The sequence below is a fragment of the Scyliorhinus torazame genome, chromosome 10, assembly GCF_047496885.1.
Source record: "Scyliorhinus torazame isolate Kashiwa2021f chromosome 10, sScyTor2.1, whole genome shotgun sequence".
NCBI lineage: Eukaryota > Metazoa > Chordata > Chondrichthyes > Carcharhiniformes > Scyliorhinidae > Scyliorhinus > Scyliorhinus torazame.
The window spans coordinates 73,042,737-73,186,915 of NC_092716.1; the positions used below are offsets into that span (position 1 = coordinate 73,042,737).

Consider the following 144,179-nt stretch of genomic DNA (forward strand, 5'->3'; position numbering starts at 1 on the left):
GATAGCACGACCAAGAGCTCTTAACATTCAAAGGCAGAAGTTAAAATGCATTTGAGGAGTTAACTTACCTGAAAGATTAAAAAGATTTCATACGAACTGACGATGAAGCCAAGAGATTTGCATTGCACTACCACCTGGTGGTTAGCACATGAAACTGCAGCAATCAGCTGGCTATGAACGACTGGAATAATCTTTATGACAGCATTAGCAATATGCCTGAGGGTTACACAGAACTGAGCCTCGCCTTTTCAACCTTGCCCCTCGTCTCAGCTCTCCCCCTCGAAGGAGAAAGCAGCCTATGGCCATCTGGGACTGTGGCGACTTTACACAGAACACCCATGGCATATTAAAATATACACAAACAGCGAGAGCAAATACATTAGTAGTTGGTACAGTTTAGGTTGTTTTTATTTTAAGGGTTAAACCATGATATCAGTTGCTAGGCCAGCAGCTATTTCCTCTTGGAACGATGTGACAAAAACAGCATTTTATGTATATAACATGCTGTGTTGTTGCACGAGGTAATTAGGACATGAAAATGTCTAGTAACAACATTGGAAAAGGTGTCTTCATTGAGTTGAATTACTTTGCACATTCATACATGGTATATAAAGATCAGCAAAATTACAAAACACGAGGTTCACCGTTTGTAGCAATCTGTTACTTTAACATGGATCAGCCTGCCCAAAATATATACCAGTGGACTATGTCACTTTTAGCAAAATTTTCACCTCAAAGTCCTAACTGTAGGGTCCAACAAGCTATGTACAAAATTTATACACCAATATATTTACATTAGAAGACCCAAATGACTTATGAAAACAGCAAAATACTGTCATACACTATGTAAAATGCATTTGATTTGAATGGATTGAATGTCTAAACTCACATCTTAAATTCTACAGATCAGCCCCAAAACATGAAAAACATTTCTACATAACAGTATTACAAAATGTCATCATTATGACACACCCAATCAATTCAGTTCACTACCCCAACATAATTGATAGTTGTATTGCCAAGATTATTTAGGTAGTAGTCTCCAAAATGCAAGTTTAACAAACTTTCAGTTAAAAGTTGAACTTGAATACAAGTTTAACATTTCATAATCTACACAAAAGGAATCCCATCTTCAGCAGTTTTATTATATATATATATAAAAAAACTTTTGTTTTTACAGTCACTGCTAAAATAAAGTCCAAAATTTGCACCAACAGGAAAACAGTTATATTCCAATTGACCTAGTCCATATGTTTCACAGGTAGAAAAGTGCCCGATGTGCCGTTGATAGGAAGTACTAGGTTTGTACGGTGCTTTCATCTTTGCTGAAAGGTTGTGTTGAACCAGGCTTTACCCAGGAAAGGCCAGCCATGTGCATGCTTTTGGTTTGATCATCAGACTTCTTCTAGATGGGAAAATTTATTTTAAAATTATCTATTAAACTTTAGCACAGTAGAAGAAATACCGCACACATCACAAATACAAAGGAGATAACTGAACAATGCACAGATGGCCAAACTGGTGCCGCAAGACATGAATAAAATTCAAATACAATAAATTTTGCAACTAGATTATTTTTCATGCAACAGAAATGGCCCGAAGCATTTTTCAAAGGCGGTATATATGTATAAAGTGAGCAAAATAATTAACTGGAAGGAGACAAAAGCACAGCGAAGGGGCAAATTTAAAGTTTATTTTTAAAGTGGGGAGATGGACAACAATAGAGGGTTGAAAAGAAAAACCACTTGCGTATTAGATGAACAACCTGCATTTGTATAGCACCTTTAACTTAATAAAATGATTTAAGGCACATCACAGGAGCTTTATAAAACACAATTTTCCACCAATAAAGGAGAAACGAGAGCAGGTAAACAAACGTTTATCAGAGGTAGGCTTTGATCAAAGGGTCCTAAAAAGGAGGAAGAGATGTAGAGGTTTGGGAGGGAAATTGAAAGTTTGATGCCTAGGTATCGGAAGACTGGAGATCAGGGCACATTCGGTCTTTGGCCTAGGTTAGAGAAGATGTGTATTTCTCTTCCTCAGTCCAGAGGGATCTGGGTGTCCTAGTGCAAGAGGGAGCCCAGGTGCCAGGTTGGCACTGCCAGAGATCAGTGTCTTCCCCAAGGTAGTTTGCAGAGGGTGGGGAGGTGGCAAAGAGAACATTTGGGCAGCCACACAAAATGGCACCCCGATCGGCAAAGAGCTTCTCAACGGCATCTGGATCTGTAAGGGGCCTTTCCTGCTGGACATACCAGCAGGAAATGACTCTAGTGCGAGTTCAGCGGAGAAAATCTCCCCAAGGCCAAAAAACACAGCAAATTGTTGTTGAATAGCGAGATATTTCATGGTGCTGCAGCCACCGAGAAACACTACGCTAAACGCGCCCTAAACGGGACATTAAGTTTTTCCGGTAGAATCTTGCCCCACATCTGGAGTATTCTGTACTGCACTGGTCTCCTCCTAAAAGGAAATATATAAAAGCGTAAGCAGGTCAGAGAAAGTTTACTAGACCAGGGTTTTTCAAACTCAGGGTTGTGTCCCACGGACAGGTGTCAGGAGGGCCGCAGAGCGATTGGTCACAGCGTTTTCGATCACAGGAGAAGCGCCCAATGGCTGTGACCGACTTTCATGAACGTCGGTCGTCCTGTGCATGCATGCCCCCAGGTCCAGCCATGCGAAGGCCCGAAGCCCATCGGGGCAGGCTGCCTCTTCCTGTTGTCAGCGTGCTGTCCCAGGAACCAATGTTTTGTAAAAAATACAAGTCTTCCAGTCAGAAGCGGCGGCAGAGAGCAGGTCACGCCCCAGGTACGTACACGGATGTCACACACCCTGTACATCGCGCTTTAAGCGCGAAATCACGGAGAAGAGATTCCTCTATTTTGTAACTGCAAGGCAACAGGACGGTGAAGAGCTGCAGATGGACTGTTTCATAATAAGGAAAAGAGAGGGCCAGAGACACAAATAGGCCAAGATCTCACAACTAAATCTGCTTGAGAGCGCTACTCAGGAGAGATCACGGCAGGACAAAGCAGTGCTGGTGTGAGCTCAAGGGCCTTTGGTAAACAACCCGTTAAGAAGATACTGAAATCAGGAACAAAGCAGTATAAAGATGATTTCTTGAGGTATGGGTTTATTAACTGGGCCTATGCAAATTAGGATGTGTTATATGCAGGGAAGTACTGGCAAACCAAAGTTTAAAACCCTCAAAACTTCAAAGGCATTTGAAGACGAAGCATGGTGAATTAGAGGACAAACCTCTTGATTTTTTTCAAAGGATGCAATGCGAATTTAAATAGTCAGCAGAAATGTAACAGTGAATGACAAAGACAAAGCAAGTGAGATCGTGAGAGCAAAGCAGGCTCACCTGTTGCATAAAAGGCAAGAAATAATGGTGGTCATGAAGGTCGGCCAGTTGATAAAAGTGGGTCACGGGAAAAAAGTTTGAAAATGCACTTGTACTTGACGAACACCAGGAATGAGCGGGTTGTCTTATGAAGAAATTTGGGAGAGGAAAGTTTGGAGAGGTTAGATTTTTATCTGCTAGAGTTTAGAAGATTAAGAGGCAACTTGATGAAACCTTCAAGATCCTGAGGGGTATTGATGGGGTGGATGTGGAGAGGATGTTTCCGTTACTTGGAGAATTCAGAACTAGGGGTCACTTGTTAAAAATAAGGTTTCGCCCATTTAAGACAAAAATTAGGAGAATTATTTCCTCTCAGAGGATCGTGAAGCTCTGGAATTCATGTCCTCAAAAGGCAATGGAGGCAGTCTTTGAATATTTTTAAGACAGAGGTAGATAGATTCTTGATAAACAAAGGAGGTGAAAGGTTGTCAGGAATAGTCAGGAATGTGGGGTTGAGGTTACAAATCAGATCAGCAATGATCTTATTGAGCAGGCTCGAGGAGCCGAATGGCCCATTTTTGTTACTAATCCGCATGTTTCATGAATGGAAATTTAAAAAGTCAACTTCTAAAACACCACCAAAGGCAGTTAAACAAACAAGGAACTTCCCACTAGGTAACATCAAGCTAAATGCACAAGGATGTAGTGCGACAAGAAACAAAGAGTTAGGCTTGAAGATCCGTACAGGATGATTGCCATGGGGAAGCGGAAAACCTGGATGAAGCGATAATGTTTTTATAGATCTGATTCAGGAAATGAAATGAATTTACCTTCTGAGTTAACATCTTCTCTCTGGCTTCTTCATGTATTGCTGGATTCCAAGGTGAAAAGCTTGGAAGAAAATAGATACATTTTTAGGAGAGGTTACAGCTCAGCTTTCCCATTATGCATATGAAGGTCGTTTTTTTACGTGTTTCAAGTTATTAACTCCTTGCTCAGGTAGATTCCACAGCTATTGAATGTCCAGAAGCAGTTTTTTCTAAGTCACTCATCAAGTGAAATCTAGAATTATGGGGAAAACTATTGCGACATGAAGGAACGGCAGCCAATTTTGTGTTTTAATTCTTAACTTGCACCAATCCCTGTTCACAAGTTACCTTGTGCCCACTGACTTAGTCTGGCTTCCAGTCAAGCAACACCTTGATTTTTAAATTCTCACCCCCTGCGTGAGAAACTTACCCCGCTCACCTCCCTTAAACTTTCCCCCTCTCCCCTTGAACCTGTGCCCTTTGTAATTGACACTTTTACCCTTGGAAAAAGCCTCTGGCTCTCCACTCTATCTATGCCGCTCATAATTTTGTAGACCTTTATCAGTTCTCCCCTCAGTCTCCATCTTTCCAGTGAAAACAACCTAGTTTATCCAACCTCTCCTCATAGCCAACACCTGCAAGACCAGGCAACATCCTGGTGAACCTTTGCACTCTCTCTCCAAAGATTCCACACCCTTCAGATAATGTGGTGACCAGAACTGCACGCAATAGTCCAAATGTGGCCTAACCAAGGTTTTATATAACTGCAACATGATTTCCCAATTGCTGTACTCAATAATAATAATAATAATAATCTTTATTAGTGTCACAAGTAGGTTACAATCCCCAATGCCCTGGCTGATGAAGGAAAGCATGCCATATGCCTTCTTAATCACCTTGGCCACCTGCGTTGCCACTTTTTGGGAACTGTAGGCCTGCATGCCCAGATCCCCCTGTATGTTAATGTTCCCAAGGGTTCTGCCATTTCATTCATACCTAGATTTAATCGTCCAAAATGCATCACCTTGCATTTGTCCAAATTGAACTCCATCTGCCATTTCTGTGCCCAAGTCTCCATTTCTGTGCCAAAGTCTCCAATCTATAGCCTGTTACATCCTCTGATAATCCTCGGGACTATCAGCAATTACGTCCATCTTCATGTCATCCGCAAAATTACTAATCAGACCACCCACATTTTCCTTCAGATCATTTATATATACTACGAACAACAGATGTCCCAGCACTGGATAAAAGCAAATTACAACGCATGCTGGAATCTGAAACCGAAGAGAAAATGCTGGAAAATCTCAGCAGTTCCGGCAGCATCTGTAGGGAGAGAAGAGAGTTAACATCGACTCCAGATGACTCTTTGTCAAAGCTTTGACAAAGGGTCATCTGGACTCGAAACGTTAGCCCTTTTCTCTCCCTACAGATGCTGCCAGACCTGCTGAGATTTTCCAGCATTTTCTCTTTGGTTTGAGGTTCCAGCACTGATCCCGGAGAAACACCACTAGCTACAGATCCCCATTCTGAAAAACAGCCTTCCACCGTGACTCTGTCTTCTATAACCAAACCAGCTGTGTATCCATCTAGCCAGCTTCCCCAAAATTCTATGTGATTTTAGTTTTTAACCAGACTGCCATGTCGGACCTTGTCAAATGCTTTAGCAAAGTCCATATAAAAGTACATCCACAGCCCTTCCCTCATCAATTTTCTTTGTCACCTCTTCAAAAAACTCAATCAGGTTGTTGAGACATGACCTTCCCCGTACAAAACCATGCTGCCCGTCACTAACTGGTCCATTTTCCTCCAAATGTGCATATATCCTGTCCCTCAGTATCTTTGCAAAAAGTTTCCCCACCTTGGATGTTAGGCTCACCAACCTATAAGTTGCTGGATTATTCCGGTTTCCTTTCTTTAACAAGGGAGCAATATTGGCTATTCTCCAGTCCTGTGGAACCTCACCTATGGTCAGAGGATGTGAAGATATTTGTTAAGGTCCCAGCTATTTCTCCCCTTGCTTCCTGCAGTAACCTGGGATAGATCCCATCATGCTCAGGGGACTTGTCTACCTTAATGCAATTTAGGATACTCAACACTTCCTCCTTTGATATATTGACGCTCTCAAGAGCGTTCACACACCTATCCCTGACCTCAACATCCGTCATGTCCTTTTGGAGAGGTTGGGGTCCCCTACCGTGGCAACCGTGTCGCTTTTACACCTGTCCAGTGTCTCTCTGCTCGTCTACTCCACAGTCTCCGGTGCTCCGGTTTCCTCCCATAGTCCAAATATCTGCAGGTTAGGTGGATTGACCATGATCAATGAGCGGGTTACGGGCCTAGATAGAGTGCTCTTTCAGAGGGTCTATGCAGACTCTATGGGCTGAATGGTCTCCTTCTGCACTGCAGGGATTCTATGGGCTGTTTCATTAGGAGTTACGAATGTGACAGAGCACCAAGCAATCATCATTGAACATGTCCATTTCTAATTTTATAAATGGAGGAAATATCACTGATGAAGCAGCTAAAGATGGTGGTTGGACCGAGGATACGGTCTTGATGAATTCCTGCAACAATGTCCTGAAGCTGCAGAGATGATTAGCCCCCAAAAACAAAAATAATCTTCCTTTGTGCTACAGTCTTTGGGAGAATCTTTCCGAGATTTCAATTTTGCTTGGGTTCTTTGGTGCCACACTTGGTCAAAGACTGCCTTGCCATCAGGGGCTGTCATTTCCCCCTCTCACCTTTGGAATTAAGCTCTTTTTGTCTGTTTGGACTAAGGTTCTAATGAGGCCTAGAGCCAAATGGTCCTTGCCCTAACCAGACCATTATACATCTGGGTTATTAAATAACAATGACTGGGACCCCTGTTTTATGTGCACCTGTTTAACATGGAAAACAATTAGTCACAAATTGCAGTTCTTCTACTGCTTGCCTGAAGAAAAGCAAACGTATGATTAAAATCTTAGTCTATTCACCTTTATGCCGCCTGTTCTTAACAATAAACCAATAAAAATTGATCAATTTACAAATTAAAGGCCAGACCTAACGGCAATGTTTTACACTAGCAAGTGAAGTGTTGTGTTAAGCGTCTAGTTTTATCAGGTTCTATATAATGGATAAAAATATTTCTACCTGCTCTTTGAGGGGGTAGAAGATCTGTGTGAACGGTGGGGGGGGCACAAACCACATTCATATGTTTTGGTCCTGTCCAAAGCTGGAGGATTACTGGAAGGAGGTGTTTAGGGTAATCTCTGAAGTGGTGGAAGCGAGACTGGACCCGGCCCCTCGGGAGGCCATATTCGGGGTGTCGGACCAGCCGGGGTTGGAAACGGGTGCGGAGGCAGATGTTGTAGCCTTCGCCTCATTGATCACCCGAAGGCGAATCCTGTTAGGGTGGAGAACAACCTCTCCACTCTGTGCCCTGGCCCCGGGGGGGGGGGGGGGGGGGAGAAGAGAGACCTGCTGGAATTCCTGACTCGAGAAAGTCAAATTTTAATTGAGGGGAAGGATGGAGGGGTTCTGCAATTCATGGGCGTTATTCATTATGTACTTTTGAGAATTGGATTACATCAAACATTTGGGGGGGGGGGGGGGGGGGGGGGGCGCATTGGGAGTGTTGGGGCGGGGGGGGGGGGGCACTGTATGTGTTAATGGTGACTATGGCCGATTCCTGATTCCTTTTTGTCATTTGTTTATGTTAACATGCGGGCTGCTGTTTGGGGGTTTGGTGGGAGGATGGGATCATTGTTACTGATATGGGGATAGACATTGCGTTTGTTACTGATTACTGTTGGGTGTAAATTTAGGAGAAAATATGAAAGAGAATAAAAATATTTAACAAAAAAAACAATATTTCTATCTGGAAAAATCCTAAAACTCCAATCTCAATTTTAAAAAGATTTTATCAAAACCTTTAGTTTAAATAGGTAAAATTAATGTGTTCTTAGAATCCCTACAGTGCAGGAAGCCATTCGGCCCACCTGGTCTGCACCGACCCTTCAAAAGAGTATGCTACCAAGGCCCACTCACCCTCCCTGACCCCACCTAATCATTGGACACTAAAGGGGAGGACAAAATAAATGTTCGCCAGAAGTCATATGAAGCATTAAACACACAAATCGAAAAGCAGATTAGACAGACACAATAAACCCCATCTTGATGCAAAGTTGTCCCAGGTAAATTGTGTAGCAATAATCAGGGCTTAGTTTTAAGGCCGATTAAATTGGATATCTTAAATTAAAGAATTGGGCACTTTAAAAACAACAGGCTGCAGCAGCCGAATATACAGAACTCAAGACAAGCTGCCGGGGTCAGTCTGAAGCAGGCCCTGAATAACCCATCAAATAATTATCATTACTACTTGAGATTCACTGGCCTATTGTCCACAGTTCCTAATATCCCATCAACTAATAGTTGCTCCTACTTAAAATGCATTGGCCTATTGTTCACAGTTCCTGATACCCATCAGGCAATCATCGCTCCTCCTAAAGCGGGCTCAGGTGCCCTGTCAACAGGTCATCAACCGGACCATTGGGCACGGAGACCCTGCCTCCTGAGACTCCATTGGCCAAAGGCCAAGGGCAGGTGGAGAAAGAAGGTGGGTGGCGACAGGGGGATAAAAAGGTAGGCATTTTCCAGACATCGGGAGAGAAAGGACTGGAAGCTGACTGGGAGCAAAAGACTCGAAGCAAAGACTCGAAGCTTGGTGTGTGACGTGACCTTGACCAGACCAGAAGGAAGCAAGCATGGAACAGCCAGCGAGAATCACCTTTACAAAGAGGAACCAGAGGGACTCAGGGATCGGATCTACAGCTTACCAAATCACCATCACGGGAAGTATAGGCGAATTCTGGGCGTTTCTTGTATGTATAGTGGGTAATTTATGGGTTAACTATATTTAATAAAGCATTATAATCGGTGTCCTACTTTGTTCTACTCATTAATTAAAGTTTATCCAGGTGTCTTTATTTAAGAGCTGGTTGAAGTATCTGAATTGGACAGATACAACAATTGGTTTTAACAAAGTTCAATGCAGCTTACCTAATTGCGTATGGGTCATCCATTTTAGGTTGATCAAAGAGACGGCTGTTGCATAGTTTCACGCTATCAATTACTTTGCTTTTGAACAAGTGGATATCTTTTTCATATCTAGGAAAAAATTTGTAAATTCAGTTTGACAAATAGGGTGGCTTCTATCAAACAAATCTTGAAAAGTTGAAAGCCAATGCTTAAAGTGGTGATGCTTGCTTTAAAAGTTATAATTTATTCATGTTCTGACAAAACCGTTCCAACTTTTTCTTTAATAGTTCTCTTTGCATGGCTTAGAGAAAAGCAAAAAGATTGTGTGAAAATAACCACTCCGGATTCACAAATGAAATTGCACTTGTCTTGGAATGCAATGTAAACAGTGCATGCCCACTTACACAACTTAGTTACATTATAGTAATACAGCTTGTTAGAAGTTGGCCAAGATGTCACTGTATTCAAAAGCAACATCTCAACAACAGCTGACAAAACGTAGCTATTCTAACAAAAGTATTTTTTAGAAAAAAGATGGTGCGTCAATATCCCATTCATTGGTGAAATAATTTTTTTTAACGTATAAGAGATTCTCAAAATCTGCAATAAGAAACGGAGAATGCTGGAAAAACTCTACAGACCTGGCAACATCTGTGGAGAGAGAAGCAGAGTTAACGTTTTCAGTCCGTCAAGAAGGATGAACAACATTAAAGAAAGCTACCAACAGGAGGATGAAAGAGTTCTGGTTTTGAATCACCACAGCGGCAGGAGGTTTTGCAAGGGCATTTGGACAAATGTGGAGAAATGCAACGTCATCCATTTTGGATCCATACAAGAATTAAAATGCTCTCTATATGGCAAGAAGCTAGGTACTGTAGGGTGGCACGATGGCGAGTGGTTAGCACTGCTGCCTCACGGAGCGGGGGACCCGGGTCACTGCCCATGTGGAGTTTGCATATTCTCCCCGTGTCTGCATGGGTTTCACCCCCACAACCCAAATATGGGCTGGATTAAGACCATAAGACATAGGAGCGGACGTAAGGCCATTCGGCCCATCGAGTCCACTCCGCCATTCAATCATGGCTGATTTCAACTCCATTTACCCGCTCTCTCTCCATAGCCCTTAATTCCTCGAGAAATCAAGAATTTATCAACTTCTGTCTTAAAGACACTCAACGTCCCGGCCTCCACCGCCCTCTGTGGCAATGAATTCCACAGACCCACCACTCTCTGGCTGAAGAAATTTCTCCTCATCTCTGTTCTAAAGTGACTCCCTTTTATTCTAAGGCTGTGCCCCCGGGTCCTAGTCTCCCCTGCTAATGGAAACAACTTCCCTACATCCACCCTATCTAAGCCATTCATTATCTTGCAAGTTTCTATTAGATCTCCCCTCAACCTCCTAAACTCCAATGAATATAATCCCAGGATCCTCAGACGTTCATCGTATGTTAGGCCTACCATTCCTGGGATCATCCGTGTGAATCTCCGCTGGACCCGCTCCAGTGCCAGTATTTCCTTCCTGGAGGTGTGGGGCCCAAAATTGCTCACAGTATTCTAAATGGGGCCTAACTAAAGCTTTATAAAGCTTCAGAAGTACATCCCTGCTTTTATATTCCAAGCCTCTTGAGATGAATGACAACATTGCATTTGCTTTCTTAATTACGGACTCAACCTGCAAGTTTACCTTTAGAGAATCCTGGACTAGGACTCCCAAGTCCCTTTGCACTTCAGCATTATGAATTTTGTCACCGTTTAGAAAATAGTCCATGCCTCTATTCTTTTTTCCAAAGTGCAAGACCTCGCACTTGCCCACGTTGAATTTCATCAGCCATTTCTTGGACCACTCTCCTAAACTGTCTAAATCTTTCTGCAGCCTCCCCACCTCCTCCATACTACCTGCCCCTCCACCTATCTTTGTATCATCGGCAAACTTAGCCAGAATGCCCCCAGTCCCGTCATCTAGATCGTTAATATATAAAGAGAACAGCTGTGGCCCCAACACTGAACCCTGCGGGACACCACTCGTCACCGGTTGCCATTCCGAAAAAGAACCTTTTATCCCAACTCTCTGCCTTCTGCCTGACAGCCAATCGTCAATCCATGTTAGTACCTTGCCTCGAATACCATGGGCCCTTATTTTACTCAGCAGTCTCCCGTGAGGCACCTTATCAAAGGCCTTTTGGAAGTCAAGATAGATAACATCCATTGGCTCTCCTTGGTCTAACCTATTTGTTATCTCTTCAAAGAACTCTAACAGGTTTGTCAGGCACGACCTCCCCTTACTAAATCCATGCTGACTTGTCCTAATCTGACCCTGCACTTCCAAGAATTTAGAAATCTCATCCTTAACAATGGATTCTAGAATCTTGCCAACAACCGAGGTTAGGCTAATTGGCCTATAATTTTCCATCTTTTTCCTTGTTCCCTTCTTGAACAGGGGGGTTACAACAGCGATTTTCCAATCCTCTGGGACTTTCCCGGACTCCAGTGACTTTTGAAAGATCATAACAAACGCCTCCACTATTTCTTCAGCTATCTCCTTTAGAACTCTAGGATGAAGTCCACCTGGGCCCGGAGATTTATCAATTTTTAGACCTCTTAGTTTCTCTAGCACTTTCTCCTTTGTGATGGCTACCATATTCAACTCTGCCCCCTGACTCTCCGGAATTGGTGGGATATTAGTCATGTCTTCTACTGTGAAGACTGACGCAAAGTACTTATTTAGTTCCTCAGCTATTTCCTTGTCTCCCATCACAAAATTACCAGCGTCATTTTGGAGCGGCCCAATGTCAACTTTTGCCTCCCGTTTGTTTTTAATGTATTTAAAGAAACTTTTACTATCATTCCTAATGTTACTGGCTAGCCTACCTTCATATTTGATCCTCTCTTTCCTTATTTCTCTCTTTGTTATCCTCTGTTTGTTTTTGTAGCCTTCCCAATCTTCTGACTTCCCACTACTCTTTGCCACATTATAGGCTTTCTCTTTTGCTTTGATGCATTCCCTAACTTCCTTTGTCAGCCATGGCTGCCTAATCCCCCCTCTGATAACCTTTCTTTTCTTTGGGATGAACCTCTGTACTGTGTCCTCAATTACTCCCAGAAACTCCTGCCATTGCTGTTCTACTGTCTTTCCCACTAGGCTCTGCCCACTAGGGTTGGTGGATTGGCCACGCTAAATTGCCCCTCAATTGGAAAAAAATAATAATTGGGTACTCTAATTTGAAAGGAGAGGGGCTAGGACCTGTAGTAAGTAATTTGGATGATCAAGTACACAGAAGGCAAATGGAATGTTAGTCTTTATCTCCAAAGGGCCTGGAATGCAAAGGAGAGAAGTGATAAATCAGTTGTCCTGGCTAAACTCCATCAGGAGTACTATATTCTGTTTGACCACTGTACTAAGGACAGGTTGCATCAGCATGGTTTGCATTCTCTTGAGTTTAGAAGATTTGGAGATAGAATTTTAAGTATTTAAAAATGATGAATAGTAAATACAGGTAGGCAAGCTGTTTCTTCTAGAGAGGGAACTCAGGACAAAGGGGAAATCATAAAATTAGAGTGAGACTCCTCACAGAAAGACCTGCAAGAGTGTAACTCACTACCACGGGGAGTGGTTGAAGCCAATAGTATTTATTGATGCATCCAAAGGGAAACAAGACGGGCATAGGAGGGCTACAATAGTAGATTTGGAGGAGAAAAGATGTGAGGAGGCTGGAGGAGTGGAGCATAAACTGGTTGGGCTGAGTAACCTGTATCTGTGCCGTCATATCCTAGGAATGGCAATGACCAGCTTATTCATCCTGCTCCTACGGAGGTTTACTCGACAATATTTACTTTTGAAATTAGTGTAATATTTTTGTAGGTTCACTTTCAATAAAAACTTTTCAAAACTATAGCTCACCAAACACTGCAGGAAAAAAAATTGTTAACAAAGTTAATTATTTCAAACAACTCATTTCAGTTATTTCTAATTGTAGCCCTGAAGATGGGACTAAACCAATAGTCAGTACGTGAGCATCATTTTAGAACAAGACCTGAGGAACTCCTTCTTTAAAAAAGTGATTTTATTATTACTCACAGTACTGCAGCTTCAGGGTTTAAGGGATTAACTGTATCAATCTTGTAGAATACCCGACGAGCATACATCAGCACCTGCCAGATGTGATTATGATTCCGTCTGCGGGAAGAAAAAGTATCACAGAAAGTTAGCATTAAATCATTTACATTTGCCTCTTCAACGCAATCTACTGTGATGAAGCATTGGAATGGGGCAGTTTTCTTCAGGCATTTTCACACATTGCTGTGGAGCATATGTGCAACCGAGTTTCCATCTATTCGGAGGGGGCGAGGATAAGCTTTCATCTACAACTTGACACAGGGGCTGGTTTAGTACAGTGGGCTAAACAGCTGGCTTGTAATGCAAAACAAGGACAGCAGCGCGGGTTCAATTCCCGTACCAGCCTCCCCAAACAAGCGCCGGAATGTGGTGACCAGGGGCTTTTGACAGTAACTTCATTGCAGCCTACTTGTGACAATAAGCGATTATTATTATTTAGATTTGTGTCAATAAAAAAATGAAGATGTGTATCTGAGAGTAAAACTGGTCTTCGGACATCTTTTGTGTAGCATCAGAAAATATGGAAACCATTTTAATGTTAGACAAATTTGATAATTTTTTGTAACAGTCAATGTACATTTATTGCCATTGAAGGGAGAGCCCCTGAACTTTACCCCCATTCAAGCCCATTGTTCAAAAACTCATTAATCAGCACAACAAGCAAATTTTCAAACTAATGTAAAAGAAAGTCCCAAGGTACTTCATTACACAAGCAATATCAAACACTGGGCTACAGAAGGCAATATTAGGGCAGATGCCCAAAAGCTTGATCAGAGAGGTAGGTTTGAAGGAGTGTCTAAAGGAGGAAAGAGATAAAGAGAGGTTTAGAGCAGAAACTCCACATCTGAAGGCACAGCCACCAATGGTGGGACAATGAAAATTATGGTTGTGTAGGAGCGCAAATATCTTGAGGGTTATGGGGCTGGAGGAGCTTATAACGATAAGGATCAGAGAACCGACAAGGAACAGTCAAGTCCACATGGATGAGGATTTTAGCAGCAGAGTCGAGCAATGTTAGTGAGGTGGAAATAGGTGATCTTACTGATGGCATGGTTATGTGGTCAGAAGCTCACTGATGTACTGACCTCCATTTTGTGAATGCTCTTTTTACATCCAATTCTCCTGTTGTTGGATCTACTAGCGGATGGAAGACTGGCATATCAAACATCAAGCGCTAAAATACAAAATATAAAGATTAAACATTGGAATTAATTTTTTAAAATTTTTAATTCTTCTGAAGGCAACAGTGTTGCACTTCCTAATGGAAACTTGCTCCTTCCCCAAGGGGTAAGTCTCCCATTGCGGCTATGGATCAGAGTCTTTTATCTACTTTAATGGCTGATTCCAGCAGTTAGTTTGCAATGTTCACACAGCATCAGCAGAAGCATCGGACTTTCTCAGGTATTAAATATACTGAATTCAGGTATTAAATATACTGAATTCACAGCAGCCTTTGCAAATTTGAAACAGTATCATATGACCTCCTATGGGAGAAAGCAAACAAAAAACAGGGTTTCACTGCTTGGATTCTGTGCGCTCAGGTATCAGACTGGATCCAGCACCAAGTTAGACAAGTATTTTTCACGTACAACATGGATAGATTCCATCAACAGTCAAGCTTTTGAAGTAGCAAATTTTGGCAGGAGAAATAAATTACTGACTTGAAATACATTTTGTCTAAAGAGTGCCAAAATACTTTAAACCTGGCATGTTATGAAATTTTTTGCATGTTATACATGATATAATTTTCCCACTTTGCAGAGATCAATTGCAACATTTTCATCAATAGAAACACACATTTAATTTTAAAATGAGATGCTGAGGACCTCTACTACATTAATTGTTCGACCCCGAAATGGGGTCAACAATAAGAAGTACCTTGAATAAGTACCACACCAAAAACTAAGAGTACGAAACAACCTCCAGGATAGACTGCCACATGCATGTGGTTTTGCATTAAGCTCCATATATTGCATCCTATATGAAGCTCAAATTGAAGAGTTCTCAAATAATCTAACAAAATTAATTGTTTTGAGATTAGACACTCCAATTGGATATCCCAAACACAACCATGCTGGGCCCTCATATTGTCATCAATTTCTAACCTTTACTTTTAAAAATGGTTTTAAAATATTTCACTTACCAGCTTTTCTCTGCTGCCCCCCCCCCCCCCAGTGTTACACAAGCCATTTTAGAGGTGGGGCCCCAAATGGGCAATTAAGCCCCTGACTGGCAAAAAACTAAGAAGTACAACTGACCTTCAGGCTTTAAATGTTAGATCAACACAGCTAGATTATAAACACAGCCAGAGTAACTGTTGACAGTTCTCAGATTAACAGGGGACCTGTCTCCAGTGGTCAAGTTAGCTCTTCCTACTGCATAAAGCACAATCTCAAGATGAGAACTCATCCACAGCACCCCAAAGGGGGGGGGAAGGAGGGCAAGATGAGAAACAAACATGGCAATTTGAAGGAGTGGAGGAAGATTCACTTTTTATTCCTAATCAGTTGCAGTCTTGCTTACTGCACTCAGACAAGTTATTTTGTTCCTCACCTTAGCTGATTCTGGGAGTGAAGAAAAGCAATATAATCAGTTGACTGGAGATGGCAATCTAAACAAGTGTCACTTTGTGCTTTTCAAATAAAATCACTTTTGAAATATACAAAGCATTGGCACAAGTGCACAAATTGCGCTGTGACTTAGTGCTTAGTGTTCACCATAAATCAGGTTGTAAATGTGAAGCTATAATGTGCAACATTTAAACATTCTAAAAGTAAGTAAACAAGTGGAAAAGGAACATTACTTACAGGACAGTCTCCATCAGGGTAGTTGTCAGGGATATAAATAGTAAATTTAAATACACCATCCTGATATAAGCCATGTCTTATAAAGATCACCCCAAACCACACTGAAAAGAGATATACAAAATAATTAGTTTTCCAAAAAACAAAAACTGCAATCAGGAATGGAACGAAAGCAAAACAAGTCAAGGATTACATAGATGATGAGGAGACTTACTTAATGCAGATCCATATGAAGGTTGTACATAGACTCCAGGCAGTTTCTGCTTTACAACCAAGGTACTACAAAACAAAAAACATGCAGACACATCAAACATTACAAGCACAAAAATTACTTTTGCTCATCAACAGAATCAAATGAACACCTAACAAAACTCAAGATTAATAAACCTCCAACTCGGGCACATCAATTAGAACAGCCTATTTTAACTTGTGTTCAGGTTTCCCCTTCAAGGTGGGGCCATCAGGGCTGCTCTGAAAATATTGTGGAAATTTACAACACTGTCCAAATAGACCATGACAGCAAACTTGCCACTGGCGAAAGTGTCAATAACCAGCCTTCTCAACTGAATTGCTGCTACATCATTTATGTGAATCTCAACAGGAGGAGAGATTAAGTTCATGAAGCTGAACAAAGCACACAATCAAACGATACATAATCTGCACACATGGAACCACACTGAAGATAACAAGAGGTGCTACTTACAATTCAGCAAGGAGAGAATATTCTAGATAGAAGGGACCATATGATGCATGTGTTCCATTCGTCGACTGTGTAGACGTGACAGGAGAAATGGGTTTAGTCACAGGAACAGCATTTTTTGGTATAGAGGGCAACTGTTTCTTGACTGTTGAAGAGCGTGGAGGACTGGTCTTCTGTTCACCAGACAAACCTCTTTCTTCACTGTCAGATTTCTGTATAACACAAGGTCATTACCACAGGAAGGTGGATTTTAAAATTCAATGTTCTATATCACTCCGAGTTACTTAATAACGCTTCATTACTTCTTTTTTTAAAAAAAAATCATAATGTATAAATATAAGGAAATTAGCAGCTCTACAGATTGGGATAATATTGTTTGTCCAAAGAAGGACATATGCACACAAAATAATTCCTGGAGGTGGGAACAGATGGACTGTGTCTATCAATCCTTTTTCATTATTAACTCTTGGCAGCTTAGCTGAGGATGACACAAGTGGTAACTGGAAAAGCAGGTCAAAAATATGCAAGTCATTTACAAAAAAACAATTGTTGAATGAGACGGTAAATTATCATTGGTACACAAAAATTTTCCCATCACCCCCCACTGATCAAAAATGTCCCCACCATTTAATACACTTGTTCAAAGCTGAAAGGCCATTTTTGGTAATGGGAGGGAAATTAACCGTGATGGATCTTAGCCAGGTCATACAGAGTATTACAATTGTACTGTAATCAAATCATCCACCACTATTGCTCCAAGTGCTCAGAAATAAGGTACTGTCATAATTCAGAAAAGCACATGAAAATGTAGTTATTTTAATATATGGTAACATTGCCAAGTGCTAATTAAGCTTCTCGAAATACAAAAAAAAAAAAAACTTGCACTGCACAAGAGAGAAACATTTACTCATACTTTCACACATTAGACCAGGCTTTGTGTCTTCCTTGCTCTTCTCCAAAATAAAGGCAGGTCTTGGGACAATTCTTTATTCTTATGAATACACTTGTGACAAATCCTTTTGTCTTACCTTTCGGCTAGAACCTGTAGACATGCTCCAGAAAGGGTTCATTACTTGTAGCAGCTTCACTACCAAGTCAACCGTACACCTGCTCGAATGTCTCTAGTCCACTTTATATTCTGGAAGAGAATGTTTTTCTTGTATTAATTTCCAAAACTTTGCTTCCTATGTCAAGAGTTTCAAAATACAATTCTGAGTGAAGCTTTTCCCACATTCCTGTGGTTTCAAATCCAGGACCCAAAGTAGGAATTTGAAAAAAGAGGCGCTGCCTTCAGAGTGCTTTTGAATTAAAAGCTAAACGCTCATCTTCCTGAAGTGAAAATAATTCTTCTCTCAGATTATAAATTATTTTTAAAATACTGCAGATTGTATTAATGTGGAGAAAATTATGCCATTTTCTAAATCTACAACTTTTAATATTTACAAATATAGATTAGAATTAAAGTTTCAGAACATTTCAGAATGTGCAATAGCTCGAGTGCATTAACATTACAATTGTAGTTCCATTACCAATGCTCAAGGGGTTTTACCCAAATTAGGCAAGTCTTAATAATTTCCTTAATTTATTTTTCCCCAGGTAGTGGGGTAGCATCAATAGATACAATACATCTTTATCAAGCTTAAATTTCCTTCTAACCCCACATTGCACCTATGGTGGATTCAAGATTGGAATCTGCAGGCTTTGGAGGTTCAACCAAAAAACGGGAAAGGCCATCTGCGTTCCCATGAATGTTTGACACACTATTCTTGATTATGTAGGTGTGCTGACAAAAGCAATGCCCATCTCTGCATTCTGCTCATTGCCATTGATGAAATCAGAGTACGAGGTCCACAAAACGGCATTTAGTAGACTACGGTGGAATAACCCTTTTATGTATCACAATCGTCAATAACTGTTGTGAATAGTGTTTGTCTAATTTGCTATAGAGTTCTTCGAAGATGTAACAAGCCAAGTAGATAATGGAGATTCTGTAGATGTAATATACCTGGACTTCCAAAGGCATTTGGATAAGGTGCCGCATAAAAGGTTAATGCACAAGGTACAATTACATGGGATTAGGGAAAATTAGCTTGGAGAGAAGACCGGCAACCCAACAGAAGGGATAACCGGGTCTTTTTCTGGTTGGCAAGATGTAACTCATAGAGTGCCACAGGGTTCGGTCCTCAGCCCCCAACTATTTACAATGTATATTAATTGCGTGGATGTAGGGATAGAAGGACACTCATCAAATTTGCAGATGACACTAAAATAGATAGGACAGTAAGGGGCAAGTGAGGAAATATGAAATTTACAAATAGATATGGATTAGGCATGTGGGCCAAACTTTGGTACATGGAGTATAATGTGGTCCAGTAGGAGATTGTTTTGGTCAGAAAAATGGAAAAGCATCTAAATAATAATAATAATCTTTATTGTCACAAGTAGGCTTACATTAACACTGCAATAAAGTTACTGCAAAAAGTCCCAGTCACCATATTCCAGCCCCTATTCGGGTCCACAGAGGGAGAATTCAGAATGTCCAAATTACCTAACAGCACAGCTTTCGGGACTTGTGGGAGGAAACCGGAGCACCTGGAGGAAACCCACACAGACAGTGACCCTAGCCGGGAATCAAACCTGGGACCCTGGAGCTGTGAAGCAACAGTGCTACCCACTGTGCTACCGTGCTGCCCTACATGGAGAGAAACTTCAGACTGCTTTGGTGCAGAGATCTAAGTGTCCTTGTGCATGAATCACAGAAAACTAGCATGCAGGTACAGCAGGTATTAAGGAAGGCAAATGGAATTTGACATTTATAGCTAAAGGAGTAGAGTATAAAGGTAAGGAAGCATTGCTCCAATTGTACAAGGCATTGGGGAGAACGCACCTGGGAGTACTGTATACTGTTTTGGTCCCCTTACTTGAGGAGGGATGTTGTTGCATTAGAGGCAGTTCAGAGGAGGTTCACCAGATTGATTCCAGAGATATGGGATTTGTCTTATGAAGGAGGATGGAGCAGTTTAAGCCTATACTTGAGTTCAGAAGAACGAGAGGAGATCTAACTGAGGTATACAAGATAAAAAAGGTATTGACAAAGTAGATGCAGAGCAGATGTTTCCTCCTGTGGGACAATCCAGAACTAGAGTCATAGTTTTAGAATAAGGGGTATCAGATTTAAAACAAGGATGAGAAGATATTACTTCTCTCAAAAGGATCGTGAATCTGTGGAATTCACCACCCCAGAGAGTGCAGTGGATGCCGGGACAGAGTAACTTTGAGGAGGAGATAGACAGATTTTTAATTGGTAAAAGGGTTGAAGGGTTAAGGTGAACACGCAGGAAAGTGGAGTTGAGGTCGAGATGAGATCAGCCATGATTGTATTGAATGGTGGAGCAGGATCAAGGCCCGAATTGCCTACTCCTGCTCCTTCCTAGTTCTTCTGCTCGGTTATAATCTGGATCCACATTCATTTGAAATTATGCTCGATTGAGGCCAATTTTACTGAAGTGTTGGCCTCCAGTCAAATCAGCGAATGTCAATCACGAGTACAGTATGGCTCTGCGCACAGTATAGGATTAATAGTGACTTTAAAAATCGGCACAAATGCATACAGATCCGTCTTTTTTCATCACTGATATGATCGGCTTAGTCCAATCACTCTCATTATCGGGTTCAAGGACTCACGTTGTGGTCAGCAGCTCTAATATTGCCTCTACCTTGGGTCTGATTGCATACTGCACTGACCTAGCATTTAAGCATCTCGCCCAACTTTCTTCCTTGATCTTCAACGTTACGGAGATATTCTTTGTGCTTCCCAGCTTTACCGTTGAAGACAATGGCATGTTTCTTCAAGATTTTGGGAAGGCCTGATTTGGAATCTGCCAGGAGATTTACCTTGGCCCAATTTTTGGATTTCGGCGGGAGCGGTGCACAAGGGACTTTTGGGAGGTAAGTTTTTACTTTAAAAGCACTTACCTTTGCAGGAGCAGGCCTTTGGATTTCAGCGGGAGCGGTGCGCAAGGGCCTTCTGGGAGGTAAGTTTTTACTTTAAAAGCACTTACCTTTGCAGGAGCAGGCCTTTGGATTTCGGCGGGAGCGGTGCGCAAGGGCCTTCTGGGAGGTAAGTTTTTACTTTAAAAGCACTTACCTGGTCCCGTTTCTGTTCTTTTTCTGCTTTATTTTGTTATATATTTCTTTTAATATAAGGCGGGAACCGGAAGTTCGCCCCGCGGATTGTAGTTTTAGGGTACGAGAGATCAAGAGTATAGAGGTCAGGAGCACAGAATTGACTTCGCAGGAGGGGGCCAGTGTTCAGGTAGGTGGTTTGAAGTGTGTCTACTTCAATGCCAGGAGTATACGAAATAAGGTAGGGGAACTGGCAGCATGGGTTGGTACCTGGGACTTCGATGTTGTGGCCATTTCGGAGACATGGATAGAGCAGGGACAGGAATGGTTGTTGCAGGTTCTGGGGTTTAGGTGTTTTAGTAAGCTCAGAGAAGGAGGCAAGAGAGGGGGAGGTGTGGCGCTGCTAGTCAAAAACAGTATTACGGTGGCGGAGAGGATGCTAGATGGGGACTCTTCTTCCGAGGTAGTATGGGCTGAGGTTAGAAACAGGAAAGGAGAGGTCACCCTGTTGGGAGTTTTCTATAGGCCTCCAAATAGTTCTAGGGATGCAGAGGAAAGGATGGCGAAGATGATTCTGGATAAGAGCGAAAAGTAACAGGGTAGTTATTATGGGAGACTTTAACTTTCCAAATATTGACTGGAAAAGATATAGTTCGAGTACATTAGATGGGTCGTTTTTTGTACAATGTGTGCAGGAGGGTTTCCTGACACAATATGTTGACAGGCCAACAAGAGGGGCCACATTGGATTTGGTTTTGGGTAATGAACCAGGCCAGGTGTTAGATTTGGAGGTAGGTGAGCACTTTGGGGACAGTGACCACAATTCGGTGACGTTTACGTTAGTGATGGAAAGGGATAAGTATACCCCGCAGGGCAAGAGTTATAGCTGGGGGAAGGGCAATTATGATGCTATTAGACATGACTTGGGGGGGATAGGTTGGAGAAGTAGGCTGCAAGTGTTGGGCACACTGGATATGTGGAGCTTGTTTAAGGAACAGCTACTGCGTGTTCTTGATAAGTACATACCGGTCAGGCAGGGAGGAAGGCGTCGAGCGAGGGAACCGTGGTTTACCAAAGAAGTGGAATCTCTTGTTAAGAGGAAGAAGGAGGCCGATGTGAAGATGAGGAGTGAAGTTTCAGATGGGGCGCTTGATAGTTACAAGGTAGCGAGGAAGGATCCAAAGAGAGAGCTAAGACGAGCAAGGAGGGGACATGAGAAGTATTTGGCAGGTAGGATCAAGGAAAACCCAAAAGCTGTCTATAGGTATTTCAGGAATAAAAGAATGACTAGGGTAAGAGTAGGGCCAGTCAAGGACAGGGATGGGAAGTTGTGTGTGGAGTCTGAAGAGATAGGCGAGATACTAAATGAATATTTTTCGTCAGTATTCACTCAGGAAAAAGATAATGTTGTGGAGGAGAATGCTGAGACCCAGGCTATTAGAATAGATGGCATTGAGGTACGTAGGGAAGAGGTGTTGGCAATTCTGGACAGGCTGAAAATAGATAAATCCCCCGGGGCCTGATGGGATTTAGCCTAGGATTCTCTGGGAAGCCAGGGAAGAGATTGCTGGGCCTTTGGCTTTGATTTTTATGTCATCATTGGCTACAGGAATAGTGCCAGAGGACTGGAGGATAGCAAATGTGGTCCCTTTGTTCAAGAAGGGGAGTAGAGACAACCCCGGCAACTATAGACCGGTGAGCCTCACGTTTGTTGTGGGTAAAGTCTTGGAGGGGATTATAAGAGACAAGATTTATAATCATCTGGATAGGAATAATATGATTAGGGATAGTCAGCATGGCTTTGTGAAGGGTAGGTCATGCCTCACAAACCTTATCGAGTTCTTTGAGAAGGTGACTGAACAGGTAGACGAGGGTAGAGCAGTTGATGTGGTGTATATGGATTTCAGTAAAGCGTTTGATAAGGTTCCCCACGGTAGGCTATTGCAGAAAATACGGAGGCTGGGGATTGAGGGTGATTTAGAGATGTGGATCAGAAATTGGCTAGCTGAAAGACGACAGAGGGTGGTGGTTGATGGGAACTGCTCAGAATAGAGTTCAGTTACAAGTGGCGTACCACAAGGATCTGTTCTGGGGCCGTTGCGGTTTGTCATTTTTATCAATGACCTAGAGGAAGGCGCAGAAGGGTGGGTGAGTAAATTTGCAGACGACACTAAAGTCGGTGGTGTTGTCGACAGTGCGGAAGGATGTAGCAGGTTACAGAGGGACATAGATAAGCTGCAGAGCTGGGCTGAGAGGTGGCAAATGGAGTTTAATGTAGAAAGGTGTGAGGTGAGTCACTTTGGAAGGAATAACAGGAATGCGGAATATTTGGCTAATGGTAAAGTTCTTGGAAGTGTGGATGAGCAGAGGGATCTAGGTGTCCATGTACATAGATCCCTGAAAGTTGCCACCCAGGTTGATAGGGTTGTGAAGAAGGCCTATGGAGTGTTGGCCTTTATTGGTAGAGGGATTGAGTTCCGGAGTCATAATGAGGTCATGTTGCAGCTGTACAAAACTCTGGTACGGCCACATTTGGAGTATTGCGTACAGTTCTGGTCACCGCATTATAGGAAGGACGTGGAAGCTTTGGAGCGGGTGCAGAGGAGATTTACCAGGATGTTGCCTGGTATGGAGGGAAAATCTTATGAGGAAAGGCTGATAGACTTGAGGTTGTTTTCGTTGGAGAAGAAGGTTAAGAGGAGACTTAATAGAGGCATACAAAATGATCAGGGGGTTAGATAGGGTGGACAGTGAGCCTTCTCCCGCGGATGGAAATGGCTAGCACGAGGGGACATAGCCTTAAACTGAGGGGTAATAGATATAGGACAGAGGTCAGAGGTAGGTTCTTTACGCAACGAGTGGTGAGGCCGTGGAATGCCCTACCTGCAACAGTAGTGAACTCGCCAACATTGAGGGCATTTAAAAGTTTATTGGATAAGCATATGGATGATAATGGCATAGTGTAGGTTAGATGGCTTGTGTTTCGGTGCAACATCGTGGGCCGAAGGGCCTGTACTGCGCTGTATCGTTCTATGTTCTATGTTCTAATTTAATCTGCTTCGTTCCAGCCAAGTTCTTCCCATTAGTGCCAGATAATTTCCTTCGACTTTGTGCAAGGACAAATCTGCCATCTGTCCATTTAATGGCACTATTACATCAATAAGGTCCCTCAACTGCACCATTTCTCCAGCATAGGTTTTTAGCACCATCTTCAAGAGTTGCAGAGCAATATGTCGGAGGTTTTCTTGATGAACAGTTTCTGGCACCACCAAGATGGCTGCCCCAGTGTTCACCTCAATCTTCACCGGCTGACTGTCCAGTAATGGAGTGCCCCAATAATAGCCAATACATTTAATTACCGCTAATAGAGTTTCTTCCCACATCCTTTTTGTACCATGTGGTCACTTTTTCATTGATTCAGCTTGTTATTTGTTTTATTTTGCTCTTGCTTCCTGCCACTTTTGTCTGAAACTTGTTTATTTTTCCAACAAGTGCGTGCAATGTGGCCCTTTCTGCCACAATTTTTGCACAACATCGTTGCACCAATAATCTACTGCAGAGTGCCTGGTTTTTGCACACCGATGGCAAGTACGAGTCTGTTTTCGTTCGTGTTTCAGCTGACATTCTGGTGAATTCTTGTGCTTGAACACCATTGTTGATCTTTTTTGGCTGCTCATTCCATGGATACAGCAACATCCAAAGCTTTAAGGTCAAGTTGCTTTTGGTTACCAACCGCTTTGGAATAGCTTCGCTCCTTAAATCACAGATTAAGCTATCTCTGATGTGATGTTAAACACATCCCTGAATTCATAATGTTCAGGCAGTTCGTTCCAGATTAGCTACAAACTGCATAATCAATGAACCTTCTTCTTGGTTGTGCTTATGAAACATAAACCTTTCTGCGATGACTAATGATTTTGGTGAATTGTGGCTCTGCAAAATGTCCACTATTTCTTTATATGTCTTTGTGTCTGGCTTTTCCAGTTGTACCAGACTCCTGAGAAGGTTAAATGTTTTTCCCCCGCTATCCGCTTGCCACCCCCATTATGCGCAGGAATGTTGGGACTTTTATATCGGTTGCTGTTGTTTAGCTTGAACTAAATAATCAAATTGTTTTGTATACACACTCCATCACTCGGAATTCTCAAACGGTTCCAAAAACCCTTGCCATTCTTCTCTATGGAATGACCAGTGCGTGCACTATGTGCCATAAATTTTTAGCACTACCTCGCTTCCTTTCCTCTCCAAAATAAGGCACAACCAGAGCTCAGCCGCTTTTCCTTTGTATTTTGCAACACCCCCAGCTCTGAATTTGTGATGCAGGGTACTTGCTACGCACGGCAGACTTCTCTCCAACATGGTTTCTTTTTCGGTTCCTCCAGTGGCTGCAACCGTTGTTTGGCTGCCCCATTGCCAGCTTTCATGTAGCGACGTTGTCAATGATTTATTATTTCTTCTGGTGTTTACGAATGTTGTTGGATGTTTTTTGGTTGGGTGCCTTCAAACGCTGTTTGCCGACCTCACTGCCAGCTTTATGTGGTGGATTCAAGATAAAGTCTGCAGGCCTTGATATTCAACCAGAAAATGTAGAGCTTTATTCAGAAGTTAACGTTACAAGCTGCGATGCCCCTTTGCCCGCGCAAAGAGCCTAGCTTGTGAGAAAACACCAAAAACCTATGAATGCACAACATCACCCCTCAAAACCCCAGCCATCCCAACAGGTTCTTCCAGAGCAGCTTTAATGTGGGCTGCATCATCCCAAATAGGAAAATATTCAAGAACATTTGCTTAGAATTATTAAATGAAAGTCAACAGAGTGAGGCATATCATCTTATGCTATATTTAACAATCAGGCTTAGATTCTCCCTCACAATAGCGATCCAGTTTCCTTGGGTGTTCCCACCGTATGTTGAGCAATGGGAATATCACGACCAGGCCCGATAATAACTGCAAACAAAAGTATATTGAACTTGCATTTACACAGGGCCTTGCATAGCCTCAGAATTTTCCAAAGCATTTCGAATCCATACACAGTGCAGAAGAGGGCCATTCAGCCCATCGAGTCTGCACCAACCCTCCAATCTCACCCAGGTCCACTCTCTCGACCTTTCCCCGCAGCCTCACCTAATCTGTATTTTATAACCAATTAAGTACTTCGAAAAGTTACAAATGGTAGCACAGCGCTCAGCACTGTTGCTTCACAGCACCAGGGTCCCAGGTTCGATTCCCGCTTGGGTCACTGTCTGTGCGGCGTCTGCACGTTCTCCCAGTGTCTGCATGGGTTTCCTCTGGGTGCTCCGGTTTCCTCCCACAGGTCCCGAAAGACGTGTTTGTTAGGTGAATTGGACATTCTGACTTCTCCCTCGGTGTACTCAAACAGGCGCCGGAGTGTGGTGACTAGGGGATTATCACAGTAGCTTCATTGTAGTGTTAATGTAAGACTACTTGTAGCAAACACCAAATCAGTTTGGAGGATCCCAGAAACAGCAATGCAATAACGACCAGATAATCTGTTCCAGGGATATTGGTCGAGAGCCAAAAGTTGGCCAGGACACCAGAAAGACCTTACCAACGCGTCTCAAAATAATGCTATGGCATATTTAGCATTTGTCTGAAGTACACAGAAATGGAGTGGGACATTCAGACCCTTGAGCCTGCTCCCCCTTTTAACGAGATTATGGACAATATGCATGTCAATTATTTACCTTGGCTCCGAAACATTTAATTGCCTCACAACAATCTATCTCAATGTTGTAGTACGAGATAATAAGACGAGGCAGTGTTAAATCGCAACAGTGATTTATTAACAAGGAAGAACTTTACTGAGCAAACTCCAACACAGGACTAGTTCTCTCAACTCTGATGCTCACTTGAAAATCCCAGTGTCCCTAGGTCTGGTACCCGATAGGCACAGGTTAGTGCGCTTCAGCCCCATAGGCTCTGGATGGGTCACATAGCCCACAAAGGATCACCCCTTAAAGGGGCCGCACTAACACACAACTTTTAATTTTTAAATTAATCTTGCCCTTTGTTCAGGATTTCCTCCTCCATGCCTAAAATGCTCAATTCTAATTTTAATATTACGCGCCTTTATTCAGAGCTCCCCCACCAAAAGAAATAGTTTATCTCCCAACCAGAGGAGCTTAGATGTGACTTTTAACGTTTCATCCAAAATATGGCGCCACTAAATGCAGAACCTCCTCCGCATCACAGCGAAATGTCAAGCTAGATTGTGTGCTATTATGGGACTTGAACCCACAACATTATAACTCTGGTGGACATGCTACCATTAATCTATAAAACAGATGCACACAATCCGAAAACTATTGCCAACATCACTAGCATAGCAAGCTTGCCTTGTAAACATTTGTTAAAACTACGTTGCTTCACAAATGAAACAGAGTGAAACTAATACAAGAGCACAAATATAACATAGTACAGAATGGAATTGTGAAATAAAAACAAAGACATCCTGCCTGGTCTGCCTTTGGAAGAAACACAGTATGGTGCTGGGAAAAGGCCCCCTCCCTGGAAGCATACTATCAGTTTCAGAAGGTTACTCAGGAAGTCAATGATTTGATATCTTCTGACAGCTGGTAACATTCTTTTCCAGGTCAAACGGTGGCATAATCATCTGGCAACCCAACTAGTTACACTTGGAAACAAATAAGGTTAGAAACAGAAGCTGGATACAAAACCAAGCAATGCAAGATTTACTTTTGAAAAGATGTGCTGACTCCAAAGGAGTTTATGTCCATTTGGAACTTTAATATTGAGCTGCTGCACTTCAATACTTTGTTGTTTACCTTGTTACAATCAGGGTTTGTATGGCTTCCTTCTTTTCCCATTCCTCATTTGACTGCAACACGTTTTTTAAATTTAAAAAGCACGTACTTGCCAATTCAGAGAGAGTATTTAAATGTACTGTGATCATGAAAAAAGGCACAACCAGACAGGTTTTCTTCACTTTTAACAAAGAGGATAACTTTTATTGTATTTAATCCAGTCAAGGTAAAATAGAAACTCCAACTTTCACACACATACAGAATGAGAAAGGGTAGACCAATCAAGTTAAGAGTCCAGAGAAAGAAAATACATATACAGTTCATGCAGGTTGGTGACTTGGCTGGCTTCAGGCTGAATTCAGTGGTCCAACAGCTGCAAAGATGTATATGGACGACTGGTCTACACTTCTGGGGACAGTATAGCAGGGCTGAATTCATTTTAAAACGTCTGTCCGCAGAATCTCCATTTTAGGCTTCCCAGTTTTTCATAGAATTTTCAGTGCAGAAGGAGGCCATTCAGCCCATCGAGTCTGCACCGGCTCTTGGAAAGAGCACCCTACCCAAGGTCAACATCCCCACCCTATCCCCATAACCCAGTAACCCCACCCAACACTAAGGGCAATTTTGGACACTAAGGGCAATTTATCATGGCCAATCCACCTAACCTGCACATCTTTGGACTGTGGGAGGAAACCGGAGCACCCGGAGGAAACCCACGCACACACGGGGAGGATGTGCAGACTCCGCACAGACAGTGACCCAAGCCGGAATCGAACCTGGGACCCTGGAGCTGTGAAGCAATTGTGCTATCCACAATGCTACCGTGCTGCTCCAGTTGGATTGGATTGGAGGGAGGGAGGGAGATTTCAAACACACAAAAGATGACCTTGTCACACAACCAACTCCAACAAGACAGAAGCCAATCCATCTCCCCATGATAGTCAATGAATTTACCATCACTGAATCCCCCATTATCAACATCCTAGGAGTTACCATTGATCAGAAACTAGATTGGACTAGCCATATAAATACTGTGGCTACATCAGCAGGTCAGTGATGAGTGGCAAGTAACTCACCGCAAGACTCCTCAAAAGCTGTCCAGTATCTGCAAAGCACAAGTCAGGAGTGTCATGTGAGAGTACCTTTCAGAAATGAGTGTTTATAAATAGGAGCGTACATAAATATCTGTAGTGAGAATACCTTTAAGAAATGGGTGTTTATTACTGCAGTGATGTCAGCGAGTGGGTGGAGCTGGGTTGTCTGTCCGCTTTTTACTTTTGTTTTAGGCTGTTTGCTGCAAGGTGTGTTTTAGTTTCGTTTTCAGAGCTGGATAGCTGCAGTCACAGCCAGAAGGTGCATTAGAGTCTCCCTCTGTAATCTAAAGAATGTAAATCGATCCTTTGGTGATTTAAAACTAATAACTGCTCGCAGTAGTGGCTTCAACCTGATGTGCTTCTGTTAAGGGTTTTATTTTAAGGCTTCTGGATGTTAAAAGGACAGCTTAAGAATTACTTAGTGTTGTATTCTTTGGGGGTTGTATTTGAATTAATGGTTGCTAAGATGTTCACTGTATGTTTTAAAAAGGTTAACTTGAGTTCATAGACTAAACATTGTTTTGCTTTCAAAATTACTTCTCCATCTCTGCTTTACCACACCTGTAGAGTGTGCCGTGTGCACCCCACACCACAATCTATTAACGGTTGTGGGTCAGGTGAACTCCATGATACACTTTGGGGTTCTCTAAACCCTGGCCCATAACAAATTGGGGGCTCGTCTGGGATAAAAGTCTATCTATTGGATTGGCTTAGTGAACTTAAAGACAGTGAGGGGTGAGCATATTGCTTTCCGGGTGTGGTATTTCCGTTTAAGTAGGGAGTGTGTTGTGGACAATGGCTCTTTCAGAGGCTCTGAGGTTTTTGGGGGTGGAGACGGTCACACGCAGTACCTTACGGACAGAGACTAAAAGCAGACTGTTAGATTTGGCAAAAACATTGCAGTTAACATTACCTGACAAAATGCAAAAAGATGAGGTAATTATGGCGGTGGCTAAGCATTTAAAGCTGCTTGAGATACAGTTTAACTCATTGGAAATGGCAAAAATTCAGTTACAAATTAAACAAATGGAACATGGGAAAGAATTAAAGCAGCTTGAATACGAAAGACAGAGGAAAAAGAGAGAGAAGAAAGGAAAACAGAAAGAATAGCCCTAGAAGAACAAAAAGAAAGAGAAAGGGAGATACAGATCAGGGAAAAAGATAAAGAGAGAGAGTTTGAACTTCAGAAAATGACCATGAAACATGACAATCAGTTAAAATTGGCAGGCGTAAAGGAAACTCACAGTTGGATGATAGTGATGAGGAATGTGAGAAAGAGCGTCATAGTCGAAGGCTTGGTGGGAATCTATTTAAATATGTCCAAGCATTGCCACGGTTTGACGAGAAGGAGGTAGAAGCCTTTTATATTTCATTTGAGAAGGTGGCTAAACAAATGAAATGGCCACAGGACATGTGGGTATTACTGATTCAAACAAAGCTGGTAGGTAGGGCTAGTGAAGTGTTTGCATCACTACCGGAGGAGGTATCTGGGATGTATGACGAGGTGAAAAAATCCATCTTAGGTGCATATGACCTAGTGCCTGTAGCCTACAGACAAAGGTTTCAAAATTTAGGGAAAGAATTTGGTCAAACTTACATGGAGTTTGAAAGGCTCAGAGTAATTTTGATAGTTGGATAAGGGCTTTGAAAATAGATCAAACGTATGAAGCTCTCAGAGAAATTATACTTTTGGAGGAGTTTAAAAATTCAATTCCGGATGTCGTGAGAACTCATGTGGAAGAACAGAGGGTTAAAACTGTGAGATTAGCAGCAGAAATGGCAGAGGATTATGAATTAGTTCATAACTCAAAGCTTGGTTTCCGACATCTGTTTCAGCCTGTGACGGATAGAAACTGGGGACATGAGAAATACTCAAGCGGTAAAGGTAAAGGTGATCTGATGGGAGATAATAAGGAGAGTGTCCCTCAGATTAAAAAAGAAATCCAGGAGGGTGGAAAAGAAATGAAACATTTCAAATGTTTTCACTGTAATAAACTAGGCCATGTAAAGTCAGTGTTGGTGGTTGAAGAAAAGCACTGGGAAGGCTGATGTGGTAAAACAGGAAAAGACAGTGGGGTTTGGTAGAGTGATAAAGAAAGCCCACGGGAAGCGAAGGAGGTACAAACGATTGTACAGCCTGATCAAGAGGTCATTGATAAGAAGGTGCTAGATCTCTTTAAAGAATTTACTTGAGTGGGTAAAGTTTACTCATGTGTATCAAGAGGAGTAGGTAAAGAAGTCACAATTTTAAGAGATACGGGAGCTAGTCAATCTTTAATGGTAAGAGATGAGGAGTTATGTAGTCTGGGAAGAATGTTGCCAGAAAAGGTGGAATTCAGGGTGAGGAGTAGTGTTCCATTATATAAGGTAAGGTTGGAAAGTCCAGTGAAAAGTGGTGAAGTGGTAGTAGGAGTAAGAGATAAACTATCTTGTCCAGGAATACAGTTTATCTTGGGTAATGATATAGCTGGATCGCAGGTGGGAGTGATGCCTACTGTGGTGGATAAGCTAGTGGAAAATCAGTCAACTGAAGTGTTGAAGGTCGAATATCCTGGGATTTTTCCGGATTGTGTAGTAAGAAGGTCGCAAAGTCACAGGTTAAGACAAGAGGAGAAATCAAAGTGTGAAGATGAAGTTGAAGTGCACTTATCAGAAACAATTTTTGATCAGATGGTTGAAAAAAGAACAAGAACAGGTGGAGGATGAGGTGGATATTTTTAGTTCAGGAAAATTGGCGGAGTTACAACAAAAAGATATAGAAATAAAACGGATGTACCAGAAAGCATACACGGAAGAGGCATCTGAGTGTATACCAGAGTGTTATTACCATAAAAGTAATGTCTTGATGAGAAAATGGAGATCTTTACATATGCAGGCGGATGAAAAGTGGGCAGAAGTTCATCAAGTAGTATTGCCGGTAGGGTATAGAAAGGAGGTGTTGAGAGTTGCATATGAGGTACCAGTGGGAGGTCATTTGGGAAGAAGGAAAACTCAAGCTAAAATCCAGCAACATTTTTATTGGCCTGAACTACATAAAGATGTCGTTAAATTTTGTCAATCATGTCACACATGTCAAGTGATAGGGAAACCTCAAAGAGTGATAAAACCAGCGCCCTTAATAGCCATTCCAGCATTTGAGGAACCTTTTACAAGGGTCCTAACTGATTGCGTAGGACCACTTCCTAAAACAAAAAGTGGGAATCAATATCTTTTGACGATAATGGATGTGTCCACGAGTTTCCAGAGGCCATTCCAGTATGTAATATTACAGCTAAAAAGATTGTGGAGGAGTTACTTAAATTCTTTACTAGATATGGACCACTGTAGCCACCTAAAATGGCTGATTCCCTATTAATTTGGCCAAAACCCGATTTAAAATGGCTAACCGAAAAGGCTGATGGGAAAAGCAGCCAACAGGACACAAACGGACAGCTGCAGACAGAATAGCGTATTCAGCTCTGGGGAAGTCGGCCCAGATCGATGCTCAAGACTATTAGCAGCACATCAACCCAGACATCTGCAGTTTAATCGGCTATCCCCGGGAACAATTGCAACATATTAACAATTGAATGCCGGGCCAGACCTGTCGGCGCCTGCAGTGGCCGAAACGAAGACAGGTGAACGATCACCCCCCGATCGAGGAATCGCCCCGTAATTGGACATACCGAACCCAGTGATTGGGAACAAGTCCAATCACTTGGGACTCAAGGTCAAGGGCCGCCCCGAGAGGCAGGAAGCCCTGGGCCCTATAAAGTGAGGGGCCAAGTTCAGATCTCTCTCTCTCTCTCCCTTCTTCACCTGCTTGCAGCCTTCGCAAGAACCTTCAGCAAAGAACCGTAAGTTTGACTCCAGCGATCGCTACCCGATAGAGATTCCTAGCCATCAACCCGTATCAGCCTTTTGAATCCCGTAGGCCAGATCCGATTCGATAAGCCATTCGTTTCCCTGACCTGGTGGGCCCTTCCTAAAGTTAAGTATTGGCCAGTAGTGATAGGTTTCTATATAGATAGTAGGATTATTGTGTAAGCATTAATTGTTGTATATAATAAATGACCGTTGATTTCAATCTTACTAAGCGGTGTGCTGACTTATTAATCATAACTCGAGTTTGAACCACGTGGCGGTATCAAAAAGATACCTGGCGACTCGTGAGCAAAGGTGACATAATCAGAGGTAATAAAACTAAGGCTAAAAAGAGTAACACCACCCACAGAAATACAATCGGATCAAGGACCAAATTTTATCGCAAGGTTATTCAAAAAAGTTATGGATAGCTTAGGAATAAACTATTTAAATCAACTACATACCATTCAGAATCGCAGGGAGTGTTAGAAAGGTGGCATCAGACATGAAAGACAATGTTGAGGGCTCATTGTCATGATTATCCAGAGGATTGGGATAAAGGAATTCCCTTTGTACCGTTTGCAATTAGGGATGCACCAAATGAGTCAACCAAATTCAGTCCTTTTGAACTAATTTTTGGTCATGAGGTAATTAAGGTAAATAAATTAAGGAAAAATTGGCGAGTGAGAAATCGGAAATTACATTATTGGAATACGTGTCAAATTTTAGGGAACGATTAAATAGAACAGGTGAATTGGCTAGACAACATTTAAAGGTTGCACAAAATGTGATGAAACGGGTAGCGGACAAGAAATCCAAAGTTCGTAGTTTTGCCAGTGGAGATAAAGTTTTAGTGTTGTTACCAGTGGTAGGTGAGCCTTTAAAAGCTAGGTTTTGTGGACCTTGTCAGATTGAAAGGAAATTAAGTGAGGTGAATTATGTGGTAAAAACACCAGTTAGAAGAAAGACTCACCGAGTGTGTCATGTGAATATGCTTAAAAGGTACTTTGAAAGGGAAGGAGAGAAAAAGGAGGAGGTTTTAATGATTCTAATTCAAAGTGACGACCCAAATCCAGATGACTGTGAATTTGACATACCTCAAATTAAATTGGAAAACGAGGATGTTCTTAAAAATTGGGAGAAATTGTTGAGTTACCTTCCAGAGGAAAAACGGACAGACCGGAAAGAGTTATTGATATCACATGGGCAAGTTTGTAGAGATAAATTGGGAAGTACTAAATGGCTATACATGTCGATGTGGGAAATGCTGTTCCAATCAAACAACATCCATATAGACTTAACCCTTTAAAATTGGCACAGGTTAACAAAGAAATTGAGAGTATGCTTAAAAATGGCATAATTGAAGTGGGTTGCAGCCAATGGAGCTCACCATAGTGAGGGTACCAAAACCAGATGGTACCCAACGGTTGTGTGTGGACTATAGAAAGGTTAATGCAGTTACAAGAACGGACACTTATCCTATCCCACGTTTGAAGGATTGCATTGAGAAAGTGGGACAATCAGCTTCATTTCCAAACTGGATTTACTTAAAGGTTACTGGCAGGTACCTTTATCCGAAAGGGCGAAGGAGATTTCAGCTTTTGTGACTCCAGATGGTATATACCAATTCAAAGTTATGCCATTTGGCATGAAAAACGCCCCAGCCACATTTCAACAGTTAACTAACAAAGTAGTTTCAGGATTACCCAATTGTGCGGTATACAATCGACGATCTGGTAATTTTCAGCCAGACATGGAAAGAACATTTAAAACATCTGATGAGAGTTATTCGATCGAATTCAGGAGGCGGGTTTGGTGATGAACCTAGCCAAAAGTGAATTTGGAAAAGCCCAAGTCACTTTCCTTGGCCATACAATCGGACAGGGTCAAATGGTCACACGGGATGTGAAACCAACAGTTATTGAGGAGTTTCCGATACCCTCAAGACGAAGGGAAATAATGCGATTTCTTGGCATGTGTGGATTTGTTCGAACATTGGTGAAAAATTTTGAGCGTGATTTCTCCACTGACGGACTTGAAGAAGCGTAACAAATTCCAGTGGACAGCGGAGTTTCAACAGGCATTTGACGGCCTGAAAGCTGTGATAACCAATGCTCCTGTGTTGGAGAATTACAAGGTACTCTGATCAGATTGAACTAAAGTATCTGACTTTAAAGAAAAGTGCGAGGCGTAGAGAAATGGACGGATCATGCAAGGACCTTCTTGTTCAAAGAGAATGTCAATTCTCCCACAGTCCAAAGATGTGCAGGTTAGGTGGATTGGCCATGATAAATTGCCCTTAGTGTCCAAAATTGCCCTTAGTGTTGGGTGGAGGTGTTGACTTTGGGTAGGGTGCTCTTTCCAAGAGCTGGTGCAGACTCAATGGGCCGAATGGCCTCCTTCTGCACTGTAAATTCAATGATAATCTATGATTAATCTAGGGCAAAGGTTCGGCACAACATCGTGGGCCGAAGGGCCTTTTTCTGTGCTGTATTTTTCTATGTTCTATAAGAAGGATTTCAGTTGGAGGAAGAACGAAAAAAGTGGACTGTATTATTATATCTGTTTGCGTGTGTTGTTTCTTTTTGAAACAATAAAGTATATTTAATGTGTGCATTTCTTGAAGGATGGTGAAAAGGTGAAAAATGAAACCATCTTGAAGTTGATGGTTTATTTTTTTTTCTTGGGGAGGTATCTGTGAGAGTACCTTTCAGAAATGGGTGTTTATAAATGGGAGTGGATATAAATATCTGTAGTCAGAGTACCTTTAAGAAATGGGTGTTTATTACTGCAGTGATGTCAGAGAGTGGGTCGAGCTGGGTTGTCTGTCAGCTTTTTACTTTCGTTTTAGGCCGTTTGCTGCCGGATGTGTTTTAGTTTCTTTTTCAGAGCTAGATAGCTGCAATCACAGCCAGAAGGTGTATTAGAGTCTCCCTCTGTAATCTAAAGAATGTAAATCGATCCTTTGGTGATTTAAAACTAATAACTGCTCACAGTAGTGACTTTAACCTGATGTGCTTCTGTTTAAAGTTTTTAAAAAATTTTTATAAAGGCTTCTGGATGTTAAAAGGACAGCGTACGCATTACTTAATGTTGTATTCTTTGGGGGTTGTATTTGAATTAATGGTTGCTAAGATGTTCACTGTATGTTTTAAAAAGGTTAACTTGAGTTCATAGACTAAACATTGTTTTGCTTTCAAAAATACTTTGCCATTTCTGCTGTACCACACCTGTAGAGTGGGCCATGTGCTCCCCATACCACAATCTATTAAAAGTTGTGGGTCAGGTGAACTCTATGATACACTTTGGGGTTCTCTAAACCCTAGCCCATAACAGGAGTGTGATGGAATATTCTCTCCTTGACTGAATGAAAGCGGCGGCTCAAACAACATTCAAGAAATTCAATGAGCCTCTAATCTCTCCCCTTTCTGCTGCAAAAAAATCCCCAACACATACAAGTTCTGAATTAATGGCTGCACCAGTGACTGGAAGTGGAGGTGATGTGGCCTGGTGATCCCATATCATTGCACAGTCAGCCCAGTAGAGTGGTCTCCCTGCCCTTTTTCTACCACATTTCCAGGGTAGAACAACCCCCTCGACTTCACCAGATTTCCATGCTTTGCTCCTGCTCTGCCAATCTGCTTTAACCAGTTATCCCACCCGCAAACCCACCCTTTGTTTCTATTCTTCTTTCACGATCACCTTGTCATTTAATCACACCTGTCCATCACCACAGAATGCAGTATTTTGTTCTTAAGGCAGAATCATTGGTCTGCTTTTCTAATGTATCAGATAGAAACATTTAGGACTGCACCAGCTGACATGCCATCACATCCCTGTACTTGCATAAAAGGTTATTCTCTATCTGCTCCCCTTAAGTAAATCTCAGCACTCCAAATATATCCCAACTGGAGTCATCCCTCTCCGATCACAAGGTCACAAATGGGGATGCATGATGATTACAGTGTTTAATTTCACTCCAACTCCACAGATTAAACTTAGAGTACCCAATTAATTTTTTCTAATTAAGGGTCAATTTAATGTGGCCTACCCTGTACATCTTTGGGTTGTGGGGGCGAAACCACGCAAACACAGGGAGAATGCGCAAACTCCACACAGACAGTGACCCAGAGCCGGGATCGGACCTGGGACCTCAGTGCCATGAGGCACCAATGTTAACCACTGCGCCACCGTGCTGCCCTAACACCACAGATAATTATGCAGTCTGAGCCCACATGCAGGAGACAGGGATAACATTCAGGCTTGGGCTGATGTGCGGCACAAATATTAGTCACAAGTGTTGGACAATGACCAGCTCCAACAAGAAAGCATCTAACTACCTCCCCTTGATATGCAAAGGCATTATCACCACAGTATCCTCTTCCAGTAACATTCTGGGGATCATCATTGACCAGAAACCCAAGTAGACCAGCCATAAATACTACTATGGTCACAAGTGCAGGTCAGAGACTGGGTATTCTATAGCAAGTAACTCACCTCCTGATTCTCCAAAGCCTTTCCACCGCCTGCAAGGCACAAGTTATGAATGTGATGGAACACACACTACTTGCCTGGATGAGTGCAGCTCCAATGACATTCAAGAAGTTTGATACAATCTACTACAAAGCATTATTCCTGCCTTCCAACAGCAACACAGTGCCAAAAGCACAGTGGCTGCAAAGTGTACTTTCTACAAGATGCACTGCATGTCTTCAACAGCACCTTCCAAACCCACAGCTTCTATCAAAAGCACCACTTCCTGCAAGATCCCCTCCTAATCATACATCATCTCACCCCCTTCCTTCATCGTTACCAGTCAAAATCCTGAAATTCCTTCCCCGACAGTACATGGGTTGTACCTACACCACAAGGATCAAAGCAATTAGGAAGGCAGTTCACCACCACCTTAAGGAGGGCAATAAATGCTGACCCTACCAGTGATGCCCACATTTCATGAATGAATTTTAAAAGGCATACGTGAAACCACAGAATATCCTCCACACACACACAGCATTTTGGCTGTTGACACCTCTGCTTGCTAAGTCTTGCAAGGATATTAGAAAGTGCTAGAAACACTCAACTCGGTTTCGCTCTCTACAGATGCTAACATTTCAGGTCTATAACCTTTCATCACAACAGTTCCTGTAGTCTCCCGTGTATCATCATAGTAAATCAACACTGCACATTTTCTACGGCTTTTAAGTTCTTTCTATAATGGGAAAGCCACCGAGTATAGAGCATTCTTAATTGTGGCGTAGCCAACAATTTATGCAAATTTAGCGTGATTTGCTTTTCATTCTTTGTCACTATTTAGAAGTACAAAATAGATCAATTTTTGAAAACATTTCTATCTGCAACCACAATTTCAGGATCATAGAACGATAGAACCATTTGGCCTATCGTGCCTGTGCTGGCTCTGAGCCAACTACTTAGTCCCACTCATCATTTGCTCCAAGTATTTATCCAATTCCCTTTTAAAATCATTGAACCTGCTTCAATCACTTTTTCATACAGTGCATTCTAGATCATAGCTTGTTGGGCATCTTACCCCCTCACGTTGCCTTTTGTTCTTTTGCCAATCACTTGAAACCTGCAGCCCCTGACTATTGCCCTGTCTGCCACTGGAAACAGTTGCCTTTTATTTACTGTCAAAACCTTTTAACGATTTTGAACACATCTAGCAAATCTGCTCTAACTTTGTTTTAGGGAGGTCAACTCCGGTTTCTCTACCTTTCCGTGAGAAATCTTCTATTCGAGTAAATCGCCATGTCGTAATCTAGATTTATCTGCAGAGCTCTAATGCACCTTTCCTAACTCCATTCATCTAATTTTCCAATGCTTACTAATAATATATTTGCTAACTTTTCTGCCCAATTAATGTGAGCTGTATATCTTCATACCCAACTGTCATTTGCCCCTTTGCCCCATCTGACAGCTTCATCTTTGACTTTTCGTTAACCATTTCTAGTTGCAATAACTTGCGATTGATGTTACAATCCCATGGGAACCCTCACCATTTCAAAAGAAATTTGAACACATGGTAATTTACTTAGAATGAAGTAGCAAGATCCCAGGGTTTAAAACAAATTAATTTTACTACACAAGAATCAAGTAAAACAAACAAATAGGTCTTAGGCTATCACTTATTCTTCCCATTGAAAAGCATAATAAAACAAAATAAAACAAAAACCACGAGACCAAAATTCTCAATGAACTTTTCCTTTAGGATTTCTCTTAAGAAGTCTTTGGCTACTTATCAGCTTCGTGAAAATTATTCACTTTCTTGGGACTAACTCCAAACTTTTCAACAGCTCCCTTATAAGATCTGGGACTTTCTAGCTCAAGCCGCAAACACTCAATTCCTATGCAGTGAATTTAACAGACATTTAGCAACTCCTCCTGGTTTTGATTAGCTGTTCTCCCAGACAACCGCTCTTGGCTAATTATTTTCCTTTGCCTCTGGAACTCGGTTTATTACTTCTTCGGCAGTGCCTTAGGTCATGTCATGGATGACTTGAAAAAAAAGAAAGTTCTCAGGTGATTATGGAGTCCAATGTGTGACCTCCAGTCTCTGTCACAGGTCAGATAGATGGTGGTTGGATGGATGGGGTGCCCGGGTTGCCACGCCTTCCTTTTGCTGTCGACACTTGGCTTTAGCTTACTCTCCACGATGAAATGAGGGAGGAGTGCTCAGCTCCCTCTCATATGCTTTTTCATCACTTCTGGCGGTCTTAGGCCACAAATTCCCAGTTGTCATTGGAGTATTTCACTTTTCAAGGAGGCTTTGAGACCTCAAAGCATCTCCTCTGCCTTCCAGGGTTTTACTTGCTGTGTCGTAACACCAAGTAGAGCACTTGTTTCAGGAGTCTCATGCCAGGCATGCAGACGCAGTGGTCCGTCCAGCAGAATGTGGTTAATACTTCAATGCTGGAGATGTTGGCCTGAGCGGGAACCCTGATGTTGGTGTGTCTATCCTACCAATGGATTTATAGGATCCTGCAGAAGCAGCGCTGGTGGGAGTTCTCCAGGGTTTTGAAGTATCTGCTGTACATAGTCCACGTCTCTGAGCTGTATGGGAGGGCGGATATCATTACTGCAGACCATAAGCTTGGTGCTGGGTCTAAACACTGGTTTTCAAACTCTCCCTTCAGGCGACCGAAGGCTGCGCTGGTATTGTTTACATACAAACTGGAGTTGTATCCAGCTCCAAATCAAAAACCTTTCGGCTTCTTCAAGCGAGCCCACTGTCTGTGAACAAAACACAGGTAAAAACCTATTTCCATGACAATGTGGCATAGCTAGGATGTTTAAAATAAAAAGTTACCTTAATTAACTCAACTTCAAAACCAATCCTTCAATTCTAAGACACACATGACAATTTCCAACGCTCAGTATATTAATTACCCTAGAATTACAAAATTAATCTTCCCAAAACTAAAAATCTCTAAAATATTGATATAAACTATGAAACTAGATGAAAAGGACACTTCAAAAGTCTACAATCCTCATTACCACTGTTCTGCCCAAAGATAGGCCCTTTGCTCACAGTCTTCATCATGTGCCATTCTTTTCATTGCCAATAATGTAATCCAATTTTCATACCATTCATCATTGATATTCTCTGCCTTCCTCTTTTTCCTGAAATCTTCCCTCCATAATTTTTGTTACAAGTCTGTTTCCTCTTAAAATGTATTCCATCCAATTTTTCTTTTCCTAATTATGCACAGTAAATGTCTTTGATCGATCATTCTCCACAGCACTTCACCACTTGGTTACTTTTTCTGTCCAGCAGATCCTTCCCATTTTCCTCCAAACCCACATTTCAAAGCTATTTGGCAAGTTGGTCACCGCCATCCACAAGGTTCACATCTCATCCAAACAAAACACGCCAAATCAAGCTTCCCATAACGGAATTTAAAAATAAGACTTGAAAATTGATATCAAAACGCTTATTGACAGGCATCATTTCCTTGTTGAAACAGCAATGCTGTGAATAACAGATTCAAGACACCAAAAGCAACCATATAAACAAATCTGACACCGATAGAAAGAACAGCTGGCACACCAAGTTGTTCACAATAAATGCTCATTATTAAGATGTTACCCTCAATACGCTCTTCATGCAAACATGGAGTCTACAAATTGGTAAGAATACATCATGTTTTTTTATATAAATTTAGAATACCCAATTATTTTCCAAATTAAGGGGCAATTTAGCGTGGCTAATCCATCTAACCTATACATCTGGGTTGTGGGGGTGAGACCCATGCAGACACGGGGAAAATGTACACATCATGTTTTAAAACATAACTGTCCAAATGCCATAATGTCCTTCCCAAAACCCACCCTCAAGACCTGCCTGCAAAATCAACTGTTCCACTTTAAACTCCCTTTCTTTAGTCCCTGATGCTTTATTCTCTATTCCCCCTCGCCCATCTGAACTCAAATCAAATTTCTGTCCTCTCTACGATGAAGTTCATGGGATGTAGGTGTCACAGGTAAGACCAGCGTTTGTTGTCCATCCCCAATTGCCCTCGAGCCAAGTCAACCGCATTGCAATGAATCTGGAGTCACATATAGGCCAGACCAGGTAAGGACTCAGGTTTCCTTTCCTAAAAGGACATTAATGAACCAGGTGGGTTTTTACGACAGTCAACAATGGTTTCATGATCATTAGACTTTTAACTCCAGATTTTTTACTGAATTTGAATTTCACCAATTGCCATGGAGAGATTCAATCCCAGGTCCATAGAGCACAACCCTGGGTCTCTGGATTACTAGCCCAGTAACAATACCACTACACCACTGCCTCCCCATAAGTGTTCTAACCAAAGTCATAAGCAACATGTTTTATACCCATGACCACAAAATGTTATCTTCCTTCAAACTGGGAGGGTTCCACTGAATAGTCACAGCTATCATCAAATCACACCAATGTCTGTCCCTGGGTAGATCCTCTCCCACTGCCAGGACAGGCTCAGGTGGCAGCACAGTTGGAAAGAGTTGCCCTGGGAGTCCTCAACTTGGACTGCAAACCCCATGAAGTCTCATGGCAGCAGGTCAGACATGGGCAAGGAAACCTCCTGCTGATAACCACCTACCACCATCCCCCTCAGCAGATGAATCCATACTCCATGTTGAGCACCATTTAGAAGCAGTGAAGGTGGCAAGGGCACAGAATGCATTGTGATAGGGGACATCAATGTCCATCATCAACAACGGCTCAGTAACACCACTACTTACCAATGCCTGAAGGAGATGTCAGTCAGACTGGGCCTGCGGTAGATAGAGGGAATCAAGAGAAGAAAATCTATTTGGCCTCACCCATCCACCTGTCGCAGATGCATCTGTCAATGTACTGGTAGGAATGACCACTGCATAGTCCTTGTAGAGATGAGGGCCTGTCTTCACACTGGGAATTGTATTGTGTGGCACTAAATGGGATAGATTTCAAATAGATCTAGTAATTCAAAACTGGGTATCCGCAAAGTATTGTGGACAACAGCAGCAAAATTGGATTCACGATCTAACCTCATGACCGTACACATTACCCCATCTATTACCATCAACTCTGTGGTTCAATGCAGAGAGGAGAGCTTTCCAGGAATAGCACCAGGTATACCAAAAAATAAAGTGCAAACCTGACAAAGTTACACAGAACTTCTTGCATGCCACAGACAGAGCTAAGCGATCCTTCATATAATGGATCAAAAATCTGCAGTTCTGCCACAGTCAGTTGTGAATGGTGGTGTTCAATTAAATAACTAACCAGAGAAAGTTTACAAATACTCCCATCCTTAATGATCGGGGAGCCCAGAACATCAGTGAAAAAGACACGGCTAAAGCATCTGCAACCATCTTCAGCCAGAAGTGCCAACTGCATTATCCATCCTGCCTGCTCCGGAGGTCCCCAGCATCACCGATGTCAGTCTTCAGTCAATGCATGCCACATGATATTAGAAAAATGCTAAAGGCACTTTTTTCTAAGGGCCACGAAGAACCCAGCACGAGTTTTAAGGATACAAAGTAATAACATTTATTTACTATAACATATATACATAACAGTAGCAGTAACTTCCCTTGCTACATACTCCTTCCTCCTGGTTCCTGAACTGGCCAACTTATTTATACTAGGAGTTTACTAGTGGTTTCTCCGCCCCCCTCATTGGGGAAGCTCATACTCCCACAGGATTGTGGGATAGTCATTAGTCCCCAGCCAATGGTAAGTAGGCAGGTTATAACATCCCTCCCCCCCAAAGTCCAAGGAATTCACCGAAGACCCTGGCGAAGGAGGGCGTCGGACTAGTTTGGCCGCAGGCCAGACGGCATTTGCACGCGGCGCTGGATCAGGCGGCGTGTAACGAGACGGAGACCGGCGCTTCCGTGATGAACGTCGCGGTTGTACATCCACGGCCCGTGGACCCGAGGATTCCCCCTCTGATGCATCCTGTGTCTCCATCTCGGAGTCAGAGTCTGCTGCCTCCGTCATGTCAGCGTCTCTATCTCCATTCGGTCCCGTAACGACCTGCGCAGGCTTCGAGTGAGGCACCAGTGGAAGATTGTGAGGACTGCCTACCCTTGTCTCTGGTCTCTGCGGCTGTTGAAATGAGCTCCAGGGGTGGGGAAACTTTTGAGGGGATGATCTTCTGGACCGGACGTGGTCTACGTGTTTTCGCTGGAGACGACCCTGGGCTTGCACTTGGTAAGATATAGGGCCCGTTTGGCGAAAGATTACACCAGGAACCCATTGGGCACCACCAGCAAAATTCCGAACGAATACTGGGTCACCGGGCGCAAGCTGCCGAATCGGACGATGCCAAGAAAATCCCTGTCCCTGCCGTTCGTGTGCGGCGTACTTTTGGGCCAATGTCCGGGAAAACCAAACTAAGGCGGGTGCGAAGTCTCCGGCCCATTAGGAGTTCTGCGGGAGCTACCCCAGTCACTGCATGGGGGGTGGTCCTGTACGTAAACAAAAAGCGAGCCAGTCTCGTGTCCATTGATCCGGAAGACTGCTTTAGGCCTCTTTTGAATGTCTGCACTGCGCGCTCTGCCAACCCATTTGAAGCCGGGTGGTAAGGGGCAGTGCAGATATGGCGGATGCCGTTCATCTTTGTGAACCTAGCAAACTCCTCACTCGTGAATGGAGTGCCATTATTCGTGACCAGCACCTCGGGGAGGCCATGCGTACTAAACGATAAACGCATCTTGTCAATTGTTGCGCAGGACGTTGTCTCCTGCATCTTATGCACCTCTAGCCATTTGGACTGGGTGTCAATTAGTAGAAGGAACATGGATCCTTGAAAAGGGCCTGCAAAATCTGCATGCAAGCACGCCCAAGGCCGCCCTGGCCATTCCCAGTGATGGAGGGGCGCGGCCGGCGGAAGCTTCTGATGCTCCTGGCAAATGGAGCAGTTTCGGGCCACCTTCTCAATGTCAGTGTCGAGGCCTGGCCACCAGACATAACTCAGGGCCAACATTTTCATTTTGGTCATGCCTGGATGCCCATTGTGCAAGTCTGATAGTATCAGCTCCTGGCCTTTTTCCGGGACAGTCACACGCGTCCCCCCCACAAGAGGATGCCGTCTTCCACGCTGAATTCTGACAGCTTGGAGGAAAATGCCCGCAACTCGCCTGGGAGCTGTCTATGCTGCCCACCATACAGGACTATGTGCCGAACCTTTGACAGGACTGGCTCCGTCTGGGTCCACTCACGGATCTGTGATGCCGTGACAGGCAAGGTGTCCATAAAATTTAGGGTTGCAACCACCTCACCGGTCGTGGGGGTCGACATGGGGCCGGTCGATAAAGGCAATCGGCTCAGTGCGTCGGCATTTGCTATCTGCGTACCTGGTTTGTGCTCCAGAGAATACTCGTATGTAGCAAGCAACAAAGCCCAGCGCTGGATCCGTGCAGAAGCAATGGGCGGTATTGGCTTATCCTCTCTGAAAAGTCCCAGCAGGGGCTTATGATCAGTCACGATAGTGAAATGGCGGCCGTACATGTACTGGTGGAAGCGTTTCACCGCAAAAACCACTGCCAGGCACTCCTTCTCGATCTGCGCATACTTTTTCTCCGCTGCAGTCAATGTGCGGGAGGCGAAAGCTATCGGTCGCTCGGCCCCGTTCTCCATCTTGTGGGACAGGACGGCCCCAATACCATACGGGGATGCATCACATGTGACGAGCAAAGGCTTTCCAGGATCATAGTGGGTTAGTAACCCAGACGACGACAATTGTTGCTTTACCCGCCGGAAAGCGGTTTCTTGCGGCTGACCCCAAACCCAGGTGTGATTCTTCTTTAGCAGAAAGTGCAAAGGGGCCAGCGGAGTTGCCAGATTGGGGAGGAACTTCCCGTAATAGTTTACGAGACCGAGAAAAGAACGAAGATGCGAAGTGTCAGTCGGGGCGGGGGCATGTTGAATTGCACGCACCTTCTCTGCGACGGGGTGCAGACCTTCGCGGTCCACCCGATAACCTAGGTAGACTACTTCCTTTGCCTGAAATACGCACTTTGTGCGACGTAAACGGACTCCAGCCTCCGAAAGGCGTCTAAGGACAGCCTCCAGATTTTCCAAATGTTCTTGCTCCGACGTCCCTGTAATCAAAACGTCATCTAGGTAGACAGCCACACGTGGTAAACCTCTCAAAATGCCCTCCATAACACGTTGAAAAATTGCGCAGGCAGAGGATACTCCAAAGGGCAACCGTGTATATTCATACAGACCCCGGTGTGTATTAATCGTTACATATGGTCGGGAGGCAGGGTCCAGCTCCAACTGCAGGTAGGCGTGACTCATATCTAATTTTGTGAACGAGTGTCCACCTGCAAGTTTCGCGTAGAGATCCTCTATGCGAGGAATTGGATATCAGTCAAATCGGGAAACTGTATTCACTGTAAGTTTATAGTCGCCACACAAGCGAACTGTGGCACCTGGCTTCATTACAGGTACAATTGGTGCTGCCCAGTCAGCAAAACGGACGGGCCTGATAATACCCCAACTCTCCAAACGAGTGAGCTCCCCTTCTACCTTCTCGAGCAAGGCGTAAGGCACTGGGCGCGCCCGGAAATAGCGCGGCGTGGCTCCTGGTTCAACTTGGATACGGGCTACGGCCCCTTTTATTTTCCCCAAACCAGGCTGGAATACATCTGGTATCGTCCCAGCACCTCAGTCAACCCTTCAGAAACTGTTTGGAGGATGTGCTGCCATTGCAACCGCAAATGGCGCAACCAGTCCCGACCCAACAGGCTGGGCCCATGGCCGCGCACCACGATAAGTGGGAAACGCCACTCCTGGCGTCCATAGACAACAGGGGTCATTGCAGTTCCTGCAATGTCCAGTGGTTCCCCCGTGTAGGTGGCCAACCTGGCCTGTGAGTCGGTTAATGTAAGGGTCTGTATACCCTGCTTGATGCGGTCGAATGTCCTCTGGGCGATCACGGAGACCGCTGCGCCAGTATGCAACTCCATCTCAAGCGGGTGGCTATTGACCCGTACTGTCACCTTAATGGGGGCCACGGGGAGCTGCCACACAATGCAGCTGCAGGCAGTCGTCCTCCGTCTCCACGTCCTCAGGAGTAGTCGTCGCAGGTTCATCCACATAGAAGGTATGGCCTCTGGGCTGGTCCCAGTTACGGCCCCTGGGCTGGTCCCAGTTTCGGTCGGAACGGCGGCGCCTCTGGCGTCCCCAGGACCGCCGTCCGCGACGGGGTCGGCGCCTACAAGTCTGACACGGACATGGCTCCTCATCCATTGGCTCTGGAGAAGGCTCCCTTCGGGGAGGAATGTCCGATGGCCACTGGCGTTGGTCCGGACGTTGCCTCGCCCAAGGTACCACAGGAGTGTGGGGGGACGTTTTTGGACAGAAAGGGTTGCGCCCCAAGGCATGCACTTCCATTCCCTGTAGCTCCTGTACTCCTCGCTCTGCGCTCTCTCGGGACAAGACTATTTGAATGGCCTGTTGAAAAGTCAATGTTGGCTCCGCTAACAACTTTCTCTGGGTGGCTGCATTGTTAATACCGCAAACCAAACGGTCGCGTAACATTTCTGACAAGGTCTCACCATAGTCACAGTACTCCGCAATCCTGTGTAGCCTGGATAGAAAATCGGCAAGGGATTCTCCAGGGGTCCTCTCAGCGGTATTAAACCGGTAACGCTGGACTATCGTGGACGGGGTTGGGTTAAAGTGTTGCCCCACTATATTCACAAGTTCATCAAATGTTTTGGTGTCCGGCGCAGCTGGGTACGTAAGGCTCCTAACCACCCCAAACGTATGCGGGCCGCAAGCGGTGAGCAATATGACCACCTGGCGCTCGTTTTCGGTGATATTGTTTGCCCGGAAATAGTAACGCATCCGTTGTGTGTACTGGTTCCAGCTTTCCAGCGCAGCATCAAAAACATCCAAACGTCCGTACAGAGGCATTGTATAATAGAAAACAACTTCCAACCTGTATCCAACAAAAATCCAGGGAGGTGGCTTCAGCAGTGTAGACAGCTATTCACTTTTACCTTCGTCGCCAGTTTTGTAAGGGCCACGAAGAATCCAGCACGAGTTTTAAGGATACAAAGTAATAACATTTATTTACTATAACATATATACATAACAGTAGCAGTAACTTCCCTTGCTACATACTCCTTCCTCCTGGTTCCTGAACTGGCCAGCTTATTTATACTAGGAGTTTACTAGTGGTTTCTCCGCCCCCCCCTCATTGGGGAAGCTCATACTCCCACAGGATTGTGGGATAGTCATTAGTCCCCAGCCAATGGTAAGTAGGCAGGTTATAACACACTTGATATTATAACGGCTCTGGGCTTTGACTACATCCCGGCAATAGCACTGAAGACTTGTGCTTCAGGACTAGCTGTGGCACTTGCCAAGCTGATCCAGCTCGTGGAAAGATGGTGATATAGTGATGTCACACAGCACTAGCAATTCAGAGATCCAGGCTAATTCTCTGGGGACACACGTGCAAATCAAATAATAAATTAAATTGATTAACAGAAGGAGAAATGGGTAGAGTGGGTTAGGATGGAGGAGGAATTTTGTAAGGGGTTAGTTTGATGGCTATGGTGATGGCAGCGTTGCCAATGACTCCGTGTAGGTATTCAGGGAGCCAGGTGGTGCAATCCACGGTGAAGATATGGAATCAGTTGAGGAGGCATTTTAAGATGGAAGGGATGTCGGTGCTAACCCCAGTGTGTGAGAATCATGGGTTTGAGCAGGTGGGGGGGGATGGATAGCGTATGCAGGAGGTGAAGGAAAGTGGGGCAGGTCAAGGCGAGAGATTGGTATTTGGAAGAAGGGTTTACCAGTCTGGAGGAGCTAAGGGAGAGGGTAGAGCTGCCGAGGGGGAATGAGTACAGGTATTTACAGGTTAGGGACTTTGCTCGAAAGGTCTGGAGGGGGGATACACCCTGCTGGAGCGACTACTGCTTCCGGATGTGGAAGGGGAAGGGTATAAACACAAGTGGCTCGGGAGCAGGGAGGCGAGCGGGTGGTGAAGATAAAGGAGAAATGGGAAGCGGAGTTGGGAGGGGAGATCAATTGGGGAGTCTGAAGTGAGGCACAGCGTAGAATAAACAGGATCTCCTCTTGTGCAAGGATGAGCGTGATACGGTTTAAGGTGGTGCACAGGGTGCATATGGCCTCGGGCGAGAATGAGTGAGTTCTTTCAGGGGGTAGCAGATGAGTGCGAGAGGTGCGGGCAGGGGCCAGTAAATCATGCACACATGTTTTGGGGTTGCGAAAAATTGGAAGATTTTGGGCGAGAGTGTTTGCGGTCTTAGCCAGGGTAGTGGAGGAGGAGATGGTCCCGGACCTGATAAGTGCAAAATTACCCAGGTATGTCATGCCCCATAAATGGCCACTCAGCTGCTGACTTCATTACAGCCTTGGTTCGAACAAGGAGAATACCACGCAATTCCAGAGGGTGAGGGGCGACTGACTGCCCTTGATGTCAAGGCAATATTTGACAGGTTGCCAAGGGGAGAGACGTTTTAATTCTCTTGTATTGGAGATAGGCATTCACGCCACACAAGTGCCAGGCCAGTTTGGGGGGGGGTTTCAGTAAATGTGTTTTATGCCATTGACTACCAGGAGGAGAAGAGATTGAAGTCAATAGTAACCAGAAGAGGAACTTAGTACAAAGGAAGATGGTTGGGGCTGTCGGTAGTTAATCATCGCAGTTCCAGGACATTGCTGGAATTCCTCAGGGTAGTGTCTGAAGCCCAACCATCTCCAGCTGCTTCAATTACCTTATCGCTATCATAAGCCGAGAAGTAGGGATGTTCGTTGATGATTGCACAATATTCAGCACCATTTGCAACTCAAGATACTGAAGCAGTCCAAGTCCAAATGCAACAATCCCTGGACAGCATTCAGGCTTGGGCTGAGAATCCCGACAGTACAGGAGGCCATACGGACCGTCAAGTCTGCACCGGCCCAAAGAAAGAGACCCTACTTAAGCCCACGACTCCACCCTATCCCTGTAACCCAGTCTAACCTTTTGGACACAAAGGGACAATTTATCATGGCCAGTTCACCTAATCTGCACTTCTTTGGACTGTGGGAGGAAACCAGAGCACCCTGAGGCAACCCACGCAGACACAGGGGGAAAGTGCAAACTCCACACAGACAGTGACCCCAGGCCGGAATTGCACCCGGGTCCCTGGAGCCGTGAGATAGCAGTGTTAACCACTGTGCCACCCTTATGTGAATGCCTTATGTGAATAGGCGTGAATGCCTATCTCCAATATGAGTGAATCAAAACATCTCTACTCCTCGTGGCAGTCAATGCATCACTGTTACTGAATTCCACCTCCCCCCCCCCCCAAAAAAAAAACTGGCCTGGCACTTGTGTGGCGTGAATGCCTATCTCCAATACAAGAGAATTAAAACATCTCTCCCCTTGGCATTCAATGGCGTTACCATTACCAAATACCCCCAAACAACATCCTGGTGTTACCATTAGCCAAAGTTCAAGATGGAACAGCCATATAAATATTGTGGCTATAAGAGCTGGTCAAAGGCTGGGAATTCTGTGGTGAATATTGCACCTCTCTCCCCAAAGTCTGTCCACCATCCACAAGGCACAAATCAGGAGCGCTCTCTACTTACCTGGATGAGTGTGGCTCCAAAAATACTGAAGGAGCTCAACAAGCCAAAGCAGCTCACTTTATCGCCACCTCACTCCTCACCTTAACATTCACTCCCTCAGGCAGCATGGTGGCACAGTGGTTAGCACTGCTGCCTCACGACGCTGAGGACCCAGGTTCAATCCTGACCTTGAGTCACTGTCTGTGGAGTTTGCACATTTTCTCCGTGTCTGCGTGGATCTAACCCCCACAACCCAAAAGATGTGCAGTGTAGGTGGATTGGCCACGCTAATTTGCCCCTTAATTGGAAAAAAAAAGAATTGGATACTTTAAATTAAAAAAACATTCACTCCTCTCATCACCAATGCTCAGCGACAGCAATGTACATCTTATGCCAGGTGAACGACAGAAACAAGCCTCCTTCGTTAGCATTTTCCAAACCTGTGACCTCTACCACTGAGAAGCGCAAGAGAAGCTGACGCAGGGGAACACCACCATCTCAAGTCCCTCTCCACGCCACACCATCCTGACTTTGAAATGCATGGTTGCATGTGGACAAAAGCTGGGACCTGAATTTAAGGTATTTGACATTTCAAAAGCACAGGAAAGAGGGAGAAGGAGGTGGGGTAGCTCTATTAATTAAGGATGAGATTGGTACAATAGCGAGAAACAACCTTGGCTCAGAAGTTCAAGATATTAAGAATTAGTTTGAGGAATAGCAAAGAAGTCATTTATAGGCTCCTGAACAGATGCTACACTGTAGGATTGAGTATACAAGAAGAAATAATGGAGCCTTGCAAAAATGGTACTGCAATAATTATGGATGCTTTTAATTTTCATACAGATTGGGCAAATCAGATTGGCAAAGGTAGCATGGAGGATTAGTTCAGAGTGTATTGAGTTTCTTAGAACATATCAGGCAATATGCATTTTTGGAACTGCTATGCATAGTAATATAGGATTAATTTAAAGGATCCTCTAGGAAGAATGATGACATGAGAGTTTCACATTCAGTTTGAATGAGAAATGTGGCACCATAATAGCATCTTAAATAAAGACAATGACAAGGGAATGAAGATAGAGTTGGCTAAAGTGCACTGGGAAAATAGGTTATAAGATAAGACACCAGAGAAGCAGCGGCAGGCATTAGAGATAGTCCATAAATCTCAATATTTTATTGAGGAAGAAAGACTACCAAAAAGGATACACTATCTGTGGCTAAGTAAGGAAGTCAGGGTTGGTATCAATTTGAAAGAAAAAGTGTACAATGCTGCGAGGATTTGGAGTAGACCAGAAGATTGGGAACATTTTAGAAATCAGAGGATGACAAAAAATTGAGGGAGAAACTGGAGTAATGAGACGACTAGCAAGAAATATAAAAACAGATTGTAAAAGCTTTTACAATTACACAAAATGGAAAAGAGTAGCTACAGTGAGCATTAGAGGGTGAGATTGGGGTATTAATAATGGGAAAAGAGGAAATGGTAGAGGTTTTGAAAGTGTATTTCTCAAGTGGCGGCCATGGAGTGAGTGGTCGCGCATTTGGCAACTCCTGCTCGAGGCTGTGTTTTTGGACCTTTTCCCCGTGTGTAGGGTGGACGTTTTGCAGAAGAGGTGTAGGACTGGCTGGAGAAGAGTTTGACTCCACTGGTGGGGTTGGTGGATGGATTCACGGACCAGAGGGCGGTCGAGAAGAAGGGAGCAGTTGGAGAAAAAGACTCCTTATGTGCCACAGGGCAAGATGACAAAGGGTAAAGGGTCTGCCTTGCTTGCCCAGTGGTCGACGGAGCAACTGGTGGACTTTTTAAACTGGAAAGTTTAGCCGACAGAGGAAGGAAGCCCAGGAGGACCTAGCAAAGGCGGTGGAGCCGTTAAAAATGGGAATTGACCGGGTGGAGCAGGGCCAGGCTATTCAGAAATTGGAGGCGGTGGGGAGCACGAGGAGCAGCTCGCCTCGTTGACGGCCGAGATAGGTGTGATACGGGAGACTCAGCAGCGGTGAAAAGGAGAAGGTGGAGGATTTGGAGAACCGCTCCCAGCGGCAGAACTGAAGAATCGTGAGGATCCCTGAAGGCATCGAGGGAGCAGACGTAGCGTGTATGCAGCCAAGACATTGGAGAAGCTGGTGGGGGATGAGGCCTTTGACCGGCCCCTGGAAGTTGAACGAGCAGACAGGGCACTGATGAGGAAGCCGCAGGCGAATGAGCCACCGAGGGCAATGGTGGTGTCTCTTCACTGGTTCCCGGGCAAGGAAAAGATACGGAGATGGGGGAGGCAGATGAGGAGGTGCACCTAGGAGGGGAGCGGGCTTAGAGTGTACCAGGGCCTCAGCGCAGACCTGGTGAAGAGGAGAGCCGGGTTTAATCGGGTGAAGGCTGCCCTCTTTAAAAAGGGGGTGCAGTTTGGGATGTTGTACCCGGCCCGCGATGTTGTACCTCGACTTTTAATAGCCGAGAGCAATATTTTGGAACACCAGAGGCGGCGATGGAATTAAGAGAGAATGGACTGGCAGGGGAAAGAGGTGGTGTGAGGAGATGGGAATTTCTTCGGGCCGTTTTTACTTGTATCTTTGCTTTTATTTGCTGTTGGTTGGAGATTTTTTCTTTGACATGTTTTGTCGCGATTGAGGGCAAGTGCATCTTTTTTTTCTTGTTTCATTGTTGCTGGAGAGATGTGCGAGCGAGGGGGGGGGGGGGAAATCAGCTGAGGGGGTAGGAGGCTTAGGCTGTGGCTGCCAGGCTAGCTGGACGGGCTAGTTGACAGGAACGCAGTTGGGGATGATCACCGAGCAGAGGGGGATGGGGTAGTTGTTGTGGCGTGGGAGAGAGTGGCGACGGTGGACATCTGTGGCTGGGTGTGGCATGCGTCAGTGGTTGACCCAAGAAGGGGTATGGCTGATCATCAGGTGAGGGGGGTGGGGTGACCTCCGACCAGGCTGGTCACATGGAATGTGAAGGGCTGAATGGGCTAGTTAAACGGTCGCATGTTTTTGCGCACCAGAGGAACTTGAAGGCGGCCGTGGCCAAGAAACACACTTGAAGATCGGGGATTAGACAAGGCCAAGGAAAGGGTGGGTAGGGCAAGTCTTCCATTCGGGATTAGACATGAAGACGCAGGGGGTGGCAATACTGGTAAATAAGCGGGTGGCGTTTGAGGTGGGAAATATAGTGGCTGATTTCAGGAGGGGGGGTGGAAAGGGAAGTTTGCGATAGTGAGTGAGAAACTGGAAGGGATGCCTGTGGTTCTGGTAAATATTTCTGCCCCAAATTGGGATGACGTGGAGTTTATGAGGCGAGTGCTGAAGAAGATCCTGTACATGGACTCACACAGACTGATCATGCGGGCTAGGGGGGTGGTGTGGGGAAGAGAGAAAGACTTTAACATGGTCATTGATCCAAGGTTGGGTCGGTTGAGCCAGTGGTCGGGGAGGGTGTCAGCGGTGGTGAAGGAGCTGAAGGGGTTCATGGAGCGCATTGGTGGGGGGGGGGGGGGGGGGGGGGGGGAGACCGTGGAGGTTTGGGAGGCCGAATACGAAGGAGTTTTCGTACTTCTCCCACGTGCATAGGGTATACTGTTGGATTGATTTTTTTTTTGTGGTGGGTAAGACGTTATTGACGGGGTGGTTGACTCGGGATACTCGGTGATCATGGTGTCAGACCACGTGCCGCATCGGGTGGACTTGCAAATGGACCGGGGGGGGGGGGGGGGTGGGGGGGGGGGGGGTGCAGCATCTGCAGTGGAGGCTGGACGTAGGATTGTTGGCGGATGAGGAGGTATGTGAGCAGGTGACGGCATGTGGAACCCAATGACACAGGGAGGTCTTGGCTGCCTTGTGGGAGGCACTCAAGACAGTGATTAGGGGGGAATTTATATCGATCCGGGCATAGGGAGAAGGAGGAGTGAGAAGAGATGGCAAAGCTGGTAGATGAGATTCTGCAGATGGACAGGAGGTACTGGGTGGCCCCGGAGACAGGATTGTTGAAGAAGAGGCAGAAGCTCCAGATGGGAGTTTGGGCTGCTGTCTACGGGGAAGGCAGTAGGGCAGCTGCAGAGGGCCAGAGGTGCGGTGTATGGGTACAGGGAGAAGGCTAGTCGGATGCTGGCCCACCAACTCGGGAAAGCAGGGGGCGGAGAGGAAGTTTGGTAGGGTGAAGGACGGTAGGGGTGGTCTGGAATTGGACCCGTGGGACTAAACGGGGTATTTAAGTCGTTTTATAGGAGGCTTTACATATCGGAGGCCCCGGCCGGTGGTGGGGGTGGTGGGTTGTGGGGGGAAGGGGGGCTATGCGGCAATTCCTGGACAGGTTGGAGTTCCCCAAGGTGGAAGAGGACCTGGTAGAGGTGATGGAGGGTATGGGGGCGATGCAGGCAGGAAAGGCCCCGGGCCACGGTAGAATTTTATAATAAATTTTTTGGGTGACCTGGGGCCCCTGCTGGGATGGGCATTCAATGAGACGAGGGAGAAGGGGGAGAACCTCCCCACGTTATCGCAGGCCTCAATATCTTGAAGAGGGATAAGGATCCGGAGCAGTGTGGGTCTTACCGGCCGATATAACTGCTGAATGTGGACGCCAAGTTGTTGGCTAAGATCTTGGCCTCGTGGATTGAGAACTGTGTGCCGGGGGTGATAGGGTAATCCCAGACAGGATTTGATAAGGGATTAGCCGGCTGTTGAATGTTCTAATGATGCTCTTGGAGGGACGGAATATGGAGGTGGCGGTCGCTATGGATGCAGAGAAGGCCTTTGATCAGGTAGAATGGGAATATTTGTGGAATGTACTGGGTGGTTTGGGCAGAGGTTTGTGGACTGGGTCCGGCTGTTGTATCAGACACTGGCTGAGTGTGGAAGGATGGATTGGGTGAGCTCGGGGTATTTTAGGCTGTATCGTGGGACGAGGCAGGGATGCCCACTCTCCCCATTGCTCTTTGCCTTGGCGATAGAGCGACTGGCAATGGTGCTTAGAGCATCAAGGGGTTGGCAAGGAATAGTGCGGGGGCATGGGAGGGGTGGAGCATAGAGTATAGTTATATACAGATGATCTGTTACTCTACATATCGGACCGTTGTAAAGTATTGGAGGTATCATGGACATCAGTGGAATTTGGCTGGTTCTCTGGGTATAAGCTAAACATGGGGAAGAGCGAGGTCTTTCCGATCCAGGTGAGGGAGCAGGAGAGCAGGTTGGGTGAGCTGCCGTTTAAGGTAGTGGGGGCGAGCTTCAGGTACCTGGACATCCAAGCAGCGCAGGGATGGGAGAAATTACAAACTGAATTTGGCCCGGTTGGTGGAGCAAATGAAGGGGGATTTCAAGAGATGGGATGTGTTCCTGTGGCGATTGGCAGGGCGGGTGCAGTCCATGAAGATGACGTCACTCCCAAGGATTTTACTGGTGTTTCAGAACCTCAATTTTTATTTCAAAGGCCTTTTTATGAAGGTCAATACATTGATCTTGGGGTTTGTGTGGGTGGGGACAGCCTCTCAGTGAACTATTACTGGGCAGCAAACATAGCCATGGTAAAGAAGTGGGTAGTGGGGGAGGAGATGGAGGCAGCCTAGTGTAAGGGCACTAGCTATGGAGCACTGTTGATGGTACCTCTGCCGTTCTCTCCGGCCAGGTACTCCAAGTCCGGTAGTGGTGGCGGCCCTGAGGGTGTGGGGACAGTGGCGACAGCACTGGAGGCTGGAGGGGGCCGCGGTTTGGACTCCGATTTGTGGAAATCGCAGGTTTGTTCCGGGGGGGGGGGGGGGGGGGGGGGGGGGGGGGGCCTGGACGCGGGGTTCGGTGGGACTGGTTTGTTTGGGGGGGGGGGGGGGGGCAAAGTGGTGTCGAAAGCAGGAGTTGGTGAGGGCAGGGTCTTGGCGATTTATAAAGAATTAATGGACTGGGGAGGGTGCCCCGATAGGAGAGGTTAAGCGGAAATGGGAGGAAGACCTGGAGTGTGCTGGAGGCTGGGTTATGGGAGGAGGCTCTGAGAAGGGGGAATGCATCCTCTTTGTGCGCTAGGTTTAGCTTATCCAATTTAAAGTAGTTCACATGGCTCATATGACAGTGGCCAAAATGAGCAGGTTTTTGGAAGGGATGGAGGATAGGTGTTGGTGGTGCGCGGGGTGGGCCTGCAACCATGTCCACATGTTTTGGGCCTGTCCAGAGCTGGAGGCATTCGCTGATGTGACGTCGGAGGTGCTGAGGGTGAAGGTGCTCCCGAGTCCAGAAGTGGCAAATTGTGGCGTGTCGGAAGACCCTGGAGTGAGAGAGCCTGCGTTTTGGGCTTTACCTCTTTGGGGCTTGCCCGGAGATGGAAGCCATTTATCCATTTCTTCCAGGATAGTTAAGTCAGCAGGGGGAAGAGGGGGGGCGGTGAGGACTTTGGGGTTAAAAAAAAAAAGGAGGCGCTAAGTGGGTGGTGGGTAACAGCATTATTTATTTATTATAAGATTTCCTGTTTGTAAGTGGGAGACAGAAAGCAAACAGTTAGCCTAATGCCAGTGGGAAAAATGTTAGAATTCATTATTAAAAAGAGAGCATCATAAATATGCTTGACAAATTTCTTAAAGTTGAGGATGCAACAAGCAGAGTGGATCATAGAATTTGCAATGCAGAAGGAGGCCATTCGGCCCATCGAGTCTGCACCGGCCCTTGGAAAGAGCACCCTACCTAAGCCCACACCTTCACCCTCCCCGAAATAAAGGGGAACCAGTTGATGTTGTGTATTTGGATTTACAAAAGGTATTTGATAAGGCTCCATGTAAAAGTTACTACACAAGGTAAGAGCTTATGGTACTGGGGGTGATATATTAGCATGGATACAATATTGGCTAACAGGAAAGAAAGTGTCGGGATACATGGGTCATTTACAGGGTGGCAAACTGTAACTAGTGGGGTGCCACAGGGATCAGTGAAGGGCCTCAATTATTTTCAATCTGTAATGATTTAGATCTATAATGCTTCGGATTTAGTGGACAGACTGCACTGTAGCCAAATTTGCTGACGATAAGTTGTACCCTCCCCACAACATGCTTTCCTATCTTTCTAGCCAAGGATATGCAAAGAGGTATAGATAGGTTGAGTGAAATAGAGCATGGGAAAATGTGAGGTTGTCTACTATGCCAGGAAAAATTTAAAAACAGTAATATTTGAGACATTTCAGAATACTGCTTTACATAGGTGCCCTTGTAAACAGATCGCAAAATGTCAGGAATAAGGTATGGCTAGTAATTAGGAAGGTAAATAGACTGCTTGCGGCCTTTATTGCAAAGGGAATGGAGTATAAAAGTAGGGAGGGAAGTCTTGTCGCAAATGTACAGGAAACTGGTGAGACCATGGGTGAGACAGTACAGTGCAAAAAAAATGTGGTCACCTTCCTTAAGGAGGGATACACTTGCATTGGAATTAATTCAGAGAAGGCTAGCTCTGCTGATTCTGGGACAAGGGGTTGATTTTGAGGCAAAGCTGAGCAGGTTGGGCCCCATGATCACGGAGGTGATCTTATCAAAACAAATGATTGAGGAGATGCCGAGAGACTGCTCCCTCCCATATGGGAAGTTAAATGGAGAGCAAGAATTTCTTCTCCCAGGTGGTCATTAGCTTGTGAAAGTCTCTTTCTCAGCAAGCAGGGGAAGATGACTGATTGAATACATCAAGGCTGAATTAGCAAGGACTTCCGGTTGCGGCTATGCCGAGGTAGGTCGCACGTTCGGCAGCTCCCGTCGGGAACGGACTTTTGGGTTCTTCAGAGGGGCCCCAACGGCAATTGTTCGACGGCTCCCAGTTTGGGAAGGTGACAGCAAGGTTCCCCCGGCACTATGTGGATTAGACCAGGAGTGGAGCGGTTAAGAAAGTGATCCTGGTGCAGCGGAAAGTGCGAGGGAGGAAAAGCAAGATGGCGGCGGGTGGAGACCAAGCAGCATGGGCGCAGTGGTCGCAGGAGCGGCAGGAGTTCCTTAAATGCTGCTTTGCGGAGCTCAAGACAGAAATGCTGGCGCCAATGAAGGCGGCGATTGAGAAGCTTGTGGAGACCCAGAAGGCGGCGATCCGGGAGGTGCGGCAAAAAGAGTCGGAGAACGAGGACGAGATCTTGGGCCTGGCAGTGAAGGTGGAGGCGCACGAGGTGCTGCACAAGAGGTGGCAGGAAAAATTTGAGGAACTGGAGAATAGGTCGAGGAGGAAGAATCTTCGGATTCTGGGTCTCCCTGAAGGAGTGGAGGGGCCCGATGCCGGGGCATATATGAGCACGATGCTCAATTCGCTGATGGGCACGGGAGCTTTCCAGAGGCCCCTGGAGTGGGTGGGGCTCATCGGGTCCTGGCAAGCAGACCCAAAGCCAACGAGCGTCCAAGGGCAGTAGTGGTGAGGTTTCACCACTTTATGGACAGAGAGTGTGTCCTGAGATGGGCCAAAAAAGAACGGAGCAGCAGGTGGGAGAACACGGAGATCCGAATCTACCAGGACTGGAGTGCGGAGGTGGCTAAGAAGAGGGCTGGTTTTAACCGGGCTAAGGCGGTTCTCCATCAGAAGGGGGTGAAGTTCAGGATGCTGCAGCCAGCGCAATGGTGGGTCACGTTCCAAGATCGGCACCACTATTTTGAAACGCCTGATGAGGCATGGAACTTTATCCAGTCTGAAAAGTTGGACTCAAACTGAGGGTTTGTCGTGGGGGGGATGTTTACTGTGTTTGGGGAATGTTCTTTTTGATTGGTGCTGGGTGGGGATGGGTGAATGGATTTGATGTGGGGGCTGTGGGAGAGTGTGGGTATCAGTGTTGGAGGGGCAGGGCCCGGGGATGGGGAGTTGGGGTAAGGCCGCAAAAAAGGAGCTGCGCCAAAGGGGGCGGAGTCGGCTCAGACGGAAAGCGCGGGCTTTTTCCCCGCGTTAGGGAAGGATAGGGGCAGGGTCGGAGGGGAAGGACGGTGCTGGAGAGGAGCGCACACTGACTGCCAAGGGGTGGGGGGGATGCTCACACTGGGGGGGGGTCGATGGAATGGCGGGAGAGGCCGGGGTCAGCAGGAGTCAGCTGACTTGCGGGAGTGTCATGGGGGGAACAAAATGGCTAGATGAGGATCTAGCGGGGGGGGGGGGGGGAGGGGGTGGACTGGGTTGCTGCTGTATTGGCCAAAGGGGAGCTGGAAGTAGGAGAGGTAGTCGGGGCAGGGGTCGGCCGCCTGGGGGACTGCTGGAGGGTGCGGGAGGCGCGGGCACATAGTAGGCCTAGAAAAGGAGATAGCTAGTCGGCAAGGGCGGGAGGGGGGGGGGCGAGTAGCCCCCCTGATCCGGCTGATAACTTGGAATGTGAGGGGCCTGAACGGGCCAGTCAAGAGGGCCCAGGTGTTTGCGTACTTAAAGGGACGGAAGGTAGACGTGGTTCTGCTCCAGGAGACACATCTGAAGGTGGCAGATCAGGTTAGGCTGAGAAAGGGATGGGTAGGGCAGGTCTTTCATTCAGGGCTAAATACGAAGAACAGAGGGGTTGCAATACTGGTGGGGAAGCGGGTGTCGTTCGAGGCACTGAATATTGTGGCGGATAATGGAGGTCGATATGTGATGGTGAGTGGTAGGTTGCAGAAGGTGCGGGTGGTACTGGTGAACGTATATGCCCCGGATTGGGATGATGCCGGATTTATGAAACGCATGATACTTGGTAGGCCAACGACAACGGGGAGGTGCAGGTGGGGGTAGTCTGGGAGGCGTTGAAGGCGGTGGTTAAGGGAGAGCTAATCTCCATTAGGGCCCACAGGGAGAAGAAAGAGAAGAGGGAGAGGGAGAGGTTGGTGGGGGTGATTTGAAGGGTGGATAGGAGATATGCAGAGGCCCCCCGAGGAGGGGAGTGACGGAACCTCCAGACGGAATTCGACCTGATGACCACAGGGAAAGCAGAGGCACAGCGGAGGAAAGCGCAAGGGGCAGCTTATGAGTATGGTGAGAAGGCGAGTCGGATGCTGGCACATCAGCTTCGTAAGAGGGAGGCAGCAAGGGAGATTGGTGGAGTTAGGGATAGAGGGGGGAAGACGGTGCGGAATGCGGTGAGAATAAACAAGGTATTTAGGGACTTCTATGGGGATCTGTACAGGTCTGAGCCCCCAGCGGGGGAGGAGGGGATGCGACGATTCCTAGATCAGCTGAGGTTCCTGAAGATGGGGGAGGAGCAGGTGGCTGGTTTGGGGGCGCCGATTGGGTTGGAGGAGCTGGTTAAAGGATTGGGGAACATGCAGGCGGGGAAGACCCCGGGGCCAGATGGGTTCCCGGTTGAATTTTATAGTAAATACGTGGACCTGCTGGGCCGGTTGCTAGTGAGGACTTTTAATAAGGCGAGGGAGGAGGGGACCTTGCCCCTGACAATGTCCAGGGCGCTGATTTCTTTGATTTTGAAGCGGGACAAGGATCCATTGCAATGTGGGTCGTATAGACCGATCTCGCTCCTCAAATGTTGGCGCTAAGTTGCTGGCGAAGGTACTGGCTACGAGAATTGTGGACGGTGTCCCGGGGGTGATTCACGAGGACCAGACGGGATTTGTGAAGGCTAGGCAGCTAAATACAAATGTGCGGAGGCTCCTCAATGTGATTATGATGCCCTCGGTGGAGGGGGAAGCGGAGGTAGTGGCAGCTATGGACGCGGAGAAGGCCTTTGATCGGGTGGAGTGGGAGTATCTTTGGGAAGTGTTGCAGAGGTTTGGGTACGGGGAGGGGTTCATCAGTTGGGTCAGGCTGTTATATAGAGCCTCTGTGGAGAGTGTGGCTACAAACCGGCGGAGGTCGGAGTACCGGGGGACGAGGCAGGGGTGTCCCTTATCCCCCTTATTGTTTGCACTGGCAATTGAGCCGCTGGCCATGGCACTGAGGGAGTCCAGGAAATGGAGGGGATTGGTTCGGGGGGGGGGGGGGGGGGGGGAGAAGAGAGAGGAGGAAGAGGAACACCGGGTGTCGTTGTATGCCGATGTCCTGTTGTTGTATGTTGCGGATCCAGTGGAGGGGATGGCAGAGGTCATGCGGATCCTTAGGGAGTTTGGGGACTTTTTGGGGGTATAAACTCAACGTAGGGAAGAGTGAGCTCTTTGTGGTGCATTCAGGGGACCAGGGAAGGGGGATAGACGAGCTACCGCTGAAGAGGGCGGAAAGGAGCTTTCGGTACCTGGGGATCCAAGTAGTTCGGAGTTGGGGGGCCCTGCACAAACTCAATTTGACGCGGTTGGTGGAGCAGATGGAGGAGGATTTTAAAAGATGGGATATGCTGCCACTCTCACTAGCGGGTTGGGTGCAGTCGATCAAAATGATGGTTCTTCCGAGGTTTCTCTTTGTGTTCCAGTGCCTTCCTATTTTGATCCCCAAGGCCTTTTTCAAACGGGTAAGCAGGAGCATCATGGGATTTGTGTGGGTGAATAAGACCCCGAGGGTGAAGAGGGTGTTTCTGGAGCGTAGCAGGGACTGGGGGGGGCGGGGGGGGGGGGGGGCTGGCGCTGCTGAAATTATGTGGCTATTATTGGGCAGCCAATGTGGCGATGATCCGTAAGTGGGTAATGGAGGGAGAGGGGGCGGCGTGGAAGAGGCTAGAGATGGCGTCCTGTGTGGGCACGAGACCGAGGGCGCTGGTGACGGCACCGCTGCTGCTCTCGCCGACAAAGGTACACCACGAGTCCCGTGGTGGCGGCGATGCTGAAGAACTGGGGGCAGTGGAGGCGACACAGGGGCGAGGTGGGAGCCTCGGTTTGGTCCCCGATTCGGGAGAACCATCGGTTCGTCCCGGGAAGGATGGATGGGGGGTTTCGGAGCTGGCATCGGGCAGGGATTAGAAGAATGGGGGACCTGGTCATCGATGGGACGTTTGCGAGTCTAGGGCCGCAGGAGGAGAAGTTTGGGCTACCCCCGGGAGACGCTTTCAGGTACATGCAAGTGAGGCGTTTGTGAGGCAGCAGGTGAGGGAATTCCCGCTGCTTCCGGCACGTAGGATTCAGGACAGGGTGATTTTGGGTGTATGGGTTGGAGAAGGCAAGGTTTCACCGATTTACCAGGAGCTGCAGGAAGAGGAGGAGGCCTCGGTAGAGGAGTTAAAGGGCAAGTGGGAGGAGGAGTTTGGGGAGGAGATAGTTGAGGGTCTGTGAGCTGATGCCCTGAGTAGGGTTAATTCTTCCTCCTCTTGCGCCAGGCTCAGCCTAATACAGTTTAAAGTTCCTCACAGAGCGCATATGACAGGGGCGAGGTTGAGTAGGTTCTTTGGGGTGGAGGACGGATGTGGGAGGTGCTCGGGGAGCCCAGCAAATCACGTCCCTATGTTCTGGTCGTGCCCGGCACTGGATGGGTTTTGGAGGGGTTATGAGAGGACTATGTCCAAGGTGGTGAACACCCGGGTCAAGCCGAGCTGGGTATTAGCATTATTTGGGGTATCGGACGAGCCGGGAGTGCAGGAGACGAAAGAGGCCGGTATTCTGGCCTTTGCGCCCTGGTAGCCCGGCGGAGGATTTTGTTACTGTGGAAAGATGCAAAGCCCCCTGGTGTGGAAGCTTGGATCAACAAAGTGGCAAGGTTCATCAAGCTGGAGAGGATAAAGTTTGCCTTGCGAGGGTCTGTGCAAGGGTTCCTCAGGCAGTGGCAACCGTTCCTAAACTATCTCGCGGAGCGTTAGGAGGTCAGCAGCAGCCCAGGGGCGGGTTGGGGGACTTCCCTATTTGTGTTTTTTTTTTTTACTGTTATATGGGGGGCTATTGTATATGGGGGAAATCCAATGTATAATTTCTGCTTGTTGTGTTCTTGTTTCTTTTTTCTTGTTGAAAATTTGTTGAAAAATTTGAATAAATATATATATATTTTTTTTAAAAAAGGCTGAATTAGCAAGAATTTTGATTGATAATCGGGTTATGAGGGGGAGAAACAACTCTAAATCACTGTTCCTTCACTATCACTAGATCAAAATCCAGGAACTTCCTCCCTAACTGCAGTTCCAGCATATCTGTGGATGGACCGCAACAGTTCAAGGCAGCTCCCCGCCACTTTCTCAAAGGCTATTAGGGACGGGCAACAAATGCTAGCCTGGCCAGTGACATACGCATCGCATGAAAGAATTAAAGGGAAAGGCCAAGTAGAATAATTGGCCTCAATTTCTTAGAATTGGGGAAAGAGGGGAAACAGGTTAGCCAGGATTCCCATTCCTCAATGTTGTCCAATGATTCCTGCTGGAGGTGTATCATTTAGAAACAACAGGATTGAACTCCCTTTGATGTCCCTTATGATTGAATGTTCTACTATTTTACTAACATTTTCCCAAACTCACATCAAGAATAGTCAACACCTTCTTTAGGGCACGAAATAACAGCAAGATAGCAATCCATGAATTGTTTTTGAATATGTCATCATCATGTTGTTCCAATCCCATGATGTAGGGTCATTTTCAGATACTTTGCCTTTGCTAAATAGCAGTTAATTCCAAAACACTGAACTACACAGTTAGCTTCATTGTAAATTATGTGAATCAGCAGTTTAACAGACCATCATCCTCCACTGTAGCATGCATGTAATAGTTGGAATCAGAAGTAGCAAAACATTTCCCAGTATCAGCAGCAATTATCAGGCAAAACATTGCTGGTATAAAAAGAACTAGGACAACTGTGCGTAATCTGGAGGCAGGTTGTAAAACTGGTATTCAGCTAGAAAATAGCACAAGTTTTTCCAGACAATTATCTCAAGAAAATAGAATTAGAATAATGCACCACGCTTTGAATTCCTACATGCGTAGATTGTTTCAAGTACAAAATTACTTTTGCACAGAAGAGTAGCTGAACTCACCTTATATACAAAACATAGAATGATTTTTTTTTTCAGTTCATTGTCATAGAAAGATTTACACACAATTTGGCACAATCACATTTAGAATTGATTGAAATATAGTGCATCATAATTGATCAGGGAACAGAAATGAGTACCATTTATAAACCAACCAGGGATATACACATTCCATTTAAATACATTGTAATTGCTGGAGTATAAGCATTGTTGGAACAGGACATAACAGTCCTCGCAGCAACGGCACAGGTATCTACAGTACATGATGCAGCAAAACTGCTATTGACCTCAGCACTAGAGGACCAGTTATACATTATATTCTCAAATACGAGCCAGTAGCACCCCGTTCTATGCATGGCCAAATGAAAAAAAGACAAACATCTGGGAACAAACAAGGAGCTCTGAAATCTGATCTCAGGTTTCAGTGTTATGACATTCACATTTCAATTATTTATTAGATAATGTTCACCGTTGGTAAACATTCCTGCGATCTATTGTGGAATATCAACACAGATCCCAGATAATCCAATATACCTCCAGACAAGCAAAATGTAATAGTTTGAAGACAGACTAAAGAAAAGGAAGAGGTAGGCTACAAAACTCTCCAAAACATTCCAATTATTTGGAGTCATGAGAAATCAATACCATGCTGCTGCCATATCCAAAAATAAACTGTATTTTAAGAGTACTACTGCTCAAACAGCATCTCACCGATAGACTTACTGAGGAATCCCTCCTAATGCAAGAATCCAAAGTTTCTAAAGCAATTTATTTTCCTCTGGCTTTGACATTTTAAAATTTAAACCACAGGAATTCAGAGGTTATTTAACTTCCATTGCTAAATGAAGCTACTGGAGGCATGCTGCAGTTTACAACTAAAAAGTACACATTTGTGCAATCACATAATTATATCAGAGCAGACCCGCAGAATCTAACACCTGCCAAAAAGAGTAAAATAAAAGCTGTTGTGTTAGCTACGTGGAGAGGCTGAATAGACTTATTAGAAAGACAGAGGTTGAGGGGTGACCTGATCGAGGTCTACAAGATTATGAGGGGCATGGATAATAATAATCTTTCTATTATTATTATTATCCATGCCCCTCATAATCTTGTAGACCTCTATCAGGTCACCCCTCAACCTGGTGGATGGGCAGGCACTCTTTCGCAGGGTGAAGGGGTCAGTCACCAGGGGGCATAGGTTTAAGGTCCGTGGGGCAAAGTTTAGAGGTGAAGTGCAGGCAGGTTTCTTTACGCAGAGGGTGGTGAGTGCATGGAACGCATTGCCAGGAGAGGTTGTGGAAACATACATTAACGCCATTCAAAGGCATCTTGAAAAACACATGGATAGGATGGGTATAGAAGGATATGGCACAAGGAAGTGCTGAGGGTTTTGCTAAAGGTTGGTATCATGACCGGTACAGGCTTGGAGTGCCGAAGGGCCTGTTCCTGTGCTGTATTATTCTTTGTAAATGCAAAGCAGCACTCAAGACATTCTTCAAGTAGGAATAAAAAATGTGAACAGCATCATCTGCAAAAGGTGAAAATTGAAGACCTAAACAGAAAATAAGAACCTAATAATACAACACCCAATTAAAAATTCAACATCACATTCAAATGTGCACTTGGTGAAATTGGGGGGATCTTTTGGACCATCTATTTTGGCCACAGTTGGTAAAGACACCAAAATACTATTCCTCAGGATGGGATGGGAGAAGGCTTTAAAGTTTCTCTTATTCTTTTATAGTTCCACATACCACCATTACCCAGCAGGTTGATTTGCTCCAAATCCAAACTAAGCATGACTTAATAACTATATTTGTATATCTGCAGTTGAAATAAGCAGCTGACTATCCATTTAAAACTTTATTACACTCAGAAGAGATCGGTGACATTTTGTTCACATCAATTTTTCAGACACATTAGAAATGATAAAGTTGTGACGAAGTCAAACCATTTCTAATCAGAAGCTACAGTTCCCAGTGTTCTATTGGGAGTATCAGAACACAATTATATCTTTCAATAATGCCATTCTCCTTGCTCAGTTGCTCAGGGTTACAAAGAATTGTCCCGAGTCCAAAATAATCATTGGGCACATGTCCCGTTCCATTTGAAGTGCGTCTTTGTCATTTTTAGTTTTCTACGGCATAGATGAAACAATGCCGGAATATTCCGGAACACCCACACAATCTTGAATAGAGGCAAAAAACTTGAAGTAGAAAGACATTTTTATACTTGTTGCTCCTGTAATTCTGCTGGCATGATATGGGAGTTTCTTTCGATAATGCAAACTTGGTGACCTGCCACCTGAACGTCATTCCTCTAAAGTTAAACTACAAAAGTAGCAAAAGTAATTTCTTTCATTCCTTCTAGAACTTTACTTCAAGATCGGGTTAGTTACAAAATGCCCGAAATGTAGCTTCACTGTGTAGTATAACCACCATAACTTCTTTTTAATCAAATGGAGAAAATGCAAGAATCACAGATACTGCGCTATGTTCTATTTAGTTTGTTGAAATCTAGTTGCCGGCTTCTCTCCCAACTAAAGAGAATTTCTTTTTGTTAAATTTTCGAATTCTAAATTGAACTGAGGTTGCTCATGTTCTCATTCTAGAATGAGTGAGAAAGTGTCAAAAATCATCTAATTATCTACTATGTATAATAATAATAATTTTTATTAGTGTCCCAAGAAGACTTACATTAACACTGCAATGTAGTTACTGTGAAAATCCCCTAGTCGCCACACTCTGGCACCTGTTCGGGTTTACTGAGGGAGAATTCAGAATGTCCAATTCACCGAAGCAGAACGTCCCTCCTGACTCCAGAGGCTAGACTATACAACGTGGGTGACATTTTCAGTGCAGTGCTGTCTTTCGTAAAAGATGTTACACTATCTCTCAGGTAGGCAAAAATAACCCGACAGTACTCCTCAAAGTAGCTTGGCAGCATTTCCCTGGTGTCCCAACCAATACCTATCCCCCAAATCAACATCAGATTATCTGATTGGTAGTTAATTGATGTTTGTGCAACCTGGCTGTCACATTTCTTCATGGTAGCAATTATAGTTTAAAACTTCATTGCAGTACAGCATTTTGAAACATCCTGAGGTCATGAAAGGCTCGATCTATAAAAGTCAAAATCCATTCCTTCGACTTCATCGCACCTGTGGCAGACATATTTTCAGCTATCTACTTCCCATCCATGCAATTAATTCCCTAAATCTCTCCACTCTGTCCTCTCCCTTCTAAGGCCCTCCTTAACACCAACTCTTTAGCCAACCTTTTAATCACATATCCTTTGGCAAGTTTGAAGGTACTTTAGTGATTATATATTCTGCATGCTCAATAATCATAAAACAATTTAGCCCAGTTAGTAACTTTTAGCAATTGTGAAAAAAAGTAACAACCAATAGAGCACTGAATGGCTAATAAAGAATCATACATCACAGAAAAGGCCCTTCAGCCCATCACATCTGCGCAGATTAAAAACAACCATTCTAATCCCATTTTCCAGCTCTTGGCCCATAGCCCTGTATGCCCTGGCATTGCAAGTGCACATCTAAATACTTCTTAAATGTTATGAGGGCCTCTGCTTCCACCACCCTTTCAGGCAGCGAATTCCAAACTCCCACCACTCTCTGGGTTAAAAAAGCTTTTCTTCACAGCTCCTCTCCTTACCTTAAATCTATGGACCCTGGGCATTGACCCCACCAACAAGGGGAAAAGTTTCTTCCTGTCTACTCTTATCTATGCCCCTCATAATTTTATGCATCTCAAATCATATTCCCCCCTCTGCTCCAAGGAAAACAATTCCAGTCTATCCAATCTCTCAACTCTCAAGTTTAAGGACATAGAAAATTATTCAGCCTATTTTCAGTTCAGAGTGAACATATGGACCCAATAGCCTTGTGCCCATGTTCTGAAATTAGAGGTTATAAATTCCAAATTATACCCATACTACTGCATTATAGGCAACAACTTAAATCAATTACATGTAAAATTGGAAAACATATTTGCCACTTAAATTCATTTTTTAAAAAATACATTTAAAGTACCCAATTCTTTTCTTTTCCAATTAAGGGGCAATTTAGTGTGGCCAATCCACCTACCCTGCACATCTTTGGGTTGTCTCCACACAGTCACGGGAGAATGTACAAACTCCACACGGACAGTGACCCAGAGCGAGGATCGAACTCGGATCTTCAGGGCCGTGAGGCAACAGTGCTAGCCACTGCACCATCAGTGGATTGGATTGGATTTGTTTATCGTCACATGTAGCGAGGTACAGTGAAAAGTATTTTTCTGCGAGCTTAAGTACATGGGAAGAAAAGGGAATAAAAGAAAATACATAATAGGGCAACACAACATATACAATGTAACTACATACGCACTGGCATCGGATGAAGCATACAGGGTGTAGTGTTAATGAGGTCAGGCCATAAGAGGGTCATTTAGGATTCTGGTGACAGTGGGGAAGAGCTGTTTTTGAGTCGGTTTGTGCGTGTTCTCAGACTTCTGCATCTCCTGCCTGATGGAAGAAGTTGGAAGTGAGAGTAAGCCAGGTGGGAGGGATCTTTGATTATGCTGCCCGCTTTCCCCAGGTAGCGGGAGGTGTAGATGGAGTCAATGGATGGGAGGCAGGTTCGTGAGATGCCACCCAACATAAATTTAGACAGCTCACCCCATTTGCCACTCCTTAAATCTGACAACTAACAATGCTGAGTGTAGGAGAGTAGATTTCGCAGTTTAGATCAATATGAACAAAAATACTTTGAAGTTACCCAATAGTAAAGACAATTCGCCTTTCACATAGCCCACTCCCACATGTAAAGACAACACAGAACCGAAGCAAGTTTCACAGCAGCATAAGTTCTAGAAATCACATGTCACCCTGGAAATTGAGCATGTAAATATTCAGGAGATAGAAGTCAGCAGTTCCATCGCCTTAAAACCTACCTCTTCGACCAAGCTTCCAGTGACCTGTCCTAATATACCTAAGGAGCCCAGTCAAATTTTTTCCTGATTCTGTAAAAGGGCCTTGGCAAGTTTTTAAGCAACATGAAAAACGCCAATTCAATGCAAGTTGCTGTCAGGCTCCGGTTTTGAAGCTTTGGGGATTGCAGGGGAGCTGGGGGCTTCCACAGATTGGAGTTCCCCGAATGAAGATGCGAGGGTGGCGGCGAAGTGTGTGCTGCTACTGCAGCAACGCCGCTTTGAAGCCCGAGACAGAGGGCGAGTTGTCTCTGGGGCTCTGCACCTGCCCGCCGCCCGGCTCCAGGGCGCAGGCGCACTGACCCACCGACCTCACAGCTCAGAACCCCGCCCTCAACAAACTCCAATTGGCCGAGGGAACCCGGACGTCAACAATGACTAATCAGAGATTGGCTCAAATACTTGTCAGTCAAATGAGCGGGGGCGAGGTTTGGGGAGGATGGGCGGAGGCCGCCGCGGCACCTTTCCTACAAGTTATGCCGCTAATTTCCGCTTCGGTGACGGACAAATCACCAACGTTCGGCCGAGAGCGATCAACAGCAGCTCGAACGGCGGCGGCTGCGCCCTTACCCTGTTGCCGCCCCACGCCACCGACGAGCCAGCATCCTCAGTCGATTAAACACAGCCGCGCAGGAAGGCCCGCCCCTTCGCTTCGGATTGGCCTTCCTGTTGCCCTGGGGGATTCGCTTCAACAACAGGGCAGCGCTAGGTTTGACTCACTCAAGGCAAGGCGCCTTGTCAATTATCGTACGTCAGAGCGTCACCCATTTATGTCCAGGCGGAGGGGGGGGGATGTGTCACGTGACCATCCGAGTGCCATCTTCAATTTTCGATAATGCAGGCGCCACCTGGTGGTGCGGGGAATAACTGACCTAGGGGCTGAAGAAAATCCCCAAAGAAGGCACCAAATCACATGGTTTACACAAACAATACCACCTTCCCCACCCACCCCACCGGCGGTTCTCCTATCCTTACTCATCTTTCCCATGCCTCCCCCCCCCGCCACTGAGCATAAACGGCTGCCACCTCCGAGCAAACCTTTACAGCGAACCCCTCGGGGTGAGTTTAATTTTTTCGAGTCTAAGAAACCCCTTCATGTCGCTAACCCATGTCATGATATTCAAACACACACATCATGATGGACACACTAACAGGCAAATCAGAGCACACAACACCACAACCAATCACAGACAAGAACACCAACCACATAAAAAGCACGAGCACGACACCTGGTGGTCAGTAGGTCTGGGGAGAAGGGAACAAGAAAGAGCTGTTAAAACATCACAAGCAGGGAACCCCCACGTGCAGGGTGCAAAGACAAAACTGTACATAGTAAGTTTAAATAAAATAGCGTTGTACCATATACAACCGTGTTGGCTCATCTGTGTGTCAGAACACCCAACACCACATGGTACAGGAGTGGATCGATACCTGCCTACTAACCTGCCATTCTGGACATGGACCACACCGACGGACCGCAGCCGATGCAAGTCGCGGGGAACCTAGGCACCAATTGGAAGCTCTACAGGCAGCGATTTGACCTGTACATCCGTGCCACCGAAAAACAGAGTGCCTCAGATGACTCGAAGATTGCAATGCTCCTCTTCTACGCAGGTCAGCACGCCACCAACGTCTTCAACTCACTGGTGTTCGAAGAAGGCGAAAACCAATCCAAATATGACACGGTCATCCTCAAGCTGGACCAGCACTTTCAAGTTGAAGTAAATGAAAGTTTTGAAAGATACCTCTTTCAGCAACGCCTGCAAGGTAAGGAGGAGCTTTTTCAACCCTTCTTGACGCACCTCCGGATTCTAGCGCAGTCCTGCGGTTACGGCACCATCACAGAGTCCATGATCAGGGACCAGATTGTTTTTGGCGTTGCCTCTAGTGGCCTACGCCAGCAGCTTCTTAAAATAAAAAGCCTCACCTTAGCGTCTGCTGTGGAAGCCTGTGTCCTCCACGAAAATGCTACCTGCCATTTTGCCCAATTTCAGGCGTCCGAGTTGGCATGGAGGGGGTCCCCAGCCGTCGAATCGGCAAGCCAGGCCGCCCACGACGTCGAACGCATCCAGGCCGTCGATCACTTCCCGACCCACGGCCCGGACGACAGCGGCCGCTTCCTGCGCTTTTCGCGGTCTCCCGCGCAGATGCGCGCCAAAAATAACGGCCACAACGAGAGACGCACTGCGCAGGCGCGCCCACCGCAAGATCGCACTGCGCATGCGCAGTGGCACAACGAACGCCGTGACGTCATGACATGCGGCAATTGTGGAGCTCTACATTTAAAAGGGCAATGTCCTGCAAAAAACCGACAGTGCCTCAGATGTGGCAAGATGGGCCACTACGCAGCCCACTGTCGTTCGGCTCAACCCATGGATCCGGCGCATCCTCGACAATCTCGCAGACAAGTCAGGACCGTCCAGCCCACGCATCAAGACTTCCAGTTAAGTGATGCAGATGACCAGGATGCCTTCCGCGTTTCCGTCATTGATGTCAACAAGGTCAATGCCATCAATCCAGCCGATGAGTGGTGTGCCACCCTGACGGTCAACCCGAACTCGTCGCAAGCCCATTAGACTGGACTTATAATACCGTTCATATGTTTAACAAGTTGCACAATTTTACATGATAACCTGTTGTTGTTTATCGTTCCAGATGTCGTCTGACTGGACAACTGTTCAAGTTTTGTTTTTTTTCTTCTTCTCTCGTTCGCATTAATGTTATGTTATGGTACAACTTGGTTCATGTGACGCACCCGACATCGCCCCATCTACATAGTTCCGTCATATGCACATGCTGCACACGACACACACACACTCTTAGATGCACTCACGACACGATCATATTTATTACCACATAGGCACATATCTTTGTAAAAAGGGGGGATGTCATGATATTCAAACACACACATCATGATGGACACACTAACAGGCAAATCAGAGTACACAACACCACAACCAATCACAGACAAGAACACCAACCACATAAAAAGCACGAGCACGACACCTGGTGGTCAGTAGGTCTGGGGACAAAGGAACAAGAAAGAGCTGTTAAAACATCACAAGCAGGGAACCCCCACGTGCAGGGTGCAAAGACAAAACTGTACATAGTAAGTTTAAATAAAATAGCGTTGTACCATATACAACCGTGTTGGCTCATCTGTGTGTCAGAACACCCAACACCACAACCCACACCCCCGACTTCGGGGGCTGCCAGTCCCTCTACTCTAGTAAGATCAGTCTCCAGGTCGCCAGGGAGGCAAAGGCCAGGACGTCGGCCTCTCTTACCCCCTGGGCACCCGGGTCTTCTGACACACCGAAGATCGCCCCCTCTGGACTCAGAACTACCCTCACTTTTCCAACCTTTGATATGACGTCAGCATCCTGCAGTGATCTCTGTATGTGCATGTACACAAGGGGTTAATGTGTAATCAGCAGCACCACATGATCACTAGAGGGCCGGACCAACAGGGTCATAAAAAGCAACCACATTGTGTCTCCCTCAGTCTTTCTCTCTTGGGTGCACTGTGACCAGGACAATATCAGAATAGTTCAGGTGGCTAGTGGAGTTACGGATAGTTATTGTCGTTAGATCTTGTTAACCTTATCACGAGTATCAAAGTTAAAGTAAAGAACTCATGCACTTGTTATAGTTACTCAATAAACCTTTGTTGTTACTGGCCGAGTTTGAGTCTTTATCGATATTCAGAAGACCTCCCCATCAACCAAGGATTGAGTAGCACGAGTAAGCACGAGTACACAGGTAACAAAACATGGTACCAGGCGTTTTGGCTTTAAAAAAACGAGATAAGGTTAGACAACAAGAAGAAAATTCAGGCGGACATTGGACTGTGGAAGACTTCGCAGCAAAATGAGTCCTTGGCGACTACCTGATTCGATGGAAATCGTTGGAGTTCCATGGCAGCTGGAAACAACCGGTAATTTAAGGTTTATCTGGAAAATGTTTAAACAGATGTTCCAAATATGTATCGCAGCTAATGAGTTAACCACAGCCTCTGATGCAACAAAAATAACACTACTACTCACAGCAGGAGGGCATGAATCCAGACAAATCTATAATTGCTTTAATTACTTAGAAGGTGAAGACAACACCAAATTAGAAGTAATACTCAAAACATTTGATGAACACTATCGGTCAGTCTGGTGAGATGCTGAAAAATTTGTACTCCTGTCATAAATGCCACAGGAACAGATCACTGATTTTGTTACAAATCTCAAGTCAATACCACAAGACTGATTATGCTGATTTCAGAGACGCTATAAGACTGGATCAATTAATTTCTGGAATATCTGATAAACATTTGAGGAAAGAATTTTCACAAAAAATATATTTAACATTAGAAATCACTATACAAACATGCCTTGCTTATGAACAAAAACAAAATCAATACTTTGAGTCTTTACAAAGAGAAAATCATTATCTAGAAAACAAAATCCCTAAAAATGGCTCAAAAACTTACCACGAGGCGAGGGCAGAATCTCACTCGATGCAAAAGCACTATTTGATTGGCAGCCACCTTGAGCGAGAGCGTTCCGGCTGTACGCACATGCGCACTTCTCAAAAAGAAAAAAAACAGCAAAATAGACTTGCGCTAGAAGTCGCGCATGCGCAGATGCGAAAAGAGCGCACAGTAAAGGAAAGTCGGATTGCACATGCGCACTCGATTCCTACGCTTTACGTCACGAGCGTCATTACGTCAGAAGACCCGGACCATGCCCACTTAAAAAGGAAATGCCCGAAAATTACAAATAAGAATTTTAAAGCTACAAAACACATATTCTTTTCCTCGAACGACAGAATGAACCCCGAGCCTCCACCCACAGTTAAAGATTACCTCCGCAGCACTGAAACACCCAAAGGGGAGAGCACAATGACAAATCCAGAGCAAAAGATTTGTTTATTGACGATTACTACTCAGAAGATGAGTTCTTCATTGGACATAGCACAATGACAAATCCGAAACAAAAAGAGATGATTTGTTCATTGAAGACTACTGCTCAGACATGGATGAGTTATTCGGTGTTGATGATCATTGCATCAGCAACACGGTTAAAAAGCTCAACACGACTCTACTCATGGTAGATGAATCCAATGCCATGGCTGATCGGCGATACATTGGATGACAGCAATACCCAAGAAGAAGGCGACGCCACGCAGAGAGCACAAATCGACTCCACAGAGGGAGTAATACAAGCCTCCACAGCGAGCTCGTTGACAAACTCCAGAATGGATGCAATTAAAGACTCCGGAGCGACCACCGTGCACAAGGAAGACTTGAAGGTCTATCCGCCTGATATGAGCTACCAGCAGCAGACTATGAAAGTCTACCCAGCTCATGTAACCAACAAGAAGACATTGAATGTCTACCCACTGTATGTAAAAACAGTGACAAAGTGATCACACTCGACATACAGAGTGTGCAGGATCACAGCAAGACTGACAGATCTAAGCTCGACTGTACAGAAGCACAGAGTCGGTCTACTCTTGGGTCCATTGAGACCACGTCAATTGAAATCTTGAAGATTTTGACTCCAGAAGAGGAGCACCAAGAAATCAAAGGTGATTCAAATGGACCAGAAATAACTCCTGAAGAGAAGCATAAAGAGATCACAGATGATTCAAATGTACCGGAAATGTCTCCAGCAGAGGAGCACCAAGGAAGCAAAGAAGAGCAATCAAATCCACCACAAATGACTGATGTCACCAACATCAATATAACATCAGATCATTCTCACAATTCTCAAGAATTGTAAAAGACACCACAAAGGACACTGACACCAATAACTGACAGTTACTCAAATTATCCACACGGAACACTCATTGAGCGAAACAAGAAGCACAGCAACAACAAAAACTACAAGCACAACAACAAGAAGCATAACAAAGACAACAACAAGCACGACAAGAACAACGACAAAAACAATGGCACGAACGACAACAAAACCAACAAAGACAGAAACGACAATGACACAACGACCTGTACAACATGGTACAACTCTGCACATGAAGGACAATGCAAGATTACACTCCAAAACTATGACAAGAGTACAAACATGTCATGGCATGGCAACAAATCTCACAAATTCACATTTGCTCCACAATAAACGAGCGAACCAGCTTTCAAGAAAGATGACCTACAGAATCAATACCACAAACACAGGAAAATGTCCAGGTCAGACAACAAAGTGATTCGACCATTCAAACACCTCATTGATGAATTCTTGGTTACTTAAACACAGGAACACAGACGACATTCACAAAGAAATAACAGCATCAACATCACCACTTCAACAACAGAAGAAGAAAGCAACTCAACCGAACAAATTCATTAAGTTTGGACTCACAAATTTTTAAATTAAGATTGGACTCATAAATATTAGTTGGCTTTGTATAATCATCAATATCATCATAAATTGTACACAGCGTTATTACCTGTCTCAAGCAAACTGCATCCATTATGTTTGTTCAATTTTCTTTACAACATACAGAAAATATGTAACTCAAGAAAAAAGGGAGGGATGTAGTGATCTCTGTATGTGCATGTACACAAGAAGTTAATGTGTAATCAGCAGCACCACATGATCACTAGAGTGCCGGACCAACAGGGGTATAAAAAGCAACCACATTGTGTCTCCTTCAGTCTCTCCCGGGTGCACTGTGACCAGGACAATATCAGAATAGTTCAGATGGCTAGTGGAGTTACGAATAGTTATTGTAGTTAGATCTTGTCAACCTTATCACTAGTATCAAAGTTAAAGTAAAGAACTCATGCACTTCTTGTTATAGTTACTCAACAAATCTTTGTTGTTACTGGACGAGTTTGAGTCTTCTTCATCGAGATTCAGAAGACCTCACCATCAACCAATGATTGAGAAGCACGAGTTACCTACCACACAGGTAACAAAACACATTGGTGCCAGAAACCCCTCAGCCTCGGACATGCCCAAAACATATAGACATGGTTCGCAGGATCCCCTGCACAGCGCCCACACCTATCCTCCACCTCCTGAAAGAATCTGCTCATCCGGGCCACAGTCATGTGTGCCCTGTGGACTAAAATTGTATTTGGCTAACCCTGGTGCACAACGAGGATGCATTAACTCTACTCAGGGTGGTTGACTCCCAGTAGGTCAGAATGGAGGTGAGTTTGGGTAGGGGGTCGGGATTGAAGGCGCTAGCGACAGTGCCACTCCCGACGGCACCGGGGAGATACTCACGGGGTCCAGTAGTAATAGCTTTGTTGAGAATTTGGAGGCAGTTTTGACAGCACTTCGGGTTGGGGGCAGGGTCAAGGCAAATGCCAATTCGGGGGAACCATATATTTGAGCCGGTGAAGTGGGATGGAAATTTTCGGAGATGGGAGGAGAAAGGGATTAGGACACTGAAAGATTTGTTTCTTGGGGGTCGTTTTGCGGGATTGAAGGAGCTGGGAGCGAAGTATGGGCTGGAGCAGGGGGAAAATATTTAGATACATGCGGGTTCGAGACTTTGCCAGAAAGGAGATACAGAGCTTCCCAGTAGGGCCAGCTTCCACATTGCTGGAGGAGGTGCTGGTGACAGTGGGACTGGAGAAGGGGGTAGTATCGGCGGTTTACGGGGCTATTTTGGAGGAGGAGAAGGCGCCGCTAGAAGGGTTCAAGGCAAAGTGGGAGGAAGAGTTGGGAGAGGGAATGGGGGAGGTGTTCTGGTGTGAGGTGCTCCGGAGGGTGAACGCCTCCACCTCGTGTGCGAGGTTGGGGCTGATACAGATGAAGGTGGTGTATAGAGCGCACCTTACATGGGCGAGGATGACCCGGCTCTTTGAGTGGGTAGAAGATGTGCGTGAACGTTGGGGGGTGCGGAGGGGGGCAAACCACATTCATATGTTTTGGTCCTGTCGAAAGCTGGAGGATTACTGGAAGAAGGTGTTTAGGGTAATCTCTAAAGTGGTGCACGTGAAACTGGACCTGGGCCCTCGGGAGGCCATATTTGGGGTGTCGGACCAGCCGGGGTTGGAAACGGATGCGGAGGCAGATGTTATAGCCTTCGCCTCGTTGATCGCCCGAAGACGGATCCTGTTAGGGTGGAGATCAACCTCCCCACCCTGTGCCCTGGCGTGGTGGGGGGACCTGCTGGAATTTTACCCACCCAAACAAATCCTGAGATCTCTGCATTCACCTTTTTGAAGAACGCCTTGGGGATGAAAATTGGGTGGTTCCGGAAAACATACAAAAACCTCGGGAGGACTGTCATTTTAACTGTCTGTACCCGCCCCGCCAATGACATCGGGAACGCATCCCACCTCCGAAAGCCTCCCTGATTTGTTCTATCAGCCGCCCCAAATTCGGTTTTTGCAGCTGTACCCACTCCCGCGCCACCTGGATGCCCAAATATCAAAAGCTCCCTCCCACCATCTTGAACGTCATCTCACCCCTCGCCTCGATCGCAAAGTCCTCACTCTTACCCATATTCAATTTGTATCCCGAAAACCAGCCGAATTCCTCCAATATCCCCATATTCCCTCCAATTCCCCCCAGTGAGTCCGATGTGTAGAGAAGCAGGTCGTCCGCGTAGAGCGAGACCCTACGTTCTACCCCCCTCCCACTAATGGGGGGGGTCTTAGTCAGGGGTTGTTGTTAAGGGGCCATGGGAGTGTTCTTAGTCAGGGGTTGATGTTAAAAGACAATGGGTGGGGCTTGGTGAGGGGTTGATGTTAAGGAACCATGGGAGGGGCTTGGTGAGGGGTTGATGTTAAGAGACAATGGGAGGGGCTTGGTGAGGGGTTGATGTTAAGGGACCATGGGAGGGGCTTGGTGAGGGGTTGATGTTAAGAGACAATGGGAGGGGTTTTAGTCAGGGGTTGATGTTAAGAGACAATGGAAAAACAGCACAATTAGAATAACCACTTACCTTTCCTGGTTACCTCACTGCACCTAATTACCAAATTCTCACTCTGTCTGTGTCTCACTCACTCAGGCTGTGTCTCCTTGACCAGCGCAATGCTTACTAAGTGCGCTTTCTGTCTGTCTTACAGACTTTAGGATGACTCACACTAAAACGTCAAAGAGAAGAATACAATGTGTACCTTTGTGCCCCTTAACAGGCCTCAGGTGACTGCCAGATAACTGCCTCTCAGCAATTAGGGTGGGGGCAGCTTCAGCCAATCAGACACTAATCTACACTGCACTTTTAACTGAAGCCCATCACAATTCTCACCGAACACACCCCCACCCAACCTTTACTGGACGGACGACCCAAGGACGGTACAGTAAGCCAGATTAGAGCAGCTAGATGGACCCTTCTCTTGCAGGGACTGGACATCACTGTTAAATGGACAAAGACGCACACCTTTTTAGCCGACAACCTACAGTACCCCGGAACCCTCCATGAATGTGAAATTATCTCTCCACACCACAACACAGGCCCCTTTATTGCTAAAACACCCCCCAGAAAGATAGGCAGTTCAACCCAGAGCCCCCAGCACACAGACATGTGTGAGCCCATAAGGATATATGTGGATGGATCTTCCACAGTATTGGATGGGAAGCGCATAACAGGTTGCGGTATTTATGTCGAGGACGTGCAGGGACGCGCCCTAGAGGAAATATCATTAAAACTTCCAGGCCACTTAGGCGCGCAGGCAGCAGAACCTGCGGCCATCGCATATATAGTGGAACACCCAGATTCCTTCCCCAGCCCAGCAGACATATACACTGATAGCCTCTATGTCTGCAAAAGCCTTACGGAATTCCTGCCCCTGTGGAAAGCAAGAGGATTTGTTTCCGCAGACGGAAAACCCCTCCCCTCAGCCCCATTGCTCCGTCACATCTTCGAGAGAGCACAGAACAGGACTTTTGGGATAGTCAAAGTTCGAAGTCACCATCGTTCTTCCCCCCCTGGAAATGTAAAAACCGACGCACTGGCTAAAGCAGGTTCCAGACATGGATACTTCTGGACACCCCCCGAAAGCCACCAGTGAATGCAGTTCAGGTCTCACAGACTAGGATCGAGGATCTAGTGGAGGCCCAGAAGCAGGACAGCAATCTCAGGGAGATTTTAAAAGGAAAATATCCAGCACACTACGAGAGATTTAAAAATGCTCTGACCACACATGACGGTGTGGTGTTAAAAGACACCCTTTATGTGGTTCCTGAACAGGACAGGAATCAACTGATTTGTTTATTCCATGACGGTCATGGACATCAGGGAATCGATCCCACTACAGCCCACCTCAAGCAGCTTTGTTGGTGGCCGAATTTAAAGGACGATGTTAATCACTACATCAAGGATTGTCTTATCTGTGCCCAGAATAATCCGGACAGATATGCCAAAAAGGCTGAGCTTAGCCACATCCGACCCGTTAATGGCCCCTGGACTAACCTCCAGATCGATTTTATAGGACCATTGCCCCCTTGCAGGAATGGTTACAAATATGTACTCGTGGTGATAGACACGTTTACAAAATGGGTGGAAGCATTCCCAGCCAGAACAAACACTGCAAAAACCACAGCCAAGATCCTAACCCACCACATCTTTACAAGATGGGGACTCCCCCGCAGCATTGAATCCGACCAAGGTTCCCATTTTACGGGACGTGTCATGCAGAACGTCCTCACGATATTTGGCATCACCCAAAAATTCCACATAGCATACCACCCACAGTCGAGTGGTATCGTGGAGCGCATGAATCGGACCCTAAAATCCACCCTCAGAAAAATGGTCCAGCAAAACAACACCACTTGGTACTCAGTCCTCCCTTTTGCGCTGATGTTTTTGCGTAATACAATTTCAGCTTCCACAGGTTACACCCCACACACCCTCATGACCGAACGCCCCATGAAAGGCACAGAAATTTTATTAGATTTAGACTTGACCAGCCCCCGGGAGGTGACGGCCCTCACACACGAGAAAGCAGTAGAGCAATTAGTGAATAATGTTAAAACGGCTCAGCTAGCAGCCGCAGTAAAATTGGGCACAAGGAAGAAACAGAGCAAGGCTTGTTTCGACAAGACAGTGCATGCGACTGAGTACAGTGTAGGACAGCAAGTGATGCTCTCTGTACATAACCCCAGCACATTCCTGTCACCAAAGTACTCGGGTCCGTACTCCATTGCGGACAAAGTAAGCCCTTCCGTATACAAGATAAAGTATCCCAACGGAAATACTGCGTGGTTCCATATCAACCAGCTGAAGGCATATGGAACACAGTCTAAACACCCACACCACGTCATGCTCGACGCAGCACACCACACCCCGCCCACAGCCAACGTAACGCTACCCTCCCCCAACACGTCCAGCCCAGCCACGGACTCGACCTCGACTCCACCCCCGAAATATACACTCCGCCCCGGAACGACCACCGACTGCAGCAGCAGAGACAGCGACTGTGACTCGGACGATAGCCACAGCACGCCTCCCTACTATCCCCATGCAATAGGACCCACACCCAGCAAATCCGACTACGATCCGAGTGACCCCTTCATGATCATTTTCCTAAACAAACCCCACCACCGACCACCGACCTACCATGACGAGCCCGATTCCATCCCCACAGAACTAGACACCACATATTGGCACAGAGACAACTCATACAGACTCGTCCAAAAGAACGAGAGCGACCCCAAATCACACCAAGCAGTCCTTTCAGCCCTGATACATTCAAGAGTTTGGCATCCAGGAGAAGAGCACGACCTTGCGTCTGACTCCCAAAACGAGAACCCCTTTGCGACCCTGTTCGCAACCGATAACTGAGGTGTCCAGATGATGTTTTGAAAGGAACCGCTTGGGAAAAACGGTGTCCTTTCTGATGGAACCTGCAGCATGTTTTATGTTGTTTGTAGTGTTTTGTTAAATGTATGTCAGACCGGAAATGTTTTTTTCCATGGCCCCACGCCTTCTCTGCCGAAACCTCTGAGAACTTGTCCGCACGCTCATCAGCAGAAACCTCTGAGGACTTGCCCACAGAGACTTGTTCAGGTCCCAGGCGCCAGTTCAGCGGAACTCATCTGTCGACAGACGCCCGTTCATAACTGCCCTTCTGGTTCGAGGGAAGAACCAATACGGCAACCCCCCACGATGACTACATTTCTTGCCTGTTCTTGTCGGTTGCTCAGGCAGTGGAGAAACGGCTTGGGACCCGCCCTGCCTGGGAACCCCCCCTCTGGTCAGCTACACTCGGGTAGGGGAGACACGGCATTGGTAGCCGTCCTACCCGGGGACTCCATCCAACTCTTACCCGTTGCGGCCCATACGCACGTCATTTTGGAAATTTTAGTTCAAAATGTTTTGTTTTGTTTCAGGTAACCCTTAGGTTGCCAACCATATGCTAGTTGCATCCTGAAACATTTGGATGGTAAACCGCACAGTCTGCGAGACGGCTCGCACTGGTTCATTATTTGAAAGTGTGTCTTGTCCTAAAAAAGAAAAATGAGGGAGTCACACATAGTGACCAATTATAAAGGGAGTAATTGGCACTAAAGGACAGACAGGCTATCATACGAGATGTTAAACCAAGATAGTGACAGCTACTATGCTTGTTCACACAGAACTCCAGAAGCTCCAGGACTGGAGAAGAGAAGGGAAGAGAAGAGAAGTGCAAGAAGACGCACCATGAGGACATCCTCTGGATTGTGCATCGCGATAATGGACATTTGGTTGCGTGTGAACGCGAACCCCATGACCTCAAGCCCCCCAGCCGTTAATGATTCACTTCCCCATAGTACCCAGAGTCCAGTCACCAGCGACACCACACCATCTTGGTGTGCCAGGTTTATAACCTGGTATTCCCTGTCCTACGTGATAGAATCCTTATTGGTATTGGCGATACTCTGCTGCATCGTGCAGACTATGCATCTAAGAAAATGGAGGAGAGCCTACCGCGCTCGCACCCTGGTATATAGGATCAGATCCCCAATTTCCGGATACGACCAGACCGCCGACCCCCGCGATCTATAATAAAGAGCATTCATTTGCGTTTTTTGTTGTAAATAAATAAATGTTCATGAGCAATTGTATGATCCTGACCTTGACTGCCAAGCCAGGAAAAATATGTATAAACTGCTATGATTTTGTTTGTATGGTTGAGGAAATTAGAGTGATGAAATGTTTGAGTGAGAGTAGTGTATTAAGGATAGTTAGAGGTTCCCATTTTCTTGTTTTGTAATGCATGTCCCTGTTTGACATCGCGCCCTTTAGAATTGTCAGTTAAAACATTTTTTTGCATAGTTATGGTCAGTGTAGAGGCCATGAAAGACGTGTTCACCAGGTCAGGGAATGGAAAGCAACGTAGTTATGTGATCCTTCATGCTTTGCGTTAGGATCACAAGGAGGGTATGTAGCCACCTAAATTGGCCAACTCCTGATTTAAAATGGTGAACAGCAAAGGCTGATGGGAAAGTCAGCCAACATAGACAGAAACCAGCAGCTGCAGATTTGCTGTGTATTTACCTCTGCAAAGGCCAGAAACATCGATACCAGCGACCATCAGCATAACAATGTAGCAGCCATTTGCATACTGATGAGCAAACCCCGGGAACAATAAGTAACATTTTGGACACACAAAGCAAAGCCAGACTCCTTGGCGCCAGCAGGAGCCAACACAAAGGAGGTGAACGAGCACCTCAAGACCGCCCATCGATCAGGGAACCGCTCCAGTATTGGAGAAATCGAACCAAGCGATTGGGACAAGTCCAATCACTTGGGACCAGGTACAGGGTCCGCCCCAAAAGACGGGAAGCCCCTGGGGACTATAAAAGTTAAGCCCCAAGTTCAAATCGCTCTCTCTTCACCTCTTCGTCCTGCCCGGGTCACCTAGCAACACGAACCAACATTGACCGTGACCGGTGCAGTGACCACCGAACAAAGTAAGTCTTAATTCAACGCTCGCTACGAGATAGGCGCTCCTAGCTACCAATCCGAACCAGCTTCTAATCCTGCAAACTCAGAACCCGAGCGAAAGGCCATTTGTTCACCTGACCTGGTGGGCCAGTCCGAAGTTAAGTATAGGCCCATTAGTTGTAGCAGTAACTTAGATGTAGAATTTGTGCATGAGTAGCGATTACTGTGTATAATAAATATGCTTTGATTTGAATCTTACTAATCGGTGTATTGTTTATTGATCACTACTCGTGGCAGTATCATAAAGATACCTGGCGACTCGAGAGCAAAGGTAATAAAACAGAGCAATTGAACCAAGGAGAAAGTTAGCAACACTGAGAAGGCAGGTTCCGACCTTCCCGCTCCTGCCACCATGGGGGACACAGGACAGGGTAGTTTCCAGAACATGGGTGGGAGAGGGGAAGGTATCAAATATCTACAAAGAACTTATGGAGTCGGAGGAAACCCAGATAGAGGAACTAAAGGGCAAGTGGTAAGAGGAGCTGGGGGAGAGGTAGAGGCGGGTCCGTGGGCGGATGCCTTAAGCAGGGTTAACACATCCTCACCATGTGCCAGTCTTAGCCTGATACAATTTAAGGTACTTCACCGGGCACACATGACGGTGGCTCGGATTAGCAAGTTCTTTGGGGTAGAGGACAGGTGTGCGAGGTGCGAGTGAGGAACAGCAAACCATGTCCATATGTTTTGGGCATGCCCGAAGCTTGGAGAGTTTTGGCAGGGTTTTGCTGAGGCAATGTCCACGGTACTCAAAACACGGGTGGTGCCGAGTCCAGAGGTGGCGATCTTTGGAGTGTTGGAAGAGCCGGGAGTCCAGGGGGCGAGAGAGGCTGACGCTTTGGCCTTTGCCTGCCTGGTAGCCTGGAGACGGATACTGTTAATGTGGAGGGACTCGAAGCCCCCGAAATTAGAGACCTGGGTTAGAGACATGGCTGGGTTTCTCAGTCTCGAGAAAATAAAGTTCGCCATAAGAGGGTCAATGTTAGGGTTTGTCCTGGGGGAGGATTAGGCTTTGTTTCATTGATTGGGGCTGCGAAGAGCATAAAAGAGATGGAAATGTTTTATGTACCATGTTTATGTTGCTGTTATTGTTATTATTATAAAAACTACAAATACCCTAATAAAATGTTTTAAGAAAGTAGCAGCATTTCAATACCTATTGACATATTTTCCTGTTATGTGAAACTGGACCCGGGCCCTCGGGAGGCCATATTCGGGGTGTCGGACCAGCCGGGGTTGGAAACGGGTGTGGAGGCAGATGTTGTAGTCTTCGCCTCGTTGATCGCCCAAAGACGGATCCTGTTAGGGTGGCGATCAACCTCTCCACTCTGTGCCCTGGCGTGGCGGGGGGACCTGTTGGAATTCTTGATGCTTGAAAAGGTCTTATTTGAACTAAGGGGAAGGATGGAGGGGTTCTGCAATTCATGGACGTTATTCATTATGCACTTTCGAGAATTGGATCACATCGAACATTAGGGGGGTTGGGGGCTGGGAGGGTTGGGGGGGGGACTGTGTGTGTTAATGGTGACTATGGGTGATTCCTGATTCCTTTTTGTCATTTGTTTATGTTAACATGCGGGCTAATGTCTGGGGTTTGGTGGAAGGATGGGATCGGTATTGATATGGGGATTGACTTTGTATTCGTTATTGCTTATTGTTTATTGTTGGGTGTAAATTTGGGAGAAAATGTGAAAAGGAGAATAAAATATATTTAAAACTAAATATTTTCCTGTTCTCTCTGTTTACTCAGATAGCCTGATAGTGAATGATAGAACTGGTTTTTATATACTTCACAAGTTTTTATTTACAGCGATACACATGACATGTTGTGTACATCCAATCCAACAACCACAGTTTCAGCCTGCTACTGAGCATAGGTGAGTCCCAAGTTAATGTCCATCACTAAAATGCAATGAATCATCCAGTTGATATTCAACCAGCAATCTCTCCAGCCCCCTCGTCGCAGTGCCCCCATTGTTTTCATGGTGACTTACAGGAAGGCTGAGAAACCCGTGCACCCACAGTCAAATTCCAATGCCATGTTATTAACATTGTAATCGACTGAGTACCATATCAAAATTAAGGACCTGCCTCTCCTAATGGGATTGCTCACACTGCCTAAGCTGCTGCAATTGCATGTGCTGTCAACTTTCACTCTTCTGATGCCCACCACCCATTCCCAAACCCATGCACTCCTGCAAGTTGAAGTTCATCCCATTATGTCTCTTAACACCGACTCTGGATCTGCTAACTATATTTGATCTGCTTGACGGGATTCGAAGGAAAAGGTATCTTAAAGTCTTGACTATGTGACCAGGCATCCCGATTTTTGCCGGATTGTCCCGGTTTTTCATGAAACGGTGTCCTGACGCTTTGCTCAGAATAGTCCAATTGTCCCGGTTTGCAGCTTTTCCCTCTTACATGAACCATAAATTACTGTCAGCACTTCAACTTTTGGCACAATAGCATCAGCATCCCTTCTCAACACTTTCTTCCCCCTTGTCTTTACCTTGCGCTCCATTTACTGTCGGTAACCCATAATGGCCCTCTTGTACTGTGCTGCAGCTTGAATCGGAATGCTGTCGACTTGCTGACCATTAAGTGGCTGCACCAAATCTCTCCCACATGCACAGGAAACCTTCTCACCAGCACCCAGAGCCGGGAGCGATTTTGCCCCCCCCCCAAATTGGCCCTCAATGGGATAGGTCTATTTGCGAAACATTTGTGTTCTTCTGTCTGTTTTGAAGCACTGTCTTCAGCTGCATTAACTGCATTAACCCATCTCATATTTCTTCCCCCACAGGGAAAAAAAACCCTTGTTTTACCTCAAATTGCTTTTCCACACTCGACAACCATCATCCCGCCCACCAGAGGAGTAACCCGTTCCACTTGGTTGGTTGAAGTCCACTGGCACGTGCTGTGTGACCCTGCAACCACTTAGTCACTTTCCAGGAGTAACAGGTGTTGCTGATTGGCTGTTTGACTTTTAATTTGGCTCTGTTTAATTACGTTTGCTCAAGAGTCGCCAGGTATCTTTCGACACCGCCACAAGGTTCAGAACCGAATACTGATCAAAGACTCGATACACCAGTTAGTAAGTTCAAAAGCAATGCTCATTTATTTACACAGTCAAATCTACTCATGCACAAACTATACAAACTAAACTATCACTATTACTAAAGCCTATACTTAGCTATGGGTGCCCACTCAGTCAGATGAACAATGGCCGTTGCTCGGTTCTGAGGCTGCTGGATTGAACTGTTTACAGGATAGCAACTAGGAGTGTCTATCTCGTAGCGTGCGTTGACTTGGAACTTATTGGTCTGGTGTAGCTGCTAGGCAGGTCTCTCTCTTCGCTGAGAGCCAAAGCCAAAGAAAAAAGATTCTCTCTTTGGTGAGAGCTTATGTACTCAAAAGAGCTTCGCGCGCTTTTGGGCGGGCCTTAAACTTGGCCTCAATTAATTGGATCTTTCCCAATCATTTGTATCGATCTTCCTCCAATAGAGGAGTGGTTCCCTGATTGCTGGGCGTGTCCTAGGTGACCGTTGATCTGCTTTATTTTAGTCTCTTCTGGCGCCGGGGTGTCTGCCTTAACATTGTGTATCTAAATGTTTCCCTTTTGTCCCTGGAGATGGCTCATTAGTATGTAGATTGCTTAGCAGTTTCTGTCCTGTCTGAGAGCTTACAGTTCTAATCAACAGACAGACCTTGCACCTGCTTTTTTCTTAGTATTGTCCAATTTTCCCTGCATTCTTTGTAAGTGTCCATTTTGTAATCGGGATGTGGCCATCCTAGATGGCTACACTCCCTCCTTGTGATCCTCAATGCGAAGTGTGAAGGATCACACTACTACGCCGTCTTCATCCTCTGGCCAAACGGGGCACCCATACTTAGGCTCTACACTGTCCTATCTTACGCAACACAATTTTACCTAAACCATTTTAAATACATTCATTATCATAAAAACTCTACGGGGTGCTATGACATTAATACATGCATTACAGAAAAATAAAAAAACTGGAACCTCTAACTATTCTCAATAAACTATCCTCATTCAAACAATCCAAAAAATCAATACATCTTAGCCTGTACAAAATAGCAGCACACAAATTTCTCTGGCCTGGCAGTCAGACACAGAGGTTTACAAGAAAAATGGATGCACATTAATCTGTCCCAATGCGTTTGGGGGTCTGGTGAAATCCGAAAATGGGGGACCTAAACCTGTATACCGGGGTGCGAGAGTGATATGCTCTCTTTTGCCATTTCCTAACTCTAAATGTCTGCACGACACTGCAAAGTATCGCCAGCACTAAGAGTGCTTCAACTACATATGAGAGTGAGTACCAGGTGATAAACTTATTGCACCAGGTCGGGGTATTGATAGCTGTTGCGGGGCTAGTTATCTCTGGGTTCTGTGTATTGCAGGGGTGGGAATCATATACGGTTTGTGTGGTAGGGGTCAGGGGGGTAGCATCCGCGCGCAACTGAAGGGATCCCGCTAAGATCCATGTGAACACGAAGGCTGTCTTCATCTTTGTCGGACATCTTCTTTGTCTTCCTCTGGGGTTCCTGAGGTTCCAGAGTTCTGTGAACACAAGCATAATTTCTGTTATTATCTTGCTTCTCGTATGTCTGTCTGTCTGTCCTTTATTGCCAATTTCCCTTTATAATTGGTCACCATCTGTGACTCCCTCATTTTTAAAAAAACAAATATTTGGACTAGAGATCTAAGAAAAATACTGCCGTACTGTGAGCCATCTCACAGCCTGTGTGATTTACCATCCCAGTGTTTGAGGATGTAAATAGTATAGGGAAGCAACCTAAGGGTTGCCAAAATCAAACAAAAGAATTTCGAACATAATGTGCCAAAATGGGGTGCGTATGGGCCGCGGCGGGTAAGAAATGGGTGGAATCCCCGGGTAGGACGGTGATCAATGCCGTATGTGCTCTACCCGAGCGTAGCTGACCAGAGGGGGGGTCCTCAGACAGGGCCGGGACCACTGCCGTTTCTCCATTGCCTGAGCAACCGGCAAGAACGGGTAAGAATGTCGTCATCGTGTGGGCTTCCTCTCGAATCAGGAGAGTAGCTATGAGTCGTGTTCTGTCGACAAACTAGTTCCTCTGAACTATTGTCTGGGGACAAACTTGTTCCTCTCACAGGCGTTGGGCGTCAAAGGAGTGGTGACGTGGGGCCGTGAAAACCTTCGGGTTTACGAACAATACTTAACGTTAACAATAACGAACAAACATACAACGAAAATGGTGCAGGTTCCATCAGAAAGGACTTCGTAAATCACATTTGGACTGGGGTGTAACTAGCATATGGAGGCAGTGTAGTGTGACCGAAGAAGAGAGGAAGGAGGAGTGAAACAAAAATGAAGTGGCATTGCCGAGGTATCGCTGCCATAAGAAGTGGTGGGTAAGCGCTCACAGTTTGCATGGGGCAGCTGGGACCTTGCAGCTGCTGTGTGTGGTGTTCTCTTTCATATCTGGGCAGTAGTCTAGCTGGTGGGGGTCTCCTGCAATCTTGGGCAAAGTGTCCTGGCTGCCGACAGTTGTAACATGACCCCTGGGTCACGTAAGGTGGAACAGACTTTCTGGGGTATTGCTCCCTTGGGTATGGTTCCCTGGATGGGGGATTGGGCTGTTGGTGTCATTGCCTGTTCGGGGGGGCATCGGTGTGCTGATTCCATTGCTGTTTCGGGGGCGCTTGTCATTCTTATGCGTAATGTCCTAACTGGCCGCAATTATAACATTCTTGAGCTTTGGGCTGGGGTGGGCTGTTCCTGCCCTCATTTACCCATGTGGGCTTCTGGTGCGCTTTAACTGGGTTCATCTCTGCCTGCTCTTCATCCGGTGTTATAAGTGCAGTTTTGCCTACAATTGATTGCTCCCAAGCGCGGGACAATCTCTTCAAAACCCATTTTTCATTGTGGGCCTCATCTGAGGGGTCATCATTTGCGCAAGCTTTTCATCATGCTTCTGTGGCATGGGAGACTAGAATTCTGGTCCATTTGGCCATATTATCTGGGGACAAATGGGCGCGGGCTAACTCTCCGAAAAGTGCGGTGAAGTGAATCCACAAACGTCCAGCAAACGCTGTGGGGTGCTCTGTCTTCTTTTGCCTACACTTATTTAGGCCTTCTACGGGATCTCCTCTCAAAGCTGATCGCATCAAGGATCGCTGTGTGCATCTCTTGGAGTGTGCCTCCTCCAACATTCTGTGGGTCGGGAAGGGCTGCTACGACTGAAGGGTCAAGGCTTAGAACTGTGAGCTTCACTTGCTCCTTTTCATCCAGGCCGTACATGGCAGCCTGCTGTTAGACTTTTGCGAAAAATTGGTGGGGGTCTGATGTGGGAAGGAACGGTGTAATTTTTCCACATGCGTGACCCAATTGGGTCAGGGTTAACGGGGTTATGTAAAGGAAATCTGCTTCTCCTTCTCCTGCGGCCCTGCGGTGTGTGGTTACAGGGTTCATGGGGGTGTGTTCTGCCTGTTAAGTTGGGGGTTGGGGCGCTTTCCTTTTCTGGGGTTTTTCCTGCGTACATGTCCCATGTACGTATCTATGGGCAGTCTCGTTCAATTCTTGCCAGTCGGGGCCGTTTTCCTGATCTAATTGGGGTCCGAATGTACTTTGAAATCCATTTTGAACGGAAAGCAGAGATTGTAATTCTGCAATTTGCTTCCGGCACTTTGCGTGGTCTACGGAGCTCTGCCTTTGTTCCGTTGTGGAAGGATGGAGTGCGCGTAGGGCTGCTTTTAAGTCATTGCATTGTTTCTGCAATTTCTCCACTTGCTGTTCTGTCTCTTGTCTTACCAAGACCACACGTTGCGTGTCCTGGTAGGCCTTATTGTATTGCGTCTGAAAACTGTTCAAATGCGCGAGACAAGACTGATGTGCCCTCTTGGCATCATCCACCTCTCTGTCCCTTGCTGCTAACTGCTCTTTTAAATCTCGATTCTCCTTCTCTACCTCACTCACGTCTACCTCACTTGTTCTGTCTCTCTCCACTATCTCTCTACGGAGTGTCCTAACGACCTCCTCTGTGCCTCGCAATTGTGCCAAGCAGAACACGATTGCCATCGGCTTGCGAGCTTTCCCTAAGCTCTTCTTGTGTATCTTTGACACGTTTTCCCACCAAGTATGTACTATACTCCCAGGTCCTGTTTCCTCATTATCGCAGAATTCACTCCAAAGGGGCCATCCTTTCCCTTTGAGATATTTCCTGATCTCATCATCCCAAATGGGACACGGTCCAACTCTACTGGTCGTTGCAACCTCGAATTCCTGGGGGTTCATAAGGTGTTCCATTACCTTCATTGCCATTTTCTCTCTCTAGGTTCTCTACTGAATTTGGAACAGGGGGTGACAAAGCGGTGATATAAACACGGGTACGGCTTACCTAATTTCCGGCCTACAAAACTCCCGACAGTTTTATGCAACATAATCTCTCAGGTTTACCTTATATCCCTGTTAGTACGCATGCATTAACATGCTTCCGAATCTCAGAGGCTTTATCAGTACTGTTCTTATGCTTGTGGTTTTTCTGTTTCTAATTGGATACTCAATTCAAATTTGGGTTCTCTCGGAGTGATTAGGCCACTTCTAAGTCGAGTCCCGTCAGATGTCGCCAGTAAATGTTGCTGATTGGCTGTTTGACTTTTAATTTGGCTCTGTTTAATTACGTTTGCTCAAGAGTCGCCAGGTATCTTTCGACACCGCCACAAGGTTCAGAACCGAATACTGATCAAAGACTCGATACACCAGTTAGTAAGTTCAAAAGCAATGTTCATTTATTTACACAGTCAAATCTACTCATGCATAAACTCTACAAACTAAACTACCACTATTACTAAAGCCTATCCTTATTTTCGGGTGCCCACTCAGTCAGAGGAACAATGGCCGTTGCTCGGTTCCGAGGCTGCTGGGTTGAGCTGTTTACAGGATAGCAACTAGGAGCGTCTATCTCATAGCATGCGTTGACTTGGAACTTACTTGGTCTGGTGTAGCTGCTAGGCTGGTCTCTCTCTTCGCTGAGAGCCAAAGCCAAAGAAAAAAGATTCTCTCTTTGGTGAGTGCTTATGTACTCAAAAGAGCTTCGCGCGCTTTTGGGCGGGCCTTAAACTTGGCCTCAATTAATTGGGTCTTTCCCAATCATTCGTATCGATCTTCCTCCAATAGAGGGGTGGTTCCCTGATTGCTGGGCGTGTCCTAGGTGACCGTTGGTCTGCTTTGTTTTAGTCTCTTCTGGCGCCAGGGTGTCTGCCTTAACATTGTGTATCTAAATGTTTCCCTTTTGTCCCCAGAGATGGCTCATTAATATGTAGATTGCTTAGCAGTTTCTGTCCTGTCTGAGAGCTTACGGTTCTAATCAACAGACAGACCTTGCACCTGCTTGTTTCTTAGTATTGTCCAATTTTCCCTGCATTCTTTGCAAGTGTCCATTTTGTAATCGGGACGTGTTCATCCCAGATGGCTACACAGGCACTTGAACCTATTAATCAAAGCAGGTCATATTTGGTCTCTGGGAAATTCAAGTCCTACCAGCACTTCCATTGCCATCAAATTTAATATGATGTGGAGATGCCGGCGTTGGACTGGGGTGAGCACAGTACAAAGTCTTACAACACCAGGTTAAAGTCCAACAGGTTTGTTTGAAATCACAAGCTTTCAGAGCGCTGCTCCTTCATCAGGTGAAGTGGAGGCGGGTTCACAGTCCCAGTATATATAGGAGAGACACAATTGCAAGATAATTACAGATTGGAATGTGATGAATGGTTGGAATGTGAGTCTTTACAGGGAAACAAATCTTTACAGGAACAGGCAGTGTGAGTGGAGTGAGTGATAATCACAGGCAATCGAGGTGTGAATTGTCTCAAGCCAGGATAGTTAGTATGATTCTGCAAACCTGGGTAATATGGTGGGGGTTACATGTAATATAACATGAACCCGAGATCCCGTAAAAGCACAGGTAAAAGAATGGAGAAAACACACAGGATGCATTTGGGCTTCATGGATGAATAGATAGATAAGGTGTTACTGCTTGTGTGTGCCAATGTTTACAACAAAGATGTTATTTCTTTTCTCAACATATCCATCTATTGTTGGAGACTGTCTGGAAGTGCAGGATTACCACGGCTCATCCCAAGAGCTGCTCGGGAGGGATCATGGTGTTTGTAGTCATCTTTTGGACTAGGTGGCATTGGGCATGGGAGCCTGAGCTTGTAACCAATATAAATGGCAACAATGGAGGGTTAAGATGGATGTAATTTGACTGAATGGATTATGTGGGAAGGGACATCTGAATTGTGAATGTATGAACACCTCCCACTAACTTGTGCCTATGTTATTGTACCAGCCATATTAGACCATAAGACCATAAGACATAGGAGTGGAAGTAAGGCCATTCGGCCCATCGAGTCCACTCCACCATTCAATCATGGCTGATTTCAACTCCATTTACCCGCTCTCTCTCCATAGCCCTTAATTCCTCGAGAAATCAAGAATTTATCAACTTCTGTCTTAAAGACACTCAACGTCCTGGCCTCCACCGCCCTCTGTGGCAATGAATTCCACAGAACCACCACTCTCTGGCTGAAGAAATTTCTCCTCATCTCTGTTCTAAAGTGACTCCCTTTTATTCTAAGGCTGTGCCCCCGGGTCCTAGTCTCCCCTGCTAATGGAAACAACTTCCTTATGTCCACCCTATCTAAGCCATTCATTATCTTGTAAGTTTCTATTAGATCTCCCCTCAACCTCCTAAACTCCAATGAATATAATCCCAGGATCCTCAGACGTTCATCGTATGTTAGGCCTACCATTCCTGGGATCATCCGTGTGAATCTCCGCTGGACCCGCTCCAGTGCCAGTATGTCCTTCCTGAGGTGTGGGGCCCAAAATTGCTCACAGTATTCTAAATGGGGCCTAACTAATGCTTTATAAAGCTTCAGAAGTACATCCCTGCTTTTATATTCCAAGCCTCTTGAGATAAATGACAACATTGCATTTGCTTTCTTAATTACGGACTCAACCTGCAAGTTTACCTTTAGAGAATCCTGGACTAGGTCTCCCAAGTCCCTTTGCACTTCAACATTATGAATTTTGTCACCGTTTAGAAAATAGTCCATGCCTCTATTCTTTTTTCCAAAGTGCAAGACCTCACACTTTCCCACGTTGAATTTCATCAGCCATTTCTTGGACCACTCTCCTAAACTGTCTAAATCTTTCTGCAGCCTCCCCATCTCCCCCATACTACCTGCCCCTCCACCTATCTTTGTATCATCGGCAAACTTAGCCAGAATGCCCCCAGTCCCGTCATCTAGATCGTTAATATATAAAGAGAATAGCTGTGGCCCCAACACTGAACCCTGCGGGACACCACTCGTCACCGGTTGCCATTCCGAAAAATAACCTTTTATCCCAACTCTCTGCCTTCTGCCTGACAGCCAATCGTCAATCCATGTTAGTACCTTGCCTCGAATACCATGGGCCCTTGTTTTACTCAGCAGTCTCCCGTGAGGCACCTTATCAAAGGCCTTTTGGATGTCAAGATAGATAACATCCATTGGCTCTCCTTGGTCTAACCTATTTGCTATCTCTTCAAAGAACTCTAACAGGTTTGTCAGGCACGACCTCACCATCCATGCTGACTTGTCCTAATCCGACCCTGCACTTCCAAGAATTTAGGAATCTCATCCTTAACAATGGATTCTAGAATCTTACCAACAACCGCGGTTAGGCTAATTGGCCTATAATTTTCCATCTTTTTCCTTGTTCCCTTCTTGAATAGGGGGGTTACAACAGCGATTTTCCAATCCTCTGGGACTTTCCCTGACTCCAGTGACTTTTGAAAGATCATAACTAACGCCTCCACTATTTCTTCAGCTATCTCCTTTAGAACTCTAGGATGTAGCCCATCTGGGCCTGGAGATTTATCAATTTTTAGACCTCTGAGTTTCTCTAGTATTTTCTCCTTTGTGATGGCTACCATATTCAACTCTGCCCCCTGACTCTCCTGAATTGTTGGGATATTACTCATGTCTTCTACTGTGAAGACTGATGCAAAGTCCTTATTTAGTTCCTCAGCTATTTCCTTGTCTCCCATCACTAGATTACCAGCTTCATTTTGGAGCGGCCCAATGTCTACTTCTGCCTCCCGTTTGTTTTTAATGTATTTAAAGAAACTTTTACTATCATTCCTAATGTTACTGGCTAGCCTACCTTCATAATTGATCCTCTCTTTCCTTATTTCTCTCTTTGTTATCCTCTGTTTGTTTTTGTAGCCTTCCCAATCTTCTGACTTCCCACTACTCTTTGCCACATTATAGGCTTTCTCTTTTGCTTTGATGCATTCCCTAACTTCCTTTGTCAGCCATGGCTGCCTAATCCCCCCTCTGATAACCTTTCTTTTCTTTGGGATGAACCTCTGCACTGTGTCCTCAATTACTCCCAGAAACTCCTGCCATTGCTGTTCTACTGTCTTTCCCACTAGGCTCTGCTCCCAGTCGATTTTCATCAGTTCCTCTCTCATGCCCCTATAGTTACCTTTATTTAACTGCAACACCTTTACATCTGATTCTACCTTCTTTCTTTCAAATTGGAGATTGAATTCTACCATATTATGATCACTGCCTCCTAAGTGTTCCCTTACTTTAAGATCTTTAATCAAGTCTGGCTCATTACATAACACTAAGTCCAGAATGGCCTGTTCCCTCGTGGGCTCCATCACAAGCTGTTCCAAAAAGCCCTCCTGTAAACATTCAATGAATTCCCTTTCCTTGGGTCCACTGGCAGCATTATTTACCCAGTCCACCTGCATATTGAAGTCCCCCATGATCACTGTGACCTTGCCTTTCTGACACGCACTTTCTATTTTGTTGTGCATTTGGTGCCCCTGGTCCTGACCACTGTTAGGAGGCCTGTACATAACTCCCATTATGTTTTTTTTGCCTTTGTGGTTCCTCAACTCTACCCACACAGATTCCACATCATCTGACCCTATGTCGTTTAGTGCTATTGATTTAATTTCATTCCTAATTAACAAGGCAACCCCGCTCCCTCTGCCCACCTCTCTGTCTTTTCGATAGGTTGTGAATCCCTGGATGTTTAAATGCCAGTCCTGAACCCCCTGCAACCACGTCTCTGTGATGCCTACCACATCATACCTGCCAGTCACAATCTGGGCCACAAGCTCATCTACCTTGTTCCGTACACGGCGCGCATTTAAATATAGCACCTTTAATTCTCTATTGACCGTCCCCTTTTGTTTTCTTAGTGTGGTGGACCTTGATTTACTGAGCCTTTCCATACACTGTGTCATATTTTGTGGGATGGGGACTATCGTAACCTCTCCTGAGTTCTGTCTTTTCATGCGTTTTTGTATTCCTAAGCAGCTACGCTTCCCATTGATTACTTCTCCTCTTGGTTCCCTGACTTTCCCTTCCCCCCTCCCCAATCTCTACTTTAAAGTCCTATTGACGACCCTATTTACTCTTTTCGCCAGAACACTGGTCCCAGCTCGGTTCAGGTGGAGACCATCCCAACAGTATAGGTCCCCCCTGTCCCAAAACTGATGCCAGTGTCCCATGAAAAGGAACCCCTCTTTCCCACACCACTCTTTCAGCCACGTGTTAACTTCCCTTATTCTTGCCTCCCTATGCCAATTTGCACGTGGCTCGGACAGTAATCCGGAGATTATGACCCTTGAGGACCTGTTTTTAAATTTGAATCCTAGCTCTTTATAATCTCTAAAAAGGTCCTCTTTTCTAGTCTTGCCTATGTTGTTGGTACCGACATGGACCACAACAACTGGATCCTCCCCCTCCCTCTCCAGTATCCTTTCAAGCCGGTCAGAGATGTCCCGCGCCCTAGCACCGGGCAGGCAACATACCATGCGGGACTCTTTATCCTGCTCACAAAGGATACTATCTATCCCCCTGATAATGGAATCCCCTACAACTACAACTTGCCTATTTACTGCCTCCCCTTGAATGACCTGCTGAACCATGGTGCCTTGGTCAGCTGACTCATCCTTCCTGCAGCCCTGTTCGCCATCCACACAGAGAGCAAGTGCCTCATACCTGTTGGACAGGGTCAAGGGCTGAGGCTCCTGAGTTCCTGACTGCTGGTTTCCTTTTCCTGCCTGACCTGCAGTCACACCCTGCTAACCCTGGCTACTGACAGGGTTTAAACTACTTACTCTGACAGGTGTGACTGCCTCCTTAAACACAGTGTCCAGGTTAGTCTCCCCCTCCCGGATGTGCCTTAGTGTTTGAAGCTCAGACTCCAGCTCATCAACTCTGAGCCGGAGCTCTTCGAGCAGCCAACACTTACTGCAGATGTGGTCGCTGCAGCTCGCAATGGGATCTGCCAGCTCCCACATCAAGCAGCTCAAGCACATTACCTGACCAGTCATCACTAATTAATTAATTAGTTTAATTTAAGTTTACGAGTTTAGCTCTGTTTTTTAAAAAATTTGGGGCAGATTTACTATCAACCAATCAGATCACAGCTTCCCTCTGACATCACTTTTGGAAAAAAAACTGGAAAACAGGAAGTTACCGTTAGGTTTTTATACTCACAGAGACTGCTCCTCCTCCTCCGAACGGCTCCGAAAATTAGGCCCGAAGAAAGAGAGAGAACAAAACAGTCGGGTAAAAGCACCTTCTCCCACTCTTCACCGAATTACCTCACTGCACAGGCCTCAGGTGACTGCCAGATAACTGCCTCTCAGCAATTAGGGTGGGGGCAGCTTCAGCCAATCAGACACTAATCTGCACTGCACTTTTAACTGAAAAACAGCACAATTAGATTAACCACATACCTTTCCTGGTTACCTCACTGCACCAAATTACCAAATTCTCACTCTGTCTGTAGTACGATTTCCCCGCCACTTTATGGATTGGACCAGGAGTGGAGCGGTGAAAAAAGTAATTCTGGTGCAGCGAAAAGTGCGAGGGAGGAAAGCCAAGATGGCGGCAGGTGGAGACCAGGCAGTGTGGGCGCAGTGGTCACAAGAGCAGCAGGAGTTTCTCAAGCGCTGCTTCACGGAATTGAAAGCAGAGCTGCTTAAGCCGATGAAGGCTTCGATCGACAAGCTGGTCGAGACCCAGAAGGCCCAAGGGACGGCGATCCGGGAGGTGTGGCAGAAGGCCTCGGAGAATGAGGACAAGATATTGGACCTGGCGGTGAAGGTGGAGGCGCACGAGGCGCTGCATAATAAATGGCAGGAGAAGTTCGAGGACATGGAGAATCGGTCGAGGAGGAAGAACCTGCGGAATCTGGGTCTCCCGGAGGGAGTGGAGGAGTCGGATGCTGGAGCATATGTGGTTACGATGCTGAACACGTTGATGGGCGCGGGTGCCTTCCCGAGGCCCCTGGAGCTGGATGGGGCCCACCGCGGCCTGGCGAGGAGGCCCAAGTCTAACGAGCCACTGCGGGTGGTATTGGTGCGGTTCCACCGCTTGGTGGACAGGGAGTGTGTCCTAAGATGGGCAAAAATGGAGCGGAGCAGCAGGTGGGAAAATGCAGAGGTCTGTATATACCAGGATTGGAGCGCGGAGGTGGCCAAGAAGAGGGCCGGGTACAATCGGGCTAAGGCGGTTCTGCATCGGAAGGGGGTGAAATTCGGGATGCTGCAGCCGGCGCGACTGTGGGTCGGTCACGTTTAAGGACCGGCACCATTACTTTGAGACGCCGGAGGAGGCGTGGACCTTTATTCAGGCCGAAAAGTTGGACACGGACTGAGGGTCGGTTGTGAAGGGAGGCCGCGGGGGGCTACTGTGATTACTGTGCTTTGGGGCATGTTGGGGGATGTTCTATTCTGTTCTGTATTGTTTCCTTGGGTGCTGGGTGGGGTAGGGTGATATGTTTCGAAGTGGGGGTTTTGTGAGAGTGTGGGCATCGGTGGTTGGAAAGACGGCGCCCCGTTGGGGGGAGGGGAAATGGGAGGCCCGAGGTGGGGGAGCTGGGATTAGGACGCAAAAGGGAGCTGCGCCAGAGAGGGCGGGGCCGGTTGGATGGAAAGCGCGGGCTTTTTCCCACGCTAGGGAATGAAGGGGGAGGGGGGCCAGGGGGGGGAGGGCGGTGTTGGAGAGGAGCACCCGCTGATGGACAGGAGGGGGGGTAACTGCCACACTGGGGGGTCGATGGGGTGGCGGGAGAGGCCGGGGTCAGCAGGGGTCAGCTGACTTACGGGAGTGCTATGGGGGGAGCAACGAAGCTAGGGGGGGACCTTGCTGGGGGGAGGAGGGGGGGAGGGGGGAACTGGGTTGCTGCTGCATTGGCCAAAGGGGAGCTGGGGCTCGGAGAGAGAGTCAGGGCAGGGATCTGCTGCTGGGGGGAATGGAGAGTGCGGGAGGCGCAGGCACGTGGCTGGCCTAGAAAAGGGGATGGCTAATCGGCCGGGGGTGGGGGGGGGGGGGGGGGGGGGGGGGCAGGAAGCCCCCTGATCCGGCTGATAACTTGGAATGTGAGAGACCTGGACGGGTCAGTCAAGAGTGCCCGTGTGTTCGTGCACCTGAAGGGACTGGAGGCAGATGTGGTTATGCTCCAGGTGACGCATTTGAGGGTGGCAGATCAGGTTAGGCTGAGAAAGGGGTGGGTAGGGCAGGTTTTCCACTCAGGGTTGGACGCAAATAATCGAGGGGTGGCGATTTTGGTGGGGTGTCGTTTGAGGCGCTGAACATCGTGGCAGACAATGGAGGTAGGTATGTGATGGTGAGTGGTAAGCTGCAGGGGGTGCGGGTGGTATTAGTGAATGTGTATGCCCCGAATTGGGACGATGCCGGATTTATGCGGCGCATGTTGGGCCGGATTCCGGACCTGGAGGCAGGGAGCTTGATAATGGGGGGGATTTCAACACGGTACTGGATCCAGCATTGGACCGCACCATGTCCAGGACGGGTAAGGGGCCGGCGGCAGCCAAGGTGCTGAGGGGGTTTATGGACCAGTTGGGAGGACTGGACCCATGGAGGTTTGTCAGGCCGGGGGCCAGGGAATCTTCTTTTTTTTCCCACGTCCATAAAGCCTACTCCCGGATAGACTTCTTCATTATGAGCAGGGCACTAATCCCGAGGGTGGAGGACACGGAGTATTCGGCCATAGCCATCTCAGACCATGCCCCGCATTGGTTGGAGCTGGAGCTAGGGGAGGAGAGGGACCAGCGCCCGCTGTGGCGCCTGGATGTGGGCTTGCTGGCGGATGAGAAGGTGAGCGGGCGTATCCGGGGGTGCATTGAAAGCTATCTAGAGGCTAACGATAATGGGGAGGTGCAGGTGGGGTTGGTCTGGGAGGCGCTGAGGGCGGCGATTAGGGGAGAGCTAATCTCCACTCGGGCCCACATGGAGAAGAAGGAGAGGAGAGAGAGGGAGAGATTGGTGGGAGAGATTTTAAGGGTGAATAGGAGGTATGCAGAGGTCCCCGAGGAGGGACTACTCAAGGAGCGACAAAGCCTCCAGGCCGAGTTCGACCTGTTGACCACCAAGAAGGCAGAGGTGCAGTGGAGGAAAGTGCAAGCGGCGGTGTATGAGTACGGGGAGAAGGCTAGCCGGATATTGGCACACCAGCTTCGGAAGTGGGGGGGCAGCGAGGTAGATTGGGGGAGTTAGGGACAAAGGGGGGAACATGGTGTGGAGTGCGGTGGGAATAAATGAGGTATTTAGAGACTTTTTGAGGGGCTGTATAGGTCTGAGCCCCCGATGGAGGAGGGGAGGTGCACGATTTTTGGATTGGCTGAGGTTCCCGAGGGTGGAGGAGAAGCAGGTGGCTGGGCTTGGGGCATCGGTAGGGCTGGAGGAGCTGACTAAGGGGCTGGGGAGTATGCAAGCGGTGAAGGCACCGGGGCCAGATGGGTTCCCGGTGGAATTTTACCGGAAGTACATGGACATGCTGGGCTCTCTATTAGTGAGGACTTTCAATGAGGCGAGGGAGGGGGGGCCTACCCCCGACAATGTCCAGGGCGCTGATTTCGCTGATCTTGAAGCCGGACAAGGACCCATTACAGTGTGGGTCATATAGGCCAATCTCTCTCCTCAACGTGGATGCGAAGCTGTTAGCGAAGGTGTTGGCTATCAGAATTGAGGACTGTGACCCGGGGGTGATTCACGAGGACCAGACGGGTTTTGTTAAGGGAAGGCAGCTGAATACCAATGTGCGGAGGCTCCTTAACGTAATCATGATGCCTGCAGTGGAGGGGGAAGCGGAGATAGTGGCGGCAATGGACGCGGAGAAGGCCTTCGATAGGGTGGAGTGGAGGTACATTTGGGAAGTGTTGAGGAGGTTTGGGTTCGGGGAGGGGTTCATTAGTTGGGTTAGGCTACTTTACGAAGCCCCGGTGGTGAGTGTGGCCACGAATCGGAGGAGGTCGGAATACTTTCGGCTGTACCGGAGGACGAGGCAGGGGTGCCCCCTATCCCCCTTGCTATTTGCATTGGCAATTGAGCCTTTGGCTATGGCTCTAAGGGAGTCTAGGAACTGGAGGGGGCTGGCCTGTGGGGGGGGGTTGGGGGGGGGAGGAACACCGGGTATCGTTGTATGCTGATGACCTGTTACTGTATGTGGCGGACCCAGTGGGGGGATGCCGGAGGTGATGCGGATCCTCAGGGAGTTTGGGGATTTTTCTGCGTATAAGCTCAACGTGGGGAAGGGTGAGCTCTTCGTGGTACACCCAGGGGACCAGGGAAGGGGAATTGACGAGCTTCTACTGAAGAGGGCGGAAAGGAGTTTTCGGTACTTAGGGATCCAGGTGGCCAGGAGCTGGGGGGCCCTACACAAGCTCAACTTGACGAGGCTGGTGGAGCAGATGGAGGAGGAGTTTAAAAGGTGGGACATTATGCTGCCACTCTCCTTGGCGGATAGGATACAGTCGGTGAAGATGATGGTGCTCCCGAGGTTCCTTTTTATATTTCAGTGCCTCCCCATCCTGATCCCTATGGCCTTTTTTAAGCGGGTCAGTAGGAGCATCATGGGATTCGTGTGGGCGAAAAAGACCCCGAGGGTGAGAAGGGTGTTTCTGGAGCGGAGTAGGGACAGAGGAGGGTTAGCGTTACCTAATCTGTGTGGGTATTACTGGGCTGCCAATGTGGCGATGATACGCAAGTGGGTAATGGAGGGGGAGGGGCGGCGTGGAAGAGGCTGGAGATGGCGTCCTGTGTGGGCACGAGTCTGGGAGCGCTGGTGATAGCACCGCTGCCGCTCCCGCCGACTAGGTACACCACGGGTCCGGTGGCGGCGGCGACTTTGAAAATTTGGGGGCAGTGGAGGCGCCACAGGGGTGGGGTAGAGGCTTCGGTTTGGTCCCCGATCCGAGAGAACCATCGGTTCGTCCCGGGGAGAATGGATGGAAGGTTCCTGAGCTGGCACAGGGCAGGAATTAGAAGGATGGGGGACCTGTTTTTAGATGGGACGTTTGCGAACCTTGGGGCGCTGTAGGAAAAATGTGGGCTTCCCCCCGGAAATGCCTTCAGGTACAGGTAAGGGCATTTGTAAGATGGCAGGTGAGGGCGTTCCCGCTGCTTCCAGCACTCAGGATCCAGGATAGGGTGTTCTCGGGGGTGTGGGTTGGATAGGGCAGGGTCTCGGCGATCTACCAGGAGATGCAGGAGGAGGAAGAGACCTTGGTGGAGGAGCTAAAGGGCAAATGGGAGGAGGAGCTTGGGGAGGAGATAGACGAGGGTGCGTGGACGGACGCCTTGGCTAGGGTTAATTCTTCCTCCTCTTGCACCAGGCATAGCCTGATACAATTTAAGGTTCTTCACAGAGCGCATATGACAGGGGCGAGGCTGAGCAGGTTCTTTGGGGTGGAAGACAGATGTGGGAGGTTCTCAGGGAGCCCAGCAAATCACACCCACATGTTCTGGGCGTGCCCGGCGCTGGATGGGTTCTGAAGGGGTATTGCGAGGACGGTGTCTAAGATGGTGAACACCCGGGTTAAGCCGAGCTGGGGGTTAGCACTATTTGGGGTATTGGACGAGCCGGGAGTGCAGGAGACGAAAGAGGCCGGTATTCTGGCCTTTGCGTCCCTGGTAGCCCGGAGGAGGATTCTGCTACAGTGGAAGGAGACGAGGCCCCCGAGCGTGGAAGCCTGGATCAGCAACATGGCAGGGTTCATTAAATTGGAGAGGGTAAAATTTGCCTTGAGAGGGTCTGTGCAAGGGTTCTTCAGGCGGTGGCAACCGTTCCTAGACTTTCTAGCGGAGCGTTAGGAGGTGGTCAGCAGCAACCCAGAGCAGGGGGGTGGGGGGGGGGTAGGTGGGGAGGTGGTGTATGTGGTAGTACCAGGTATTGCGGTACCTAAGAGGCTGATGACCATTGGTTAGACCCAGGAGTCTACCATTGGCTGTTGTACGTAGCTCCGCCCTGACAGGCAGAGTATAAGAAACGGTGCCGTCCCAGCAGCCTTCACTTTCTGTATCGAAGCTGCTGGGGAACAAGTTCTAGTAGATTAAAGCCTTCAGTTATGAAATCACTTTGTCTTGAGTGTGATTGATTGTGCATCAATTTAATCTACTAGACTTAAGCTGGAAGGATGGATCTCCGAATCAAACCGGAGATCAGCCTTCAACTCAGCCCCCACGCGGAGAACTCAGCTGCAATTTTGAAACACTGGCTGGCGTGCTTTAAAGGCTACCTCGAGACGGCCAGAGGCACCCCCACAGAAGGACAGAAAATGCATCTCCTGCGCTCAAGGGTCAGCCCTGGGATCTACCCCCTTATCGAGGAGGCGGAGAACTATGTGCTACTGGTGCTGGGCCGAAACTGTGGCTGCCCGCAAGTTTCAGGGAGCGAGCACACGGGACTTTTAATCAGCGATGCTTTCGTAGCAGGTATAAGCTCCCCAGATATCCGCCGAAGACTCCTAGAAAAGGACACTCTGGGACTTAGAGAGGCACGAGTCCTGGCAGGGTCCATGGACGTTGCCTACAAAAACGCGCAGCCCTACGTGCCGTCCTATGCGCCCGACCGCGCGGCGGCCCCCTGGGCTGCGTGACACCCCGCAGCGGCAGCCCCACAAGCTGACCCCGCAAGCCTGCGCTACGAGACAGCCCACTAACGCCGCCAGGCCCCGCTGTTTCACCTGCGGGCAGGCGAATCATCCCCGCCCGTGCTGCCCAGCCCGCACCGCCACCTGCAAAGGGTGCGGCAAGAAGGGCCACTTTGTGGGGGTCTGCCAGGCCCGCGCCGTGGCCGCGGTCTCCAGCGACTATGGACCGCCGCGGCAACCCCCCCTTCAGCCTCGACCGGCCAGTGCTCACCGCCACCCCCCTATCCTAGGGCCACGTGCGACCCATGGGTGCGGCCATCTTGCCCCACGGACACCACGCTGGACGGGTGGGCGCCGCCATTTTGTCCATCGCCGCCGCCATCTTGTTCATCCCTGGACACCATGTGCGACCCATGGGTGACGCCATCTTGGATGGGGCCCCAGGCCCCCAGCACGGCCGACTACACGCTGCCCGATCAGAACTCGCAATTGCTTCATCTGGCCTCGGTGACACTGGACCAAAGTCGACCCCGGACACTCGCAACAGCTACAACGACGGTCTTCATCAACAGCCACGAGACGTCTTGCCTCATTGACTCTGGGAGCACGGCAAGCTTTGTTCACCCCGACACGGCAAGGCGCTGTTCACTTGTAACCCACCCTGTAAATCAAAGGATCTCCCAGGCCTCCGGGTCACACTCGGTGGAGATAAAGGGGTTCTGCCTAGCGAACCTCACTGTCCCGCAGGAAATTTGACAATTTCCACCTGTATGTCCTGCCACACCTCTGCGCGGCTACACTCCTGGGGCTGGACTTCCAATGCCATTTGCAAAGCCTGATCTTTAAATTCGGCGGCCCTATACTTCCCCTTACTGTCTGCGCCTCGCGACCCTTAAGGTCGACCCGCCTTCCCTGTTTGCGAACCTCACCCCGGATTGCAAACCCGTCGCCACCAGGAGCAGGCGGTACAGTGCCCAGGACCGGACCTTCATCAGGTCAGAGGTCCAAAGGCTGCTGGAGGAAGGGGTCATCGAAGCGAGCAACAGTCCCTGGAGAGCTCAAGTAGTGGTGGTAAAGACCGGGGAGAAGCATAGGATGGTCATTGACTGCAGCCAGACCATCAACAGGTTTACGCAGCTGGACGCGTACCCTCTCGCCGTATAGCCGACCTGGTAAACAGGATCGCACAATACAAGGTCTTCTACACGGTGGATCTCAAGTCCGCCTATCATCAGCTACCCCTCCGTAATAGTGACCGCAAGTACACTGCCTTCGAAGCAGATGGGCGGCTCTATCAATTTTTAAGAGTTCCCTTTGGTGCCACTAATGGGGTCTCGGTCTTCCAGCGTGAGATAGACCGAATGGTTGACTGGTACGGCTTACGCGCAACGTTCCCGCATCTGGATAACATCACCATCTGCAGCCATGACCAGCACGACCACGACACCAACCCCCGCACATTTCTCCAGACCGCGATAATCCTTAATCTGACATACAATAAGGATAAATGCGTGTTTAGCACCGACCGTCTAGCCATTCTAGGCTACGTAGTGCGAAGTGGAGTTAAAGGCCCCGACCCTGAGCGCATGCGCCCCCTTATGGAGTTCCCCCTCCCTCACTGCCCCAAGGCCCTGAAGCGCTGCCTCGGGTTCTTCAGCTATTATGCACAGTGGGTCCCCAACTACGCAGACAAAGCCCGACCCCTAATCCTGTCCACAACCTTCCCCCTGTCGACGGAGGCCCACCAGGCCTTCAGCCGCATCAAAGCAGACATTGGAAATGCCACGATGCGCGCCATCGACGAATATCTCCTCTTCCAGGTTGAGAGCGATGCGTCCGACGTAGCTCTGGCGGCCACCCTCAACCAAGCGGGCAGGCCCGTGGCTTTCTTCTCCCGTACTCTCCATGCTTCTGAAATTCGCCATTCCTCGGTCGAAAAAGAGGCACAAGCTTGGTAGTAGAAGCTATGAGACATTGGAGGCATTACCTGGCCGGCAGGAGATTCACTCTCCTCATGGACCAACGGTCAGTTGCCTTCATGTTCGATAATGCGCAGCGGGGCAAGATTAAGAACAACAAGATCTTGCAGTGGAGGATAGAACTCCCCACCTTCAATTACGAGATCTTGTACCATCCGGGGAAGCTAAACGAGCCTCCTGATGTCCTGTCCCGCGGCACTTGTGCCACTGCACAAGTGGACCGCCTCCGATCTTTCCACGAGGACCTCTGCCACCCGGGGGTCACTCGCTTTTTCCATTTTGTCAAGACCCGCAACCTGCCCTACTCCATCGAGGAGGTCAGGTCAGTCACCAGGGACTGCCAAATCTGCGCAGAGTGCAAACCGCACTTCTACCGGCCAGAGAGGGCGCGCCTGATAAAGGCTTCCCGTCCCTTTGAACGCCTCAGCATGGATTTCAAAGGCCCCCTCCCCTCCACTGACCACAACACGTACTTCCTGAACGTGATTGACGTGTACTCCCGGTTCCCTTTCGCCATCCCCTGCCCAGACATGACCACAACCACCGTCATCAAGGCCCTCCAGGGTATCTTTACACTGTTCAGTTTCCCCGCGTACATACACAGTGATAGGGGGTCCTCCTTTATGAGCGACGAACTGCGTCAATTCCTGCTCAGCAAGGGCATCGCCTCGAGCAGGACGACCAGTTACAACCCCCGGGGAAACGGGCAGGTAGAGAGGGAGAACGGAACGGTCTGGAAGACTGTTCTACTGGCCCTACGGTCCAGGGATCTCCCATGCCATCCGGTCGCTGCTCTGTACTACCACAAATCAGACACCTCATGAACGCCTCCTTGTTTTACCCAGGAGGTCCTCCTCCGGGGCCTCGCTCCCAACCTGGATAGCGACACCCGGACCCATCCTGCTTCGGAAGCACGTGCGGGTGCACAATTCGGACCCGTTGGTCGAGGGTCCACCTGCTGCACGCTAACCCCCAGTACACCTACATGGCCTTCCCTGATGGCCGGCAAGATACAGTCTCCCTTCGGGGCCTGGCGCCCGCCGGAACCCCACGCGCATCCGAACCATTGCCCCCACCCCCACCTCCCCCACAGCACCTCACTGGAGGGTCAGTACTCCCGCCGCTCCTGCCTAGGCCCGACCACCCACCGACGCCCCCTACAGGCGCCCCCCCCGTGTCAACCTTTTGCCCCAACAGCGCCGCCTAGGGGTGACGCTGCCGCCAGCGAGGACAAAACCACGCTCCCGGCGTCACAACCACCGGGACCCCCATCAGAATCACCACCGAAGCCCAGACACTCCAGAAAGACGACCAGGCCACCCGATCGACTGATTGCTTCACTGTGAACACTTTGTAAATATCCTCGACACCACGGTACTTCCATACCTGGTCATACCATGCTAAAGGCGACTGTTAACACTGGCCACCACCCCCGCCGGACTCTTTTTTAACAGGGGGTGAATGTGGTAGTACCAGGTATTGCGGTACCTAAGAGGCTGATGACCATTGGTTAGACCCAGGAGTCTACCATTGGCTGTTGTACATAGCTCCGCTCTGACAGGCAGAGTATAAGCAACGGTGCCGTCCCAGGAGCCTTCACTTTCTGTATCGAAGCTGCTGGGGAACAAGTTATAGTAGATTAAAGCCTTCAGTTATGAAATCACTTCGTCTTGAGTGTAATTGATTGCGCATCAGTGTACTTTGTGTTTTCTACTGTGTTTATTATTGCTTAATGGGGGGTTTGTATATTGGGGGAATTTGTGAGGTAGTTGTAAGGTGTTTATTTATGTGTTCTTTGTTTTTCTTTTTTCTGTAAGGAGGTTTGTCGAAAATATGTAAAAATTTGAATAAAAATATTTCTAAAAAAAAAAGAATTTGGGTGGTGCATTAAAATGTAGAAAGCCCAATCAACCCAATTCACCAGTGATTCAGTGTAACTCCCTCGGGTCCAAAGAAGACTTTTAACCCATACGGTAGAACAAGGCTCTCTGGTTACATTTCGAGAGTTTATTCAAAAGAAGGATACTTATCGATACAGTGTTAAAATGTCGAGTTAAATCTGAATGTATGAGGGGAAGCCTTCTTAACCGAATATGGAGCGTCCATGTCTGAAACTACAATCAATTTACCCCCTCCTCTCCAACCAAGGCACAATTTCAATTGTAAATAACTTGATAAATTCAGATGGAAAAAGACACACTTCACAAGTTAAAAAGCAGACTTTTACAACTTGGGTGATCAATCTACAAAAACGTAATCCTTTTGCTACCTCTTCTTTGACAAGAATCTTGTCAATTCAGATATTTTCCAGTGTACAATTAGCCACGGGTCATTCATAGGATGCTGTTTTTGTTTGTCCCTTTTAATAGATATCACGCTATGTCAAGTCAGGCTATTTGTTTTAGTTCATTGATTGGTTCCAGCTGTTTTTGGGTTAACTCAGTTCATCTTTAATTACATCTTTCAATGATACGGTTTTGATTAATTCTTTTAACTTTGATCAGATTCTGAACAATGAGGCTTATTATTGAGCCAGAAATTGCCAGACCATGATGTTCTCTGGCTAATCAAAAGTCAATATTACTTTGTCTGGAGCAGTTTCTGCTCACTTTGCATCCTCTAGAAACACCTAAACTTTTCCTGTCTTAATTTAAAATAAAGAATGTAAGGCTGGATTCTCCGATTCTGGGGCTATGTCCCCACACTGGTGTGGGAACAGTGACATTTTACGCCATAAAAAATGGCGTAAAACGGCCACCGATTCCCTGTTTTGCTGGGGGCGAGCATGCCAGCAGTGTAGAGCACCCGGCTCTAGCTGCCGATACGGCCCGGAGAATTGCTGGGTCCATGGCCGCGCATGCGCATGGCAGCGGCCTGCAGCGGCTGTGCTGTGCTACCTGGCCGCGAAATAGTGCCCCCCCCTTTGGCCTGCTCGCATGCCCCGGACCACCCCCCACAGTATCCCAAACCCCTAATAAAGTTCCCCCTGCCCGCAGATCGACTCTCCCCTGACTGTGGCGGTGCTGGAATGAGTCTGCCGCCGCCACGCTGAGTTCCCGACGGATAGGACCACACGCGATCGACCCCGTCGGGAACTCGGTCGGTCGGGGTGGAGCATCGGGGGGTGGGCCTCATGCAATGTCCTGAAGCCGTCGATACGTGGTGTTGCGTACTCTCAGAGTACGCTGCTTTAGTGGGGGTGGAGCATCGTGAAAGCAGCGTCGCCCCCTATTTGGTCGGGAACTGTGATTCTCCGGCCAATCGGCGAACGTGATTTTGGCATCGGCGACCGGAGAATCCAGCCCCTAGCCTTTTCCAATTATTCCTCTATTACTTCTATTTACTAATTATAGCTTAATCAAGGTATATTCCTTAAAGATATCACCTATTTCATGATGGGCCCTAAATGCAAAATCAATATAGATGTTCATATGAGAAAAAGGATGTGGTGGCTTCAGGAAATTATATGTTAGATTTAAAATGGCTTCCTTGACTTTGTTAACTTATTACAATGAATATGAAATGAAACTAGTCTGAAAATGGTCAAGCCTTGCTAAAATCACTATCCAAACCCACTTACAGCTCATTAAGGGAATGGGATCTCTTCTGTTAATGAGATGTAAGTGGGTTTGAATAGTGGGAATTAAGGGAATGGGACCTCTTCTGGTAATGTAGCTGTTCACGGCTACATGTGTGCAGTCTACCCCACCTTGCCCCTTGAGCAATGGCCTAGAATTCTGTAGCTCTCTCAGACTGATTGCCCAGATCAGTGTGATAATGGATGTATTGGCTGCTCTTCCAGAAGAGGGCATCAATCACCACCTTAATGCAATGATGTGCTGTTGTTTCAAGATGCCACACATGTCTAGTGGGCCCCTGGAATGAACCGGAGGCATCGATGACTTTCACCAGCACTAGCATTCAGTGATCACCAATACCTAGAGGAGCTCTCAAGGCTGAGCCAGCCTTGGCTGCTAAACATTGATCGGGAGATTTTGAACAGACAGGGAAAACAGCAAAGAGTATTTCTGTAGCTACTGTCTTACACTTCTCAATGGTCAGCTCACTGTTGCCTTGGGAACCTATCAGCCACTTGTCCTCTCAGTTGTAGGTTCCTTAAAACATGGGAGTAAATAAAAGGATTTGATATACTGCCAAAAATTCCAAACCCCAACTTAACAGACACACGCAAAATGAAAACTCCAGCCAATTCTGACTGCCATGTGTTACGTTCTGGTGCTTGGCCGGTAGGAATCATGCACTAGAGAACCTTTAGTTCTTGACTAGTTAAATGTTTATTATTAAACATGGTTAGATAACCATGGGAAAATTATCAAAAACTACTAACTATTATAAATGATCTAAGAGCTACTACAAATATGATTATCCACTACGACGACTATCTCCCTGAGGTAACAGTGTCATGTGGTTGTTCTCTACTGTCACCTGCTGGCTGGAGGTTATATACATTACTATTAACGTGATTACTTATGCATATCATCACACCTCCTTTCCTTTGGAAATGCATAATATTTACATACAACATTTAAATTTAATATGTAATATATATGATATGCATACAGCTTTGATTATTTGTATGATTACAGTCCATCACAAATTCAATCTGTCTGGCTTTCTTCTGTGTCTTGTCAACCTTCTAAGCATTGGTTGAACTTGTGAGTTTGCTTGATTTTCAACTGTTGTTGAAGATGGTTCCTGCTATGTTTCTGTATTTTGTACATTTTCAGCTTGTCCTGTTTCTGTGTGTTGAGGTAGCATTTGTTCAGTTGTCCTTAGGTTGCTTTCGATATCATCCTGTGGTTCCAAAAGAAAAGGTAGCTGAACCTTCAGCAAGGCTTTCCTGTTTCTTCTTAGAACTTGCCCATCATCGGTCACGATGATATATGACTGAGGACCTGACTGCTGTATTGCCTTGGCACACTTCAACCATCCCTTTCCATCAGGATCTTCTACCCTGACTGTGTCATCCTTTGCTAATGGTTACAGACTTCTTGTGGATTTATCATAATATCTCTTCTGCCTCATTTTTTGAAATGTGAGCTTCTTCAGAAGTTTTCGATTCTTTGGTTCCTTTGGAATGTAATGTATGGCAAGGTTGTTCTGAGCTGTCGATTCATCAACAATTCTGGCGGTGATAGTCCATTAATCAATGGTGCTGCTCTACAGCTAAGTAACGCGAGATATGGATCTTCCCAGCTGTCCATAGCTTTTTTGAGTAGCTGCTTCACAACGTGAACACCTTTTTCAGCCTTCTCATTAGATTGTGGATAAAGAAGTAATATTGCAAAAATCATAGCTCTGTGCGAACTCTGTCCATTCATGACTGCTAAAACAAGGGCCATTGTCGCTCATGACAATTTGAGGTATTCCATGGCAAGCAAAAATGTCTTTGGTATGTTTAATGACACACCTAGCTGATGAATTTGCTAGTTGTACCACTTCTGGAAAGTTGGAGAAATAGTCGATCACTAACAGGTATTCTTTTCCTGCTGATAAAACAGATCTTTCTGCCATAGAGTTGTAATGATTTCATCCATTTGCATTGGTTCTTTCCGTTGTTTGTACTAAAATTTCTGACAAGTTGCACAGTTTTTTATAATGATTTGAATGTCTTGATTGATGCCTGGTTAATATACTGTTTCCCTGGCTCTTCATTTGCATTTTTCTATGCCTAAGTGCCCTTCATGAATCTTCTTTAGAATCATGGATCGTAAAGATTGTGGTATGACAATCCTATTTTGCCTGAGCAAAAAAACATTGGCTGCGCTTAGCTCTGCTCTAATGTTATAATATTTGGAACATGGTCCTTTTGGCCATCCCTCAGTGAGATACTTCATTATCTTTTGTAAGATTTCATCTTTGTTGGTCTTGTCTCTGCTTAGTTTTGACTTCTCATCGGATACTGGAAGGGATTTTGTCACAAGATTCACATGGACTTGCAAATCCTCATCCAAAAATTGTTCTTCCTTCATGTCCGTAGCACGAGATAGTGCATCAGCTACTATGAGATATTTACCTGGCGTGTAGATGAGATTGGAATCACACCTTTGTAACTTCACCATCATACGTTGTATTCTTGGTGACTTCTCATTTAGATTTTTCTTTACTATCGCCACAAGTTGTCTATGATCAGTTTCCACTAAGAATGGCAGTAAGCCATATATGTAATCATGGAATTTGGTTAATCCATTTATCAAGACCAAGCATTCTTTCTCGATCTGAGCATATCTGCGCTCTGTGTCAGTCATTGACCTTGAAGCATAGGCAATTGGAAGCCAATTTTCATCATTGTCTTGCTGCAATAATTCTGCTCCCAACCTATCTCTCGATGTATCTGTCGATATTTTTATCTTCCTTATAGGGTCAAAAAGTGCCAGCACTAGAGCTGTTGTCAATGCTTCCTGTAGCATTTACCACTCATGCTTATGTCTGTTAGGCCATTGAAAAATAGTGTCCTTTTTGATGATTTCCCTCAAGCATCCTATTTTTACTGCGAATTGGGAATAGATTTTCTTACGAAATTTATCATAACTAGCATCCTGAGGACTCCTTTCTTGTCTGTTGGAAGTGCCATGTTTAATATCGCCATTATCCTCTCTTGGTCAGGTTGTATACCTCTAGCAGAAAGTTTGTCTCCCAAGAATATGATTTTTTCGACACCAAACTGGCATTTGCCTTTATTCAACTTCAAACCATGCTTTTTGATGCTTCCCAGCACTTTGATAAGCCTTTCGTCGTGCTCTTCTCTTGTTGATCCCCAAACAATAATACCGTCAACGTATACTCTGACGCCTGAAATTCTTTCTATGACCTGTTCCATTGCCCAATGGAAAATTTCAAATGCTGAAATAATGCCAAATGGCATTCTGAGAAAACAGTATTGCCCGAACGGAGTGTTAAAGGTGCACAGCTTTCTGCTCTCCTATCCACTTGAGTTGCCAAAAACCCTCTGATGCATCCAGTTTGCTAAAGCATGTCGCTCCTGACATCTCACATGTAACTTCTTCTCTTTTCGGAATAGAATAATGCTCCCTCTTTATGTTTAAATTGAGATCTTTGGGAGCCATGCAAATTGTCAGGTCATTATTTCTTTTCTTTTCGCAGACCATAGAGTTCACCCAATCTGTTGGTTCTTCAATTCATTTTATCACACCCAGATTTGTCATTCTCTCTAGTCATTCTTTTAATGGTGCTGGTACTCGCCTTGTTGCTTGTATGACTGGTTGTGCATTCTCTTTTAACTGGATTCGATAAGTGAATGGCAATATTCCGAATCCTTGAAATATTTCAGGAGATTTTTTCAGAATTGAATCCACTGATGCACTTTGTGTGGTTACAGTACAGTCTGCACTGTAGACTTTTTAACTAATTTGAATGCTTCACATGCTTCCATTCCCAGTAATGATTCATGCCCAGCCTCTATATTGGAAACTTCACTTTATGAACCTTGGGCGAAATTCTCCCCCAACGGCGCGATGTCCGCCGACTGGCGCTCAAATCGGCGCCAATCAGACGGGCATCACGCCGCCCCAAAGGTGCGGAATGCTCCGCATCTTTGGCGGCCTAGCCCCGACATTGAGGGGCTAGGCCGACGCCGGAGGGATTTCCGCCCCGCCAGCTGGCGGAAAGGGCGCTTGTTGCCCCGCCAGCTGGCGCGGAAATGCGGCGCATGCGCGGGATCGTCAGCGGCCGCTGAAAGTTTCCCGCGCATGCGCAGTGGGGAGAGTCACTTCCTCCTCCGCCATGGTGGAGGCCGTGGCGGAGGCGGAAGGGAAAGAGTGCCCCCATGGCACAGGCCCGCCCGCGGATCGGTGGGCCCCGATCGCGGGCCAGGCCACCGCGGGGGCACCCCCCCGGGGTCAGATCGCCCCGCGCCCCCCCAGGACCCCGGAGTCCATCCACGCCGCCTGGTCCCGCCGGTAAATACCAGCTTTGATTTACGCCGGCAGGACAGGCAATTTCTGGGCGGGACTTCGGCCCATCCGGGCCGGAGAATTGAGCGGGGGGTCCCGCCAACCGGCGCGGCCCGATTCCCGCCCCCGCCCAATCTCCGGTACCGGAGACTTCGGCGGGGGCGGGATTCACGGCGGCCAACGGCCAATTCTCCGACCCGGCGGGGGGTCGGAGAATGACGCCCCTTATTCTTTACACTGGCCTCGAATTAGCATACTCCCAGTGTATTAATTCCTCTGCCATTGTAATTCTTCAAAAATACCGTTTTATTTAAAACGTGCGGTTTAATTTTTATTACTTGCATATCTGACGAACTTATAAGATTGGTCCTCGCTCCTGTGTCAAGTTTAACATTGATTAATGTTTTATTAATCATCAGAGGAACTGTCCAGTTATCTCTTTGAACACTTGTATTTGCATTGCTTTACTGCAACTTTGCTTTGAAGCCTTATCTGCTTGCATGCGGTTATGATGCTTATCTTCACTAGATATCATGGGCGGGATTCTCCACCGGTAGGATGTCCGTTTTGCCGGCATCCAGGGGTTTCCCGAAGGCGTGGGGCTACCCGAATCCCGTGTGATGGTGTAATGGAGAATCCTGCTGGCGGGATCGTGGCAGAAATGTGACGCAGAGGTTGGGGGGGAGGGGGGGGCGGAGAATCCAACCCCTTATCTATGAAAAATTAGTCTTTAAGATTTATCTCATCAATCACGTTAATTGATTTTGGTGGTTCTGATTTTTCAATCGAAAAAACATTGTTTAGCAAAGTGATTTTTGCCTTTGTATTTAGAACAGATTTGTCCAAATGCTGGACATTGCATTTGCAAATGCTTATTGCCTCATTGCTTGCAGAAAATGGTGGTTTTGGTCGGTTGTTTAAAATGGCCGCCACTACTGGGACCACGTTTTGCCAGGGTGTGTTACAACACTAATGGCATCGGCTGCCATTCAGGTCTTCGCGCCAAAATTATTTAGGTTTAGAATGCTAATCTGCTACGCAGTAAGCTCGCTGGCACAGCAAATTTTAATGGCATTGTCGAGCTAGAGCTCATTCTCCCTCAACAATCACTGCTGAAATTTGTCATTACTAATCCTGAACACGATTTGCTCGCGGATCATCGACGCATGCAAAGTTGCAAAATTACATGTCTTAACCATTTAACCTCAAGTCTGTTAAGAAGCTGTCAAATGATTCACTTGCTTACTGGGTACGCATTTAAAAAATATACCGCTCAACCTTTTTTTTTTCGGTCTGCAGTGCCGATTGAACTTTTTCACGACTTCATCAAAATTTATTTTATCAGCTTCATTATCAAATATGAAGGTGTTAAAGATTTATTTTTTTATTTATATAAATTTAGAGTACCCAATTATTTTTTTTCCACTTAAGGGGCAATTTAGTGTGGTCAATCCACCTAACCAGCACATCTTTTTGGGTTGTGGGGAAGAAACCCACGCAGAAACGGAGAGAGTGTGCAAACTCCACACAGACAGTGACCCAGGGCCGGGAGTGTTAAAGATTTTTATCCCCCGTGCACCTGCTAAGTGAGCAGCAATGCTATTCTCCATTCATCAGGCTGTGCCTGAAGATCCAGAGCTGATCACAAACTACTAACTATTATAAATGATCTAAGAGCTACTGCAAATATGACTATCCACTGTGACAACTATCTCCAGACTCCCAGAGGTAACAGTGTCACGTGGCTGTTCTCTACTGCTACCTGCTGGTTGGAGGTCATACACATTACTATTTACATGATTACTTATGCATATCATCACACCATGTGGCCGTCAAAATACAATGGACGGATTTTTATCATTTTCGCACCGGGTGCTGGCTCAGGTGCGAAAATTGGCAGGCTGCAGAGCCGACATTTCTCGCCAGATAATCCAGCACTTGGTGCAAAGAGAAATGAAGACATAGCTCACGTCGTCATGCTGGCAGGTCGGGGCTGGAAAAAGCTGGCAACATCACAAATCCCAATATCAGGGCATCTTTTTTAAAGAGCCCCCAATCTCCAATAAAGCAAACATAAAAAGCCCCCCCCCCCCCACACACACAGGAAGACCCCCCCACACGTACATGAAATGAAAATCGCTTATTGTCACAAGTAGGCTTCAATGAAGTTGCTGTGAAAAGCCCCTAGTCGCCACATTCCGGCGCCTGTTCGGGGAGGCTGGTTCGGGAATTGAACCGTGCTGCTTTAAAAGCCAGCGATTTAACCCAGTGTGCTAAACCAGCCCCCATGGGCAACCCCCAATGAATACAGGAGCCCCCTCCCCATGAAGCTCCTCAGAGGGGTCACCCTGACACCCCTGGCACCTGAGACAGTGCTCGTGGTCAATGCCGGGGTACTACCCGGGCATGTCCCTCTTCTACCAAGGGCTGTACTTATCTATGCACCCCCAGTGGTTTCCCTTCATCTTGTTCCATTTTTAAAAACCTGTTGTAAACCTTGTTGGCGATGGGGCAGATCTCAACGTGCAGGTGATATGGCAGGGAAGCCCTTTCATGTTATTATAATTTTTAAAAAAAAAATTTAGAGTACCCAATTATTTTATTTTATTTTTTCCAATTAAGGGGCAATTTAGTGTGATCAATCCACCCAACCTACAAATCTTTGGGTTGTGGGGGTGAACCCCACGCAGACACGGGGAGAATGTGTAAACTCCACACGGACAGTGATCCAGAGCCGGGATTCGAACCCGGGTCCTCAGTGCCGTAGGCTGCAGTGCTAACCACTATGAGATGTCACTAGCGTGATTCACATTTTGATACTCTCGTGGGACTTTGCAGCCACATAGGCAAATACAGGATCAAACTGGAATATGAACTCAGCACCCACTCTGTCTGCTGGTGCATGTGTGGTTCCTCCCACTGTGGACATCATTGTTTAGTGCCATTGTCCATTGAACAGTCACCACTCACTTGTTGCCTCCTGATAGCCACCCCTCTCCTGACCTCTCCCGGCCTCCTGCTCACCACCCTGCTCACAGCCTCTCGCTGCCTTCTGCTGGCCACCCCTTTCTTGACTTCTCAGTGCCTCCTCCTCACTAGTCTTCTCCTGACAACTTACTGCCTCCTACGCACTGCCCTGCTCCCACCTCTCACAACATCAGGTTCCCCGCACTGCTCCAGATCCCTCATTGCCACCCATTTACCATCCCGCTCCAGACCCCTCTCTGCATCCCGCTCACCGCACGGCTCCTGACCACTTGCTGCCTGCCACTCATCACCCCTCCACCCCTCTCTGTCTCCGACTCATCACCCCACTCCAAGCTGCTTGATGCCTCCCACTCACCCCCCCACCCTCCCACTCATCCCCCACCCCCTCTGCCTCCCACTCAACCCCACCCCCTCTGCCTCCCACTCATCCCCCACCCCCTCTGCCTCCCACTCATCCCCCACCCCCTTCTGCCTCCCACTCATCACCCCGCTCCCAACTGCTTGATGCCTCCCACTCACCCCCCCACCCCCTCTGCCTCCCATTCATCCCCCACCCCCTCTGCCTCCCACTCATCCCCCACCCCCTCTGCCTCCCACTCATCCCCCACCCCCTCTGCCTCCCACTCATGACCCCGCTCCCAACTGCCCGCTGCCTCCCTGTCAAAGCCCCACCCTCGACCCCTCGATACCTTTTGCTTTGCACCCCTCTCCCAACCTAGCACTGTCAATCGCCCCCTATCCTGCTCCTTTTGCTTGCTGCTCCCAAAGAGAGTGATGTACCGTCAATTACCACGAGGCGAGAATGGTGAAACAATCGAGGCTTTATTGCACAAGATGTTGTGCCTCCTGCAGCAGGAACCAGAATGGAAGCAGCGCAGGAGAGCAGACACTTTTATACACCGCCTGCTGGGAGGAGCCAGCAGGTGGGGATTTACTGTTGTATCTATAATACAGGGGCAGTACCGTAATACATGCAATTTTACCAGTGGTGTTCAAGACATTCACCCCCTGTTTAAAAAAGAGTCCAGCAGGGGTGAAGAAAAACATTACAGATTGAGTCTGTCGGGGGCTCTGACCCTCCGCTGCGATCGTCTCAGTCCTGGTGGTGACGTGGGTGCCAACATGGTCACCTGCGACTCCGGGAGCGTGTTGTCCTCTGCTTCGTCACCCCTTAGTGGATCCAGTGAGGGGACGGATCCTGCTGGGGTGGGGGCTGCGGTGAGGTTCGCTGGTGGGAGGGTGGGTGGTGCAGGGGTGAATGAGGCAACCGGGGGGGGGGGGGGAAGAGCGGTATCAGGTCGGGGGTTGTGGGTGGGGACCCAGCGGGTGCCAGGTCCCGGAGGAAGACTGTCCTGTCGCCCGTCAGGGTGTGCCACGTAGGCGTACTGCGGGTTTGAATGGAGGAGGTGGACTTTGTCAACGAAGGGATCCGATTTATGGCTCCGCACATGCTTCCGGAGGAGGACGGGCCCAGGAACTGTTAGCATATTGGGAGCGAGACCCCGGAGGTGGACTTCCTGGGGAAGGCAAACACACGTTCATGAGGAGCGACCGGGTGGAGTGGAGCACGTCGGGGAGGACCACCTGCCAGCAGGAGACTGGGAGATTTCTAGACCGAAGGGCCAGCAGGATGGCCTTCCAGACCGTCCCATTCTCCCTCTCCACCTGCCCATTTCCCCTGGGGTTGTAGCTGGTCATCCTGCTCGAGGCGATGCCTTTGCTGAGCAGGAACTGACGCAGCTCATCACTCATGAAGGAGGATCCCCGATCGCTGTGGATGTAGGTGGGGAAACCAAATAAGGTGAAGATGCTGTGCAGGGCTTTGATGACCGTGGCAGAAGTCATGTTGGGGCATGGGATGGGGAAAGGGAACCGGGAGTACGCATCAATTATGTTGAGGAAGTACACGTTGCGGTCGGTGGAGGGGAGAGGCTCTATGAAGTCCATACTGAGGCGCTCAAAGGGGCGGGAGGCCTTCACCAGGTGCATTCTATCTGACCGGTAGAAGTGCGGCTTGCACTCTGAGCAGACTGGGCAGTCCCTGGTTACGGTCCTGACCTCCTCAATGGAGTAGGGCAGGTTGCGGGCCTTGACAAAATGGAAGAACCGAGTGGCAGAGGTCATAGTGGAGGGCCCGGAGTCGGTCCACTTGTGCGCTGGCATATGTACCACGGGATAGGGCATCAGGGGGCTCATTGAGCTTCCCCGGGTGATACAAGATTTCATAGTTATAGGTAGAGAGCTCGATCCTCCGCCTCAAGATCTTGTCATTCTTGATCTTGCCCCGCTGCGTATTGTTAATCATGAAGGCAACCGACCGCTATGTTGGTCTGTGAGGAGAGTGAATCTCCTGCTGGCCACGTAATGCCTCCAATGTCGCACAGCTTCCACAATGGCTTGGGTCTCCTTTTCGACAGAGGAGTGCCGAATTTCGGAGGCATGGAGTGTGCGGGTAAAGAAAGCCACGTGTCTGCCCGCCTGGTTGAGGGTGGCGGCCAGAGCCACGTCCGATGCATCGCTCTCGACCTGAAAGGGGAGGGTCTCGTCGATCGCGTGCATCGTGGCCTTGGCGATGTCTGCCTTGATGTGGTTGAAGGCCTGGCGGGTCTCAGCCTTCAGGGGGCAAACTGTGGACTTGATGAGTGGGTGGGCCTTGTCCGCATAATTCGGGACCCACTGGGCGTAATACGAGAAAAACCCTATGCATCATTTCAGGGCATTGGGGCAGTGGGGGGGATGGAGTTCCAGTAGGGGGCGCATGTGGTCGGGGTCGGGCCCTAGGACTCCATTTTCCACTACGTAGCCAAGGATGACTAAGCGGTTGGTGCGGAACACGCATTTCTCCTTATTGTAGGTGAGGTTAAGGAGTTTGGCGGTATGGAGGAATTTTTGGAGGTTTGCATCGTGGTCCTGCTGATTGTGGCCGCAGATGGTGACGTTATCTAGGTACGGGAAGGTGGCCCATAGCCCGTACTGGTCAACCATTCGGTCCATCTCTCGCTGGAAGACCGAGATCCCATTGGTGACGCCAAAAGGAACTCTAAGGAAGTGATAGAGGCGGCTATCTTCTTCGAACGCAGTGTATTGGCGGTCCTCCGGGCGGATGGGGAGCTGGTGGTAGGCGGACTTCAAGTCAACTGTGGAGAAGACTCGATACTGCGCAATCTGATTGACCATGTCAGATATGCGTGGGAGGGGGTATGCATCGAGCTGCGTGTACCGATTGATGGTCTGGCTGTAGTCAATGATCATCCTGTGCTTCTCTCCAGTCTTTACTACCACCACTTGAGCTCTCCAGGGGCTGTTGCTGGCCTCAATGATCCCCTGCCGCAGGAGCCGTTGGACCTCACACCTGATGAAGGTCCTGTCCTGGGCACTGTACCATCTGCTCCTAGTGGCAACGGGCTTGCAGTCTGGGGTGAGGTTCGCAAACAGTGAAGGTGGCTCGACCTTAAGGGTCGTGAGGCCGCAGACAGTGTCAGCAAACGGAAACAAAGTGGCCCTTCTTCCCACACCCATTGCAGGTTGTGCTCCGCGCTGGGCAGCGCTGCTTGGGATGTTTGCTCTGGCCACAAAAATAACACTTGGGCCCCCCGGAGTTGGCTGGCTGCCGCACGTCTCTGATAATAGTTCGATGTGTTGGACTGCCGAAACTGCCTGGCAGTCACAGTTCCTACCGAGAATCTGTAAAGCCCGCATGAAATCGTCCAGCGCCTCCCCTGGGAATTTCCGCCTCGTGGCCAGGAGGTGCCTGGCGTGCACTTGATTCACCAACTTAACGAATGTCCCTTTAGTAGCGTCATCGCTTCTGTGTAAGTGGGCGCAACCCGGATAAGGGGGAAAATTTCAGGGCTCACCTGTGAGTAGAGGACTTGGAGCTTCTGTGGGTCCGAGATTTCTTCAGTGGCTGCTCTGAGGTAGCCTTCAAAGCAGGCTAGCCAGTGGTCGAAGGTGGACGTGGCGTTGGCTGCGTGAGGGCTCAGCTCCAGGCGATCAGGCTTGATTAAGATGTTCATCTTTTAAAATCTTGTGCAATAAATTGATGTACCGTCAATTACCACGGGATGAGAATGGTGAAACAATTGAGGCTTTATTGCACAAGATGTTGTGCCTTCTGCAGCTGGAACCAGAATGGAAGCAGCGCAGGAGAGCATACACTTTTATACTCCGCCTGCTGGGAGAAGCCAGCAGGTGGGGATTTACTGTTGTACCTGTAATATAGGGGCAGTACCGTAATACATGCAATGTTACTGGTGATGTTTACCACAGCGAGGTGGTATTGTTGCTACTTTTATTAACTAACCACAAGCAGCGAGTATATTTCTTATATTGACCAAATGACCACACAACCAGTATGTTAGTTCAAAAGACAGTTTATTATTAAACACAAGACTTATCTCTGTGCAATGATACACACGGCTACGCATTAAACTACACCTATCAACTACTTAACTTCTGGATGACCGGCTCTGTGCGGGTAGATAAGGCCTTCATCTGAGTCCCCACGTGTGTCGGCTGGAAATCGTCAGGTTCGTCTCGGCTGCAACTCGTCTCTCTCAGGTAGCGATCGCGGGTCTTTAACTTGGCTGGTTGTTATGCTGCAGTTGGTGTGGGCATAGGCCAGTCCCAAAAGAGACCGATCTCTCACGTGCAGGGCCTTTTATCCTTCTCCTCTTTCGCGCCCTTTTGGATGGGGTTAATTCAGGATCCAATGGATCGATAGGGTCTCGATCACCCTAATCGATACCGGCCAATTCGGGGTGGGTACCTTGATGGCTGGGCGGGTCCTAGTCACCATTGTCCCAAGTACGTAGGCCTTTCCAAATAAGGGCAGGTAGCATCAGGGAGTCTGCTACTGTTACTATTCCTTAATTTGAGTCTATTGCCCTGGGGAAATCAGTGATTAACCTTTAACAGGTGCAAGTTTCAGTTCTGTCTGGTTTTCCTTTGCATAATACACAGGGGCTGTGTACTGTCTGTGTCCCAACTTGACTACAATTCCCTTTATCCTTTGTGGGCGGCCATTTTATATGGCCACAGTATGTGGTCGTGAATGGGGCAGCAACTGGTTGGGAATGGGGTAGCGATCAAGAGGCAGCAAAAGCAGTGTTACTTTCAGGTAGAGTTTGATCTGCACCACCTTTGTGGCATCACTGGTAGTGACATCGCCCTTCGGGATTTGGCACCTGCGGGTTCCCCAGTGACCATCATCACTGCCCCCGACCCTACACCGCTTTAATACACTGAACAGAAAGCCTCTGGCCTCTGATCCCGAACTGGATCAGAGGCGGAGACCAGCCACCTTTATACATGAGCCCGAGGGGAGGAGCCACAGGCGGAGCCAGCAGGGACAAGCCCAGGCATGTAACAATACAACAGTACAATACAATACAATACAATACAGTGGTATACCACATTCGCCCCCCTGTTAAAAAAGAGTCCGGCGGGGATAAAGTGGACGGGTTGAGATATAGATCGAGTCTGTCAGGGCCTCTGACTTTCCGCTGCGACCACCTCAGTCCCGGCTGTGGTGTGGACACTGGTGTCGGATGAGGTGTCGAGGCCTGCGTGTCCGGGAGCGTGTCGTCTTCTGCATCTCGTAGTGGATCAGTAGCAATGGGGGGAGAAGGTGTAGGGTCGGGGGCAGTGGTGATGGTCACTGGGGAACCCGCAGGTGCCAAATCCTGAAGGGAGACTGTGTCTTCCCGCCCGTCATGGTGTGCCACATAGGCATATTGGGGGTTAGCTTGGAGGAGAAGGTCCTTTTCAACCAGTGGATCCGACTTATGGCTCCTCACATGCTTCCGGAGTAGGACAGGCCCTGGGACCATCAGCCAGGACGGGAGCGAGAACTCTGAGATGGAGGCCAGGCGGGCCTCAGCCGTCAGGGGAAAAATGGTGGATTTAATAAGTGGACGGGCCTTGTCCGCATAATTGGGGACCCACTGGGCATAGTAGGAGAAGAACCCCAGGCATCTCTTCAGAGCCTTGGGGCAGTGGGTGAGGGGGAGTTCCAGGAGGGGGCGCCTGCGGGGGGTCGGGCCCTAGGACTCCGTTTTCCACAACGTAACCAAGGATGGCTAGGCGGGTTGTGCGAAAAACGCATTTTTCCTTATTGTCGGTGAGGTTCAGGAGTTTAGCGGTGTGGAGGAAGTGCCGGAGGTTTTCGTCATGGTCCTGTTGGTCATGGCCGCAGATGGTGACATTATCTAAGTACGGGAACATGGCCCGCAGGCATTACTGGTCAACCATTCGGTCCATTTCCCGTTGGAAGACCGAGACCCATTTGGTGACACCGAAGGGGACCCTGAGGAAGTGGTAGAGGCGGCCATCTGCCTCTAAGGCAGTGTATTGGCGGTCCTCCGGGCGGATAAGGAGCTGGTGGTACGCGGACTTCAAGTTAACTGTGGAGAAGACTCGATACTGCGCAATCTGATTGACCATGTCAGATATGCGGGGGAGGGGGTATGCATCGAGCTGCATGTACCGGTTAATGGTCTGACTATAGTCGATGACCATCCAGTGCTTCTCCCCAGACTTGACGACCACCACTTGGGCACTCCAGGGCTGTTACTTGCCTCAATGATGCCCTCTCGTATGAGTCGCTGGACCTCCGACCTGATAAATGTCCTATCCTGGGCACTGTATCGTCTGCTTCTAGTAGCGATGGACTTACAGTCCGGGGTGAGGTTAGCGAAGAGCGAGGGTGGGGCGACCTTAAGGGTCGCGAGGCTACAGACGGTGAGGGGGGGACAGGGGTCCGCCGAACTTTAAAGTAAGGCTCTGGAGGTGGCACTAGATGTCGAGCCCCAGTAATAGGGCAGCGCAGAGATGGGGAAGGACGTAGAATTTGAAGTTAGTGTACTCTACGCCTTGTACAGTAAGGGTTGCGACACAGTACCCCTGGATTTCTACTGCATGTGATCCGGAAGCCAGGGAGATTTTCTGGGTCGCAGGTAAGTTTGGGAGGGAACAGCGCCTTACTGTATCTGGGTGTATGAAGCTGTCTGTGCTCCCGGAGTCGAAAAGGCAGGCCGTCTCGTGCCCGTTGATCCGGACGGTCATCGTAGATTTAGTGAGGTGATGAGGCTGGGATTGGTCGAGCTTGATGGAGGCGGGTTTCGGAAGGTGATGGGTAGGCCGGTCGGAGGTAGCGGCGGCCAGTGTATGATCGGGTGAGCAGGATTCCCGGGGGGCTGTGGAGTGGTCTCAAGATGGCAGCCCCCATGGGTCGTGTGTGGCGGGTGAAGCACAAAATGGCGTTAAAGATGGCGGCCGCCATGGATCGTACCTGGCGGCCGAAATCGAAGATGGCAGCGAAGATGGCGGCGCTCACGGGTCGCACATGGCGGGTGGTGTGGCAGCTGGGGGCGGCCCCGACAGGCAGCAGGCAGCGCTGCTGGACCTAGAAGCTTTAGGGAGAGATCGGGCCTGACAGGCTTTCGCAAAGTGGCCCTTCCTCCCACACCCGTTGCAAGTCGCGTTCCATGCAGGGCAGCATTGTCTGGGATGATTACCCTGGCCACAAAGGTAGCACTTCGGGCTTCTGGTGTTGGAAGGCTGCTGCGCGGCACAGGCTTGCGCCGCACCCAGGTCGGATGATGGCAGCGCCCACGAGGTCCACGAGGGTGCCGCACGGTCGGAGATGTAGGCCGCCATATTCTGGAAGGCCACCTCCAGCGAATTTGGGAGCTGCGCTGTCTCTGGGAGGCTGAGTGTACCCCCTTCTAGCAATCACTGGCAGATGTAGTTTGATTTCATGCCTGCGACATAAGCATCCTTGACCAACAGCTCCGCGTGTTGGGTAGCCGATAGCGCCCGGCAGAGTACCCACAAGGCACGCAGAATTCTGCTAGTGATTCCCCAGGGCGTTGTCGTCTCATGGCGAAAAGTGCCCAGCATACACCTCGTTCACATAATGTCCCTTCAGCAGCATTATCACCTCCGTATACGAGGGGGCGTCCCTGATGAGAAGAAAGACTTGCGGGCTCACCCGTGCGTGGAGGATCTGCTTCTTATGGAGTTCGGTGAAGTGGTCAGTGAAGGATCCGAGGTACGCTTCGAAGCAGCTTAGCCAGTGCTCGAATGTTGCAGTGGCATCGGCTGCCTGTGGGTCCAGCTCCAGGCGATCAGGCTTGAGTGATGAATTCATATTAGATGTTTCGTGTATTAAATTGATATGCCATCAATGAACACATGACGAGTGGTGAACGTAACTGAGGCTTTAATACACTAAACAGAAAGCCTCCTGGCCTCTGATCCCGAACTGGATCAGAGGCGGAGACCAGCCACCTTTATACATTAGTCCGAGGGGAGGAGCCACAGGCGGAGCCAGCAGGGACAAGCCCAGGCATGTAACAATACAACAGTGCAACACAATACAATACAATACAGTGGTTTACCACAATCTGCAACTCCATGTGTGGTGATGGTGCTCTCTGGAGATGAGGTGTTATCACGTGCAACCAAATTTCTTTTAGCCCAAAGTGGTTTTCGATAATTGTTGAATGCTGTAATTTTAACATGACTGGAGGCACTGAAATGGACAACTACATATTTAGCACTTAAGAGGTAGTGTTGAGGTGTCCGGGTGCGGCGATGACCAGCTGAGTCGCACATTTCGGCAGCTCCCTGTGAAACTGACTTTTGGGCTCTTGATAGGAGCCCCAACGGCAATTTTGACGGCTAAAACACTGTGCGGTAAACCAGAAGGGAATCCCCCCTGGATACGGATGGAAAAAGGAGAGGGAAGTGGCCAGATTGCAGTGGATCCTTTAGAACAGCGGCAAGGAAGGCAAGCAAAAACCAAGATGGCGTCGGAAGGTGGCAGTTTAACATGGGGCCCTGAACAACAAGAGTTCTTGAAATGCTGTGTGGAAGAGATCAAAAAGGAAATGAAGAAAGAGCTGTTGGCCCCGATACTACAGGCGATCGAAGGGCTAAAGGAGGAACAAAAGACCCAGGAGCGGGAGCTTCGGGTCGTGAAGGCAAAGGCAGCCGAGAATGAGGACGATATACAGGGCCTGGTGGTGAAGACGGAGACGCAGGAGGCACATCAGAAACGATGTGTGGAAAGGTTGGAGGCACTGGAAAACAACGCAAGGAGGAACAACCTGAGGATTCTTGGTCTTCCTGAAGGTGTGGAGGGAGCGGACGTCGGGGCATATGTGAGCACGATGCTGCACTCGTTAATGGGAGCAGAGGCCCCGGCAGGTCCGTTGGAGGTGGAGGGAGCATACCGAGTGATGGCGCGAGGACCGAGAGCAGGAGAAATTCCCAGAGCCATAGTGGTGAGATTCCTCCGTTTTAAGGATAGAGAAATGGTCCTTAGATGGGCGAAGAAAACTCGGAGTAGTAAATGGGAGAACGCGGTGATCCGCGTTTATCAAGACTGGAGTGCGGAGGTGGCGAGAAGGAGGGCGAGCTTTAATCGGGCCAAGGCGGTGCTTCATAAAAAGAAGATAAAATTTGGAATGCTGTAACCGGCAAGACTGTGGGTCACATATCGAGAGAGGCACCACTACTTTGAGACGGCGGATGAAGCGTGGACTTTTATTGTGGAAGAAAAACTGGAATGAGCGGGTTATTAAATAGAACGTTCGAACAAAGTGGTGGGGCGAATGTGGGGGGCAAAGAGGGGTTTTATGTACTAATCCTGCGATGTGGTAACTTTTCTCTCTCCCACAGGTGGTGATGGGGGGAGGAGGGGAGGTGGAGGAGATGGGGCGTTGGCCATTGGGGGCGGGGCCAAGGGAGAAGCGCGGGCTTGGTTCCCGCGCTATGATAATCATGGCGGGAATAGAGAAGCAGGAAGGAGGGGGCGTCGCACGGTGCGAGCCGAGGTCACGGGGGGAAGCCGAGGTCAGCCAGAGTTTGCTGACTTCTGGGAGCAACATGGGGGGAGTAATTACGCTAGCGGGGGATCTAGCGGGGGGGGGGGGAGGGGGGAATTACTGGGTTGCTGCTGCTGGGGAGAGGGGGGAGCTGGTATGGGAGAGGATGGGCGGGGGGGCACCGCCTGGGGGAGATACAGCTGCGTGGGAACCGGGTGAGGAGCTGGAAAAAGGTGATGGCTAATCGACAAGGGGGGGGGGTAGGAAGCCCCCCAACTCGGCTGATCACGTGGAACGTGAGAGGGCTCAACGGGCCGATAAAGAGGCCACGGGTACTCGCACACCTTAAGAAACTTAAGGCAGATGTGGTTATGTTACAGGAAACGCACCTGAAACTGATAGACCAGGTTAGGCTACGCAAAGGATGGGTGGGGCAGGTGTTCCATTCGGGGCTAGATGCGAAAAACAGGGGGGTGGCTATATTAGTGGGGAAGCGGGTAATGTTCGAGGCAAAGACTATAGTGGCGGATAACGGGGGCAGATACGTGATGGTGAGTGGCAAACTACAGGAGGAGACGGTGGTTTTGGTAAACGTATATGCCCCGAACTGGGATGATGCCAATTTTATGAGGCGGATGTAGGACGCATTCCGGACCTAGAGATGGGAAAGCTGATAATGGGGGGAGATTTTAATACGGTGTTGGAACCAGGGCTGGATAGGTCGAAGTCCAGGACTGGAAGGAGCCAAGGTACTTAAAGATTTTATGGAGCAGATGGGCGGTGTAGACCCGTGGAGATTTAGCAGACCTAGGAGTAAGGAGTTCTCGTTTTTCTCCTATGTCCATAAAGTCTACTCGCGAATAGACTTTTTTGTGCTGGGTAGGGCATTGATCCCGAAGGTGAGGGGAACGGAGTATACGGCTATAGCCATTTCGGATCACGCTCCACACTGGGTGGACTTGGAGATAGGGGAGGAAACAGGAGGGCGCCCACCCTGGAGAATGGACATGGGACTAATGGCAGATGAGGGGGTGTGTCTAAGGGTGAGGGGGTGCATTGAAAAGTACTTGGAACTCAATGATAATGGGGAGGCCCAGGTGGGAGTGGTCTGGGAGGCGTTGAAGGCGGTGGTTAGAGGGGAGCTGATATCAATAAGGGCACATAAAGGGAAGCAGGAGAGTAAGGAACGGGAGCGGTTGCTGCAAGAACTTTTGAGGGTGGACAGACAATATGCGGAAGCACCGGAGGAGGGACTGTACAGGGAAAGGCAAAGGCTACATGTAGAATTTGACTTGCTGACTACAGGCACTGCAGAGGCACAATGGAGGAAGGCACAGGGTGTACAGTACGAATATGGGGAGAAGGCGAGCAGGTTGCTGGCACACCAATTGAGGAAAAGGGGAGCAGCGAGGGAAATAGGGGGAGTGAGGGATGAGGAAGGAGAGATGGAGCGGGGAGCGGAGAGAGTGAATGGAGTGTTCAAGACATTTTATAAAAAATTATATGAAGCTCAACCCCCGGATGGGAGGGAGAGAATGATGGGCTTCTTGGATCGGCTGGAATTTCCCAAGGTGGAAGAGCAGGAAAGGGTGGGACTGGGAGCACAGATCGAGGTAGAAGAAGTGGTGAAAGGAATTAGGAGCATGCAGGCGGGAAAGGCCCCGGGACCGGATGGATTCCCAGTCGAATTCTATAGAAAATATGTGGACTTGCTCGCCCCGGTACTGACGAGGACCTTTAATGAGGCAAAGGAAAGGGGACAACTGCCCCCGACTATGTCTGAAGCAACGATATCGCTTCTCTTAAAGAAGGAAAAGGACCCGCTACAATGCGGGTCCTATAGACCTATTTCCCTCCTAAATGTAGATGCCAAGGTCCTGGCCAAGGTAATGGCAATGAGAATAGAGGAATGTGTCCCGGGGGTGGTCCACGAGGACCAAACTGGGTTTGTGAAGGGGAGACAGCTGAACACGAATATACGGAGGTTGTTAGGGGTAATGATGATGGCCCCACCAGAGGGAGAAACGGAGATAGTAGTGGCGATGGATGCCGAGAAAGCATTTGATAGAGTGGAGTGGGATTATTTGTGGGAGGTGTTGAGGAGATTTGGTTTTGGAGAGGGGTATGTTAGATGGGTGCAGCTGTTGTATAGGGCCCCAGTGGCGAGCGTGGTCACGAATGGACGGGGATCTGCATATTTTCGGCTCCATAGAGGGACAAGGCAGGGATGCCCTCTGTCCCCATTATTGTTTGCACTGGCGATTGAGCCCCTGGCGATAGCGTTGAGGGGTTCCAAGAAGTGGAGGGGAGTACTTAGGGGAGGAGAAGAGCACCGGGTATCTTTGTATGCGGACGATTTGCTACTATACGTGGCGGACCCGGCGGAGGGGATGCCAGAAATAATGCGGATACTTGGGGAGTTTGGGGATTTTTCAGGGTATAAATTGAACATGGGGAAAAGTGAGTTGTTTGTGGTGCATCCAGGGGAGCAGAGTAGAGAAATAGAGGACCTACCATTGAGGAAGGTAACAAGGGACTTTCGTTACCTGGGGATCCAGATAGCTAAGAATTGGGGCACATTGCATAGGTTAAATTTAACGCGGTTGGTGGAACAGATGGAGGAGGATTTCAAGAGATGGGATATGGTATCCCTGTCAATGGCAGGGAGGGTGCAGGCGGTTAAGATGGTGGTCCTCCCGAGATTCCTCTTTGTGTTTCAGTGCCTCCCGGTGGTGATTACGAAGGCTTTTTTTAAAAGGATTGAAAAGAGCATCATGGGTTTTGTGTGGGCCGGGAAGACCCCGAGAGTGAGGAAGGGATTCTTACAGCGTAGCAGGGATAGGGGGGGGCTGGCACTACCGAGCCTAAGTGAGTATTATTGGGCCGTTAATATTTCAATGGTGAGTAAATGGATGGGAGAGGAGGAGGGAGCGGCGTGGAAGAGATTAGAGAGGGCGTCCTGTAGGGGGACTAGCCTACAGGCTATGGTGACAGCCCCATTGCCGTTCTCACCGAGGAACTACACCACAAGCCCGGTGGTGGTGGCTACACTGAAGATTTGGGGACAGTGGAGACGGCATAGGGGAAAGACTGGAGCCTTGGGGGGGTCCCCGATAAGAAACAACCATAGGTTTGCCCCGGGGGGAATGGATGGGGGATATGGAATGTGGCAAAGAGCAGGAATAACGCAACTGAAAGATCTGTTTGTGGATGGGAAGTTCGCGAGTCTGGGAGCGCTGACCGAGAAATATGGGTTGCCCCAAGGGAATGCATTCAGGTATATGCAACTGAGGGCTTTTGCGAGGCAACAGGTGAGGGAATTCCCGCAGCTCCCGACACAAGAGGTGCAGGACAGAGTGATCTCAAAGACATGGGTGGGGGATGGTAAGGTGTCAGATATATATAGGGAAATGAGGGACGAAGGGGAGACTATGGTAGATGAACTAAAAGGGAAATGGGAAGAAGAGCTGGGGGAGGAGATCGAGGAGGGGCTGTGGGCAGATGCCCTAAGCAGGGTAAACTCGTCGTCCTCGTGTGCCAGGCTAAGCCTGATTCAGTTTAAGGTATTACACAGGGCACATATGACTGGAGCACGGCTCAGTAAATTTTTTGGGGTGGAGGATAGGTGTGCGAGGTGCTCGAGAAGCCCAGCGAATCATACCCATATGTTTTGGTCATGCCCGGCACTACAGGGGTTTTGGATGGGGGTGACAAAGGTGCTTTCAAAAGTAGTAGGAGTCCGGGTCGAACCAAGCTGGGGGTTGGCTATATTTGGGGTTGCACAAGAGCCGGGAGTGCAGGAGGCGAGAGAGGCCGATGTTTTGGCCTTTGCGTCCCTAGTAGCCCGGCGCAGGATATTGCTAATGTGGAAAGAAGCCAAGCCCCCGGGGGTGGAGACCTGGATAAATGACATGGCGGGGTTTATAAAGCTAGAGCGGATTAAGTTCGTCCTAAGGGGGTCGGCTCAAGGGTTTACCAGGCGGTGGCAACCGTTCGTCGAATACCTCGCAGAAAGATAGACGGAATGGGAAAAAGAAGGCAGCAGCAGCAGCCCAGGATCGGGGGGGGGGGGGGGGGGGGAGGAGGAGGAACCAGAAGGATTCTCAGGGTTGTTAATATATACTGTATAGTATGTATAGGTCGTTGCTACAGATAATTATATATTGGACTGTTAAATTATATTTTTGGAGAGTGTTACTTGTGACAAGGCAGTTGCCAATTAGGGCTAGTTTTCATTTTTGTTATTTATTATTTATTCATTTTTTGTTTATAAAATAGGTCATTGTTATTTGTGTTGTTATAATATTGTGTAAAGGATGCACAATGTACTGTGTTGGTTGACCAAAAATTTTCAATAAAATATTTAATAAAAAAAAAAAAGAGGTAGTGTTGAGGTAATGATGCAGCAGGAACCTATTGGTCTCCTCCATTTGCCAGTTAATTTGCCTGCTCCTTTTATTAATATAATAATCTTTATTGTCACAAATAGGTTTACATTAACAGTGCAATGAAGTTACTGTGAAAAGCCCCTAGTCGCCACAGTCCGGCGCCTGTTCGGGAACACAGAGGGAGAATTCAGAATGTCCAAATTACTTAACAGCACGTCTTTCGGGACTTGTGGGAGGAAACCGGAGCATATGGAGGAAACCCACGCCGACACGGAGAGAACGTGCAGACTCCGCACAGACAGTGACCCAAGCTGGGAATCAAACCTGGAACCCTGGAGCTGTGAAGCAACAGTGCTACCCACTGTGATACAGTGCCGCCCGGTGAGAGTGTGAATGCAGTCCCCCATTACCACAAATTTTGCAGTCGAGTATCCCGCATTTGGGGACATCGCAGGCATCAGCACACCCGAAGTGCAATGCGCTAGTCTCATCCTGGATGAACTACCTTCTTGATCATGCTTTCACCTCTGCCAGGTAAGTTTTGCCATTGTCCTTATAGTCCCCTGCCAGCCCGGTGACCCGTGCTGAGATGGTGCAGTCTGAAGTGGGACTATCATGGCCCACAGCCTCTCCGAGGCAATATTGAAACTGCCTTCTTCAGATTCTCAGCAGCTATTCACCTCATGTACCTCTGCCACTCGGGTTACACTTCATAGAAGCACCAGAATAGGCAAGAGCACTTATTGGACAATCATTGGGGCTGGTTTAGCTCAGTGGGCCGAACAGGTGCCGGAATGTGGCGACGAGGGGCTTTTCACAGTAACTTCATTGCAGTGTTAATGTAAGCCTACTTGTGATAATAAAAAGATTATTATTATTATTATTATTATTATTATTAAGGTAAAGCAGAATGGCTACTGGTTGTGAGATGCTTTAATTGTTTTTGCTCCAGATAAAAATTGATTATAGTAATTGGATAATGCTGGAAGTATTATAAGTAGTAAGATCCTCATGACCAACCGTTCCTTGTTTTGTAGGCCATAAATGAGTAAGAACCAAGTTAGTAAAAAGAAAGCAATTATATTTACAATATGTCTCAGGCCCCAGCCGGGTCTGCTCTGTCGGTTCCATACCTGACCAACTTTATATAGATCTTAACCATGAATGATCTAGGGCTCCCTGCCTCTGTGGTGTTGGGTGTTCTGACACACAGATGAGCCAACACAGTTGCATATGGTACAACGCTTCTTTATTTAAACTTACTATTTACAGTTTGGTCTTTGCACTCTGCACGTGGGGGGTTCCCTGCTTGTGGTGTTTTAACAGCTCTTTCTTGTTCCCTTCTCCCCAGACCTACTGACCACCAGGTGTCGTGCTCGTGCTTTTTATATGGTTGGTGTTCTTGTCTGTGATTGGTTGTGGTGTTGTGTACTCTGATTTGCCTGTTAGTGTGTCCATCATGATGTGTGTGTTTGAATATCATGACATCCCCCCTTTTTACAAAGATATGTGCCTACGTGGTGATAAATATGATCGTGTCGTGAGTGCATCTAGGAGTGTGTGTGTGTCGTGTGCAGCATGTGCATATGACGGAACTATGTACATGGGGCGATGTCGGGTGCGTCACATGAGCCAAGTTGTACCATAACATAACATAAATGCGAACGAGAGAAGAAGAAAAAAAAAACTTGAACAGTTGTCCAGTCAGACGACCTCTGGAACGATAAACAACAACAGGTTATCATGTAAAATTGTGCAACTTGTTAAACATATGAACGGTATTATAAGTCCAGTCTAATGGGCTTGCGACGAGTTCGGGTTGACCGTCAGGCTGGCACACCACTCATCGGCTGGATTGATGGCATTGACCTTGTTGACATCAATGACGGAAACTCGGAAGGCATCCTGGTCATCTGCATCACTTAACTGGAAGTCTTGATGCGTGGGCTGGACGGTCCTGACTCGACTGCGAGGTTGTCGAGGATGCGCCGGATCCATGGGTTGAGCCGAACGACAGTGGGCTGCGTAGTGGCCCATCGTGCCACATCTGTGGCACTGTCGGTTTTTTGCAGGACATTGCCCTTTTAAATGTAGAGCTCCACAATTGCCGCACGTCATGACGTCACGGCGTTCGTTGCGCCACTGCGCATGCGCAGTGCGATCTTGCGGTGGGCGCGCCTGCGCAGTGCGTCCCTCGTTGTGGCCGTTATTTTTGGCGCGCACCTGCGCGGGAGACCGCGAAAAGCGCGGGAAGCGGCCGCTGTCGTCCGGGCCATGGGTCGGGAAGTAATCGACGGCCTGGATGCGTTCGACGTCGTGGGCGGCCTGGCTTGCCGATTCGACGGCTGGGGACCCCCTCCGTGCCAACTCGGACGCCTGAAATCGGGCAAAACGGCAGGTAGCATTTTCGTGGAGGACACAGGCTTCCACAGCAGACGCTAAGGTGAGGTTTTTCATTTTAAGAAGCTGCTGGCGTAGGCCACTTGAGGCAACGCCAAAAACAATCTGGTCCCTGATCATGGACTCTGTGGTGGTGCCGTAACCGCAGGACTGCGCTAGAATCCGGAGGTGCGTCAAAAAGGGTTGAAAAAGCTCCTCCTTACCTTGCAGGCGTTGCTGAAAGAGGTATCTTTCAAAACTTTCATTTACTTCAACTTGAAAGTGCTGGTCCAGTTTGAGGATGACCGTGTCATATTTGGCTTGGCTTTCGCCTTCTTCGAACACCAGTGAGTTGAAGACGTCGGTTGCGTGCGGACCTGCGTAGAAGAGGAGCATTGCAATCTTCGAGTCATCCGAGACATTCTGTTTTTCGGTGGCACGGATGTACAGGTCAAATCGCTGCCTGTAGAGCTTCCAGTTGGTACCTAGGTTCCCCGTGACTTGCATCGGCTGCGGTTTGCCGGTGTGGTCCATGTCCAGAATGGCAGGTTAGTAGGCAGGTATCGATCCACTCCTGTACCATGTGGTGTTGGGTGTTCTGACACACAGATGAGCCAACACAGTTGCATATGGTACAACGCTTCTTTATTTAAACTTACTATTTACAGTTTGGTCTTTGCACTCTGCACGTGGGGGGTTCCCTGCTTGTGGTGTTTTAACAGCTCTTTCTTGTTCCCTTCTCCCCAGACCTACTGACCACCAGGTGTCGTGCTCGTGCTTTTTATATGGTTGGTGTTCTTGTCTGTGATTGGTTGTGGTGTTGTGTACTCTGATTTGCCTGTTAGTGTGTCCATCATGATGTGTGTGTTTGAATATCATGACAGCCTCCATAGCCAGGGAGCTCATTTTCGGCGAGACTCACAAGGGGACTGATTGCTGCAACCCCGTAGGTCTTGTGGGTTATTACATCCCGGCTCCCCAAAGTCCGAAGATTCTCCTGATGACTGCGGAGTAGGAGGACATGGACTTTCTTTGCACTTGGCTCTGCTTCTTGCACTCGTGGTGCTGGATCTGGTGGCGTATATCTGGACGGCGAACGCCGCTTCCGATCAGAATGTCATGGTGGACGTACTATCTGAGGCTGCTGCATTGCTTGCAGACCTCCAACATCTGGGGTTTCCATGTCAGAATCTGATTCTACGACCTCTGTCATTTCGGCGTCTTGACCCCCTTGGGTTAATGCTCTAGCCTCTTCGGGAATAGGATTTGGTTTGACTCTAACTTTCCTCTCCCAAGAAACTTTGCGCAGAACTGGTCATCTGAACCATATGTGATTGAGGGGCATTCTCATGATGTGACCTTGTGCCTGAATTTGATAAGATACCGGCCCCTGCCTGGCGGATGATTGTCCCAGAGATCCAATAGGCACCGTCTGCAAAGTTTCAAATATAGACTGCCTACCTGGTACAAAGAATCTGGATGGTTTTCGTCGAATAGGGAAATGCCCTTGCAGCTCCTGGCTATGGCATACTTGTGGTAAATGTCATAATACCTACTCATGTATATACTGAAGTGCAGACAGGCAGTAATTGACATACAGGACGACCAATAAGCACACAACACAGTGCAGCCAATCACCAGACAGGACACTACCACTATAAAGCCAGAGGGCACTAGGTTTCCCGCTGTCTCTGGATCCAGCCACCGAGACAGTCAGAGTTCACGAGCGAGCCAGTGCAAACACCATACGCTAGCTAGTAAGTCTGGTCAGGCTAATGCAAGGTCTCCAGTCAGTTCAGTATAGTGTCGACCCACAGCTGAACATGTATATCAGTTCTATCGTTGAATAAAACAGTGTTGGATTTTCTCCAGTGCTTAGACGTCTGCTTCTAGCTTCCCTGCATCAAGTGCAGTCCACATCGAACCAGTCAGCCCAACACATCAGTAAACACCATTGGTAACACACTACGCGTATTACGGTACTGCCACTGTACTACAGGTAACACAGTAAATCCCAGCCTGCAGGCTCCTCCCAGCAGGTGACGTATAAAAGTGTACGCTCTCCTGCGCTGCTCCCATTCTGGTTCCAGCTGCAGGAGGCTCAACAACTTGTGCAATAAAGCCTCAATAGTTTCACCATTTTCGTATCGTGGCCATTGATGGTACATCAATTTATTGCACAAGAATTTTAGAGATGAACGTCTAATCAAGTCTGATCGCCTGGGGCTGAACCCTCACACAGCCGACGCCACAGCCACCTTCGAGCACTGGCTAGCCTGCTTTGAAGGATACCTCGGAGCATCTATAGAAGCCCTCTCAGACCCGCAGAAGCTCCACACCCTCTACTCACGGGTGAGCCCACAGGTTTTCTCCCTCATTCAGGACGCGCCCACCTACACGGAAGTGATGGCGCTACTAAAAGGACAGTACATCAGGTCTGTGAATCAAGTGTTCGCCAGGCACCTCCTGGCCACGAGACGGCAACTCCCGGGGGGGTTTCAGGACGATTTATTGCGTGCTCTGCGGATACTTGGTAGGAACTGTAATTGCCAGGCAGTGTCAGCAGTCCAGCACACAAAACTGCTAATCAGAGACGCTTATGTTACGGGCATTAAGTCTAATTACATTCGCCAGCGGTTATTGGAAGGGGGGACGCTTGAGCTTACAGAGACTGTGCAGCTTGCTAACTCCCTAGAAGTGTCCTCCCGCAATCTGGAGGCCTATACTACCGACCGCGCGGCACCCTCGTAGGCCCCAACATCTGCCGACTTGAGTACACCGCAAGCGTGTGCCGCGTGGCAGCCAGCCAACTCCAGAGGGCCCAAATGTTATTTTTGTGGCCAGAGCAAACATCCCAGGCAGCGCTGCCGGAGCGCGACCTGCAATGGGTGTGGAAAGAAGGGCCACATAGTCTCCGTTTGTCAGGCCCGATCAGTCGTTGCCTTTTCCAGGCCCAACATCGCTGCACCCCCCTGTGGTAGTATGCCGCTACACCCCCACGTGCGATCCAGGGGCACCGCCATCTTGGATGTCGACCGCCATGTGCGCCCTGTTGGCGCCGCCATCTTCAGCGCCATCTTGGACCGCGCCTCAGGACCCCTGCTCACCTGGCCGTTCGCGGCCCGCCACTGCTGACCAGCCCAGCGACTCCCAACATCTTCCGCAGCTTGTCCCCATCACCCTCAATCAGTCTCGGCCCCGCAACCTCGCGACCGCTACGTCGACGGTAAAGATCAACAGGCACGAGACAGCCTCTTTGACTCCGGGAGCACAGAGAGTTTCATCCACCCTGCTGCAGTAAGGCGCTGCTCCCTCCCGGTCCTCCCCGTCACCCAGAAAATCTCCCTGACCTCTGGATCCCATTCCGTGCAAATCCGGGGGTACAGCGTCGCGACCCTCTCCGTTCAGGGCGTAGAGTACAGCAACTTCAGACTATACTTCCTCCCCCATCTCTGCGCTGCACTGTTACTAGGTCTCGAATTTCAGTGTCACCTCCAAAGCCTTACTCTGAAATTCGGCGGACCCCTGCCCCCCTCACTGTTTGTGGCCTCACGACCCTTAAGGCCGAGCCGCTTTCACTTTTTGCGAACCTCACCCCGGACTGTAAGCCTGTCGCCACGAGGAGCAGATGGTACAGTGCCCAGGACAGCACCTTTATCAGGTCGGAAGACCAACGGCTTCTGCGGGAGGGGGTCATTGAGGCCAGTAACAGCCCCTGGAGAGCTCAAGTGGTGGTGGTTAAGACTGGGGAGAAACACAGGATGGTCATCGACTACAGTCAGACCATCAACCGGTACACGCAGCTCGACGCGTACCCCCTCCCACGCATATCTGACATGGTCAATCAGATTGCACAGTTTCGAGTCTTCTCCACAGTTGACTTGAAGTCCGCCTACCACCAGCTCCCCATCCGCCCGGAGGACCGCCAATACACTGCGTTCGAAGCAGATGGCCACCTCTATCACTTCCTTAGAGTCCCCTTCAGCGTCACCAATGGGGTCTCTGTCTTCCAGCGAGAGATGGACCAAATGGTTGACCAGTACGGGCTGCTGGCCATGTTCCCGTACCTAGATAATGTCACCATCTGTGGCCACGATCAGCAGGACCACGACGCAAACCTCCAAAGATTCCTCCATACCGCCAAACTCCTTAACCTCACCTACAATAAGGAGAAATGCGTTTCCCGCACCAACGGCTTCGCCATCCTTGGCTACGTTGTGGAAAATGGAGTCCTAGGCCCCGACCCCGACTGCATGTGCCGTTCCTGGAACTCTCCCTCCCCTACTGCCCCAAGGCCCTGAAACGATGCCTGGGCTTTTCTCATATTACGCCCAGTGGGTCCCTAATTATGCAGACAAGGCCCGCCCACTGATCAAGTCCTCAGTTTCTCCCCTGACGGCTGAGGCCCGCCGGGCCTTCAACCACATCAAGGCGGACATCGCCAAGGCCACGATGCACGCGGTCGACGAGTCCCTCCCCTTTCAGGTGGAGAGCTATGCATCGGACGTGGTCCTGGCCGCCACCCTCAACCAGGCGGGCAGGCCCGTGGCTTTCTTTTCCCGCACCCTTCATGCCTCCGAAATTCGGCACTCCTCTGTCGAAAAGGAGGCCCAAGCCATTGTGGAAGTTGTGCGACATTGGCGGCATTACCTGGCCAGCAGGAGATACACTCTCCTCACTGACCAACGGTCGGTTGCCTTCATGTTTGGCAATACACAGTGGGGCAAGATCAAGAATGACAAGATCTTGAGGTGGAGGATCGAGCTCTCCACCTATAACTATGGAATCTTGTATCGCCTGGGAAACTCAATGAGCCCCCAGATGCCCTATCCCGTGGTACATATGCCAGCGCACAAGTGGACCGACACCGGGCTCTCCACAATGACCTCTGCCACCCGGGGGTCACCCGGTTCTTCCATTTTATCAAGGCCCGCAACCTGCCCTACTCCATTGAGGAGGTCAGGACCGTGACCAGGGACTGCCCAGTCTGCGCAGAGTGCAAGCCGCACTTCTACCGGCCAGATAGAGCGCACCTTGTGAAGGCCTCCCGCCACATTGAGCGCCTCAGCATGGACTTCAAAGGTCCCCTCCCCTCCACCGACCGCAATGTATACTTTCTCAATGTTATTGATGAGTACTCCCGTTTCCCATTCGCCATCCCATGCCCCGACATGACTTCTGCCACGGTCATCAAGGCTCTGCATAGCATCTTCACCTTGTTCGGTTTCCCCACCTACATCCATAGCGATCGGGGATCCTCTTTCATGAGCAATGAGCTGCGTCAGTTGCTGCTCAGCAAGGGCATCGCCTCGAGCAGGACGGCCAGCTACAACCCCCGGGGAAACGGACAGGTGGAGAGGGAGAACGGGACGGACTGGAAGGCCGTCCTGCTGGCCCTTCGGTCTAGGAATCTCCCGGCCTCCCACTGGCAGGAGGTCCTCCGCGATGCACTCCACTCCGTCCGGTCGCTTCTGTGCACTGCTACTAATGAGACCCCTCACGAACAGTTTCTAGGCCCGTCCTGGGCTGACAGTTCCTGGGCTGACAGTTCCTGGGCTGACAGTTCCTGGGCCCGTCCTCCTCCGGAAGCATGTGAGGAGTCACAAATCGGATTCCCTGGTCGAGAAAGTCCTCCTCCTCCATGCGAACCCACAGTACCCCTTCCGTGGCACACCCTGACGGGCGACAGGACACAGTCTCCCTCCGGGACCTGGCACCCGCTGGGTGCCCACCCACAACCGTCACCACCCCCGACCTGGTACCGTCCCCTCCCCCTCCGGTTGCCTCCCTCGCCCCTGCGCCGCCCACCCTCCCACCAGCGAACCTCACCGTGGCCCCCACCCCAGCAGCATCCGCCCCTCACCGGATCCACTACTGGGTGACGAAGGAGAGGACAACGCGCTCCCGGAGTCGCAGGTGACCACATCGGTGCCCACACCACCACCAGGACTGAGACGATAGCGGCGGAGGGTCAAAGCCCCTGACAGACTCAATCTGTAACGTTGTTGTTCACCCCCGCTGGACTTTTTTTTAAAAAGGGGTGAATGTGGTAAACACCACTGGTAACACACTACGCATATTACGGTACTGCAACTGTACTACAGGTAACACAGTAAATCCCAGCCTGCTGGTTCCTCCCTGCAGGCGACATATAAAAGTGTATGCTCTCCTGTGCTGCTCCCATTCTGGTTCCAGCTGCTTGAGCAATAAAGCCTCAATAGTTTCACCATTTTCGTCTCGTGGTCATTGATGGTACATCAATACTCTCCCGCTTATATCAGGAAAACCAGACTAAGACAGCTTTGAAGTCTTCAGCCCATTAGCAATTAACAAGAAGCTGCCCAGTCTTGTGTCTATCGACTCTGAAGTCTGCTTTTTTACTCCATGATTGAACGTTTATGCTGCCCTTTCTATCAGCCCGTTTGAAGCCGGGTGATATGAGGCCTACGGATGTGCTGCACCCCGTTAGCCTTGAGGAATCCCGAGAACTGTTCACTTGTGAAAGGTGTAGCATTATCGGTAACCAACACCTCTGGGATACCGTGTGTGCTGAAGGACAAGTTCAATTTTTCAATGGTTACTAGGGCAGCACGGTGGCACAGTGGTTAGTACTGCTGCCTCACGGCACCAAGGTTCCAGGTTCAATCCTGGCTCCAGGTCACTGTCCGTGTGGAGTTTGCATATTCTCCCTGTTTTTGCGTGGGTTTCGCCCCCTAAAACCAAAAATGTGCAGGCTAGGGGCATTGCCCCTTAATTGGAAATAATTAATTGGGCACTCTAACATTTATAGAAAAAATAAATTTTCAATGGGCACTCTGGAGGTGGTGACCGTCATCTTATGGACTTCCAACCACTTAGAGTGGGCATCTATCAGGAGGAAGAACATCAAGCGTTGAAATGGGCCGACAAAGTCAGCGAGTAACCGCACCCACGGTCGCCCCGGTCTTTCCCATGGGTGAAGGGTCGTGGCTGGCAGAAGCCTCTGGTGCTCCTTACATACGCTGCACTCCTGGGCTACTCTCTCTTGCTCAGCGTCCAGGCCCGGCCACCAAATTTAGTTTCACAGTAACTATGGGCGGCACGGTAGCACAGTGGTTAGCACTGTTGTATCACAACTCCAGGGTCCCAGGTTCGATACCCGGCTTGGGTCACTGTCTGTGCGGAGACTGCACGTTCTCCCTGTGTCTGCGTGGGTTTCCTCCGGGTGCTCTGGTTTCCTCCCACAGTCCAACGATGTGCAGGTTAGGTGGATTGGCCATGATAAATTGCCCTTAGTGTCCAAAAGGTGAGGTGGGGTTACTGGGTTACGGGGGCAGGGAGGGGGCGCGCCAAGGGCTCGATGAGCCAAATAGCCTCCTTCTGCACTGTAAGTTTTATGATTCTATGATTCTATTGGTATAAAACTGGCAGAACCATCTGAAGTTTAGCAATTTAAATCTCTTTGTCATATGGTTTACAGCGCAGCGCAATTGTCCAAGGTAGTTGGTTCTTCTGGATCATTGCTACGTAAGGTCTTATGAGAGGGATTATCCAGTGGACCTTGGGGTAGCCCTCAAATTCGATCCCAGGGAACCAGGGTGTTCCCTGGTTCAATGAAGAGTGCGGGAAGGTATGCCAGGAACAACACCAGGCATACCGAAGAATTAGGTGTGAACTTGGTGAAGCTACAACACAGGACTACTTGTGTGCCAAACATCATAAGTAGCAAGTAGTAGACAGAGCTAAGTGATTCCACAACCAATGCATCAAATCTAAGGTCTGCAGTCCTGACGCACCCAGCCGTGAATGGTGGTGGACAATTGAACAACTCACTGGCACAGGAGGCTCCACAAATATCCCCATCCTCAATGATGGAGGAGCCCAGCACATATATGCAAAAGACAAGGCATTTGCAACAATCTTCAGCCAGAAGTGCCGAGTGGATGACTCATCTAGGTTTCCTCCAGAAGTCCCCAGCATCACAGATGTCAGTCCTCAGCCAATACGATTCACTCCAAGAGATATTAAGAAATGGCTGAAGGCACTGGATACTGCAAAGGCTATGGGTCCTGATATTATTCTAGCAAAGTACTGAAGACTGAATAGTGCTCCGGAACTAGCCGCACACCTAGCCAAGCTGTTCCCGTATGACTGCAACACTGGCATCTACCCGCCAATATGGAAAATTGCCCAAGTGTGTCCTGCACAGAAGAAACATGACAAATCCAACCCAGCCAATTACCGCTCTATCAGTCTACTCTCGATTATCAGCAAAGTGATGGAAGGAGTCATCAACAGTGCTGTCAAGTGGCACTTACTCGGTAATAACCTGCTCACGGGCACTCAGTTTGGGTTCCGCCAGGGTCACTCAGCTCCTGACTTCATTACAGCCTTGGTTCAAATATGGACAAAAGAGCTGAATGCCAGAGGTGAGGTGAGAGTGACTGCCCTTGACATCAAGGCAGCATTTGACCGAGTATGGCATCAAGTAGCCCTAGCAAAACTGGTGTCAATGGGAATCAGGGAGAAAACTCTCCGCTGGTTGGAGTCATACCTGGCACAAAGGAAGATGGTTGTGGTGGTCAACTCCAGGATATCATTGCAGGAGTCCCTCAGGGTAGTATCCTAGATCCAACCATCTTCAGCTGCTTCTTCCATGACCTACCTTCCATCATGAGGTCAGAAGTGAGGATGTTTGCGGATGACTGCACAATGTTCAGCACCATTCACGACTCAGTAGATACTAAAGCAGTCCAGGTCCAATTGCAGCAAGACCTGGACAATATCCAGGCTTGGGCTCACAAATGGCAAATTACATTCACACCACACATGTGTCATGGCAATGACCATCTCCTACAGGAGAGGATCTAACCATTGCGACTTGGTGTTCAATGGCATTACCATCGCTGAATCCCCACAATCAACATCCTGAGGGTTACCATTGATCAGAAACTGAACTGAACTAGCCACATTAATACTGTGGCTACCAGGTCAGATCAAAGGCTAGGAATCCTACGGTGAGCAACTCACCTTCCGACCCCCCCAAGCCTGTCCACCATCTTCAAGGCACAAGTCAGGAGTGTAAAGGAATACTCCCCACTTGCCTGGATGAGTGCAGCTCTAACAACACTCAGGAAGCTCAACACCATCCAGGACAAAGCAGCCCGCTTGATTGTTCCTCCTTCCACAAACATTCAAACCCTCCACCACCGACGAACATTGGAGCCGTTTGTACCATCTACAAGATGCACTACAGTAACTCTGCTGTGCGAGGTTGTGGAGGACACAGCAGACCACAGCAGTACCTTCCAAACACATGTGTTGTATAACACATTAAACACCCTTGACCACAACCAGTATGAAGCCCCTGTCACTTTCTTCCGCAATGCGGGCTGATCTCCAAACCCTTGGGCCACCTCTCCAGGCACCTCCCCCTCCCCCCGGGCACACCACATGCAGGTGATGGGTGTGAGTGAGCACTCAGAACACAGGCAGGGGTCAGACTATTGCAAATCCTTTTAGGCAGGGTTATTGTTTCCTGTTGAGGGGCCTTGATCTAAGGTTGATTTGATGAAGGTATGGACTTTTCATTTGGCTGCTGATTGGAATTCTTTTTTTAAGCCTATAACTTGGCTCCAATTTTTGAAAGACTTGACAGAAACGATTGGAATGATGAGAATTTGGTTCCAGGACCTTATGAAATTCTGCTGCATTTGCCTTGGGGTATAAGAATGGTGTTCAGATTAGGTTGTTTTCCGATTAGTGAGTTGCATCTTTATGAACATCACATTTCAATATTTTTCCCCCAAAAATCAGTTCTTTGTCACAGTGCAAGTGGCAATCCACTGAATTTATAGAAAATGACAAACCTTCAAAAACTGGGCCCTTAATTTTAAGAGGAAGCACGCTTCCATCCATATGTTTGAGTGGATCTGAGCACAGGCCCCATAGACAGAAGCTAGAATGCTAATTGATTGTTTGCCTTGTTCTGTTTTTTACCCCCACAATGTTAAATAATAACTATGGTAGAAAAACTTTTTAAATCCAAACTAATGAGCAACGCTGCTGTCTGATTTGTATTTCCATATTCCATCGTGCTTTTTATTTCATTGCCCACTGCTGTCATCACATGTGACTTTATCTCTGAGATGGCTGTTTTGCTCTGTGCTTCTACTCAGTGTAGACTTTGGTTTATTGTTTGGATCAGGAACAATTGCAAGATAATGATTATTGTACACCAATCTGACAAAATACTCCCACTGGAGATAACTGTAATCCGGCATTACTTTATATCATTCCGCTTCTTTGAAAAACTTTCACCTTGGATTTAAATTTCCATTTATTTAAAGCAGTAGTGAAATTTGCATATCAGTTCCAAATCAAATTGATGTTGACACTTTTGGCTAAGACTGAAAAACAAGTCAATTCAAACCCTGCTAATAAGTAATAACGATGTTAGCCTGTATGAGAAAAAGGCAAAACTTGCTTAAAATATAATATTAATTTTAGGAATATGAGTGACTAGGGAGAATCAGAAGCAAAAAGCAATTCTTCATAAAGCAATAGTCTCTTTTCATCCCCTTGGGCGACTGCCTGTCTTGCACCTCAGTACAGCAATTATGTGGTATAATGACTGCAATGCAAATAAGTGATGAGATTTTATTAAACCAAATGAGCAACTCAGCTGCACATTATTGCACTTTGATTGACAGTGACAAGTGTTGAGGAGTCACAGATGTAAATGCAATAGACCAGTGCTCCAAGGAAGGTTCTTGATAATGTTATTGCTGATAAAGTTACTTGGCAAATCTCTCTGAGAAAAATAAAAGGGATGATGATGCATATTAATTCACATCGTTAGCCAACTGACAAAATGTCATAGAAATGTTTCCATGTGCTATTTATTTTCAGACCTTATGATCATTATTTCTTCTGATCTTTGAAATTGTATATCACTATTTCAGCTGCAAGAAGACATTGCACATACAGCGATAATAAAACTCATAGACAGCAGTTCACAGTTGACTGCCTTCTCTCGCAGAACCTTGTGCAAAGAGTAAATGATAAAAGAATGGGTGCTTCCTTTACTGTTAATAAATGGTAATTAAAAGATATAAGTGATGAATGTTTGCAATCGATTTATCATGATTAATTTTCATTTTATCTAGAGGTAGACAAGAGTAAATATTGTGGTTTTTAAAGCAATATTTTTGATTCGACCATCCTTTAATAATTCCAAAACTATAGATCAACAGTGTGGTTAGTTGCTTTTCTAAAAGCCTCTTGTCATGGGCCTAGTGGGCAATATTTGTGAAATTTCTGTCATGGCCTTTCAGCAATTTGTTTTATAGATGTTGACATTGATGAGAGATAGAGACATGATGAAGAGTTTTATAAAGTCTTTTGTGAACCAAACAAAAGAGCTAATAGGTTCAGGTTGTCTGAATGTGGCAATGGGGTGTTGGTGAAGTTTGTAATAGCACAATGTGAGCCCATTCATGCTCCTTCATTTCATATTGTCTCCTTAATGTCAACTCCTGATAGACCTCCTGTGAAATTACTCATAGAATGGAGTGTGATTTCTGATGGTTGCTGCAGTCTAGTCGCAATGAAAACATGGAGAATTTCATCTTTCATCAGGATTTAAAAAATGACAGGATCTATACATGACAAGACTGCCGTCTGTAAAAACACTACACACCTGACTGAAATGGAAACTCAAGCCTCACAGTCATATTATTGGAAACTCTATATGGTTAAGATGCAAGTAACATTGCTATCGTCTCCAAAATCTAATACTCTAAATTATTTATACACTCCAACCTCTCCAGTCCTGAAGTCTATTGTTCAGAAACACCAGGGGCGGGATTCTCCACCCCCACGCCGAAGTGGCCGCGCCGTCGTGAACGCCGTCGAGGTTCACGACGGCGCGGAACGGCCCCGGTCCCGACCGATTCAGGCCCTGACAATGGGCCAGTATCGGGGCCGCGTCATATACCCGCGCCAGGCCTTGTCGCCCGCGTTAAAGCGGCGCTGCATAGATGACGCGGCCGGCGCCGCATAACGGACGTCATCCGCGCATGCGCGGGTTGGCGGGCGCCAATCCACGCATGCGTGGTTGCCGTCCTCTCTAAGTCCGCCCCACAAGAAGATGGCGGACGGATCTTGCGGGGCTGCGGAAGGAAGGAGGTCCTCCTTCAGAGAGGACGGCCCGACGATCGGGGGGCACCGATCGCGGGCCACCCCACATCTGAGGTACACCCCTGTGCAGGATCCCCCCTCGCCCCCCCCCCCGCAGGCCGCCCCCCCAGCGTTCACGCACCACCCACGACTGCAGCGA

The 144,179-nt window shown here is 47.7% G+C and overlaps 1 protein-coding gene and 1 non-coding gene across 4 annotated transcripts; both read right to left on the reverse strand.

The window, feature by feature from the left end:
- Positions 1 to 390: 390 nt before the first annotated feature.
- On the reverse strand, positions 391 to 69,228 carry aktip (akt interacting protein). Of its 3 annotated transcripts, none has more exons than XM_072518254.1 (10): positions 69,054 to 69,228; positions 17,821 to 17,930; positions 16,796 to 17,004; positions 16,307 to 16,371; positions 16,096 to 16,196; positions 14,374 to 14,462; positions 13,250 to 13,348; positions 9,196 to 9,303; positions 4,174 to 4,234; positions 391 to 1,405 (listed from the first exon to the last, which is right to left on the reverse strand). In XM_072518254.1, exons 2-10 carry the CDS (start codon positions 17,860 to 17,862, stop codon positions 1,298 to 1,300), a joined length of 882 nt encoding a protein of 293 aa, XP_072374355.1. In that variant the 5' UTR covers positions 17,863 to 17,930; positions 69,054 to 69,228; the 3' UTR covers positions 391 to 1,297. The 3 variants fall into 3 exon arrangements, with proteins under 3 accessions (XP_072374355.1, XP_072374356.1, XP_072374354.1); XM_072518255.1 differs by lacking the exon at positions 69,054 to 69,228 and adding an exon at positions 68,448 to 68,777 and having other exon boundaries at positions 391 to 1,402; XM_072518253.1 differs by lacking the exon at positions 69,054 to 69,228 and adding an exon at positions 68,448 to 68,776.
- A 60,631-nt stretch (positions 69,229 to 129,859) lies between these two features.
- On the reverse strand, positions 129,860 to 130,023 carry LOC140384970 (U1 spliceosomal RNA). The gene has a single exon (XR_011933252.1). It is a non-coding gene; the product is annotated as a U1 spliceosomal RNA (small nuclear RNA).
- Positions 130,024 to 144,179: the final 14,156 nt, after the last annotated feature.

What these genes read in the sequence shown, in the direction of transcription:
- aktip (XM_072518254.1), bottom strand. Translation starts at nt 17,862, where the DNA reads ATGAACCCTTTCTGGAGCATGTCTACAGGTTCTAGCCGAAAG. An exon ending in TTCATATGGATCTGCATTAA is followed by an intron (nt 16,197 to 16,306) that starts GTAAGTCTCCTC and finishes ATCTCTTTTCAG; the next exon opens with TGTGGTTTGGGGTGATCTTT. An exon ending in ACCCTGATGGAGACTGTCCT is followed by an intron (nt 14,463 to 16,095) that starts GTAAGTAATGTT and finishes TTTGTATTTTAG; the next exon opens with CGCTTGATGTTTGATATGCC.